At 46.0% G+C, this 141663-nt stretch overlaps 1 protein-coding gene and 2 long non-coding RNA genes across 9 annotated transcripts; 2 read left to right on the plus strand and 1 right to left on the minus strand.

The window, feature by feature from the left end:
- Positions 1-17810: 17810 nt before the first annotated feature.
- Positions 17811-27161, plus strand: LOC140653498 (uncharacterized). Of its 2 annotated transcripts, none has more exons than XR_012043134.1 (3): positions 17811-17916; positions 21666-24963; positions 25113-27161. It is a non-coding gene; the product is annotated as an uncharacterized lncRNA (long non-coding RNA). The 2 variants fall into 2 exon arrangements; XR_012043135.1 differs by lacking the exon at positions 17811-17916 and adding an exon at positions 20200-20511.
- LOC140653497 (uncharacterized) lies at positions 20531-30684 on the minus strand. Of its 3 annotated transcripts, none has more exons than XR_012043133.1 (6): positions 30187-30480; positions 28610-28723; positions 27493-27669; positions 26904-27027; positions 24456-24587; positions 20531-21125 (listed from the first exon to the last, which is right to left on the minus strand). It is a non-coding gene; the product is annotated as an uncharacterized lncRNA (long non-coding RNA). The 3 variants fall into 3 exon arrangements; XR_012043132.1 differs by lacking the exon at positions 20531-21125 and adding an exon at positions 30582-30684 and having other exon boundaries at positions 23881-24587; positions 30187-30271; XR_012043131.1 differs by lacking the exon at positions 20531-21125 and having other exon boundaries at positions 23881-24587.
- A 599-nt stretch (positions 30685-31283) lies between these two features.
- RCOR1 (REST corepressor 1) lies at positions 31284-118502 on the plus strand. Of its 4 annotated transcripts, none has more exons than XM_072863853.1 (12): positions 31284-31482; positions 31586-31645; positions 74680-74763; positions 93622-93674; positions 97742-97903; positions 100534-100652; positions 104234-104312; positions 108613-108807; positions 109808-109885; positions 110607-110664; positions 111213-111442; positions 114069-118502. In XM_072863853.1, the coding sequence occupies exons 1-12, from the start codon at positions 31296-31298 to the stop codon at positions 114108-114110; spliced, it is 1347 nt and encodes a 448-aa protein (XP_072719954.1). In that variant the 5' UTR covers positions 31284-31295; the 3' UTR covers positions 114111-118502. The 4 variants fall into 4 exon arrangements, with proteins under 4 accessions (XP_072719954.1, XP_072719953.1, XP_072719956.1 ...); XM_072863852.1 differs by lacking the exon at positions 114069-118502 and adding an exon at positions 111585-114062; XM_072863855.1 differs by lacking the exons at positions 74680-74763; positions 114069-118502 and adding an exon at positions 111585-114062.
- The last annotated feature ends 23161 nt before the right edge of the window (positions 118503-141663 follow it).

The raw sequence follows: 141663 nt of genomic DNA on the forward strand, positions 1-141663 counted from the left end.
AGGGCAGGATAGTCCTCAGCCCAAAAGCCATAGGGAAGGGGTAAGTGGAGGAACGTGGGCAGCAGAAGGTGCGGTGAGTGCCTGCCATGCCCACAGCCCTGTGGTTGTTGGATGCTCAAAGCCTGTGGGTGGCAGAGGAAGCCAGCCCAACGGGTGATGTCTCAGAGGGGGATCAGTGTGTAGTGTATTGGTGGCAAGTGACGGGTGTGCGGGTGCTGAAGGGGACCAACAAGGAGCAAACTTTGGCTTCCCTTCTGGGAACCTGGTCCAGGCTGGGTTTGCACCAGCCATGTGGAGAGCTGGAGGGGATGCAATGAATCAGACTGGCCATGGGAAGCCTGATCCTTTCCCCAAGCACATTTCCAGCCTTGACTCCTTGCTCTCCCATTCCTACCTCCATGGGGCTGCCAGGGTAACTTGAGGATCATTTGGGCATCTGTTCTCCTCAGCAGCTCCTTGGGACAGAGCTGTCCCCAGGGGCCACAGGGCCACATCAGCAGCTCTGGTGGGCTCCCACGGTCAGGAGGCATGAGGGGTTGGCAGTGCGTGGAGCTGTGGGGACTCTCCGGTTACAAATATGCCCAGCTCCTTTGCGGAGCAGCACAGAGGGGCAAGGAGAAAGCCGCCAGACTGAGAGGTGCTTTATCTAAGCTGGCATGGGGTATTCACCCTCTGTCCAGGGTCAGAGGGGGGAAACCCGCTTCCTCAGTGTTCCCCTTGTGAACCGGGATGCAGCCTGTTGGGTTTTAGGAGTTTGATTTAAAAGGCCTGCTTTTGTGATCAGTGCCTGCTGTTGGAATGGGAAGCCCATGTTGGTCGTGAGTTGACAGCGGTGACTCTAACTCCATGTGTCTGTCCTGTTCCTCTACTCCAAATGGTGTCAGGGCTCAGACAGCACTTGGCAGAGCACAGCAGGGAGCAAGTGTTTTAAAAGCTTCAGCAAATACACATTAAATGATTTTTTTTCTTTTTAGGGTGCAGCAAAGAAAGCAAGCACTTTAAAAAGTTCACCTCCATTGTAGGGCTGGTGTTGCAGGAGCCAGGGGTTGTCCATGTTTCACCAGGACCAGGATGAGTCGTCTCTCCATGCCTGGTTCCTGCACTGCTGACCTGAGCTTCGGAGCTTCCAGCCCTGAGACCCTCCTGGGCAATACCTGCTCCAGGTCAGCTATGGCCCTCAGAGCCCTCAATGTGCTACCAGCCCCTCGCCCAGCACTGGCCATGGGGATGGGAGGGGAAGCTGCACCTTGCCTGCACCTCTCCAAGAGCAATTTCCATGCCAGAGGGGGGAAAGTTGAGGCCTGGCTTGGGGAGAGGGTGTGTAAAACTAACACTACAGCTTCCTGGAAATATACCCAAATGGAAATATGCACAAAGTTCTTAAAAATCAATAAAGCAAAAAAGTAGTGTGAAATCTTTAGAAAATCAGATGATCAAATTTTTGTCATGAAACAGCACTCCACTCTGATTTTTGTTTATTAACTTGCAGGCATCCTTGAACAACCTTCTCCTGTCATCCCTCCTTCCTCCCCCTCAACATTTCTAAAGGTTTTCCTGGGAAGAGTGGGCAAGGAAACTGCTGATGCTCAATGGAAAATTTAGAAACAACTCTTTTTGAATGAAAACTCTTTTTTGGTTTTTTTTATATAATTGCAGGGACAAACCTTGTTCTGTTTTCCAGAAAAACTTTACTTAGTTAACTTTCTTGGATGAATCACTGCTGTTAAGAGGAAAGCAGTGCTGGTCTTGTCCCTATTCACTTCCTCTTACACCAGTACCTCATCTCCAGAATATGTGCTGTTAACCCTATCTGAAGCCAGTCACTGCCTTAAAATTCTCCCTTTTTCACTGGCTGGGGCTGTTGCTACTGTTCATCAACAAGCACAATTAAAATGTGCTGCTGCTTTTTGCTTTGTGCCGTGATGCAGATTTGTCCAACTTCAACATCAGGAGGTGGATGAGAGGAGAACCATGAGCTTGGCTTGCTGGTGCAGTGAATACCTGCTCCTGGAGACTAGATTGCTGCCATCATAACCCCCTTGCTGCAGAGCCTTGGTGCAGCACGAGCTCCCGCTGCATGTCCAAATGGGCTTAAAACATTCTGACAAGTAAACTGTATTGGCTGACTTGATGCAAGATCAGATAGTGTTTGTCAGGGCTGCTCCAGCTGCATGGTTCATTGGAGATTACCCATCTTCCTGCAGCTGGCACAGCCCTGGCATGTAGCACCCAGCTAACCACAGCGCTTCGGGTAATTCAGTCTCCCTGTGCTTGTACCTGACCAGGACCAGTTTTGCACTGCAGGTGACCTGCTGATGTTCATGTCTGCCAAGGGTGATGGTGAAGCCATGGCTGAAGATGGGCATGCTTGTTCCACCCTGCAGCTGGCGAATACTGGTGAAAGAACAACATTTTAGGTGGGCAGGGACACAGACCCCAGGGGACTGCCCGTGTGCTCGGGTAACCCAGCCTGGGCAAAGCTCTGCTGTGGGATGGACCACTGGCCCTGGCCTGGGGAGGAGCTGGGATGGTCCTCAACCTCCGTAAACCCAGAGGCAGCTACGGGGCCACAGCCCGAGCCTGGAGGGTTTATCCCTGCTGCATATGGAAGTGCGATATCTGGGGAAGCGGAGATGGTCTATGTTTGCTCAGCGGACCCAGGGGAAGCCGAGTCCTGGGGAGCAGGGGAGTGGGAGGCGAAGGGAAAAGCAGAGAGCAATTTAAAGGAGTCCTCTAGTATTCATTTGCCTGCCTGTGCTGCGAGGTTAATGAGGAGGCTGTTTGGGAGCTTACAGCACTGCTGCATTATGGCGTTTGCTAACACAGCTTTTAAATCAAAGGGGGAGAGAGAGAAAGAAGTCAACTGAAACTTTTTAAAATTTTAAAATAAAATCCTTTAGATTTGGTGATGCAAAAAATGTGAATAACTTCATCCCTGTCAAAATATTTTTTGAGAAGTTTTCATGTGCCAACTGCTTAATTTTCATTGATTTTGCAATAAAAAGCACCCGACTTCTCACCGGGGTTGGCTCTGCCAGTGTCCCTCAGTGACGCAATTGCACTTGGCAGGGGGAGGAGGGGGAAGTTCATGTGGGGTCAAACGCATCCCAAGCGGGTGTTCCTCCAAGCGGGGAGAGCTGCAACGCAGAGATCCATCAGCGGTGGCTCATTGTCCTCGGAAAGGCCCCACAGGGCTGGAAAGGGACAGTAATGTCCCTGTGCCCATCTCATATATGTTCAGCAGAGCCCTCCTCCAGTCCTTGGTCCCACTGGCTCCATGCGGTCTCCTCACGGTTTGAGGAGGGGCTGTGATGAGCTGGGGCAAATCCTCCAAAGTGTCTACCCAGCCTGGTGCTCGCAGCAGTGCGTTTCTGAAGGTGCGGGTCTGCTGGGGCTGTTCTCAGCAAAACTGTGCTTTGGGTGTCACTTGGGTGGAGTTGACCATGCGTTTACAGGTCTCAACCTCCAGTTCCTCAGTTACCTCCTGTAAGAGACATACCTGCTATCCCCTATAGCCTTTATGGACAGCCTGGAAAGAGGCAAAGTCTGGGTGTTACAGGCAGTGCTGGCCAAAAACCAGCTTTGCTATAAGTGCCCGCGTTCGCCTCCTGCATCCTCAGGTGGATCGTGTGTATGAGCAACATGACTGGAGAGCTCTTGCTACTGGCAGATAAGTAAGTGATGTCTCAGTGTTTTCAAAGTTTAAAAAATCTACTTTTCTTATTCCAAATGATTTTAAAAAGCGAGCTAATTGTCTAGGTGATTGTCCTTGTGCCAGAGAGTTCATCTTTCTGTGTTTAGCACAGTCAGGGTCTAGCCCAGTAGTGGGCCTTTGGTTGCTCTGATGGTACAGACAAACAATGATGATCAGGAGGAAAAATGACAGTGACGTTGAAGCAAAATATACTGAGCTGGACTGGTTTACTTTGCAAGCGTTTTGTTTTCTGACAGTTTCAGAAATCTTTGCCTGGGGATCCTGTGCTGGGACAAATACTCCTGGGACAAGCAGCTCAAAAGCATTTTTGGGAGAGGAAACTTTCTTCCAGCCCAGCTTTGGCAAAAGCACGCATAAGTGTAGGAGTACAGAGCAAAACCCTCTGACCTCTCCCTCTATCTCCTCTTTCAGCAATGGGCTGGGTTCCTCAGGAGCCACAAGCCCTCCTCTCCTCCCTTCTTGACTAGAGCCATCCCAGATACCGGGGTTTTGGCATCTGAATCATACAATTTGTCGGTGTCCTGAGCTATTTGGAGACTTGGGAACTTGCCACCAGGATGCAGAGCAAGGCTCTGTTTATAAGTTACACTGCTGCTATAACATATGTCCTTGAGGGCAAGTGGCGTGAGTAGCAGCTCTGACATGAAACGCTCCCGTGCGGCTCCGTTCCTCTCCGCAGGGAGAGCCGTGCATGCCTCGGCAGCCCTTCCCGGCAGCTGGCATTTTGGGTGCAGTCTGGCCACGCGTGTCCGACCCCAGATGGTCACGATTTGGGACCATGGTGCAGGAATTTGCATGTGGAGCTGGGGATGCTGGGGGAGGAAGATGGCTGGCACGGCTACGCTGGCAAAGCCGGCGTTGGTGGGCCGACCTGCTGGTAATGATTTGACCTCTTTCTCTTAATTGCTGGGCCCCGGCTGGGGCAATTGTAATTATGGTGGCTCCTCGCTGATGCTGATCTGCGCAGCGTGGCAGACACGGATGTAGCGTGGGGTCAGCTTTCTGAGCCAGAGTGTTTTAATGTGGGTTGCCAGAGCCCACTCTGGAAGTGCTGGGTGGCCTCTTTATCCCAGGAGGATATTAAAGGTAACCCCGGAGGGGAAAATGCCAGGACAGGGGGTTTAGGAAGGCATGGAAAGGGAGTGAGGGGGAAGGGAGGCAGAGAAGATGTTTGCCGACGGCCTAATTAGCATGAGTGAAAAAATGATGATAGGGTGAACAGAGAAGAGAGGTTGGGAAGGAAGGGAGAGCTGTGTGTATGGAGAGAGCAGCTGGTGGAGAGAAACCAGAAGAAAGGCAAGAAACCCAAAGCAGGAGAGGAGCAGGGATGGGGAAACGGGAGGTGGGGGGGAGAGGGGGAAGGCAGGAGGATTGGTTGTTTGGAGGGACTTTTTCAGCAGAAGAAAATTAGGGTTAGCGGAAATGGAAATCTGTGGAAAATAGAGAGGAGAGATGAACTGGGGGAGGAAAATCTGTGCTTTTATATTTCTCTTCTCCCGGGAGAGAAGAAATTGGTTTAAGGATAGCTGTGCACTTGGTTACACTGAGAGGAAAACGTGGACAGTCAAAGCAAGAAAAAGAGGACCGAGGCCCGTAAAGAACAGAAAAAGAGCAAAGGAAAAGAAGCAAACTGTAGAGCCGTTTATTGCAGAGAGACTGCAATTGGATTTTCTTTTCCCTACTAAGCAGGGTAAAAGTGAGTTCAGCTCCCCTTCTCTCTGGAGCAACCCTGGGGCAACTGTTTTGCTGTTTCTCTGTTGGTTATGCTGCTGTTGGGTTACATCCATGCTGTGCACATGGCAGCAGGGCTTGTCCATGGAGCTGTTTTTCATTCCCAGGCCCAGCCCGGGGGCTTCCCTGGCAGCGCTGGGTACGGGCAGTGGCTGCGCCTGGGTCTGCAGCCCTGACGCCAGGCACAGGGCTCAGAAAGCAGCGTGGTGGGGGGGTGCTCTCCCTCGTGAGCTGCACCCCAAGGAAGATAAACCTCTGCAGCAGCCTCCCCTGCTCCATCTCCTAGCTGCATGCCAGGTGAGAGCGCAGTTTTAATTACCAAGCAATAAAATTTTTCACATCCCCTTTGGAGCCACCGCTGTTGAGCTGTGCTGGCGTGCAGTGCTCGGGATGCTGAGCCCCTGGGTGCATCTGTGATGCCCAGAATATGCAGCTGGGAAAGAAACTCAGACCAGGGAGAAGCCCAAACCACGGCACCAATGCAACCCTTTGGACATGGCTGTGGTGGGACCATCTCTGCCACTGGGCAGAGGTAAGACCAAGGTGCACGTAGGTCTCTCCTGCTTCTGGGTTTCTTTCTGCAGTACGCACCCTCTATAATTCTGGTTACACGGGTGTATCACGTATAGAGGTCTCTGTTGCTGTTCTTGCCCAGTTTGTACAGCAATACCAGTGTGCTGCCATAGGCAGAGGAAACCCAGATCCGATTCAAAAAAAAGTTATTGGCTGAACAGTACAGGCTATGCCCATACCTGATGGCTGGGTGCGTGCAAAACAGCACTGAGTAGCCTGGGAACTGGATTGTAGGGGTTTTCTTAAGTGTGGGGTTTTTTTTTACAACTTCATTTTATGGATGTGAATTTTTGACAGACCTGGTGAAAATGTTTAACAGCTTTCACATCACTTAAAACACATCCCCCTTTTCTCTTACCGTAACAGGGTCTTTGGTAAAACAGAATGAGAATTATCCATGTAGCCTATCAAAGTTGCTCATGGAAAGGGTCCTTCTGTGAAGTATAAATAGTTTTGCATTTTAATGCACTTCTGGGTAGCTTTTGGTTCAGTGTGAGGCTTGCACTCAGCAGAGAGGAAAAAATGGCTGTTAAGCAGAAGTCATTATCAAAATAATGACACCATAATACAGGCCCAAATCCTGCTCTTTGTCACTACCCAAGCAGCCTTGCTGGACCAAATGCAACCAGGAGTAAAGTGCCATTCCCATGGAAATTGCTAAATCAGCTGTAGTGGTGGCGTAAATCAGGAGTGACTCCAGAACAGCTGCCAGCATCACCCTTCCATACTTGTCCTTCAGTGGGTGTTCCCGAAAAGGGGGAAGGCACGCTATGTGCTGTGAAGTTGGGGATATGAGTACGGTGTGGTCCTATGCATGCCAGTGCCCTGGGCAGGACGCCGGCAGCCAAGGGGGAATTGCAGTGTTTGTCCCCGGCAGGATGGCAGGGGTGGGGGGTCCCCGCTCCTTTGCAGCTAGCCCCCAGCAAAGTGATGCTGTTTGGCTGCCCTTGTTGCTTGCTCTTGGTGCAAAATGTATGCCACTGTGCAAACAGGGCTTTGCCTTTGATGGCAGAAGGAAAAATCCAGGACTGGGCAAAACAGAAAGCAAGGTGATCCCGGACGAGTAAAGTGAATCCTGTCTGAGGACATAAGTGATGGCGATGGCTATGGGTGTTATGAGAAAACCCTTCTTACATGGGCATCTCTGCCGTAATCTAACTGTGCTTCAGGCAAAAGGCACAGTCTGATTTGGCAACAGATAAAGGCTAAGTGAAACTTTTCTTGTTTATTTTTCTTAGCTGTACAGCTCATAACTGGAGTGGCTGGGTTTCTTCCACAAAAACGCAAAAATTCAATGACATTGAAATGGCTGAAAGCTAAATAAAATTAAAAATGAACAGTCTCCTGCTTTTCTAAAAAGTTTGAACAACACTTTGTTTCAAACTTTTCTTCTATTTTTATTCAATTTTAATTAATTTTAATTAAAAACCTTAACACCACAGTTAAGTAGCAAACTAGGTACTGAAATTCACAAATCTCACATCAGACTGAAGTGCCAGTAGTAATAATACTCATATGAATAGCCATTTTCATAATACAAAGAAAGGGACATGCTGAGGCTGGAGATCTTGTTTGGAGGGGAAGCCTCGGTGGACACCCTGGTGACAGCAGCAAGAACACGAGTGCATGCTGTGGTCCGTCCCTGTCACTGACAGAGTAAGATCATACAGTCAAATCGTACAGTCACTGGCCTTACAGGCAGCGTGGCCCTTCTGGGGTGGAATACGGAAACGACAGTCCCTCCTTTTCTGCCTTTAACAGGAGTTCAAGACTCTGGACTACACGGATCGCCTCCCTTCTCTCCCTCCAACTATAGGAGGCCAAAGAGACTTTGCTTGGTGGAAAAAAGAAGGGGAAAAAAAACCAACCCCCAAACCCCAGAAAAAATATCAAACTCCCTCCCCCAGCCGAATTAGATTTTTTTTATAAGGTGATGTTTTGAGGAAAGCAACCATCATCAGAGAGAGCGAGCACTGAGAGGGCTGTACATGATACGCGATAAACTGAAACCATACAGGGCTGGGCGGTTTAACTGTTTTAGCGGCCAGCAGGCAGATGCAGAGGGGTGGAAGGCTGTGGGGGTGTACATATAGCCCTGCTGCCCTTAAGGACCGAGCCTGTGATCAGCATGATGAGCCGGTGGATCCCCGGCCTCCTCTGCCCACGGGCACGAGCAGGGAGCGGCAACGGGCAGCAGTCTCACCCTTGGCTCTGTGTGTTGGCTTCACTTTTAATGTTTTTGTTTCCTGTGTTGTGGTGGATGGGTTCACAGGCAGTGCTTCCTGTCAGACATCAGTTGGGGACCACAAAGCGAGCTGGATCAATAGTCTCACCGCTGTGATGTCCTTTTGATTAGCGCGGTGTCTTGGTGGCTGGATCCCGGTGTCACATCAGCTGCCCTTGGCTGGAGGTATCAGACTGAGTCGGTCTCGGCCTCGGCCGGTCTCAGAAGCGACAAGGTTTTCTATCACATCCCGTTATTGGCAACTTCTACTTTGTGTCAGACACAGACAATAGACTTGTCGGGTTTCATCTGCCAGAGGAGAAGCAGCTATAGATATCTCCCCTATGCAAATCTGTGCAGCCAAGCGAGGAGCACAGCGAGGAGCACAGCCACTCGCGGGGTGTCAGGGTCCCCTCCCGGGCGCCCAAAGACCTCTCCGGTTTTCTGGTCAAGAAGCATTGTAAAGCACATTTACTTTACTCTTCCCGCCCTATCTTTAGAAGGAAAATAATTTGTGAAGGCCAAAACACACGTCCAAGTCCTTTTCTGCACATTGTGGGTTTGAACTGTGGAGTTATGCTTGGGTTGTTCTCTGGCTTTTCCTGGGAGCATGATGTTTATGGAAAGCTCGGTTATCACACATACGTTTGGGAGATGAGACCTGAAGAAGGAAACCACCTAGTGTTGCAAAACAGACAAAGAAGGTACAGGAATTACCCGCCTGGGCCCAGCTGCCGCGCTGGCATGGGAGCTGGGGCAGAGCCCACCGCCTCGCAGCAGTGGCATCAACGCCGCCCTCGGCCCGGCCCATCCCGGTGTTGGGAGAGTGCTTCCCATCCGTTTTATAACTAGAGCCTGAGTGATTATGTTCAGCCTTGGACTGTCCAGTTCCCTTTCTCCACTCCTTCAGACAGCGTCGCTCCGAGCAAAACCTGCTGGAGGAGACTCGGGCCCGTTTCTTTGCTCCGGCTCTGAGAACGGGTGGCCAGCAGCCTGCCCGCCTCAAACTGCTGGCCGGGCAGGATCCCTCTCAAACACTGGATGAATAACAATGGATAGATAGACTGTTCCCGGCCTTATAAGGGAAAAAAAAAAAAGATTTTCACTGCACTGCTTATTTTTGGTTTTGTTGTTACCTTTGCAAGCACGTGCGGCCACGGGGCAGTACAACAGGACCCGGGCTGCGCTGTGAGACGCGGCTGTTAAACCACTCAAAATAGTGAACCTTTCACCATTTTGATCAAAAGCATTCTTACAAGTGAGGAAAACTTCAGCATTGACTTAAAGCACGGAGCGTTTTACGTTTCAGCTTGCTCCTGAGGCCAACGTGGATGCCAGCTGGCCCCCGTCGCAGAGGTGGGCTGGGGCTGCCCGCCTCTGGCGAAGCTGAGACCCCCCGGCAGGGCAGACCTCGGCAGCCATCAGCCCCACTGCTGCACAGCCCCTTCCTGCTACCAGAAGGTGCTGGCATGTCCTGATAATCCCGTCTGTTAAAAATGCTTGACGTAATTGAGGAAAAATGCTGTATTTATCTTTTGCTCATCTTAACTCAATTTGAAGAAAAGGATCTGCTCTCGTTGCTTGGCGAGGATGTTGTGCAGAAAGGCTAAAGATAGAGGATGTTTATACGGGAACAGAGTTTCCCAAGGAGGGAGCTGGGCGGAGGAGATGTCTCCTCCAGTTGTCATTTTAATTTCCTGTTTTTAAATGATTGGTCTCAGCCTTTTAGAGAGAATACAGGGGCGAGCTGCGTTGGGTGTGTGCTTCGCCATCATGGCGGTGTGACGTGAATAAACTGATGCCCCCGGCCCCACTCATGGAGGCCCTCACAGCTCACAAGGCCAGCATCTGCCATGGGTTGGGTGGTCCTGCCTTTGGAAAACAGCCACGCACCGGAGGGCCCCTTCAGTTTATCAGCGGGGAGGGGTGTATCAGCAATGTGAGGGACTTGTTCCACCTTTAGTGCTGCCGTGTGTGATACGTGCCCCATAAGAGCTAGACGGCAGTTGATGTGGTTACCCCATGGGCTCCTGGACCTTCTTCCCCACTCACATCCACATGGCAGTTGCACCCAACCCCGTAGCAGCACCCAAACCTCTTATGGGTCTCCAATGGTGTCATGTCAACCTGCTAGCCAGGAACTTGGATGTACGAAGAGATGCCAGCCATCTTGCTGGAGGTCAGGGCTGGAATAGTGCTGTTTTGCCTCCAGACGCCTAGCCAAATTTATGCACCAGCACAGCCTTCTTCCCCATCCTGAAAGCCCTAGAGAAATTGCTCCATAGCTCTTCTGCAGAAGGCACCGTGGAGAGGTGGGGACCTAAGCAGTTTTGAGGCACAATTCCCTCTGTAAAGGCACCAGCAACGGTTTGGAAGATAGGTGTGAGCCGGTAGAGCGGAAGGGTCATTCCTGTTGCCCGTGGTACCGGACTGAGGTTGGAAATATTGATGGACCAGGGCTGTTTGTACCAGCGAGGGCTGCATTATAAAGGGACGTGGATGGATGCCTAACACAAAGGACTGAACTCAGTGTTGACCTGCACCACGTGCAGCCCTTCAATGGACTGGTGTGGGGTGCCAGTCAGCTCTCAGTTTGTCCCCAGTGAAGCCATTATTCTAGTTGGACTCTATTATACGGCATGGGGTTTGCTGCGTTAGTGGGAATGGGATCAGAAACGCCTACATAGGAGACACTGCACACAAACAAAAGTAATTTTTCAGTTTTTCACAATTTGAGTAGTGTTTCTGGGGAAAAAAAAGGCTCCTGATGGTGACTTGTATCTAAAATTTCTGCTAGGTAGCTGCATCCTGCTGTGTCCTGCCCTGACCCTACATCATTTTCAGCTGTCACCAGCTGTCCCTTGTTCTTGCCTTGTGAACTATGCGAAACAAAACAAGAACAAGTACAGCGTGAAAGTGTGAACGGCCTGTGCTGCAGACCTCCCTCGAGCTCTCTTCAAGAACAGAGGCTGGGAGTCAGAGGCTCTGGAGATGTGCCCTGGGCGGGCTCCAAGAGAAGACAACTTGCTCCGCACTCCAGCAAACAGCCTCTCACCTGCGCAGCTGAGGGGCTCCAAGCTCCTGGCGCTCGCTAAAGCAGCCAGCATGGGGTCAGGGCACAGAAAGGCAGAGCCTGAAGGTCCCTTTGTGGTTTCCAAAAGGGTGGGCTGGACTTCTGGGCAAGCAGCACCTCTTCTGCTCCTGCCCACTGAGCATCCTGCCTTCCTCTTCCCAGGGCAGCACGGGGATGGGGAAGCTCCTCCTTAACTTTCTCATGTAATGCAGCAGAAAGTCTGTTATTTCTGCTCAGCCTGGACCTCCGACAAGCTACTCAAGGTCTGGGTCTGGCTGACTGCAAAAAGTGTTGCCCAGCTTTTGCTCACTTGGCTTTGTTTGCCCCTTTTTTTCCCTCCTCTTATTTTTCTTCATATTGGGTAAGGGCAGCATTTAGTGCAAGATAGATTTTTAGCAACACCTAACGTACCTGCTGCTCTCCTGCAGTCAGAAGATGCCAGCAGAAGGAACTGTGCTGAACTGCGGTGTCTTGGGGTGCCTTTATGGTCCGCATATGCCGAGGTTGGAGCCGGCAGCCTGCAGGCAGCAAGAGCAGGCAGCGAGAGCAGCCGCTCGTCCTGCTTGCTGCAGCCGACTCACGTGCCCTGTGCTTGTGCTCCCTCTGCCTTTTCCTCTCTGAGACCCGGGTTTCTGCCCATGTATATATATTTAATGCGTGGCAGAAGCAACGTTAGGCTTACCTTTGGGTGATTGTGGGTTTTCTGGCATGGGGATCGTTGGACCTCTCTCCCTGCTCTGCAACAGAGAGGAAGTTGACTGAATGTTTATTACATTTTGTAGATTATGTATGCCCATCTACAGCATACGTTTACAATGAATTTATAGACCCCTATAAAGGGGCTTACAGGCATTATATTTAATTAAAGTAGCAGAAATTATATCATTGTAATAACTGCCTGGCCTTTAGAGGTAAAACTCAGTGCCAAGGATTCCCAGATGAATCATCTCTGATAAGAACCAGAAATGACACAGGCCATATATTGTATGGTGAATTTGTTCGGATTGGTACCTTTAGGGTATTCAGCCTTGCCAAGTCTCTGCGGTGCTGACACAGTTTATTACACATTTTCATTTATTAAGAGATTATTTGACTGCAGTTTGTTGTTTTATTGTACAGCAGGTGATAATTTTACACTAAATTAACTGTAACATCTCTGTTAGGAACAGGCCAAAGAGGCTTCTTGCTATGATGCTAAATACTAAGTAATGGCTTTTATTCATCAAGGGAGTAATTTACTCTCCTGTGCAGGGCTTGAACAAGACTCTCCACCAACCTGTTATTAGTCTGTGCGTGCATGCGGTTCAGGTTAGGGTTAATAGGTCTTGTGCCAACGCAGGCTGCCTCTTAAAACCAGATCTGTGTGCTAGCATCAAACAGCTCGCAACTTCGAGGCTTGACTAAAAAATGGTTTGAGGCTACCAAATCTGCACGTAGGCAGACAAATGGCCACCGAGGTCTGGAGGTGGGTGACGCTTGTCGTGTCAACCCAGGAGCCCAGCTTTGAGCATCAGAAGAGGTTACAGCTGGGCAGGCAAAAAAGTGAAAGCTCCTAGCACAGTTTGACTCTTCAGTAAAATAAAAAGATGCTGTTTCTGTTCCTGGCTTAAATATTTGTTATTTCAACCAAAGAAATAATTCAACCAGAGAATAATTTTCAAACCTTTTGTAAAAACAAAGGAAAAAAAATGAGCAAAAACAACCATCCCCCTTTTCCCACAGAAATTAATAACTTTTGAAGGAAAAATATTTATTCAAAACCCCTTTTTTCCATTTAAAGTAGATTACAGATGAAAATAATTTGCCTATCCCTTAACGAAGTCCATTATACCAGACTAGTTTCATAGTCTGTCTCACACAGATACCGTCGAGTTAAGCTTTGTATTGGGAGATGGGAATTCCACACCAAATTGAATTGGAGACTGAAGCAGGAATAATTATGGCTGCAAATTATTAAAGCTTTGCTATATTGGAAATTCACAGCATGCTTATAGCCGTAACTTACTATTAAGAAGAACCATACTACGAAGCTAAAAATAGAGGAAAAAAATGAGAATCATATTGCTTTGATCACAATTCCATGTTTAAAGGAAGTAATCATTGGCAAAATAATCCCCTTCCCAACTGCGCCATGGATTAGCTTTGGTTAATGCTAACATTTCCTTTATACGGAGCACATCAAGGGAAAAATTATCAATTAAAATCTAGGGAGGGGTAAGTAATTCGTAGTAAATAATTTACCCGAGGGATCCCCCGACACACACACGCTCTTTCTCACTTATGACTTTTCTGCAAGCAAACCCTGACTTTCAGCACATGATATTGGTGAGTGATAATTTACCGAGCGGTTAGCTGTGAGTTACACACATTCGTTCTGACTGGACAAGCAGATGAAGTGTTATACTTCTAGCTGCTGAAAGGATGATTGGAGCTCCTAAATTAGGTGTCCAGTGTGGTTTTTCTTATGATTAGTTATTCCAAATTGTCTTCTGGGGAATATTTTCTAGTGTTTATTTTAAAATTCGCTGCTCAAAGATCATTCTGCTGCAAGCTTGTTAGCTGGAGCGCTCATGGAAAGCAGCTACCAAAGCAATGTGCACCCATACTTGGAGAATATGAAAAATTATTCCGTACTATTTTTTTGCAGTATTCCCCAGATCTAAAAGCATGGAAAGGGCTTGTCTGTTTTGTTTATTTTGGGGTGTTTGTTATTGATTTTAGCTGAGGGAGTGTGAGACCATGTAAATGGCTGTTGTCTGTTGCCTTTTGGGAATGACATTTGATTTTCCCCCCTCTCCCCAATTTTTTGGAGTCCCTGTTTTCTGCAAAGGGAACATACAGCAAATTTCCAGCTCATCCTTAATGCGGGTCTGTTTTTTTTTTCAAGGGCAAGAGCGATGCCAGCCTATGAAGCAAAACTCTCCCACGTCCCAGGCCTGGGAATTAAGTGTTTGCAAGTGGGAGGCTCTGCCCATGCATCCCAGCTCAGGTGCGAAAATCTGGGGAAAAAACCTGCACACTTGAGAGCGGAGGAGGTGCATGGTACCCTATGGACACCAAAGGCACACCTGCACAGAAGGTACGCTTGAGAACGAATCCTTTGCTGGATAGCTTGCAAAAGCTGCTGCTCCTAAAGCCATCCACAAAAAAAAGATGAGCAAATTTGGGAATAAACTGAGATTCAAACAAATCCTTTGTGCATAGTTGGGAATTTAAATGCATTTGATCCTTTGAAGGAAGTTTCAATCAGTGCATTTTTAGAGGGATGTGGTCTTGCACCTGGACTGGAACCTGCAGATGCCTTCTGCCCTCGCCTCTGTAAGAGCCCAGTGAGGTACATCTCTGTGGTTTATAGCTATTTCATACCTAAAGCTGGCACCCAACAGCATAACGTGAGCTTGTAAAGCCCTGAGAGATCCCTAGGTGAAGGCTGTTCTACAAGGGCCCATTGAGATGGCGAAGTCCTGTTGTGTTCAGAGAGGATTGCAAACAGTGAGGTGAGCTGGCATGAGTGACATGAACGTTGACTAGATCATGTCTGTTTTTAACATCCAGCAAAATTATTAGAACCACTACTGTTATCATCTACTATGGGGCATCCCATACAAAATGATGCTTGGAGGTTGCACCACAGTACACGCTATTATGTTACATTTCTACCCATCTAGCATCCCTGCAGCCCATTTAAAGAACTGTAAGTAAAACCAGAGCTGCTGATTACCACTTTACAAATGAAAATCTTGATTTTATTTGATGGCGTAAGATTTGAGAAGAAAATGGGGGGAAAAACACAGAGCAGAATAAATTTTATTAGTGGAGTAGGTGCAGCAGAGTAATTACAATTTCTGGGAGAGTGTTGGGAGCCGCATAAGAACGCTGGAAAAGAAATAGCAGCTTAAATTTTGATTGTCTGTTTGGGGTGATAGTAAAGTCAAGAGTGCCATTTCCAGTCTAAAATCCCTATATCCAATACTAAAAAGCATTAGAGCCTAAATAAGGATTTGAATACAAATGTCTTCAACTCCAGCTCACCACAAAATTAAAGGATCTGTTCCAGGAAATACAGTATCCGCATGTAGAGACCCCCCTAGATCTATGCCTTTGAAGCTTAAGTTTTAATTCAGGATTAAAAAAAAAACCAAAACAAACTTGCACAAAGCCCTGCAGAAGTCTGACACAGCGTCCTGGAAGAGATCCTGCGCCGCTGCTGCCTTAAGCGGAGCTGGGTTGGAGGTCTTGGCACTTGCCTGCCCCAGAGAGGGAACGCTGCCCACAGTGATGCTGCTGATGCAAGAGTGATTCAGCTGCAAACGTGGAGAGAAACACTGAATCCGGGAGAGAAGCACTGAATCCAGGACAGGCGGGATGGCACACAAGCTGGCTGAGCCCCAGTGCTGCTGGTTTTAAAGGCAAACACACATGGTTTGGGTTAAGGCTGGCCTCCCTCTGTCCAAATGCGTTACAGATCATAGATGATGTGGGCTTCACATAGGTAATTTTTTATTTTTCATCTTGGTATAAGGCAGCCCAGGAGACACTATCATGTATGATGTGTGCATTTTTCTTGTGCTCTGTGTTTCATTTACTCAAAAGAGCTTCCTAGCAGCCCAGGTACAGTGGGTGACCACTTCTATTATTCTCAGCGTTGTGCAACGTTATTATTTTGCTTGTCCTCTTTTATGTGCAGGCTTGAGTGCACTTGGAAGCACCAGGCAGAGCTCACTCATTTAGGGACATCTGAACTGTGATAAAATAAGATATCCAGTAGCTTTTACCATCACGCCTTTACCTCCTAGTGTAGACAGAGCTGGCAGTAGGGTCATCTTCAATAGATGCCCATGGGTGGCCCTACCAAACAAGGTGCCTCAGCGCTGGAAGTCCCAGCAGCAGCGATGGCAGGGTCCCGGGATGCAGGGGATGCTGTTAGGTGAGCTGCTTTGTAGCTGCGGCTGGCCACAGCTCCAGCGCTTGGCAAGCTGGCTCTGGGGTTTGTGGCCTCTCAGGTGTTTTCCCTGGGTAGGTGTTGCAGACCTGGCAGCACTGGGGTGACAGTGGGAGCCGCTGACCAGCCTCACTGATACTCTGCCAGCTGCCCAGTTGCTCTGTAAGCAATTCTGAGGTTTGGTTTCATTTTTATTTACTCCATTACATAAAACATTCACATCTCAAAAAAACCCAAAACCCCACAACACCCAAAGATATTTCCAGAGAACAATATTTTCCATTTGCTCCTGCTGGCCAGGCTCCCCAGCCCTTCGGCCTGTGGTGCAGCAGTTTCCATTTTGAGCTCTGATGTTCTTGGGTCAGGCCTGGCTACAGGAGCCTGTCCAAAATAGGGGCCTCCTAAGCCTGGTTCATGGGCCATTTGCAAGCTCCACTCCAAGGCGACTGCATACAAATTCACTGGCATATTCCTTGTCTTTCTGGAGCTTGTTGTGCAACTAAAGATTGGTTTCTGAGTGATCCCACTGTGCATCCCGAGTCCTGCAGGGAGACATGCCAGTACAAGCCATATCAGTAAAAAGATCTACTAAAAGGGTAGACAACTTCATTGTGGCCAGTGAGAGAGTATGTGCATCGCAGCTCAGCTGTGGGCTCGGAGGGCAAGGAAACCTTTGGTGAGGGGCTGCTGCTCAACAGACAAGGGTTATAAATTTTTTACCTGGAAGAGCTGCACCTTCCCGAAGAGGGAAGAGCCTCCGAATCCCTCCTGTGAGCTCTGGAAAACATTTTGAAAATTTTTCCCTTCTTCAGATAAAGAACTCATTAAGTTTTCTGTTCCTCTGAGTCCCCATGCTTCCCATTCCCAGAGGCATAACATTGAGCCTAATCACTAACTAGAACAACTGAGGCCTTTATTTTGGTGTAAAGCTGCATGAAAAAAAGAAAGTCCCCTGTGTATACAGCTGTAACACTTGCATGATTGTAAGGAAAATGGAGGAACCCACAACTGATTTCCAAATCCGCGTCTTCCTTTTTCCTATAATGAGTGTGATGCGTAATTTACACAGGCAAGAAAAACGTACGCAGCTGATTATTTTTTTCTTTCTGTTTGTTTTCATTCAGTTGCAGAAGGGCTGGAACTCCAGAAAGCTGAGATAAGAGCCCTACCCTTTCCTTCATGCGGTGAGCATGAGAGCATGGAGAGGAACGCTAGTACTCAAGGTACGACCATGAGGACTTAGTTGGGTCTTTCCAGCAGCTATCAAAAAAAGACGTCTCGTCTCTTTCCTGTTTTGAAAAGGAGGAGCATGGGAGCCATGGCGCGAAATGCTCAGTGGTGTCAGGGGCAATCACAGTCCCAGTCACCGAGATACTTGCCCACACCCAGGACTGTGGCAATAAACTGCTGACTACAACCAATATTATAAAAATTCCTCCCTGGATGCCCTAGGCACATGGATGGTTTTGCATATCTGGAAGACTCACTGGGTGATGACATATTTCCTCTTTGGGTTGACTCATGAGCTGCTCCTCCTGGTTGCTATGAAAGTTGGAAGCACTTTAACGCTGCCTGCTGCAAGTACATTTCATGAAAAGAGAGAAAATCTCAATATTATTTCTGGATTCACTCGTTTGACCCTTTCACTTTTGCAATGGGTAAGCTTTGACATTTATTAAATAGCTTGTTAGTGGCAGAAGCAACGACAATAAAATTTGTGTGTGTAATTTAAAGCAAACAATCTCCTCTCTTAATCCAGCCTTCAAGGCCTGAAGTAAACAACTGCCTTTCAAGGGAATGCTAGTAAGAAAAGAAAAGTCTGTTGGGTGCTACTTTTTTTTAAACCATGAGAAAAATTGTTTAACGGCCTAAAAGCTCTAAGCCCCGAGTTGTTATGGGGAGATAACAGCTGCGTTAATTAGATGATCAAATATTACTTTATTAGTAAATTCTTGCATGGGTCTGGCATGACTTGTGCTCATTTATGAGACATGTGACTCTCTTTTGAGCATTTATAATGAAATTTTTCCAGTAAGTTATTTAATGTAATTGCCGTAATTCTCTAATCCGTATATTTGCATCAATGCTGTGTGCTGATTATGACCTGGCTCAGGGTATTTATCTGTGCTGATTTTCAGCAGCTCTTGGGAAAAAAATAAAAGGTCCTTTCACGATGTGCAAGTTTGCCACCTTTTCAGACCTTGCTTTCTGTCACTCACCAGGAGAGGTGAGTCTGGTAGATCTGCCTACTTGAGCTCATCCCGAGTTAGCACCGCGCCAGCATGTGAGCAGTGGGGAAAGCGGGAGGGAAGAGGCTGGATAGAGCCATTAGGGCAGCTGACAGGGACACCAGGAGCTGACCTGGCTCCCCTGCCACTGACTCCTGAACAGGGGCAGTTTCTATGGGGATGGACAACATCTCCTGCTGCATCTGCTTGCCCTGCCACTCGGACAGTTAAATTGCCTGCGAGCTGCTGATGGCCAGAGCTTACAGCCTGGTGGTTTAAGGGAAACTAAAATCACTGCTGATCCACCTTGAAATGTTGGCTGTAGGCAGAGCGCTCAGGGATGCGGCAAGAGCTGGTGTGGGGAGCCAAAGGGACGGCAGCAGAGCTCTGCCAGCAGAAGTCACCCGGCCCTCGAGTCAGCACCAGGCTGTCTTGCAGGGACGTGGGCTGCCCAGATTGAAATCCCTTGTGGATTTAAAGCAGACCTAGCATTTCACAATGCAATCTCTCCCTGTAGTTCCCTACGCAGGGCCCGTATACATTTGTATATTGTACAGCTCCTGCATAGCCTGCAGTACTTTTTAATACATAACATACGTGTTTATCTCAATGCGGGATAGACACCAACTAACACTGCTCGTTAATGAGGGCACAATCAACTTGCATAACCTTGAACCACCGAGTGCACACAGTGATGTATGAATGAGAGGTTAACTGCAGATGACAGCTCATTTCTTTTTGTTCTTCTGCCCAGAACATCCTGCCAATACACACATTATAAATAACGTGTTCTTGTGATGGTAAGGGGGAGCATTTCAGAAGTGAGTGTCGCCTCTTTGCTTTAGGAGTGATTGCATGACATGTGGGGTTTCAGCCTTAATACCATCTATCGCCTCAGCTGCTGGGATCAGCTGTTTCACCCCAGGATCTCCACTGCTGCTACCCCCAACCGCAGCCCGGTTCTGCTTTCTGAATTAGAAAGTTGAATGTGACATAGATTAACTTAAAAACCTACAGAAAAGGGCAAGTAGCATTTTTGATGTGCGTGAGACGTCTGTGCCCATCTGACTAACAGTTCACAATTCACGGAGCGGTGTCATTCATAATTCGCGTAAATGCTCACTTGCTCACCCACCCACAGCCGTGTTATATGCTGTTTTTCCATGCAAAACGCTCAGCCAGCGATAAAGCCCAGTTAGCATCACGCTATCTCTGCTCTCACACAGATTATGCCACATCAGTGTTCTTTCTGTAGGGAATATATTTACTTGCTGTAAGGAGCCATCTAGTGAGGGTTTACTGCACATAAAATCAAAGTAACCGTTTCTTTACTGTTTCCAGGCAATACCGAAAGAAAAAGTGCGATTTTTTTTTCCCTTTCCCCCCCTCCATGTGCTCCTGCTGCACTCAAGCCACAGCTAAAGCAAACAGATTGAGCAGGTGAGGCTGTGCGGGACTGAACGCTTATTCCTCTGGTCTTCCCTTTACAAAGGACAGGGAGCACATGTGCTCACCCTCGCTCAGCTCTACTCTTGGGGTACCCACACGGAGTAAGGAAGAGTCCTGAAGGACCTGCCCCCTGCACTGGCAAGAGCGAAAGCAAAGTGAGTGGGTGGAGAATAGAGGGAAGGGCCGCGCTAGGCAGAAGTGAAAGGCCTTAAACCTGGTCCCGTTTTAGCACATGGGGAAAGGAAGAACAGAGCCAGCCGGTGAAGTGCCCCTCGTCACGCAGGCAGCGATGGCATAGCTGGGAACTTAATTCAATTTACAGAAGGCTAAGCCAGAGCCTCAGTCAGCAGATAGATAAAGAGCGGTGTTTGAATGGTGGGCACTTCTGTGCTAGTTTTTGTTTTGTTTTGTTTTGTTTTGTTCTTTAAAGAACGATGAACTTCAGCAGATGAAAATGCGAGAGTAGAGCTGAAAGTGTCCATGCACTACAGAAATTTGAAGTTTCTGCTCCTGGAGCATCAAAAGCACAGCTACATTGCAAATCTATATTGTTATGTATTTTACAGTCTGCAGAAGGTACTGAACACACCGAGTTAAATATTAAGCACTCAGTCAGGGAAATGACAGCAGCTTTTCTACAGGTTCGAAGTGAGATTTTGTGTTGTGCTCTGAAACTATACCCAGCGAGTGTGGCTGGGTGGAGGGAGGGGGGTGCAGGGGCAGCATCATTCCTTTTGGTTGTACTGAAGCAGTCTCCAGGCTAAATCTGAGCAGCCGCAGGCAGAGGGGTCTCCGTCAGGGTGTGCGTGGGATGCTCCACAGCAGGCAATATGCCGGAGTCTCCATCGTGACATTCACCGTGGAGCCTCCTCCGGCCCCTTCAAGCCTCTTGGGGTGGGAGTTTGCAAGCAAGCAAGCAGCTGCGCATCACTTTGAGCAGCCTTAGGCTGTGCTGGCACTGGAGTAATCCCCCCCATCTCCTGCCTGTGTATTTCCAGTGCTGGTTCTCAGTAGGCAGCTTTTCCGTCCCTCGATAGCTCAGCTCTGTGCTCTCCCATGTTGTCCTCGGCTCAGTTCCCCTAGGCATAACTGGCCAGCCTTCGATGGGAGAGTGCCGAGCGTCAGCTCCTCTGTAGGGCTGAAAAAAATGGCTGGCACACCGGAGGAAAGAGACTCTGAGATGTTTGACACTGTAATACACAATAAACAGGACAGTAATTTTTCATAGCTACACTGCATATCAGGATAGGGAAAGTAATCCAACTTTTATAAACAAGCCTTTATTCTACAAAACCCAGACACTCTCTCATGCACAAGAAAATGCTCTGAATTATGAATGCCTGTCATTTTACAATAACTATTCCTTGCCTTTTTTTTTTTTTTTGAAAATGCAAACAATGAAAAAGGGGGTTTTTTACAGTGAGAAAATCCTCATTTTTAGTCAGTGGAAAGTATTTGACTATATCAATGATTAATAGGTTTAATGTAATAGCTGCAACTGAAATTTAAAAATCAAACAAGCCAAACAGAGCTGAATGGATTTGTTATAATGATTTCATTAGGGATTTTTAAAAGTTTGCTTTATACTTGCAGTTTGTTGTCAGAAAGAATTGGCTGAATTCAGTCAAAATGGTTTGTTCTTTGTCTGTCTGTGGTCACCATAGCTACCATTTCAATCTGTTAACATATGTGGTATTATTTTGTTCCTTTCTCTTAAACTCTATTCACAGATGCTGTCAAGATTTTCCTTTGTACATATCTGATCAGTTCGTGCCAGGTTTGGCTCCATGCCTTTTCAGACGAGAGCCTCTGATGAGGACAAGGTGGTTAGGCAATGGAGCAGGTGCAGCAATGGAGACAGGAGGAGAAGCTGGGGTGGGGATGGCTCCTACTCCACTACGGCATGGGATCTGTGAGAAATACCTTGGGAAGACATTGTCAGAGGTGTATCTATTTTCTGGAGAGGTAGGTATTCCCTGGATATGCTGTGCCAGATCCTCAGCTGCCGTAAATCAGTATAAATGCATTTATTTCAGTGGAGCTGTCGCGCCTGCTGATGGTCAGGTCCTGTGATGTTGCTCATTACACAGGTTTTGGGTAAGGAGCCAAGAGATGAAGGGAGGCACGGCTACAACATTTAAATAAATAAGTAATAAGATTGTATAGGCTCTATTCTCTTGCTTTTTCCAGTCTTAGAAAAGGTTCAGGTTGCCACTGAGTATGGAGGTGTATCCACTTTGGACAAGGTAGGTGATTGGAATATTTAGTGGAGATCAGGTTATCCACATTTCACATTTTAATTGGTGCTGAATGGGAAAAGAGCCAGTTTTCTCTGTTGCTGAATGTGAAGATGATTGAGACGGCTTCATTTTCTTTCCAGCTGTGAAGCAGGCAGGTAAATGTATTTATGTGAGTATGTATGCAGTACAGTTTATAGTGGGGAAGCCGTAAGAGAAATCAGATAGTCTGGAAAATACACAATTGTCTTTCACAACAAAGCTTTCAAGGTAAAGAGTAAAGTTAAGGTCAGCCTGACTCTTTTTTTTTTTTTTTTTAATAGTATAAAAGCCTTTGTTTAAAGCTCTGTGGGTCTGATTTTCAGAGCCGCTGAGCACCCTGCTCTCTGATTTAACTGGAGATGTAGGTGTTCAGCATTTCTGGCAGCCAGAGCCCCTCTACTAATGCCTGCAGAGAGTAGCTGGAGAAAGTGTGAGAAACGTTATTGTAATGAGGGGCTAATTCTGCCTCTCCTTCCTGCCTCTCAGTGCAGATGAAAGAGTGCCTGCAAGTCATGTTATGTGCATGGAGAAAGGGAATTCTGATTTACTGGCTCTGGCTCCCCAGAGGCAGGGATGCTCTCCTAGCACAACTCACAGCAAGTCACATCTGCATTTCCAGTATAAGGCCCATTTTTAAGGACTCCTAGTTCAGCTATAAAAATTCACTTAGCATGCATGAATAGAAACCAAATTGACAAGATAGACCATAACTGCTCTGAAAGGGCCATTAGTTCCTGTCGTATGAAAAATCCACGTTTTAAAAAAGCGAGTATTGTTCACATTTGCACAACAGGCTGTAACTGTTCCTTCTAAGTCATTATAGCTTGTACGGAAATAATCATTTTCAAAATCACTATTGATACCACAGGCACAGAAACAGCAGGAGGCAGATGCCTGTGCTTGATATTAATCCAGAGCCTTCCAGTGCCTCTGAGCAGGTTCGGATCAGGGTAAACTAGATTTACACCGATGTAACTGAGAAGAGGAAGACCACAGTATAAAGATTTTGTCTGATGAGTGAAAAGTTTGGTGCAAAGTTTCTTGTGTCCTCAGATGAATCCCAGTGGTGCAGTGGCTGTGAGAGGGTACCAACAAGTTGTCCGTTGAGAAACACTATCCATCCCCTGTGCTCAGTGCTAGTGGAGAGGGTAGGGGAAATGCATCTGTATCTGGTGCTTTTGGTGTTTAATAAGGGAAAAGCCCGGGGCAGATAGGAATGTCACTCTTTTTTAAATTGTGATTTTAAGAGATACTAGGTCATGGCATTTTCTAGAATTGTTTCTTTTAGTTGGTGATTGATCCCTCGCCTGATGACAAATTGAGGTCTTGTTGATTTTTTTCTTTTCTTTTCCAGGTTTTCATGTGTTGCAGGTTTTCTTTAGATAAATAGCAGTGAGGAACTAACTTTGATTTCTCTCTCCTCCCCCTGAGATTGCTAGCATTTGAGATTTCCAGATTATATTTGGAATGAATGGAAGAGAGAGTGTAAAATCAAAGGTTGGCACTAGAGTCCTGACGAGTTGTGCTATGCCTTAGGGATATGTTCACGGAAACACTGGGCCTGACCCTTCTTGTACCGGTTTTACAACAAAGGGAATTTCCAGGGATTTCGGCAGTGATCCCCACGTACGTCAGACCGATGCAAATAAGACAATTTTCTCCACTCCCACATGTGTGTATGGACATACCAACCTATACATTTTTACTCTCTTACAAAAGTTTGCTTGAACCTACGACTACACATTTTAAGGGCTATTTCAAATGCATTTCTAACAGTTCCCTTTCCCGTGGGAATGCCAGTGGTCAGAGGCCCTGTAGGATACCCCTGGCTGAATTTCCCTAAGATCATCCTATGTCATGGGAAGAGATTGGGCTGAATGGTGGAGTAAAGGGGGCTGTGTTGGCAGAAAGTCAAACCGGGGACTTTTGGGTAGGATTTCAGGAGCAAGCAGCTGCCTCTCAGCTGGACCTCTCTTCCCCATTGCTTGGATTACCACAATAGCAGCAAGGCAAGTGAAGAGGACCCCCAGGGAGGCAGGAGACCACCTGGCTGAGGGACTTTGCTGCGGGGTTTCCCTTGGAGCCCCGGACATCAGTGTGCCTCTGTGGGAGGGTGGAGGCAGGAGGCTGCCTGCTAGGTTGCAAAGGTGGGACACCTCTCTCTGGGCTGCCTTTTCTGCTCCCACCAGTGGATCCCAGCGACATGGGCCCCTGGAAAGCTGCCACCGTGAAGGGTCTCACATGGAGGAGTTGTCCTGCTGAATCCGGCCGGTGCTTCTTTTAGTCCGTTAGCCTTGCTACTAGCAGCATTCCTCAAAGGTAATGCCACAGCACTGCGTGAGTAGCTGCTCCTGGGGAAAGCTTCTTCCCTCACTCAAAAAAAAAAAAAAGAGATTTATTTAAATGCTGAAGTGCAAGGGATGGTATTCCTTGCAAAGTTCTAAAAATTAATATCTACTGTTAAACCCCTGGATCTCTTAATGTACAGCATCCAATCTTTGCCCCATTAGGTCTTGTAACAAAGAGCTCCCCGAAGGGATTGTGTGCGTTTCTTGTTTGAAATCTCCTGTGAGAAAAATTAAGTTATTGGACTCCCGGTCACCCTGAAAACGATGGCAGCTGTCCCCTGCAACTCTGTCTCCCCTCACAGACTTTAGTATTGCGTGCTGGCTGCCCTGCTGCTGAGATAGTGATGATGGAGAGAAGTGAAATAAAAGAAGTTTATAAAAAGAGAGTGGTACCTTCCCAGGTAAGCACTGTGCTAGCTGCAATCGTCCCTATGATGAAGTGGCTCCTGAAAAGGAAACCTTTTTTCCCCACTTGTTTTTGTAAGGAGTGATGAATCTCTTTGCACCTTGTGTTTCTCTTCTGATATGGAGATTTTCTACTTAAACACAGAACTGAGCGGAGCAAACTCATCAGCTGAGGCTTTCTACTCTGATTTTGCTACGTGCCTCCTCCTCATCCTCAGGAAGGGAAAGGTGCCTGTCCCACCTCATACAAAGGTTGGTTTCTGTGAGAAGGCACCAGCGATGGAGGGGTTAATAACACCAGAGCCTAGCTCCTGTCTCACCCCCTCTCACTGCTGTCCCTTCCTACTTTCTCCTCCTGAGCATTTCTTCAGGGCTGCTCAGGGGTACAGGGTGGGGGGCAGAGAGGGGCTGCCCGCTCTGGGTGCTGCCTGCCGGGGGTGCCCCTCTCTGGAGCCCCGCTGGCTGGGGAGCTGGGGGAGCTGAGGGGGAACAGGGCTCCTCAACAGCCTTAAATTTAATTAGCTGAGAGAAGCTCCCAGGAGGAAAAGGCGAGACGGGAGTCCTGTGGGAGCAACACGGGGTGGTGGGGAAGGCAACATGCCCCAGAAGCTGAATCCCTGCTAAGGGGATGCTGACAGTAGCATATACAGATGGGTGACTTCTGTTCCTCTCAGCTTCACAAGCTGTGAAATAGCTCCCAGTGCGGATGCTGAAACAAACCCACTGGAGTCTGCATTCCCACTTTGCTGGGACAGACAGGGTGCTCTCTGCAACTCTGCCCGCACCAAGCCGTCCCCACTGCTCTCCCTGGCATCGCCAGCCTCTGCCTGTGCAGGATTTCAATCCCATCCTCTCCTTCTTCCCAAGGCCAGCTCTTAGTGCCTCCCCTCTGGGCCAGCCAGAAGCCTCACTGCAGGCCAAGACGGGGTTTCCTCTGATGCTGCAGCTCCCCTGGCTCTGCCGTGCTCACCCCACAGCTGCCATCAGCCCTTCTCCTGCCTCCCCCCGCTGATCCAACCCCAGCTGCCTCTCTGTACCCTCACACTCCCACCACAGTCCTCCCTGTATTTTTTCCACTGGCCTCCCACTCACTACAGGATATGAGCCATTCTCTCCAGTGGGAAATAAAAGTTTGGATTAAAATTTGCCTTATTATTCCTTCTCTAAAAGCAGCTTTCAGGCTGAAAAGCTCCAAGGACAAATTTCCAAAGGAGCGCAGGAGATTTAAGGAGAGATTTTTAAGGTCTTTTAGTTACATTAAAATGAAATTAGATGCCCCTTGGGATTTTTTCAGCAGAAGGAGATGTTTTTGAAATTTGCGTATGATGTCTGTTTACATCTTTAGGCATCAAAATGCTTCCAGAGATTTGGGGTTTGAACACCTAAGTCTCCTTGTAACCAAAGAGAGCCAGGCATCAACTCCCATACATTCCTTCCAAATTCCAGCCAAAATTGTTGTCGAACTTGGAGCACGAAGCTCTAATGTAAGAGATTTATAAATGCGATTTCTGCTCTGCTTTAGCAGGCAGCTTAGCACCAGGGAAAAAAAAACAACCCATAGTGTTGACTGTATAAACATCTTGTTCGAAGGGTAACATTTTTCCTGATTAATAGCTTTTCAGTATTAAAAACAATCAATCTAGAGCGTGATTAATTGTCCCTTCTACTACTAGCAACCAAATATATGTGTGTATATATACATACATACATACATATATACACTCATGTAAACACACAGGCATATTTTCACTGGGGTAAGCATTTTTAGTGTGTCTGTTTTCAGGGAAAATACAATATGCAGGAGGTGAGAACTGCTTTTTACAACTTGGGCAAACAGGAAGGGTTTTAGCTCTTGTAACCCTTCGTTGCAAGAATTGGCAGCCCCAGGGATGCGCGGCGAGCATTGTTGTCCTGGTGAAAGGCACGAAACACTCACCTGGGCAGGGAGGAGACCAAGAAAGAGACAGAACATGCTTTGCTTTTTGTCCGGGGCATGAAGTCTGCTCAGTTGTCGGGCATCCTTATTGCATTTCTACTTCATCTGTATTTTACTTGTGGGACTGACAGGGTTAATGACAATAAAAAGTTTTCATTTAAAAGTTGCCAAGGAGAGGTGCTTTTTTCTCTTGACAAAGATAACCAAATTTCAATAAATTATTTAAAAAGACAGTCCTGCCTGGCCCAACCTGTTAGGCTACAGCAAACACACAACAGTGACATCGTCTTTATAAGGAAAAGACTTTTTTTCTCCCCTTTTGTTCTGATATCTAAACGGCTGAACAGGTTAACCATTACGTTACAGTAATGTCCAGAAGTTGCAGCCAAGCTCAGGGACTAGGCAAAACGTCATCCTTGCTTTATGTGACTCAGTCTGCTACAGATTATATATATGAAACTCCTCCTGATCCTACACATGGCTTGATGATCCTCGGCAGGACATATGGGTGCGTGTGGTCACGTGTAGGATCACGGCCTAACGTGTCTAAATGAAGTATTGATCCAGGTAAACATGACCCCATACCCACCAGAGGCTCTCTTAGTGCTCACGGAGTTTCCTCCTCATCTGTCCCATCTTGCAGAACTCAAGAAGTTTTAACATCGGGTTTCTCCAGAGCAAGCGGCTTGAGCCAGAGGAGTAGAATTTGTTGCTCTTTTGGCATTTCCAGTAGTCAGAGCTGCAAAAAGTGCATTCACTGTTGCTGCTGAAAAATAAAATACAATTCTGTATGTTGTGTACAGCCTCTGTGTACACACTCGCCTACACTCTGCGAAGAGTTTCCTTTATGGCCAGACAAGAATTTTTCAAAGTTTCCTTCAAGAACAACACCAAAATCTGTAGCGCTGTGTTGGGACACTCTCAAAACTTAAGGCTTTTAGCCTAAGCAGAAAGAAACCCAACGGCGCTGTTAAGGAAGCAAAAACAAACACGAAAAATTTTCTCAATGGTTAGAAACAAAAAGCTCCATCAGCATCAGAGATGCTATGTTCAGGGCTCATGAGTTTCTGCAGAAAGGTTTGAAAAAGAAAAGCAGCCCTGCCAGGGATGAAGAGGGTTTTGTTGGCCTGGGACAACAGCTGTGACAGGTGCAAACTGGCTGTGACGGTGACAGCCCTGAGACTTCCTGCTCTGGGGACACACACGTGCACAGTGCATACACACACCCCTTGGCACCCAAGGGAGAAGGCACCGATCCGCTCCTGTTCCTGGGCATCTCCTCATCTTCTGCGGGGATAAGGAGTGGCCTGGTGAGCGGGTGGGAGTGGCAGAGCATGCCCTGCTGTCCCAGGCGATGGCTTCGGCATGGGTGGCATCTGTCACGGCGCTGCCAAGCAGAGGTGGGGACGCAGGGGATGCGCTGCTGCTCCAGCCCGCTCCTACGGGATCGTGCTGCTCAACCCCGCTCCCAGCAGGCGCAGGGCCGGGGCCACGGCTTTAGGAAAGGCAAACAGTTGTGAAGTGCCAGCAGTAAATGTCGTTTCAACAGCTTAAAAGAGTACAATCGTGTTATAAATATTTTAGATGGTTGACTTAGATTTTAATCCTGGGGCCTAAGCGGGTAACAGCTATGAAGAGAGGAGGAGGGAGGGAGAAGAAGTGAAGGAAGACCAAAATTAGGCCCCAATTTGCAAAGCCATACACACGTGTCTCGGTGTAAGCTCGTCTGTGGCCTCAGGTTGAAGTTCAAGTTGAATACTCAGGTGTGCTTCAGCCTAATTCTTGGGTGAGCTTTTTTTTTTTTTCCCCAGGGCTGGGACCTGCAAAGCAGATGGAAAAACCTTTCGAATTTCACTCAAGCTCATTTTTAAATGAAAAATTGGGTGTTCCCTTCCTGCCTTTGCGTTTCTGGAGTAGAAATTGGAGTACGGAGAAGGATAATGAACACTCTGCCGTGTTTGCATTCCTGTCTATCATGAAAATGTATTCTGCGCTAAAGAACTAATACACTTTGCACCAGGAAATATTTGTGGCTGTCAGTGCTGGGGTTTAAAAGCATTGCTAATTATTCCCCTAATAACGTTTAGTTTTGTGAGCTAGAAAAAAGTTACTTTTATGTAGTGTAAATAAACTTATTTTTTGTGCTGTAAATAAATAACTGTAGTGAATAAATATTCACAGGGACATGCATGTGTACATGAAGAAAACTGATTACGCGTCTGTCAGTATATACACACAACACACATACTGAGTATAGAGGAGAAAGTAAATGTTGTAAAGAGGACAGTATGCTGAAAGAAATTACCATGCATTTCAAAAAGGTTTTTCTTTCCCTAATTTTAATGGAGCAAATAGCGCACGAAAATTAAGGAGGACCCTTTCCAAACTACTACCTAGAAGTGAAATATTTTTGATAACATTAAGCACAATATAGAAAAGCAACGGTAAGCCCAGTACTAGAGGCCGTAGCTCTCCCTCAGCGGCTCTTTCCCCCTCCCCCTGTGCAAATTCTCTTGGATTAAAATGGCAGAGGGAGGAGGGGAGTGGCTGGGGACAGTTTGGCTGATATGAGATAACTGCTGCTAGTCAAATTGCACTTTTAATTGCATGGGCCAATAAAAAAAACTTGCTACAGAAGTTCATTTGAATGAAAATAGAAGACACACCCCACAAGCTGCTTTCCATGATTATGTATTGTTTTCCCTCACTCTGCTGTACAGTTCAAGTCGCAAATAAAAGCGAGCAGTTTGTATACTTTCGTTGCCCTTTTCTGCCAGGACGGGTGTGGACCCCCGTCCCCAGTTCATCCCCGGAAGCAGAGAGGGTTCGCCGACAGGAGCCTCGTGCAACAAGGAAAGGAAAAGTGGTCTCGCTTCCCCTTTTGTTTCCTTCCCTCGCCTTCCCACTTTTTGGGAGCGCTGCCGCTGGAGGTTGGCGGTGGGGCAGTACACACGCTCCCGGGTCAGGCTCGGGAAGGCACAAATGCGTAGGACGATGCAGTCCCCGACTCCGAAAGCCTCGTCTTACGACGGCAGCCATGCGGGGAGGCTTTCTGTGCCCTGCCAGGCCGCCGCAGGCTGAAGGGGCTCCTCCGAGGCCCCGGCCCCAGCCACGCCGCCGAGGCCTCCCGGGGAGCCAGGCGCCTCGCTGGCAAGACGCGAGCCACGGCAGCTTGGGGCGCGGGGCCGGTCGCTCACGCTGGGCCCACGGGGCGGATCTGGGCTTGGCAGAAGAGCCCCTCGAGGGGAAGGGGGGGCTCAGGAGTTACTTGAGAGGACCTCACCTCGGGGCGACCACCGCCGCAGCCTGGGGCGAGAGCTTCAGCGGCTCCTTGTGACTCTGCGAGACGCCCCGGCGGGCGGCTCTGCCTGCGAGGGGAAGCCGGCAGCACCCTGCTGACGGGGCCTGATCCTGCCTTGGGCTGCGGCCCGGGGGCCCCGTCCCTGTGGTGCCTGTTTCCCTGTGGTGCTCTCATCCCCTCAGGGCTCCGCTCCCGGGAAGGGCGAACCTCCCCCTGCGCTGTCCCGCACCCTCAGCGCCGCTCCCCCACTCTCCTCAGGGCACTCCCGGCCGCTGGGCTCCCCCAACCCCTCGAAGGACCCCTTCCCCCCGCAGAACAGCCGCCCCTGCCGGCGGGAGCCGTCCCGACTGAGTCGGGCGCAGAGCCCCGACACCAACCAACCGCCCGCCGACTCTGCCGGCCTCGGCATCCCTCAGCCGCGGCCCCGGGGCAACGGGGGCTTTGTATGGAATCCCATTCAAACCACGCCGTAACCTTCCGCCGCGGCGGGGGGGGGGTGGAGGGAAAGTAGTCCCTCGCCACCCTCCTCCCGGGGCTGAGTTCACAGCGGGGCGGCGGATCCCACTGCCGCCCCCTCCGCGGGCCGGGCCGGGGAGCGCCGCTCCGGTGGGGGCGTGCGAACCCGCCTCTCCCCCCTCCGCTCCGGCGCAGCCCTCGGAGGAGAGGTATCGTTGGGCGGAGAGATCGCGGAGCCCTCACACGTACGGCCCGGCGATACGCCTCCACCTAACCCAGCAAACGGAAGCACCGGGCCGCTACGATGGACAGGAAACGCCGTCCAATGGGCAGGCGGGCTGGCCTCCCAAAATGTAGGTTTAGCCAATGGAAAGGGGCGGGAGCGAGGGGAGGCGGGGCCGGTCGCAGGCAGCAGTGCAGGTTGAACGGAGTCCCAGCGCAGGGCTGGGATGAGCCTCAAAGTTCGGGGCGATCGTGGTGGGGGATGTAGCAGCGCCGCTGCCACCGCGCACCGGCCCGCCCCGGCTCCCGCCCGCCCTCGGCGCCTCCCCCAGCCCCCCCCCGGAGTTTTAAAACTCTGATTCCCCCCCCCCTTCCCTTCTTCTCCACACCTCCCCCCCCACCTTCCTCCCTAAATGCCAGCCATGATCGAGAAGGGCCCGGAGGTCTCGGGGAAACGGCGGGGCAGGAACCACAACGCCGCCGGCGCGAATAATAACAACAACGGCGGTAGCAAAAGTTTATCTGCCGCCCCCAACGGCATCAGCAGCGGCAACTCCTGGGAGGAGGGTAGCTCGGGGTCCTCCAGCGATGAGGAGCACGGTGAGAAGCAAGGGGGGGTTGGCGGTATGTGGTAACTGGGGGGGGGGGGGGTAGGGGCCGGGCGGGCCCACGCGGGTAACGCTTCTCCCTCTGCCTCCCTCAGCTGGCGGCGGTATGAGGGTCGGGCCGCAGTACCAGGCGGTGGTCCCCGATTTCGACCCCGGTAAGTCTTTATTATTTTTTAGAGGGGGGCGACTCTTCTCTCCTCATCCATTCCTTTGGACCCCCTCGATGAGCGGAGCCCGGGGGGGGTACACCCCGGGCTCCGCTCATCGAGGGCCGTCCAAAAATAATTCTCTCTTAATTCCAGTCCCAAACACTCAGAGCAAGAACAAGGATCCCCCCTTGCCCCCCCACCCCCCCCCGGTTGATAAAAGAAGTCTCGATGCTTTCCAGAGGGCGCTTTGCAGGCAGGGAGGAACAGGGAAGCTGGCAGGGCTAGAAGAAGCAGGAGATGGCAGTTGGGTGGTTTTTTTTTCTTCTTCTCTCTTTTTGTGTGGGCTTTTTTTTTTTTTTTTACACCCTTCTGGACTCATGTGTCCGTGAGCTCGGTGGTAGCGATGGAACTACAAGGCATCAAGTTGTAAATATAATTTTTTTCGAAGGTATTTAGAAGCGACTTGGGTCTGTATTTTAATTTTCTCTCCTCCTAAGAAGCTGCTCGCCTCCCCCCTCCAAAAAAAAAAAAATTTCACATTCCAGCTATTCTGCTGCGGTTCTTTGTAAGCTAATTTAAAGTGGTATGGAAGCAAATTTTGAGCAAACAAAGGAATTGGGGCTGTGCTGAAAGGCAGGTGCTGGAAGCACGTTAGTACTGATGTATCTCCGTGTATAGAAAGACAGGCTGTTGACCTCCTTAGTTTGAAATCTAAGCAATTTTTTTTTTTTTTGTATTGTTCCTTTGTGAGTGGAGGTTGAAGCTAGTGAAAACCCTCCTCCTCTCTGGAGATCCTAGCGTTTGGAGTTGTCCCTTTGCCCAGCCCAAACTTAATTGAATCCTCCGCACCTCTTGCCTTAAAACAAAAAGAATGGTGTGGAAAGCCACGGTGTCTCCTTATCGAATAATCCTGAGAGTTACTATTGTGTGGATTCGAGAAAAAGGTTTATTGTGGATCGTCCTCAGGCTGTGCGCTAATATGTTGGATGCCTTTTTTATTATTAAATATATATGTTTGTTCTTAACTGTTAAGGTCTCGGTGGGGGAGGGGGCGAAGAGGATTTTTTTTTTAAGTTTAATATTACTTGTATTTATTTCCAGAATCATTTTTCCCCACTCCTTTCCCCCTTCATTTTCTTGACAAAATAAGATACAAGGTCTTGGCACATGGGAACTCCATTTCTTGGTTGACCAGGAGGAGGAAGGGAGGAGGGGGGAAAGGAGGAGGAGGAAAAGTGGGGGGGAGGGAGGGGGAGCTGTTAGTTAGGCAGCAGTTGACACTGTTTTTCAATCTGTAGGTCAAATGCAACGTTTCTGTAACACACAACGCACATCACACTGGCTATTAGCCAGGTATCATAACAATACTTGGGCTTTTCGATCACCCCTGTGAATTACACTCTTTTGTGCAGTTCATTTCTCTAACAGAATAGATGGAGGGGGAAAAAAATTCTATGTGCCTCTTCCTCCCTATTATGTGCTCAGTTGTACATTGTTCTGGTTTTAACTTATAGACGTACAGTGACCTATACAAAGGTTACTGCTTTCTGTGCTGTGTGGCATGGAAGGGGGAGGGAAGCGTGTGATGTGGAGAAACAAATTTTTTCTGAGTAATATATGCCCTAACACAGTATCAGCAGGCACTCTTGTTTGAGTACGCAGTGTAATATAGCAAGCTCTTGGTAGATTCACCCAAAGTAAATGATCAATCTTCTGATGACCTGAATGGGCATCGGATCTTCCTTTACTGGTGACTGGGCTTCGGGTCCTCCTTTACTGTTCTCTCTAATTTTTTTATTTTTTTCTTTTTTTTTTCTTAAAAGTATGTTTTTTAGTTAACAAGTTTGAGGTGAACTTTTGTCTGCTTGTGTTTTGAAGAGTTGGTTTCCTGGCCTGTGGAATTACCCAGGAATAATTTTGCAATGCAACGTTGTTCCCTGAATTTTGTGATCTCTTCTCGGTCCTAAAGGCTAAATAGCCACGTTGTGTTTATTTGTTATGCCTCTCTTGTTTCCGTGTTTAAGAAGGAAAACCCTAAATAAGCCTAACACAGTGCACTGAGACCTTTTGACTGAAACTGTTAAATTGTCCTGTCTCATTGGTAATTTCAAAGTTAAATCAATGGAATAGTGTTATCGGAGTGCACAGATACTATGTCTGTTTCTCACTAGAAATTTTAGGAACTAGTTGACTAAAGGATCTTAAAGCTTGAAGGTTGCTTGGTGTCGTGTTGCGGAGGCTTTCACCTTCAGATTAGCTGTCTGGTAAAATGCGGAGGGCTCATGCTGCTCTAGCTGTGTCTGAGGGGAAAATGGCACAGACTAGGCCTTGTGTGTGTTATTTTTTTTTAACTTAATGTTCAGTTGTACCTTGGGTTTGGCTGAGGTGTATCTGTAACTGCTGATTCTTACATCAGCATTCTTATGTGGGTGTTCCTCTGTCCCCATACATAGGGGCAGAGAAAGCATTTAATTTTGTTTCACTTCTCAGCCACATGCAAGCTGTAGCAAAGAGCAATAAAATCAGGAAAGCTTTTCTGAAATCCTTATCTGTGAGACTATGGGAGAAAGGGAGGTAGACCAAGGCAGTGGTGGGATGTTGGTCTGGGTTTCATGAATTAAATAGCCATCAAAGAGCAAAAAAGTACCAAATGGTATGGCCTGAAAGTGAAGAGAGTGCCTCCTCAATGATTGCCTTAGGTTTAGGGAGGGAAGGGATCTCAGCACCTTTCACTTAGCATGGAAGAGGATAGAGAATGCTTGTCTCTCCCTTGTTTGAGCAGAGTATGAGGAAAATGGTTAAGGGTTGTGCTTCTTTTTTTTTTTGCTTAATCCTTAGAACCAGAAAATAACAAGTTCTCATTCTGGATTAAAATATCTTGGTGCAAGTTTTTAATTCTCTTTGTGGCTAAAACTTGCTGTGGCAGTGGCCAAGGAAGGGCCTGATGTGATTCGTTGACTGTAAAAATGCTTGTGGCTGGAATCCTCTGCAGGAGGTGGTCCTTACTCACAGTTCCTTTAGTAAATATCTTTATGGTGTCAAGGCCTATTCCATGTGCTGGCAGAGCCTATAGGTTCTTTGCCAAAGTTAATGTTGCTATCTTTCTTACCTATCCCAATCTCCCCTTACTTTGTGAAAGTAAGTTCTCACTGCATTGATCCCACTTCTTTTATTCTCTCAAAAACTTACACCTCTATTATTATCGGTATAGTAGTTACACCTCTATTATTATTTCTATAATAAGAATAGTTGTACAGTAAATGCAAGGCTTTTGCACAGGCAACATGTTTAATAAACAAGCTGATTCAACTAGGGAGAAGAACAGGCAAAACTTTTTGGGCTGAAAATCCCATGCCAGAGCTCACTAGAATCAGTAAAACTTGCACTTCAGCTGTGTTTCACTGTTTGGCCTTGATTTTACAGATGTGATGTGAAAAATTGCTGTTGTCTCTCCTATTTCTTCTCTTATTAGAGCTCAGAGTCAAATATTTGCCAGCTGAAAATTCTGTGCATTAAACAAAGGCTGGTATCAGTAGGTCAGCATTTCTTGCGAGTTCTGGGACATTTAAGGTTTTGAAGAGGGAAAACTATTATGGTTCTTTTAATCCATACAAATGAAACCCACATGTCCTGTTAATGGAAAAACTCAGTGGAAGGAAACATTGTATATCCTAAAGCTAAATAAAAATCTTTCCTATGGGGAAGCACTGATATTGTACTTGACCATTTTACTTGTTACTTATTAATTTATGCTATTGGAACATCGAAAATAGGAGGAAGAATACATTAGTGAGCACTTTAACACAGCCAGTGAATTTAAGTAAAGATTAAGGCTTCCATAATTTTGAGGAGTGTTAAATAACTCCCTGAAGAGAATGGTCTCTCCTGAATTCTGACATGTATTGAAGGCGGATGAGCTTTTCTTTCTCCTTCATAGCATTACAGCTTTAGATTCTCTCATTCGTTGTGATGGCAGTAAAAATACAAGCCACATCTTGTACCTTTGGACATCAGTTGTGTTGGTCATCTTTGAGCAGCTTCTGGGGCTATTCCCAGTGGAAACAGATGAGCAAAAGCTGGTTTGACTCAATAGTGTCGTCTTGTAGAGATTCAAAGTTGGGATGTGTGTCAGTTGGGAGACTTCAATGCCTCGTTTGCAATGCTGCTCTCTTCCCAGTTTTTTGTTGTTGTACTGTAATGGTTAAAGTAAAAATGGTGGAAGGAAATACTCTGTAGTGCTTGCACCTTTAGGTGCAGAAAAGCTCCTGGAAGGTGCTCACTGCCAGAAAGTCACAAATCCTTGGGGAACTCCTTCTCTGGTCTACATTGTTAGCTGTGCTCTGCATGCTCCTGCACAAACACTTGATATTCTCTGGCCGCCTTTCATGGCCAAGACTCTGTGGTTTCAGTGTTACCAAAAATGAATTGGGGGGGAAAGAAAAAGAAACCAACAACCCTTTTCAGTGTAGTCAGAAACTCTGTCAGTGTAGTTGTGTCTAAGAAGGGTAAAAACAAAACAACTCTCTCTGATCTGGAATGCCTGATAGGGAAGTGGTTGCCATGTCCTAGAGGAGGAAGCTGGTGCATCCATCCATCCAACGCTGGCTGTTAAAATGTGCCTACACTCTGTCTATTCAGGAGCAAAGGTGAAAGTATAATAATGGGACAGCCCCTGGGTGGCTGATTCCCCTAGAACAGCTGTATTTCTCTGATGGTTGTAAAGGCCAGATTTCATTAGGTTGTGTCTTCAGCTACTTCTTGGGGTTCTCGGCAGAAGCACCTATTGGCCTACACAATAGGGACCGTAACCCTTTAACAAGAGATTGTTGGGTTGTTAGAAGCCCCCTTATGACTTGCACTTGGCAAGGCCAGCTCCCAGCCAGCTTGTTCTGGTTTTTTTTTGTTTGCAAATAGTCCTACTCCTAACAGTCCTAATAGTTTGCAAATAGTCTGAGTACCCAGTGACTGTAAGAGAAAATGGTGCTTAGATGAATGGACTCATCAGAAAGGGGGTAGGAAGAAAGTGTGCTCTTCAGGTGAGACTTTGGGATCTCTATCTAAGCAAGTGGAAAAGTCAAAACCAAGCTCCTGAAACTGGAAATACTGGTATCCTGGAAAGCTATCTCATCTCCTCAAATGACTTTGCCTTAAATGCAACAGGCAGGAACTCCCTTAGTGCAACAGTCTCTTTGGAAAAGAAGGGAGAGTTAGGATGTTTGATCTAATCAGAAATACCAAACCATGATGTACTAATGACCAATGTGTTTGGGCTGACAGAGGCTGCCTAGTGTCTTGATAAAGCAGGCATGCCTCGGTCCTTCACTGTTGTCTGAGAAGTGCATTGTCCCCAGCAAAAGTGTGTTTTCCTAATTAGGTGGTGGAAATTTAGGTACTGTGGGTTTTATGTTAAACTTTCTGGTGGGAGAAGAGGAGCTTTTCCTCCTAGTTGTAGTCTGCTCTGCCCCTTACTTCCTCATGGGCTGTATTTGTCTTGCCCTCCTTCTTCCACAAATCACAGGTTCTCTGTGTGTGCTGTACTGCAGAGCAGATGAGAAGTTCCTCAACAGGCACTCCACCAAAAGCTGTTGCCAAAACCTTGTTTTTTCATCTGTCTCAACCTCATAGGCATTTAGGTACAAATGAAGGGGGTTCTCAAGGTCAGGCTGGTCCCCAGCAGCCCTGGGGAAGGGGGAGATGACTCCTGCCGCCTCCTTACTGTTCTGGCAACTCTGCTGGTGTGTGGGTGAGTCTCAGTCTCATCTTGTTCTGTCACTGGTATGTACTGCTGGTCCAGTCACTGCAGCAGGGGAGGGTGCAGTCCCACTACACCTACATTAGGAGAATGAAGCTGACTTGTAGATGCTGACACTTCAGCTTATCCTCTGTTTTTTAAATCCATCTTGGAGAAAAAGGAGAAGAGTAGTGCTCAAGTTGGGGACTTTATTATCCATATCTCTGGCACCTCAGCAGGAGCACAGCTGTTGATTTGGTGCCATACCTTTGTTACCTCTGGGCTGCTCACCTGAGGGAGACCGTTTTTAAGTCTGCGTGGCTCAGTAGTTAGGTTTCACCTAGTCTGTTCACTTTTCCTGTGAAGGGGTGCAGAAGCTGCTGGTGGTGAGCAGAGCTCCCGCTCCACCTTATTCCAAGGCATGGCTTTGGAGCTTTCTCGTTATTCAAATAGTACTGAGAACATCCTTCCCAAACCTGAATGCTGTAGTAAACAAACAAGTCTTGGTGCCGCCAAAGCCTGTGGCTTCCTTCCCTGCCTGGCACATGCAATGTTTGTATGTGGAGGTAATAACTGTCTCATGTACTGACAAATGTATTAATGGCTGGACTGGAATTAATACTAGGTAGAGTGACTGCTTTCTTCTTCATAGCTGGTTCCTGCTGCTTAATGAGTTGCTCTTAAAACTCTTGTTTTCAGCCCTAGTTAGGTCTGTGACTTGGCCAAATGAAGGCTTAGAGCTCCCTGTGATTAGTCATTATAATTAGCTCAGAAATCTTTGCCTCTCTGATCAAGGTGCACTGTATAATGCGGCTTATAGTGGGCTCTAGTCCTGCCACATACCTTCAGAGTAGTATAAATGACAGTGCTTTGTTGGACATCCGTGTGTATTTTTTTAACTGTATTGTAACTTTAACATACATTTTTTTAATATGTGCCAGGCAGGTAAATCTGAAGTAACTGGCTCCTCAGAAACTTGTGGTTGATGCTAGGCCCTGCTTCCCTCAGGTATAACAATTTCTGGTTGTGGCCAAAGGCTTGCCTTACCCATTCCAAGTGTAAGGTAGGATTGAGACATGGTGACTAGTGGCTGGTTGAGTCTAGAGACCAAACCAAAAAGAAAACTTTGGGGTAGTTAGAAAGAGTGTGATCCCTTCCTAGGAAGTCTGTACCTTCTTCTGCACTGGGTGACCTTGTCTTTTGAGGCTTTGACTTGACAGTATAACAAGATGAGCAATCCCACATTCTTAAGTGTTTAAACTTGAAAGAACAGTTTGAAATTCAGTTCTTGAAAATATAAAGTTGATTTGTAAACTAAACCTGGTCTTAAAAAATGCTTTTGTAAGGAATGTTAGATTAGTGTCTCTTTCTTTAAACTTTACAAGCTTTTAATTTATAGTTCCATATGAAAGTTTTGACTTTTTACGCTTTTCGAAAGTGCAAGAGGATGTGCTCAGCCTCAGTGAAGGCAGTGAAAGTTTCTCCAGCATATTCTAGAATTGGGCTGCTTTTGTGCTCCTCTTGCTGTTTTGTTTTGAAATGCAACAGATTGTGATGTGACTGCCTTTAAGTATTGTAGGTCAAACTCAATAAATTTCCTTCACTTCTTGTAAGGTTTTGAGACTAAACAAGTGAGTTTAACCTACCTTTCCAAGTATCTTAAATTCAGCTGTATGCAGCAGCTTGCTCTTTGAACTTCATAAAGGAAGTATTGGTAAATGTTGTCTCTCTGGGGGGAGGAGGCTGCAGCAGTGTGATAAAATTGCAAAAATCCCCTCTCAGGAGGAAATTCTAGTCTATGCTTCCCCCTTCAGCCCTCTCCTTCTATCGTGCAGGTACCTCTAGGGGACATCAGCAGAGTCTCATATGTACTCCGTACGTGTGTAACTAGGTATATCTCTAGAAAAATATTCCCCTGCCCCATTAGGGGCAGGAGGATAAGGTTGCGTGTTTTTGTCCTTAAAGTTATTTCATCTTCCTTGCCACCTCCCTTATCTCTGTGCTCTTCACCAGGATGGATTTCACAAATAATAATCTGAGAGAGCCTATGGCTTGTTTTTGTAGTGTAGTTGTCTAATTAGAGGAGTCTAACCATGTGGCTGTCTATCGCAGCTTTTCAGTTCTGCTGTCTGTAGGTATCTGTGATAACCTGTCATGATAGCATGTGCATGCACTTTTAGATGACTAGACGTCTTACCAGGTTGGGATTTACTTCATACAGAGACTTTGATTTGAAAGTTGGGTATTGAAAATAATTATTAGTGTACGTGACCTTGAACTGGTGTCCTTCTAGACTTTATAACCATAGTATGAAAGCACAACGTAACACATGTGTAATCACAGTTGTGGCTTTCTGGGTTCAGAAATCTCTAAGGAATACCTATAAACAAGGCTTGCACACAGGGGCACAATGCCTGCCCTCCCCCCTTAACTGTTCCCTGGTGAGAGTCCCTGGAGAGGGCACAGAGAGATTCGAGTTCCACAGGGGGGCTGGGGACAGATAAAGGCTAAGGAGAACCTCTCCTGAGTAGTAAACGGCCTCTTCCCTTGAGGAACTGAAGTGGCAGGACTAGGAAAGTCTGGTTTACATAACAGCATTGCTTTTGAAGCAACTCTTTACTTGCAGCTTGTATTGAAATGTGGAGGTTTTTCTCTTCCCTCTGACTTCCCACCTTCTTTGGGGGTCTAAACTTGTCCCTCTGTTCTCATCAATAACATCAGTTTGAGTCTTGGCCACGTATGAATGGGGATGGGGGAGGATTTTTCACCTCCTCCCCACCCTGTGTTGAGAGCTAGCAGGCACCGTTGGCTGGAGTTGTATGTAGTTCTGCTTTTAGGTTGCTAACAGCTGTGTGAGAAGCGAAAAGTGCCACATCTGTAATCCAAGCTTTTTTTGTGCTAAGCAGTGCAAATGATCTGTAGATACCATCGTGCATGTCGATTCCTGCGGCTGACATCTCTCTGTCCCTAGGAGGGCGCTGCTCTGGGTGCTTTTGGGGGGGGGGGGGTAAAGGGCTGTAAAGGCAGACAGGCATACCAGGTGTAGTGCTTGCACTTTAAGATTCCCAGACAGAAAACAATACTGAGAAAGGTGTCCCTCCTGGGACCCTTGTGCTGATTTGTGCAGCTGCCACTGCACTGTTCATGACAGTAGCCATGGGAACACAAGTAGGATGATACAAGTTTAAAACTCCAACTTGTTGCTAGGCAGACCCAGCTTAATGTGTGGATTAAGTAGTCTTAACAACAACAAAAAAACCCTGTTCTGATATCCTGCCTCTTTCATGGGGGGAGACAGCTTGGCTTGCCCCAAATTCTGAGTCTTTGTCTGTAGGCTGGCAGAGTGAAACCAGCCCCAAAAGGTTCCCCTGACACCAGCCAACCTTGGGGGAAACCCCTCTCGTACATCTGAATAATGAGTACGTGGTGGCCTGGTGAGCGGGAGTTTCAGCAGGTAGGTCTTGACGCTACCTTTTCTTGAAAACAAAGTGATGCGAAATAAAATGATGTGCCATCCAATGCAAAACCATTGCGCTGCTCGCACAGTCTAAAAGTTGTAGCCTGCATTAAAATAGATGCTGCTAAAAGTGACATACACTCTAAACAAAGGTCACTGGCTTAAAATATCACAAGATCACTTCTAAACTCTGGCTGTAAAAACTTTAAATTATGACTAAGGCAAGGTAAACACCTTCAAAACTTACACTGCTTTTGCACACTGTTAGTGTAGATGCTGGTATGTGCCGGATGAGCTGGGTTAGACCTTTTAACTTGGGCAATCTCTTGTTGATAAGTTGCTTTGTCCCAGGTTCGTGTTTTGGCACTTCTTGTTCAAGAAATAAGGGCAGCCTGTTCCTTCATGTTATTGCTGTTGTCAATGCCTGACAAAGGATGTATGGCAAATTATAGGGGCCTGAAGGGAACTGGAGACCCAAACTCTAAGGGAGAGATGGGCCTCGTGCTTCTTTAGGGCTGAGCTCCAGCACACCTTTGTCTCTGCAGCTGTTGGCTTCCTGTATCACAGCAGTAATTGGTTATGCTCTGGCCACTGGTTTAAATGGATCTTTTTTATTTTATAAACATTTGCTGTGCAGTAACTGTCATTCCTGTTGGAATAAGGCCATTTATAGAGATGCTCCCAATTACCACCTGCTCTTTTTCTTTCTTAGCAAAGTACACTCTTACCTAATTTAACCTCCCACAGCAACTGCTTTGAAGTCGTTTTCTTGCTGTACCCTGGTTCACTGCTACCCCTGTCCTCTCTGACCACCCTAACAAACTGGAGTTGTCCTTGCTTGTCCTTCCAGAAATTACCTACTCCTGGGGGGAAAAACTGCTTGCTTGGTTTGCCCCAAATGTTTTTGTACTCAACTCTTCTAAGAAAACATTGCTTTCCTTTAATATGCCTCAGCTCTCTTTTTTTTTGTTTCCTAAGTTGCTATTTGTGGTTCTCCCACTTTCATTATAATTTGTGTACAGTTTCTAGATCCTATCTGTCCACCCTTTTACTAACCCAGCCCTGCTTGGATTTCTGTGCTCTTCTCTATGCTCCTGACCCCTCTTTCACTGTGCTTTGTCCCTCCAGGAGAGACAGCTTCTATGTGCCTGAGCTACATTGTAGTTTTCTCTCAAGTTCCCTCTCAGGCTGGAAGAAAGTGGTCATGATTTTTACTTTGTTATAATTTTGCTGTAAAAAAGAGGGGAAGATGTAGCAGAACTCTGCCCCTTAACAACCTATTTTAAAACTTGTGTGCCTCTCTGGATATGGCGTCTGCCTGCTTTTCAAGCATTTAAATAGCAGCGATATCTTTGCCTTTTCAAGCTCCTTTCTCAAGGCTTTTTTGCATCACTGAAGAATTTGTGCCTCAGCTTCTCCTGTGGAAGCCTCAAAGTGCCGCTTGCTCTTTTTGGAGCAAATGCTTCCCCCCGCTTTAGCCTGGTAGAGCATCTGTCTCTTTGGCCAGTAGTGTCACTCTTCTGACGTGTTGCTGCTGTGAGCAAACAGGTGTGTGAGAAAGGTGAGAAAGCTGATCTCTCCTGCAGCCAGGGCTGCCCTGGGGATGGGCTGAGCACTCGGCTGGAGCCTCCAGCTGGCCCCTGCCTGCTGGGCGCTGAGGCTGAGTTGCCGTGAGTAGCTCTGAAGTCTATCCTACGAGTTTGGAGAGGAGGGAGGGGAGGTCTCCTTTCCCATTTTGTGAATACAGCAAACCTCAGGGTTGCTGGCTGACTCAAATCTGCAAGCAGTGAGCTGTGATGCAGTGAGGATGGGCAAGTGCTCTGAAGAGCTTTTCCTCGTCTCTTTTTGCTGTAGACTCAGCCTCAGGCTCATCGTTGATTGTGCTGAGTTGGGTGGTGCTGAGGAGAGCTGGGAGGATACAGCTGGGTCTCATCTGAAGTTCTCATTGCCTCTCTTCTCCTGTTAGGCTTTGTACAAGTATTGAATAAGTTGAGGGAGAGGCTTGCTGGTGGGAACTTGGTGGCAGAGGGTTGATTTTTTCAGAGCTGTCCTCTGGCTTTCAGCCCAAGATTTGAGTTGCTTGGCAAATTGTTTCCTCCTGTGTGTACTGGCTCTGAGAAGTGGGTCTGCTCTCTGGGAAACTGCTGCATTGTGTGCTCTAGCTCCTTTTGTATTTTGGGTGGGTTTTCAGTCCTCTTGATTTTGTTCTTAAGATGGTCCTGTTTCCCCCCCCCCCCCCCCATTTGCTTGGGAGTGTGAGTGCGTGGGACCAGTTTCTTTTGTTTCTTTTCTTGGGCAATTTGAGGTGACACAGCAAGCTGTCCTTCATGCACAGGTCAGATGCTGTCCTTGTGGTGCAAACAGGGCAGGCTCAAATCCAGCCATCCCGCCAACAGTCTGAAAATTGGCAAGGGTCTAGGGGTATATTTCTGGATTTGGGTGAAAAATAACTTTTTCTGTTGGAGCAGAAGCAAAGGTGGTGGAGCTGGGAAGTGTTGCAGTTTGCCCTGGAGCAGCTAGTGACTGAGGAACATCCCTGTGCTGGTCCAGGAGCAGAGATGGGCAGCACTCATTTTGTCTGACAATCCCAGACTGGCTGCTACTGGTTTGAAAGGATGGATGTATACAGAGAGGACCTTTATAAATGTTTAAGCTGTTCAAAGCATGTGTGAGAGCACTTACATTAGGCAAATTGATGTCTTTTATTGTACCCATCTTGCTGAAGTTGTTTTGGAGGATGGGGAAGAAATAAAGACAGAACTTCTTAAACCCCTAATAAGAATATTTTTAGAGGTCATAAAAACAAATAAGTGAGGTGTTGGGGGAATTAGACTTGGAAGCAGTCCTTATGGCTCTGAAACTGGCTGGGAAGGGGACTGTTTTAATGTCCTCTTACCTGAGCCCTTGTGAAGAGGTTCTGGGAGCAAACACTGGTCTCCTCTTGAAACCAACCATCTCCAGCTCAGTTTGTCTCCAGCTCAGTTCGGTGGAATGCTGCCCTGTCTGGTTATCGCTCGCTCCGCAGCGGCTGCTGCATTGCCCAGAGCAATACCTCCTGAGCAGCAGTGTGTCCTTTTGTTTCAGCTCAAGAGAAGGAAACTACTGGGTGCAGTAGTGTTGCTTGCAAAATTATTTCAATGTCTGCTGGGGGAGGGTGTAGGAGGAGATGCAATGGGGTCTCTGAAAGAGATGGATAGGAGAAACCTTTCCAGTGACTATATAGTGCCTATGTAAATAAAGGCAGCGGATTTAATTCATGCTGCCAGAGCTGGGACAAAGCTTGGAGCAGGTGCACACCCAGAGCTTGCTTAAGTTGGATAGATGCCCACTGAAATGTTTATCAAACATGAGAATAAAAGGAAAAGGGTTGTATTTGACCTTTTTTTGATGATGCATTTTAAAAATAACTTACATTTCTAAAGAGAGCAGCAGTTACAACCAGGGTTTGAAAAATTGACTTGGTGCTTGCAAGCCACAGTGGGAAACACCTGTGTTGCAATACGCCCTGCAGCAGGAAGGTATAAAATGGTTGGGTGCTGCTCGCTTACTGTGGTGTTTGTTGGCTGTTGCAGTGGGGTTCTCCTTGTGTGCTAGGGTTGCCTTAGCACTCTTATTGCTACTCGGTTCTTGCTCTTTCATCAGTAGATGTAATTTGGCTTGATATCTGTATTTCACTGCTGTTCAAGTGATTCTGAGCCTCTGGAGTAGGAAAGAATGAATCTAGTTAGTCTTAGCTCAGTTTTACCCCCATAAAACTATGGCACACAGTTGAGGCACTGAAACTGTCTTCAGACTAAGGAAGACACTACTGCACTAATGTGCTAATTTTATACTCTCAGTTGGCAGGTTGCCTTTGTAATCAAAGGGCTGGAAATTTTTCAGTTTGAACAAAATGTTCTAAGTAGCTGTTCTCTAGGTGGAAATGGATTTGATACGGTATACTGCCTTCAAAAGAAATCCATCTTTCCATATCTTTCTGGGCATAATCATTCTAACTAAAATTCTCTTTCCTGACTAAGTGAAGTTATAGTCAAGACCTGGGTAAGGCTTACCTGTGAAGTTTCCTTAGCAGTGGTGTATCTCATCAATCTCTATGCATCTGATGGGAATGGAGGGGGGGATGTTTTCAGAAAGTACCTGGAAGTTTTAGGAATTACAGTTATAATGAATTTCAACAGAACCATTCTATTATGTGTCACTTTCTCTCTGTTTGGTTGTTAACTATTGTGCAGGCTTGGTAGAGAGCATGGTCAAAATACAAAAGCTTGTTTTAAGCAAGTTTGGAAGACAATGTCCTGGTGAGTTGTACAGTACCTGGCACATGGCATTATGCAGCAGGGAGTAAGTATCTGCTTCTCATCAACAGTGTAAAAGTAATTAGAAACATCTTTTGATGCCCTTGGGTTTTTTGCCATTTGTTTTAGGGAATCAGTTAGCACTGACTAGAGAACATAGGTATCCTGACTTTACTTTTTCCAATGAAAATGTCCATGGGAGCAGAACAATCACAGAGCAATCATATATTTTTAAAGTGGTTTGAAATTAAATGTTAACTCAAAGGCCATGTTATGTTACTAGAAAGCTTAAAACAAATGGCAGAATTGCTTCCAGGCTGTATGAAACTCGTGTCTTTCTGTTGCCTTTGATTTTATTTTATTTTTTTAAAGTAGCTTCCAGTGTTCTTGAATCTACATAGAATTTTAAATACACTATTTTTTAATGAGCCTAAAATTTCGACTTCTGTAATACTATAATGAGAGCTGGCTGCTAAACTTTGTTGCTTTGAGTTTAAGATGAAACAAAACTCTGTGTGCCATATGTTAAAAGGACAAGCTGACTTGACAACAAGAATGTTTTATATTCTGCATTTTGGCAAGACTCTGTAGTCTTGGAGGGCAACTGTAAGGAGAGAGAAATCAGTGAAGATGCAAGAATGATGCGAGAAGGACTTGCAAGGTCAACAGAGCTGGACGCTAACTGTCTTAGGTGGGAGGGGGAATAGGAAGAGTACCAACCAAGAAGGGCTGAAAAGTGGCAGCAGAGAAAATATTAAAATAAATAAATACATCTCATGCTGTTAGTGTCCTCTTCTAAAGATATTTGGCTATTTTTTCTGTTGTTTTATCATTCAGTAGATTAAACATACAGTTGCCAGTTCAGGTGAGTGCAAATCTGCCCTTCCTATGCTTTGGAGAATATGGTCTTGAATTGAATTCCTGAGATCAGGAGACAACCAGGCTGGTGGGGTGGTGGTGGAAGGGAAGCTACATTCATAACAGTATCTTACAGCAGCCTTTGGCTAGTATCTGAAGGCCTGACACATCCACATTGAGTTGAGCTACTGCTTCTGCTTACAGCAGCTGTTCTTGTCTGTGTTAGGGGCTTACGTACATGGCTGGGTATTGCTCTGGCAACCTGGGCAAATATGCAGCTTGCCTGGTGATGGGAAAGCCAGAGCAGGCCTGTCCTTCCTTTCTCTCCTCCCAGGGAAGGGGAGCTGTGGCTTTCTCTGTTCACGTGCCTTCTGCCAGCTCCACAGCTGCTCAGGCCATTCAGCTGAAACTCTTCTTTGTTGTGACTTTTGTTCTACCTTACCCAAAAGCAGTTTGCTCGGAAGTTGAGGACTTACATAGTGGGGATGCAAGTTGTGTTTGGCACCTGCTGTTGTTGCTCTGTCACTTGTGATTTCCTGTGACCATCAGCAAAGTGTGATGTCCCCACAGCATACTGTTTACTTGGCCCCGCTCTGCTAGGCTTGGTGAAGGTTGGTCACCATGGAGCTAATGACTCACTTGCCATAACCTGTGATAAAGGTGTAGGGGGGATTGCAAGGGAGCGTTTCAGCCATCCTGTCAGTATATTTTACTCTCCTGTTGGTTGTCCTGCCCGTCCTTTGAAGCCAGGCAGCATCCCTTTGTACTGCCGGCGGGTCATGGGGACCTTGTGTGTGATTACCTTCTGCTGAACTGTAGCAGGCCACTGGAAGCGCAAGCGAGCCAAATGAACTGCTGGCTCTCAGGAGTGTGCCCGAGCCAGATGCAGGAAGAGCCAAACACTCTAAGTCATGGTGCAGGCTGGCTCTTGGTACAATATTCATCTGACTAAAATTGCAAGACATGTGCTTTGCAGGGTCTAGAGTCTGAATTCACCTCTGAGTGTATCTTCTCAAGTCTTGTTCTGTTCAGACTTGAGTTTTACAGTACAGGTCTTGTTCTTTCATCTCTGTATTTTACTCCATATAAGGTCTTGGCTAAATATTTGTTTGGGTTAAGGGGCCTTTATGGGTTTCTCTCTACCTCTAACCTCCCTTCTTTCCAGACTCCTTGTTTCATCCCCTAGATGCACAAAGCACTGTACCTCTTTCAGAGGTGGAAATACTGTTACTATCTGCATTCCTAGACCTCTCTGAGGCTGGGACAGGCCTTGCCGAACTCAGATCTCCCAGGTCATGCCAATTCCTGTTCCCTGTGCCATGCAACAGCTCAACCTCGCCCCTCTGGAAAAACAAGCAATATTGCAGTCACTCGTACGTTGTTCCTGTGCCATGTGTTCAGAGCAGGACCCCCCTCTGCTGTTGGGGTGTCCTTGTTGCAACAGGTGGTTACTTTGGTGCTGAATTTGGCCAGGCGTGCCCAGGACCCTGTTCAGTAAGAGCAGGCACTTTGTGCTGGTGCTGTTGTTAGGCGTGAGATCCCTGTTGTACTTGGATCACAGTACAGTTACACCCTGGTGTTTTACAGATGTGTCATGTCACACAGCTGTAGGGTGACAAAGATCATCTTGTCAAAGCAGATGTTTAAGTGGCTATTTAACTTGCATTGTAGTGAACTATCTTCATGCAACTACAATTGAGTGGAGTAGGAGTACGGGCTAGCATTGTGGGAGGTGGTGGGAATACTGCCTGCAAATAGCCATAAAAAAATAGTCTTTGGTTGCAGCCAAGCACAGATAGAGCATTAGTGAAGCGAGCAATGGAATGAAGTAATGATCAGGGACAGACCCTGGAATGAATTGAATGGGGGAAGCTGTCAGCACACCAAAAATGGCCCTTCTGTGTAGATGTCTGACTAATTGGCAGCGATGGGGGAAAGAGCACGTAGGACGCTGGGATTTGACGCTAGCCTCTGAAGGGCTTGCTGGGGCATATCTGACTGCTGGAGGTGGCTTGTGAAGCTGGCTGATAGGTTCCTTCCAGGGTTTAGATGTGTAGTAACAAGAGAAGGTGGGCAGTGGCAGGGGAAGAAAAATAACTTGTTCCCCTCCTTCAGTCATTTGGACTGTAAGAGTACGAGTTTGTTCTGGGGTTGGGGAAAATGAATGCTATCGCCTGCAGTGTTCATGGCTCTTGGTACTTACTTTCCTCCAAATAGAGAAGCTTGGGACATTTGTGTGCCACAGGGAAAGTAGCCACTATTCCTGTTTAGGGCAGGACTTCCAGTGCACAGTTAATCCAGGTACTAAGATGAGTAATTGGCACCTCTGCTCTGCATGTGTGTTCTCCATAGCTAAGCCTTCATCAAGTTCTTGTGTTTCTTATTCTGTTAGCCCCCAGCTGGGTCACCTCTCCTTGCACAATGGAGGCTGGACTTGAATGAATGAGAAATCAGTTGGGAGGTGAGCCAGCTTGGTATGCAGATAATGTGGTGACATTTCTTCCCTTTTCTCCCCCTTTTTGCCCAGTGGCTCAAAACCTTGTGCTGAAAAAGCATCTTCCAGTTGATTTTTCAAATAGGGAAACAGGCAAGACTTTTTCTAATAAGGGAAGGTAAGCTTGGTTTAGGTTACTTTGCCCTGCAGTGAAGAACACTGACATCTGAAGGTAAGAGGTGGTGGAGGGGAGAAGACTCTAAAAAGAGCTTGGTTTCATTAAGCAAAGTCACCTAAAATCTTGACATGTGAGAATCATTTCCACTTGGCATAGACTGTGACAGGTGTTTCACCATAGGAAACTCATTGCTTGACTTCCAGTGTGACCTTGGGCAGAAAGCTGAACCTTTTAGCTTTCTCTGTTTTATGTCAAATCTACCTGTGTTCAGTATGGGGATGAGAGTGGAGTGGACAAGCGTGCATGTATCTAGAGACATTAGAGAAGAAGTCAGCAGCTTGAGCAGAGCTAGTGCTTTGTGAGGCAGGGCTGGAATCCCCCCTATCTGATTTGGTGACAATTAAGATGGGGAGAGGAGGTGTCAGTGTTTGTGGTCTGTCTTATTAACAGAATTGATGCATCTGAAGTCTGGTCTGCCCACAGCAGACTAATTCATGTTCTGAAGGCAAAACAGGAAGAAATTTTCCTTTGTAATCTGTCTTCCAAAAGTCAAAAGTGTTTCTGGCTGCAGGGTAACTAAGGTGCATTAACTATTCCACTATGAATTCCTTGTGGAGACAGTGTGCTTGCTGTAGCTTTACTGCAAAGTAAAGCAGGTGCAGCCAATGCTCAGCTTGCCTGTCCATCTCAGGGAGGAGTCTGCATTTGTGCACTGTGGGGGGAGGGAGAGATGTCTCTAGCAGGGAAGGCAGAAGCTAAATTTACACATTTCCCTTTCAGGCTGCTTGGAAGGAAGAGAAATATATAGCAAATAAATGCGTGTTGGGGTTAGACTCTGTTGTGCCAGACCTGTGCTGTGCCTTATGAGCAGTGTTGATGTGTCTCAAAGTTTAATTCCTTCCCTCTGCCTATAATGGAGTGATGAGGGACTGGAAGGTTTTCTAGACTGTCCAGTGCTACTCGTGTAAGGCCATATTTCTCTGGGTTACCTTACCTTCTAGTTCATGATGCTGCCTCTCTTGCTTGCTCACACAAGAAAAACTGCTCCCAGGGACCACTGGAGCTGGGGAGGCCTCTGCTCTGACTGCTTTGGCATTGTCCCTGTTTCTGGAATGTCACTTCTGTGGGTGAAGCCTGGCATGGTGGAGCAGCCACAGCCCTGGAGCAGGGGGATTTCACTAGCTCAGGAGAAACCCCCTTAAACAAAGGGTTTGGAGGATGTTTCTTGGCAGTTTCTCTTCCATGCTTTTTTCTGTGACTATTTCACCAGAGGGTTTCTGAGAATCTGGGGGCCTGTGCCCTAAAAATCTGGGAACAAAATGCAAGGTATCAGAGAAGGTAGGGAAACTCTTGAGGCAGTATCTCCTGGCATGCTGGATTCAAGCAAGTGCCTGAAGCCCAGAATTTCCCACACTCAAAGGCCTTATCTACTGCAAAAGCTGGAGAAGTGAATGCCAAGTGATGCTAATAGAAGTATGTTCAGTTCTCCTGGACTCCTCTCTAGCTGCCTGCCTAAATAAACACCCTCTGCATCAGTCACACCGTTGTCTCATGCCTCTGAGCTAAGCTAATTTTCCCCACGATGGTGTAAAACAGGAAATGAATTCCAAATCTTTATTAAATGACAACTCCAGCACTGTCCCCTGCTAAGTGATGAGAGGACAGCTGCTCTATGGAGACACCACAGCATTTGTCACTTGGCCACGTGCAAGGTAGCCAGAGGGTGCTGAGTGCCTGCCACATCCGTCAGAAGTCCTTGGTAGTAGAGCTCAGGTTTGTTCCAGCCTACTCTGTGCAAGGTGTGTCTGTACAACATGCAAGTGCTGGCTGTTTGGAAATCTTAACAGAACTGGTGTTCAGTCGGCTCTTGGAAGGGAGAGATTAAAAGCAGGTCCTAAATGTGTCTGCTGTGGTCTGTGAAAACCACGGTCTATTGGATGGTGAAATTATCTTCCTAGGCTCAGTTATAACAGAGCCTTAGGGCACCCTGAGAGGAATAGGCTCTTGTTACTCTGATGTGGAGGCATAATTTAAGGAGGCCCCTCTCAGGGTTCAAGGCCTCCTGGTGACCTGCTTTACCGTGAAGAGATGCTATCATGACATGGACAAGCAGAAGCTGGTCCAGGGCTATGACCAAGTACGCCTTGCTATAGTTTGACGTGTGTTATGACAGATGAGTATGCAGGTGAGCAGAGAAGAGGGTAAGAGGTTGGAGTAGCTGGAAGAACTTCTTCTGGATCTAGCAGCCAAACAGCCGTTGTCCTAATCAGCACTTTGTGGGAATGGCTTGTGGAGAGAAGAATGAAACAAATGCTGGCTCAGTAACCTGCTTGCTAGTGTGCACCCAGGTGTCTTGAAGATGTATTTCTTTTTAAGGTGTATTACCAGCTATGCAGAGCATTTCATGTCTCAGACAGATTGGTCTGTAGTTGTACCTTGGTTATCATAAGACTTTTTGCAGGATATGTCTATCATGCTAATATAAATCATTCATCCATCTAGTGACAAAAATCCCTGCTAATTATTCCTGGAAACTTGCTTTTGAATTGTCAGAGTGTGAACTCTCTGGTGGGCTAAGCGGTACGTCTGAAGTGCGTGGTGCTGGCTTGGTCCCTGCTCCGTGCAAGTATGTGCAGCGGAGCCCAGATGGAGCCCCCGAGTTCAGGAGCAGTTGCTGGAAGCCTGGCTGCCTGCTGCTTGTGTCTTCTCAGCTCTGTGAAGTTTTATACTTTTAAGCAAATGATCTTTCTCAGTAATTGGTCTAGGGGCTTGGAAGAAAGAGCTGTGCAGCACCATGTTCTGCTGTAGAGCTGCTCGTAGGGGAGCAGAGAGTAATGTTGCTGGTATTTTGAGAGCAGTCCTTGAGGCCCGTCGTTCTTAAGTGCACCATGACTGGCTCTGATCGAGGGCTTGCAGGGTGGCTCTGTCACTAGTTTGCAAAGCGCTTTCCTTGTGGCTTTATCAATCACAGCTTTAAAAATAAACTTGGAATTATTGGCTGTGTGCAGGCTTGCAATGGCAGGATACACTTTTAATTCACCTTTGAGACAGAGGTGTGGGTCAGCTGCAGGCAGGCAGAAATCCCTAATGTAGGTGCTGTGTGGCCAGCAAACCCCATCCTTCTACCAGAAGAATTTGCTGGGAGGCAGTTTGCTATAGTTGTACAAAGCACAGCTCTGCCACTATGGCAGGACACATACTGGGAGTGCTCTGGGGATGGTTTTGTACTTAACTGCTGTGGAGTGAATCCATGAACTTTAGAGCGTAAATGCCATGAACCAGAGCCCAGCTAGGTCAGTGGAACAAGTCCCTTTGGGTTGGAGGGCTATAGACTGGGCCTTGTATTGCCATTTCTCTTCTCTTTCCCAATTTATGATGTGAAAGAATTGTAGCATTTTTTTTCCCCTCCTCCTCTCTTTTATGTAGCTAGTTGTAATCCACAGTATTGTCTTATCACCTGTGATTCTCCAAAATTGTAAATTGGCAGGAGACTTGATTAAAGCTTAGCAATATATTAAAATTATTTTTAGTATTCTAGGAGCTTTTACAATAAGAACAACAAGATTTCTAGAACCTAAACGTCTTGTCCTCGTTTGTTTAGCTTTTCATTTTAATAGCTGTCTCCAGTGATCTTTTTCAGGTGGTTCACCTGGTATGGAGGTAAGACTTGCTGTTCTGAACTTTTCAGAATCACTTCTGGCTGCCTGCCTCCTAAAGGCTCTGTACTCGGTACCCACTGTTGCAGTGCCTGGCTAGAATAAACTGATGTGGCACATGAGGAAGGATGGACTGGGGAAATAGGGGAGAAGACTTGTATCTGAAACTGCAAAGGCGTAGACAGCCTCCTTTCTTACAGCTAGTAGCTTGCTTTTCTTCCTTGTTCACTAATTCATTCCTTCATTTTCCTGTGCATTAGTCTTTGAAATACTGCTAGAAAAGGATAGGCATAGATGCAGTTTGCTCTGTTCTGAAGTCTATCAGAGATAGATCATTAGCTTCTCTGTAACTAACTTACCCTCCTTAACTACTGCTTTTTGTTCCTGGGTTTTCCAGAAGATCTTGCTGACTTGCATCAAAACAGGAAGTCTGCAGTGCTGTAAATAACGGGGTGGTTCAGTCTGATTTTTTTCCATCCAACACTTTACCAGTCAGAGTTAAAATTCCTTTTTAATGGCATCAGTCGTCCTGAGATAGGGCTAGACTTTCTCTCTGCACATAACCTATCAAGTTTCATTATGGAGAAATGTGGGATTTGAGGGAGAATGGGGTTGGTCCTGCCTTGCCCTTCTGTTGTATTTTTGGCAATATTCCCTACAAAAGTGCTGTATGTGAAGGCACTGCAGAATGTCAGAGCATCCTTGGACTCAGCCTGAAGGTTGCTGTCTGTCTTAACCTGACTGTAGGAGAAGGTCTAGTTCAGCAGCCTCTGAGGAGGAGCACACCAGATGGACACAGAGGATTTCGTTTTCTTGGTGAAGTTCTGCTGCTGAATTGGCTCAATCGTACCAGTATAACCATGGAGAAGCTTCCTTCCACTGCAAGAGTGGACATAGTGTGGTGTGATTACTTTGTCACTGATCATAACTGCTCAGTTTAACTTGCTCCCATCTTCCATATCTGTACAGAGATTTGGGTTATGTCACAACTGTCCCTGCTTGGGGTAGCAGCTACAGGTAGGCTAACTGTACTCTGCAGTGAGATTCTTGGATATAACAACTTAAGGAACTCCTTTTGATAGCTCAGGTGTATGGGTATTGTCCACCTGCTATGTTCTCTTAGTAGTTTGTTTTAAGTAAAGCTTAAGCTGTGTAGCACAACTCTGGCTACAGATCTGCAGAGATGTAGGGTTCTGACTTTGTCTATACTAAAAAGCTTTTCCTGTATGAGCTGAGCTAGGGTATAAATTTAATCTGCTGTAGTTAGGGCTGTATTACCCTTATGGAGGAACTCCAGTCAGTTGTGAATAGCTTGCTTTCCCCTTCCTTTCTTCTCCTTTCCAATGGGGTCTCCTATTTAGAAGGGGGTTTTGTGAAACCTTAAATGATATTTGGGAAGCTGCAGACTTTCCTCGGCAGGCAAGGCATCTCATATCCTACTAGGCACCACTCTGAGGCTGTGAGCCCAAGGACACCTTCCTTTTCTCCTGCTGGAGTGAATGGTTTCTGCTCTTGCTTTGCCCCCTCAGGCCAGGAACCGTTTTATGGAGATCTCTGATACCTAGGTCCCTGGAAAGGCTTGTGTCTCAAGCAAAAGGGACACAGCTACCAAGAGACTTGCCCAGGTAACTGGCCTGACACTGGTGTCTGCTCCCATTAGCACTGGAACTGGATTTGCAAGTGCTGTTGGTGTCTACACTGGAAAAGTTACGAAATAATTGAGGGTGTGACTGCAAAGCACAGTGCATCTCCTGCAGAACTCCCCCCCCCCAAGGGGCATTTTTGTAGTTCAGTCTGCTGTGGAAGTTGTTCTTCAGCAAGCATGGTGATCTGCCTGTGTTGGTAAGCTATTCATACTGGGAGATTCATTCTTTGGATGTGATTGATGGAAGCCTCCTATGGCCACCGTTACCTCCAGGAGGTAACTTGAATTGACTTTCTGTCGTCTTCTCACTTTGAAGTGCACTGTGGTAAAAATTCGCCCAAGATCTGTCTTTGCCTGGCTTGTGTGTGTGCAGCAGTTCTTTCTGCCATGGAGCCCAGAACGCTGTCCTGATAATGGCCTTTAGACTTTCTAGCCCTCTGCATGTATGTCTGCAAAGTGCTGAGTATCGCTGCGAGTTGAAGGCAAGAGGAAATCAAGGCACTGAGGTAAAATGACTTGCTTCTGCTCCAGGGAGCTAAACATGGTTTCCCACATAGCATCCCTGTTCCATGTTCAGTCACTTTCTGTGGTAGTCAGAAATAAATCCATTTTCATACAGCTCTTTCTTCAGAACTGCAGTGCATAAGCATTCTAGCAGACTATCTAAGCTTTTGTTGTAACAGTGCTTGAGAGGAGAAAACATGGGGCTTCTGGCTGCAAAGCAACTTAGCAGGGTAACGTCTTCATGAATCAGTAATGAAATGCAGGGAGTCCCATTCCAAGGAACAGATCTTTTAGGTCTATGAGAAGAAAATAATTCCATCAGGTTTTTGTTTGTTTTAATGAATGAATAAAGTAGTTTTATGGGTGTCTTGTGAACTCTGGGCTCAAAGTCAGAAGGTCAGACTTAACACAGATCCTCATAACCAGAAGCAACTGATACTTGGGACTGGTTCATGGATGGTAGCGTTGTGTTTCATGAAGGCCGGATAGTTCTCTAGGGCAAGATTCGGTACATGAAACAACACTTAATCCCTATGGAAAGGTCATGGATGCGATGTACTAGGTGTGAGGACTCAATAGGGAAAAAGAGTAAGTCATTAGCTCTTCAGAATCCACTTTCCCCTCCCCAAGTCCAGCGTGGAAAAATCAGAAGGGATATTCGTGAGATATATTTTAGGATTAAAAGTGAAAAGCTTTAAATGGAGATGACTGCTGCACTTAAGTTATTCAGAATGTTTTCTGTCACTAATGAATTCAAATATTTGCTTCATTTAAAAAAATAAAATCGGTATATATGAATTTAATTAGTGATAACGTGGGATCATATTTACTTTTTGTCCTTGCTGTTTCCATGTCACAGTGAAGGACACTTTTATGTAGACTGGGATGTTGTACTTGTTTCTTTACATTTGCGTTATGACACTAGGTCTTTATTTATGTACCATTTCAGAGCCCCCAGGATATATAACCTTCTGTTTGAGTTAACAATATTGATACTCTCTATTTCTGACACTTTTCCTCCCTCTTTTGTCTCATTTTAGAGATACTCCAACTGGCAACAAATACACTTACTACCATAGTGTGCTGTGACGTTCTAGTCTCAGTTCTGAATGGTGGTAAATGTACCTTGTATTAAAGAGCTTTATTTGAAAGCATACCTGATAGAAATTTGTGGGCTAACTCAATTAGGCATGACGTGTTTCTCATTCCTAGATGAGCAAAAAAAGTTGCAAGTTCCTACAGCTGACTTCTTGGAAGATGTCTGGGAAAGGGCAGGTAGAAAGAAAAGAGAACTAGTTTTCACTCCCTGTGTTTCAAAACTTCAGGAAACATTACACCTCTGGGTGATGCATGAGGTGAACAAGGCTGTTCATCTTTACGTTAGGGTGTAACGAGACAGGGCAGCGTCTAACTCATGAGAAGACGGGGCATGGCATGGACCTTTCCCTCTGTCCTCTGTGTGTGTGCCTTGTTCTGCCAAGGATTTAGGTGGCTGGGGAAGTTCCCTTTCTAATTCACAAGTGTTATTTTTGGTGGCAGTGCTGAGAGTGATACTATTGTAGATGGCCTTGAAATCACCAGAACAAAGAAATGGAAGGAACAAGGGAAACTCACCATGTTTTTTTGAACAACGGCAGAAGTGGCAGAGTTGTGTGGTGGTTTCAAGTGAGTTTTCTGCAGAAGAGCCAAGGCAGCCAGGGAAGAGACTGTTAATATAGCTAAATGGCAAACCCAGGGATGATAACAGCTGCTTCTATTAAAAAAAAAAAAAGAATTTTTTTCCCTTTTGGCATGGTTTCTAGTGGCCAAGACTGACGGTTCTGTAGGAACCGCAGAGGAGGGGCTTCTGAAAGCAGAAAAATCCGCTTTCCTAGCAACGTTGGTAGCATGTCCTTGGCCTATACATTTGAATTGAAACCTCTGTTCAGGAAGGTGCCAGCATCACAAAGTTGGACATGACCAGTCCTAAACTTGATGAGGGAACAACAACTGACCATCTAGTGAGTATGCTTACAGCTTGTGGGAGGGGTCTACTCTGCAGTATCCTTCTCTCAGGAGATGGCTGTAAGAGACAAATTTGTTTCTGCATACATAGGCTGGTGTGTTCCCTGCCCCTTTTGTCTCTCCCTTGCTCCTACAGGGGAAATTCTTGCAGGTGGTGCAGTAGAGCAAAACTGTGGTGCCCTTGCCTTAAAGCGTTACTGCAGGGCACTAGCTGAGCCTGCTGGCATGTGACCTTCAGCTTTAGGAATAGAGAAGCAACCTAGAAGCTCATTGTGAAATCTTTAGCTTTCCAGTAGTGTCACCCTGGAAAAGTGGGGCTTGGAAGAAAAAGGTGTAGTTATTCTGTTGCTGTAGACCACTGGGTGGGATCTTCAGAAGGGCTTTGCTCTCTGTTAGGATGTGGGGGAGGGAGGTTGCATCACCAACCAGTGTCGGATGGAAACAAGTTTTCCAGCCTTACCGACTCTGCACAAAAAGAACTATCCAAGGGTGGTAAGCCAGAGATGTGGAAACTGGTGCTCTGGTGTCATCTTTCCTAGAAACTGCTACAGAGTTCTCCACTGGAGATAGCACAGATATTTAAACAATCTGCATAGAGGGCGTGCTGTTTTCTTGGTGTATTGCTGTAGTCAAGGGTGCAAGGACTCTCAAGTAGATAGAGCCCAGGCATCTTATTAGGCATTGCTTAATTATTACTCCTTTTTTTTTGTGCAGGAATAACTTAAAACCTGCTCTCCCAGCATCTGTGCTAGTCTCATGTGACTCTTCTACATACTGACTGGGCAGTTGCATAAGGAGGTGCTGAGGTTGTGGGGGGACATGCCAGGGCTCTGGGACTCATCATTGAACTGCTCTTGGACTGATAGTGTCTTTTGATTAACCTGTTCATACTTGTGACTGAACTGTTCTGTTCTGTGAGGGGGAAAATGGAGGCTTTTGGAGGGGACTCCGTTTGCAAGTTTAGACCTAACTCAGCAGCAACAGGCATCTAAACTCTCCTGCATGTAAACTGATGCCACTGGTTCAGGACAGCACCAGATGCAATGGGATCGTGTTGTTCTGCAAGTCTGGGACAGCTGGCAGTGGATCTGGAACACTGCTATAAGAAAGTGGTCTTTTAAGGAGTTTTGTAAGCAGCTTCCTTCTTCCTTTCTCTGTGGAGGCACAGAAAGAAGTGAGGCCATTTAGTCAGCAGCTTTGCAGTCTGAAGTAACGTGCAAAACGTGGCTACAGGTCTAAGACTAATGTTGTTAGGACTGTGTTGCTGGAGGCCATGTGAGTTGATCTAGCATGTGGTTTACCAGCCTGGACACAATGCTGGTACCTGTGATAATCGTGACCTTGAGGAATTGAACATCCCAAATTTCTTGGGGCTTGTCAAGGATGTTTCTGTCTCCCTGCCTTGTGCCAAGGTCTTGCAAGCATTGCTGGTGTTCAGGCCTTGTTGGAGCAGAAGAGCTGGTGTTTGTAACTTATGCTGGATATACCAGAAGAAATACCTGGATGCAAAGATCTAGCATCCAGCTGTTGGGAAAGCCTGGGCCACATTCCTGCTGAATGGCAGTTTTTGAAGATGGGGTTTGTCTGTGTCTTCAGGGAGTCCCATTTCCCTGCTGCTTCTGTCTTGTGCAGCAGCACATGTCATCACTGCTCCTGCAGGAAGCTCCCACAGCTGTTGCAGGATAGTGGAGAGCTGTCTGTGGAGGTGTGGGAGGTTGAGCATGTCACACTGCTGCAGCTGGATGCCCTCACACAGGGCTTTGCAAGTGGAGACATAGGAAGTGTTGACAAAAGTGAACTTGGAGTCTTGCTTGCATATGGGTCCAGTACAGACAGCCAGTGCCTTCCATGGGCATCTCTCGGGCAGGATCTTAGGAACAAGTAGAATAAGATGTTCTTGTCACTCTGCATGGCAAGTGCATGCTGCAGAAATCTGCCATAGGAAAAGAGCTTCAGTCTTCTTATTCAGTGAAGCTGGTTTGCTCTTGAGTTTGTGTTTTGTTTTTATTTTTTAACTGGAGCTTGGTATCTTTTACAGGCTGTGGACTCTTCCTCCTTTGTTGTACATTCAGGCTAGGTATTAATGAACAGAATTATACCAAGAATCACTGCCAGCATCATGACTATCTGACTACAAATAGTTTTATCATTAGAAAGTTGGACCAATCGGAGCATGCCTTAAAGGGAGCTGAGGCTCTCAGCAGCCTGGCCATGCTAACAAGTATTGGTTTAATGTGTGCAAAGCTTTTGCTGAGGGGCTGTGTGCATGCAAGGAGGGGGAGGTGAGGCTGAGGGATTTTCTGGGGTAGGAGGAGGAGTAGAAGACAGAAGTCTGGAATCGACTTACCCTGAATTATTTTGACACTCATTCTTTCCCTTCAACATAGATATAACTGGACTCATAGCAATTTGTACTTGAGTGGTGGCACAGAGCAGAAGACTCAAGACTCTCAAATGCACAAGGTGAAATCAGTGTTGCAGCACTACCTATGGCTCCCAGTTGCAGATCAGAGCTCAGCTGCACTAAATGGTGGTTGTTAGTCCCTGTTTCATGGTCCCTGTCTTGTAGTCTATCCTTTAAGGTAGCGAACTTTTATTGAAATAGCAGTCTATGAAAATCCAGATGTCAGGGAAAATGATCGTCTTTCAGTAAATGCAATAACTTGTGCAGAGAAAGTGCAAGCTAGGATGGAAATGAAGAGGACCCACAGCTTTTCTGCTGAGGAAGATGCAAGTGTCTCAAAATGCTTGGCAGAGCCCCTCACTACAGGTAAATAGTGTGGATTCCCTGGCCTGCCTTGCCTTGTAGTTTCTTTTGACAGTCTGCTTTCCTCTCTGGTGCCACTGTGTCTCAGCTTTTCTCTGCTCCAGCCCACATACGCACCTGTAAGGCTGTTGTGTTCTCCAGGATGCTCTGCACAGACTTTTTCCTTTGAAGGCCCAGCAGCCTTAGTACGGTTTAGCTTCTCAGTCTCTAATAAGCTGGCTCTTTTAAATACTATTCCTCCCCGAGGCTCTCTGTCCTCTTTATGTCCCTGTGTGTTTTGTTTCCCTTGCTGCCCTGTTCTTGTTGCTGCTCTTTTTTACCCCCCCCTTCTTTTTTTTTCCTCCTGTACAGATGTGTGTAAGCCCCATTAAGCACTTTTCTACAAGCTGGGGAGCTGAGGTTTGGACTTGAAGTGACCTGGTGGCAGAACAAGAGGCTGCATTGGGTCACTGGTGCTCAGAAGGTGATGGTGTGGAGACGGTTCTCCAGAGTGTCCAAGGTGGTAGCACTGGATGTAGGAGGACAGGGACGATTGCTTAACACCTCCTTACGTGGCTGGGGCGCAATATGGTGCCCTGTGAAGAGCCGCTGGTTGCTTTTAAGGAGTTATCCACTGAACACTGGGTAAAGAAAATGAGCTTGGCAGCTGCACTTTGGATTTGTCCAACGCAGTGCGGGGCAGCATAATTGGTGTGTGAGGAGGCACAGCTGTATTTCTGTCGAACAGCTGCCGGGGGCTGGCCGCTGCATTCTTTTCCATTATATAATTTGTGGGAAGGGAAAACGAGACCTCTGGGCTCTTAACACAGGCAGCGATGCTCTGGCTGCTTTCACTATGATGATGGGTTTTGGAAGGAAGGGAGAGAGGGGATGTTTTGCCCTGAGCATGAATTATGTCTAAAAGAGATTTTTTTTTTCCCCCTTCTTTTTAAATTGGAGAAAACGGAAGAATTTTCAGCCTCAATAAAGAGGCATTTAAGTGCTGAATAGGATCTTGGTCCTCAGATTGGAAAGACTAATGGCCCTGAACACAGTAAAATTAAGTTAATTTTGTAGCTGTGTATCTATCTGTGTGTGAGAGGAGGACCGTGCCACAGCATGTGCGGTACAAGGGACGTGCTACAGGGCAGGTAAGTGCTGTGCAAACCACTTTCCTCTGCCTTGCCGGGAAGCGTCTCCTCCTTCCTCTCCTGGGGCAGCGCCAAGCCAGGTTCCTCCCTCAGCTCTCTACCAAACCACACTCTTCTCCTTCCAGCAGGGTCTTGGCTCCTCCGTTTATCTATGCTGCCAGGCTGGCATTCTGCTGGCTTCTCCTTATCTGCTTAGCCTCACCATCCTCTTTGTGCTCGCTTCCTTGGGGCGATGGCTGGAGCATAAGGCTTGGTCTCCCCTTCCCCCGTCTTCTGGCTGCCGAGGCTTTCCCAGCCCTCTCCCCTCTGTCTCCTGCTGCCTCTCGGCTCTTTGTGTGAGCTCTGCTCCTAACGCTCGCCACGTGGTGGTTGCGTTTTAGATAGCTTGTAAGGCTTTGCGCCTGCAAACTTCTGTCCTCTTTGTTAAACGAGGTGGGGAAGGGGATTGTGCTTTAGACATGGATAGGTCGTAACCGGTTTGCTTTTTCCTGAAGCATCTAAGTAGAGCAGAAAGCCGCATGCTTTTCTGCGGGGTGCCCCAAGCACTACGGGCCTCTTCTCCGTGTTCACCTTCGTGCTTGTGTCCCGATTGATTTCTTTGTAAATATGCCGTGGTATGCAAATGCTGGCACTGCAGAAGGAGTGTTCATAATCCCAAAGCAGAGGCAGCTCAGGAAAATCCAACATCTTTGCAGGGCTGCGCCCCTGCTTTGTTCCTCTGGGCTGCAAGCGTACTTGCTGCTGCTTATTGCTGAGAGCCTGTCTCTCCAGGGTTTGGTTCACTGTTACTTGGTGCCTTTTAGGATCAGTTACATTCAGCATGAAGTGGGAGTATGGGCAGACCAGCAGTGCAGAATGAGTGCAAGGCAGTGCTTGGTGTGGAGCAATGATGAATTGTTTAGCCTTTCTCGTAGTTATCATACTGCTTTCTTGCTCTGAAATTATTAATGTAGATGCAAGACAAACTAGTTCTGAGACTCTTTTGAAGGCAGGAGAAGGAGAGGAACCAGATAACTTGTTTTGGATAGTCTTCTACTAAAAGTTGAACATTAAAAAAGTCTTAAGATTTGCCACGATTGTTAGCTACATTTTAAATATAGTCCTTACTGTGCCTCCGAGTTTGGCAAAAATGGGAAAAAACAAAGTGACTTGTGAAATCTGTTGGAAAAATGTGATCCAGGAGCTGCCTGCATTTCAAGGGCATGTTAAATCTGACTTTGTGTTTTTGGGTATGAATATTATCCGTACAGCACCCTGTTGAGCCAGGCCCCATGCAGACAGAAGGAGAGGGACTGTCTGTGCCTTGGGGAGCTTGTGAGCTAATGAATACAACAGCTCCAAGGAGAGCTGGAAGCAGACAGTTTTCAAGATCTGATTTGAAATATTACAAATGTGTTATTTATGGTCTCCTATTTGATTTCAGCATTTCTGAGAGTGGAATGATGAGGAAGGATGACCCACAGTTGGGAGTCTAACATGGGGCTCGGGAAACCTGGCTTAACTCCTGCGAGCCTGGCACTTAGTGCTTTGCATGTGTGTGTTGATAAAAGCTCTCATCTGCTGTGAGGGGTGCTGTGAGGATAAGGACCTGGAAGACTGTCATGGATGGGGGTGAGAGGAGGATATGCAACTGTCGCAGATGTTTAAAAGTCGGATTTGTGTGGGTTAAACTGGGCATGCTCGCAGCCTGTTGATTGCAGTTGCACACCACGTTGGTGAATGACTCAGTGCTGGGTGGGATTTAATATATAAGCTTCTCACATGCTCACGTTGGCCTGAGGATGGGTGTCTGCTTCTGGGGATGGCTGCTTCAGGAGAGGAGGCTGTGCCCCCTTTTCAGGTTGCTATCTCTGCCGCTCTGTCAGCCAGGCCACTGGCGTAACCTCTGCAAAACCAGCTTTGGGTAGAAGTGGCTGGGTTAGTTTAGGTGACTTCAGCACAGAGGTGAGGCCTCTCCTGGGCATGCTGGCAGGCCTGATTCTGCTCCTCTTGGGGAGGGCAGTACCTCCAGCAGGGAGGTACAGTGGTGGTACCTTCCTGGATGTCCAGCCTCTCCACAGCACCCAGCTGGGTTTGGAAGATGTGTGTCTTCCACTGTATGTGATGGACTTGTCTGCTTATGGCCTTGAAAAGTGTGCTTGTTTGACCCAGGTTTTAAAGAATAATAATAATGTGAGAAATCTTTACTGTCTTTGAGAACTGACTATGCTTAGCTGTTGCTGATTGATTCATTCTACTGTGTAAAATGGTTTGGTACTGCAACAGTACAGTAACATGGAATTTCTCGTTTGACCTTCTGAGTGGACTCTTGGCTGGATGGAGACACCAGTGTGTCCTGTCTGCATGCCCGTCACAGTACTGTCTTGCCAAGCAGTAACATGCTTGCCCAGCAGCCTTAGTTCATAAGACATCGAGCATAGCTTGTTGTGATTTTTTTTTTTCTGAACTCCTGGGGTGTAGGGTGAGGAGGAAAAGTGCCCATATCCCATGCTCTTTGGAGACCAGGTTCCAGTTAGTCAGATCTGTTCCTGACTGTCTCTTGGCAAGGGTTTTTGAAGTGTGGTGGAAAAAATAAACCAGTTACTTTATGTTAACCAAGAATCTACATTTTCTATCACTGGTACTTTCTAGGCACTCATTACTTCCACTAATCAGTGTAAGCTATCTCAAAAGGATGCTGTCATGTGAACTTTGGATGGATGGGAAGGGAAGAGGTGTTGCTAAAAATATCAAAAAGTAATCTCTCGGCTTTGCAAACACTTGAGACTCTTTTTGTTTTTTCCTTTCTTCTTGCATTGGGCAATAGAAACAGGCCAGCTGGTCCTTAGTGTGTGGGAAAGATGAGTAAAATGCTGCTTGTTTGGGTTGCCAGTGCTTATGCAGGCCTATGAAGGCCAAGTTGGAAGCTTTGAAGGGGAAACCAGGTCTGCTCTATGAGTAAGGAGGTTCAGTGCTTTCTAAAGCCGGGGTGGTGGGAGTGTCTCTTCTGAGCAGAGGCAAAAGCACTGGTCCCTCTCCCCTCTGGGGAATGGGAAAGGGTGACTAGAGCCAGGGAGTGGGGAGTACTTGGGTCGGTGTGTCTAAACAGCATTGCTGTTTAAAGGGAAAGGGAATGGGGGGAGCTGCATGGTCTGAGAAAACCCGCCATTGGCTTCTTGCTCCTTATGTCACATCTCCTGGGGGAAGAAGCCTTGGGAAGCCAGAGGTGTCCTGGAGCCAGGGGTTGGAGAGGAGCCACCATGCACTTCTCAGTCTCCAAATAAAGTGACATTTGTGTATTCTCCATGTCAAATTACATATCTTGTTGTTTTTGTTTCTTGCTTTTTATTTTTACTGCTAACAGCTGGATTGTCCTTTTGTCAGTGTGTAAAGACAGTATGTGAACAGGAGGAGGGGGTGGCAGGGGGAGTGTGGATATCTGCTGAATGGGGGGAATGGGCAACCTGTTCAGTCTTGTGACAGCATGGCTGTAAAAATGACAGGTGACGCTTGTTGTTATGTGCTAAGTAATATTCAGGGAGGGGGGTAGGGTAGGGTGGAACAGCTCTTAACTGTATGTGTACGGTAGTGGTCTCTAAATTAGCTGTTGCCTTTCCAGATAAAGATCTTGGGAGTCATAGTGGTTTTTTCATCAACTCAATGGTAATAGTGAAAAGGCAAGTGTGTTGTTAAAAGCTGTTATGAAAGCATCTGAGAACAAAACAGAACCTCATTATGGCATGTTTCATAAATCCTGTGGTGTACCCTCTTCTTGAACACTGCATACATTTCTAGTTGTGCCCCATTTCCATCCCACCCCCATGCATACATGCTTCTCAGAGCTGTAAGATAACTAGATAAAGAAATTGTTCTTGTTTCGCAGCTCTGTACGAGGGAGAAGCAGAAAAGCCCAGACTGTCTAGCTTGGAAAACAGATGACCGAGAGGAGCATGGTAGAGGGTCTGTAAAACAGCAAGAGACATGGAGGAGGTGAACGGGGCGCAGTTATTCTCTGTTTCTCATAAGGCAGGAAATAGGGCCACCAAATGAAACGACTGGGTAGCAGCTTCAGAGCTGAGAAGGGAGTGTGTGCATGGGCTTTCTTTGTTATCCTTCAGACAACAAACGTATAATTAAATTGTAGCACTCTGCCACAGGATGTTGTAGATGCCAAAATTACAAATGGGTTCAAAAAGGATTAGATGATTTGATGGACTTTTTCTTTTTTTTTTTCCCCTCCTCCCATGAAGGGCTATTAAATCCAATGATGCAGACACAGTGCCAGGCTCAGGAAGTCTCTCTGCTGGTCCTGGTCTCGTTATTCCTAAGTGCTGCTTGTGAATAATGGGCAGGCCTGGGCCCAAACCACTGCTCTTGCTGGGGGTAAGGCAACACAACAGTGGACCCCATTCAATGGGTGGGAAGAGCTAAGGGCTGGCTTAGTAAAGAAATGGGAGACCATGTGAATGTGGAGCTGTACGTGTAGGAGTTACTTATGGTCAAGGAACAGGGGAGGCAGCAGAACCAAGATCTGTGATGGAAGGAGAGGAAGATGTTTGCCTTATCTTTGCTTGCTTCCTCATCAGTAGACTGTTTGGCTTCAAATAGATCTGGCAGTGCCTAGATATTTGTCAGCAGCATGAGACCTGGCACTTGAGGGAACTGTGCTATGTTATTGTTGTTCCTTTTCTCTATATTAAATTCTATACGTGAATCTTACTTGCATACATGTAGGCATGCCTGTGTGACTTCCTGGTCACCTAAACAAAAGTGGAAGAGAAATAGCGTGGAGGGAAGGAAGGAGGGAGATCTCTTCTTGTTGGGGCAGTGTTCAAGGAGTTTGAACAGAAACTAACAGTAGTTGGCTCATTGTAGCTTGGCTCAGCTTGTATCTTGGCTCTCAGAACTAATTGTGTGCATGCATTTACCTATTTTTAACAAACTTTAAAATTGTTCACTGTGTGGTTCTGTGGAGGTCCTGCATTGATGTTTTTTTTTTTTTATAGGGTTGTCAGTGTGCAGGGGTTCCCAGGGTTGGTGTCAGGATGTGGAGCCCAGTGTGGCAGCCATGGGTTGTGGGGTGGTAGCCATAGGGTGTGCAGGGCTTGCTTTTGTTGCTAGTGACTGGCAGGGTGGCACGGGTCCAGTCCCATCCCACTCCTCCTGATGGAGCTTTGGAGCTGCTAGGGCTCTGAACTGCAGCCTGGGGAGGCCGGGGATGCTCTTGGTGATGTTGAGGGGGAAGTGTGCTTGGGAGGGCAGGTGAGCGTTGTAGCTCCAACCCGACGCGTGCATTGCAGGCTTTTGCTTTGTTCTGGTTGTGCGTTCAGGATCACTGTAGTATAGTTACTAGCCCTCCTCAAAAAAAAAAGTGGATGGTGCAAATTTTTACACTCTTAAAAAGGCTTGCAAGAGATACATGGTAAAATCTTAATCAAACGTGCATTTTCTCCTGTTAATTTTATACTTAACTCTCTCTTTAAACAAACTCCAACCCTTTCACATTTTGGGCCAAAGCCCTGGCCATGTCTAGACAAAAGCCCGTTGTGATTAGCAGAGGTGTGCTTCTCAATACTGAGTGTGTGTGTGTGGGTATATTCATGCTTCTGATGTTCTGTTAATGTATTTCCTGCTCCTGTATGGGTTGCAGGGCTTGTGTATGCAGAACTCGCTGCAGAGCTCAGATTGGAATTGCATGCATGTAGAAAAAATAATTTTACACACAGTGTATATTGAAAAGCTGTTTGCTTGTATAGTTATTCAGACCTCATCTGTGGCTGCACATTGGTGCCACCTGCTTGCAGGAAAGAATGAGTGGACTCCTATTATTCAGGAAAAAAAAATCAAGGCGAGGCCTCAACATCTGTTCTGGCTTCATTGTTCGGTCTGGCCTGGGCTGTGGGCAAAATGTAGGCCACAGCTTTTGCTTTACTACTAGCTCTTAAACTGGAAAGGCATCTTGGATCACATGTTCTTAAAAAGTTTAAAATAAAACAAAAACATACAAAGATGTGAAGTTCAGACATAGTATAGGTTGAACTTCTTTACTTTAAAGAAAAGGAAACTGTATTGCTATCCATGCTTTTTCTCATTTTCTCTTCCAGTTCTTCTAATGGTAATAATTTTTATCACTGCAAAGTGACCTTTGTAATCATTGCTGGATGATTAATCTTTAACTGGGTAATTTTTAAAGCAATATTTTTCACACTGTTGTAATGTGTGATACTGTGGGTTTTTGTAGCACAGCACCTACAGTTATTCTGAGGCAATAAGGCCCTTCAGCCTGCGTTTCCAGTGGTGCTGCTCTGTATAGAAACCCAAATAGTCACCTTTGTTTCCCTGGGCAGATACAAAAATGCCCTCGGAACTTTTATTTGCATATAGATTATAGTGCCAGCCGGGTGTAGTCATGTATAGGAAGGGCTAATCGCTGCTTAATTTATAAGTTTTTAATTAAAAAACGTTCCTCAACTTGCAGGATTACAGTCTAAAATGTTCTGCTGCATTTCATGCTGCTCTAGTGTGTACAAAGATGGTATTTCTATGAGGCACCAGCTACTATGTCTAGGCAGTCTTCAGAAACATGAATGAAAGGGGATCACAAGCACTATCTGCTGACTTGGGGAGAAGTCACATGCAGAAGGAAGTGGAGATGGGCAGCAAACTTCTTTAAACATCCTTGAGTTGCTGCTGAGACATCAGTGCCAGCAGTGGGGAAGGAAGGTGGAAAAAGCTTTTCTTCTGGCTATTTTGTTTGAATTCTCTTGTGCCACGTAGGTATTTCATAGTTGTATTGCAGTTGTGCATTTGCAATTACACTGTGAGCCTCAGTAATAGCAATGAACCAGTGAGAGTGGTTTTTTTAAACTATGGGAGCCAGTGCCTCCCTTGTCTTATTTTGTTCAACAGTCATCATGGGTACTGTAAACAGGGGATTTTACCCTATGCAATAAATATAAGGTCTGCATTGATAAAGAAAATGCAGGGTTGGGAATGGAAGCACTTGTTTAATCTCACTTCATTAGAAGTAAATACATTCAGACTTGGTCCAAAACTGCTTTAAGCAGCATTCAACAGCTAAGTTACTATATGTCAGCTCCAGCTCTTCCCCAAACAATAAAAACATCTATTCTCCTTTGGGTATTATACAATGCTTGTTTTAGATATAATGCTGAGGGTTACATATTCAAAGGAAGAGGTGTTTCTTAGTCTTTCTTTTTAAACCTGCAATATGTGATTTAAAAATGAGTTAGTACCAGTTATGGGGGATCAATAAATGCTGCTAGTAATGTAATAGCCTTTGTAGGTGGGAATCTTGCCATCCTGTATCTTGGAGATTTCTTGTTCTTGTGTAAACTTTAATAACTTTGTGAGATATGTTGTTTGGATCTGGAAGTCTTTTCTTAACTGTTGCCTTGCAAAAGATCAGTACCTGAAGAATTCCCTGTAGTTCTATGGCAAGTGCTTTTTAAACTTTGATTTGCCCATGTTTGCCTTCCAGAGAAGGTACAGAAGGGTGTATCTGTATCGAGTACCTGACAGCGGACGTGCTTTTCTGAGTTATCTTTTGCTGTTTCTGAATAACAGAGGAACTGACTAGCAGCAGATTCCCACTCTTCATGGTGTGTGTTGCAGTGCTCAGTCATGTGTGTGTTTTGCTTTGAAACTCAGAGGGCTTCAATAGCTCTGAAATGTCTTGTGCAAACAGCGACAGCAAAAACTCACATCGGAGGCTATTGAAAGGGTTATGGAGAAGGAAGAATGCTGGAGGCCCCTTGGCAGAGCTTCACCCTGACTTGGGCAGGATGGAGCTGGGATCAAAGTGTGTCTCGGTGTCTGCAGGAGACGAAGATCATCTCTTTGAGGGGTCAGTACAGATGCCAAAAGCAAAGCGCAAAGTGCTCTTGAACAGTTCACAGCCGCAGCTGGAACATGCAGCATCCTTGGAGAGGTGCAAGACAGAGCAGCTCCCTCAAGTGCTGGAACTCAAGTGGGACCTGGCACCACTGCCTTGCACAGAAGCAAAATAATAGGTGACAGAGTGATTGGTGGCTCTGAGAGGCCTTGGCTCCCACTGAGTTTATTCTGGCACGTTTCTTCTCTAACTTGGAGAAGAAAAATAAAATGGGATGCATCAGGCTGTTGCTGTGCAGTGCTGGGCTCCCACTCACTGGCAGGCTCTGTTGCCTTCTTGCCTGCTCTTCGTGTACGCTGTCATTCCACCAGTGGTCCTTAAGACAGCTTAAACTGGTGCTGTGATTGAGGGAGGTGTCCTGTCTGTCCCTGCTTCCTCATTCCCCTTCCTTGTCTCTTAGGATATGTGGTAGAAAACTAGGAATTGGTATGAGTTAAAGCTAACTGCTTTTTTGTTGGGTTACTGTTTTTTTTTTTTAAGCTCAGGTAGATTCCCTGCTTTGGTTTGTCAAGTAGGTGTTGGTGCTGGTGGAAGGGGAAACAGCCTCCCTCCCTCTCTTTTGCAGTGGTGCTGCTGAACCATCGTGTTGGGGTGAAGGCAGAGATGCCCCTGTCCACGTGGGCCTGCTGCTCCCTGTGCACTTGCTCAGCTGTTTGTCTCATCTTCCAGCCAGCTGATTTAATTGCTGAGGAAAATGCTGTTTGCTTTCTATTTTGCCAGGTTACTTTTAGCCAGTGTGCCTGGCTTGGAGGGATAAATGCCAGAGTCAACACAGGAGGGGGGGAGAGGCAGGAAGCATGTGTCAGGAGAGCAGAGCAATGCTGGCTGAGCAGGACCTCTTCTCCCTTCAGAAGTGGTGAGGTGTTAGATGGATTCAAGCTGTGAAGTGCAAACTTCACCCTTTGGCCTTTTGACACAGCTCTTCAGAGGCTCTTAGTTCATCTCACCAAAAGGAGATTCAGGTGGTGTGAAGGGAGTGGTATTACTGCCAGGCACAGCTTTCCTTCTGTATTGATGCCAGTTGCTCCATGGCTAAAGCGAAATTGGGGAGGGGTCAAAAGGATGGGGACAACTCTCTGACCTGCATGGGGGGCTTCATGTGTGCGGTACGGTGGCCTTTGCTAGTTTCTGCTTGGAGACGTGCCCATTTCCCTCTCCCTGTCAGCTGTCCTGACTTCACAGCACCCTGGTAGAGGTGAGGAGAGCAGCACACTTGTTGCTTTCAGCCCCGCTTTGTCCATTTGCAACAACTCTGCCGAGTGCAGTGGCTGAGGAGCCTGCAGGGCATGTGCGCATGACTTGGCTCTCTCGCAGCGTTCTGGAGAGAGCCTGAACAAAGATCTGTGGTTTCATGTCAACACAAATGTATTCATGATGACAAACTCTGCAGCACGTTCAACACTGAGCTTATTCATACAGGCCTGATTCCAGCACCCATACAACTTTGTATTTTCTCTTAGGCAAACCAAAGTTAAAATATCTGCAGATCCCCTCAGATGTGAGACACTTGCGTACTTCTTGGTGTAGGGAGATGGTCCAGACATAGGGTTTAAGGTAACAGACACATCAGAGGACTCACAAGGGAATTTAGGGCTTGGTGTCCTTTAAGAAGTTCCTTGCAAGGAACTTGCAAGTTCCACCTTTCTCCTCTGTTTCTGCAGAGTGTCCTGGCAGGGTTGACCCTCTACTTTCTGACTTGGAGTAAATGCAGTAGAGGAATATGGCTCTGGGAGGAAGAGAGTGGGTTTTAAAAATTTGTGTGTTTTTTTTGTTTGGGGTTTTTTTTGTATTGAAAAAAAAAAATCTCTTTGCTCTCATTTTACTCTTTGTTCTTCTCCTGTGTGAGCTGGGATCCCTCAGGTATGGGGTCTAAGGTGGATTTACCCCTGAGGCTTTAAACTTTGTGGGTGGTAGTGGGAGAGCAGGACCGACATCTTTCTGTATGCAAGTGAAAATTGGACAGACAGATGCTTGGGAGTGAGGCTGTCTCATGTAGTAACCTTCACAGCAGGGGAAAGACATGCTTTAAAGACTCAGTCAAGATTTTTTTTTTTTTTTTAAATCAGCCTAATGCGTCTTGGAGTCTGAACTGACTGCTGCTGCGGGTTGAAACCTCTCTTGCTTTTCTGTGGGGCAGTCTTACAACAGCTTTCCAAACGTTGGGGAAGAGCCGTAGCTGCTGCAGGTTGGGGTTTCATGTCCTTGCAGTGCGCTGCTCTTGCATGTGCGAGGCTGGTGCCTTAGCAGGGGCAGCCCAGGGAGCCCCTGGGGACGGAGAGCCTCAGCCTATGGGCAGAAGTGATAGGAACTGCAACGGCGGTGTTGTCTCTCTGCTGTGCAAATCAATATATTTCTACACACCGTGTGGTCAACTGTATGCTGGTGTTGAGATGTGTCCTCACAGCTCCAGGAAAAACCAAAAAAGCCCTACAACTTATTTTTAGAATAATGTTGATATATGGGTATTCTGCCCTGCTTCATCTCCTCCCTTGTACAGTTGAACTGTTCGGGCTTGTGCAGTAAACCACATCTGTAAATGAGACCAACTTTAAAAATAACATTTTCTTCACAAAGTGAGTTTTAACTTGATCAGTTCTCTCCTCTCGTTCAGCATAAAGTCAGTCCATAGGGTAGGGGTATGTTTCGGGGATGAGGGAAGAGAGAGGGATGGGAACTGCTGTGGAAAAAGCAACACAGTACCGTGCCTGGTTGGGGCTGTACGTCTCTGCTTGGGTAAAGGCAATAGGAGCTTGCATCCCCTGTGAATTCTGGCAGTGGAACAAAATTTAGGGGGTGCTGCTTGTAGTAGAAGGTCTTCCTCTTGGAGGTGGAGGAAGCATCCATGATTCCTCCCAGACTTGGGACAAATAGGAAAGCCAGCAGTGGGAAAGTGATTACAGAGTGTTTGCTCCCACAACAGCTGTGATACAGAGCTAATGGCTATGGCAGAGACTTTACAAATACCTGGTGGGTAGCCTAGATGAAAGTGCAGGATTAACTCAAATGTCAGATGATCTCGTCTGCCAATATGCAGCTTCTCTAAACACAGGTTGCACTGGTTTAGCTGCAGTTGCTTAAACAAGCAAACCCCATTGATCCTAAATTGATCTGTTCCCCTAAAAGAGAGTAACCCTTGCCCTCCTTACGTGGCTATTTTTATATGAAATATATAATGGATTAAATTGAATTAGCTTTTTAGCTTTGTCACTGAAGTGTAGAGTGTTTGAATTTACCCTGGTATCCTTTGTCCAGAAGCAGGGGACAGGGGAAGGAATTCCCCCGTGTTGGTGAGCCTTGCAGCTAGCTATGCTTGGAAAGATGCAGGAAAGGCATGTAATAACTGCTCTGCTCTAAGCCCCCTCTTCTCCTCTCCTGGCTGTTGGTCTGAAATAACCATTTTAATGTGCTTCCAAATTCTGAACAAGCTCTTAAGCTCTTCCTTGCTACGTCATGTAGCAAGAGTACTTGTGCTGCGTGTATTTATGATGGGATCAACACTGGACTTGGAAGGATGCCTGTTGTGTCTGCCTTGTGTGAGGGGGGGATGGTAAATGTGGGGGCTGTGGGCTTGAGAAGGGGTGGTGGGAAGGATGTGGTACTGGAAGGTGAAGGAGTTGGGTGGCAGGCTAAGTCACCTCTGATATTAGGGAGGGAGTCTGGGCCTCTGTGGATGTTTGAGGAACACCCCCCCACACATCCCCACCCACCCTTCTATGTGAGTTGGCCTTTAGGTGCTTCTGTCCTTTGCAGAGAAGCATGAGTTTTAACTTAACCCTACTGTGTGCCTTGCACTGGCCTCTACCTCTGTCAAGGAGCAAGGGCTGAGGATGGCCAGGTGTGGGCTTGGGTGGAGAGGCAGGATGGGAGAGATGTTGTGGGAAGACCGGAGGTGCTGTTTCACACCTGTCTACAAGTGCAGTGTAACTTGGCTGGTTGTTGCTACTGAGAGGCTGGAGGGAGGCAGAGGGGAAGATGCTGGGCTGTGGGAACTGGGCAGAAGGGGGTCCTGAGGATTGCATGAAGCCCAGCATCTGCAGGGGGTTCTTGTTCTGGGTGTGAGGCCTAGGGAGTGGTTTACCCCTGCTCATAGGGAGGGGATGTGGGGCTGGAAGGAGGTAGCTCCTAACCCAAGGCACTCCCTTTGCAAAGGGAGGTCCTGGGTGCGGGGGGGGGAGCTGTGATGGAGGACGAGGAACACATCTGACCAACCCTGCTTGGGTGCTGTGAGGTCCTGCAGTACCTCCCGGCACTGGGCATCACCTCCAAGGGCTTGCTGCAGTTCATGGCCAGGAAGGCTGTGGCACTCCCTCTGCAATGCCCCAAAGCATAACTTGGGGTTTTAAGCGTGGGAGGTGAAACTTCAGTCACCTTACTGTGGGTGAGCTAGCAGCGCTCTGCTCCTGAAAGGGACAGCCGGGCTGGGACATCTGCCTGATGTGTCAGGGAGGAGGTTCAGCCTGCTAAACTAGGAGAAAACTTTTCCCTTTTCCTGAGTTAGGTGGGTTTCGCCAGTTCAGTGAGTGAGACTGTGGTAAAGCCAGTGTTAAACCTCGCTGGCAGAATTTGGGCATGAGGCTCCTGAACTGCGGTGGGTTACTGGGGGTGTGTTGGGATTTGGGTGGAAAGCATTTAACTTCCTGGAGACCTTTCTGGGTCTGATGATTTCTGTCTTCGAGTATTTTTATGGGATGAGAATGTGCTTTTCAGTGTAATGCAAAGTGAGGAGGGAAACTTTTTTCTTTCTGCGTTTTGAACCCTGTGCTAGACTTTAGTAGGACAGACCATCCTGGATAGGGAGAGTGAGGAGCAAAATTTGATGAAGGGGAGGCTTAAGGTTGCCTCTTTCTTTGCATTCCCAACCTAGACTTGAGGGAGAAAGTAAAACTTAATCCCCAATGTTTCATGACTTTTTTTTTGTGAGTTGTAATTTTAAATTCAGACACCCTTTGTCTTCTGTGTGTAGACCTGGTCTCCACCCCCCATCTCTCGTCACCAGAGGCTGTTGTCTCTTCTCACTCCTGTTTTTCTGCCTAGTGTGGAAAGTAATGAACGTGCACCATGCACAAAATATCTTGTATGCGCAGTTGCTAACCTCATTTAAAAAACATGCAAACTGTGTGAAAGATAATCATGGCATTTGTAATGAAAAAAAATTGTTGGTTCAATGTAAATATGTTGCTGGCAACTGGTTATTTTTAATACATGCTATTTGTGCTTTAAATTTAATGTTAAAATATTTTTGTCATCTAAACCCTGACTGTTCCTAGCTGAGCAGATTTCAGGTTAAAAACAATAGTCAAACCATGAGTGTTCATAGCACTGTAATTACTAAACTTTCTGATGTGTTCAGGTGAGCCGGAGCTGGCAGGCCTCTTTCTGCTGCAGCAGAGACATACGAGCAGATAACGTTCTGATTTCATACCCTGTACCATGAGACAGCGTCCTGGCATTGCATCTTTCATGTTACTAGATCTTTTCTGACCTGTTTGTTTAATGCGTCATGAAGTGGTGGTTATATGTCTAACTGCACAGCGCAGAGAAAATAGCATTGTGTTGAAATATTGCATAAAACTTGAGCGTTATGTGACATTTTGTAGTGGAAGTAGTACTGCAGGCACTCATTCATAACAAGACCTGCAAGTTTCTCTTGGCCAGGGTGGGTAGTTGAGCTGGCTGTGTGTGTGCTGACTCAACGGAGCAAGTTTCTTTCTCTTCTCGTCCTCCTCCTCTTTTGACTGCTTGTGACCGAACAACAGCAGATTCACAAGAACTCGCTGTTGAAATGTACCTTAGCTTGAGGAGGTTCTTTCAAATTACGTGCAGCTGTGGTTCTTCACTTGAGACTTTCAGAGCTCTCATGCCAGCCAGGTGTTAAGCTGGTTAAAAATGGACTTGCTCTCTGAGTTTGGGTGTGTGTACACAGTGTGGGTGTGAATGCACAAGAATTTCTCTGGAGCAGTTGAGCAGAGGACCTGATTCTGACCTGGGGGACCCAGTGTCACGTTGGTGGGCATTCCTGTCTGTATGGGGGGATGGAGGCACAGAAGGGCTGCTGGGGTAGGGGAGGAGGTGCTCAGAAGTGAAATTCAGGAGGTTCATGCACAGTATGGTCTCATGATGTCAAGGGCTTGGAGCCTGCTGCCTGAGCCTAGCTCCTCCCTTTTTCATTTAGTGATGGCTGGAAGAAAAATAATCAAGTATGCTGGAAGAGAAACATTAATTAACTTTTAATTTAGATCTAACGTATGCTTCTTAGTGTACTGTATGAAAGAATGAGTGTGCAGTATCTGTCATGTTATATAGGGGGTGATGCATTGAAGAAACAAGGAAAAGCCTCAGGTTTGAATGGGAAGATGGGGTTTTAACTCTACGGATGGGTTTTATATCTTGATTAAAAGCTGCAGATGTGTGATAAGTCACTTTTGTATCCATTTTGCATCTGAAATTACTTTCTCTGTAACTTGGTTTGTATCTGTTTTCTCTTAAGCCAAACTCGCAAGGCGAAGTCAGGAGAGAGAGAATCTTGGCATGCTGGTCTGGTCACCTAACCAGAATCTGTCTGAAGCAAAATGTAAGTCTCTTCAAATACTTTTATTCCCCCCTCCTCTTACACGTATCACTTCAAGAATGCAAAGTTGCCACTTCCAGTAGAGAGGTTATGTCTGTGACCTTTCCCTTATGATCTGAAATTAATTTGAAAAAAGAAAAGCCTACAAAGCAATCCCCCAGAAGAGCTTCGTTCCCCACTGGGCAGCTGCTCAGAGCATCAAATCCACGGAGGCAGGGAAAGCAGGAGAAATGTGACACTTTCTTCCTTGGTATGAATTCTTTAAGATACTTATCCACGGGCCTACACGATCTGCTTTTTTGCTGCTGGTGCTGTAGAAGACAACATAAATAACTGGGGAGAGCAAAATGAAAAGTATTGGGTGGGGAGGAATATGTGGTAATGAGTAGTACCTTTTTCCCACAAAGACACAAATAAAATCCACATCTGGAGTCCATGGAGGTTTAAATGCCAGAACAATTGCAGTGCCTTGGAATTCCACGTGAGGGCAATTACCAGTGCTCTGTGTGTGTCTGGGAACAAGTCTCAGTGCTGCTGCCAGATGGCATAACTAGTGTTTGAAAGGTTTGTCTAGCTACAGTTCTCCTCATGAGTCAGTAGGACTCCTTGATTAAAGGGCTGCTGTTTGAATGCAGTAACTAAACCTAAGTGCTTTTGGGGGAGGGAGCTGAAAGGAGCTATTTTTGACTTTGTGCTCATACTTTTTTTTTCTCCTTTCTGATTCTGGGACCAAGAATAAGAATCTTGCATTCCTGTTCCTCTGCAGTTGTTTGTGGTGGCACTGTTAAGTTGATACCTGGTTTTCCCCTAGACCCAAGGGCTAAGATGCATCACAACAGACTTGTGAGGGTGTAGTGGCATTTGCAAATTAAGGCAGCAGAGATTGTGCACAAACTGGCTCTGTTATGAAAGGGCTGGGCTCTGCCCTGGGGCATTTATTCCACTGAGCAAGTTGCCCCTTAAATTACAGAAGGAGGATGGTACTGTGATCTACAGATAAAAAGGGCTTTGCAAGGATCATGTCTGCCTTCTCTCCTACCAGTGGTGTCTTGTCTGCTCCCTGCTGGCTATTGGATGCTGAACTAAAGACTGATGAGGAGAGGGATCTATTTGACAGTTATCTACAGCTAGAAACCTCTGAAAAGGTATAAGAGCAAGAAACTGTTGCCTCCACCAAAAGGAATGACTGTTCATTCCTTCAAGGAATGACTGGGTCATCTGTGACACAGAGGATTCTTGTAGCTGCCTCTCAAATCTGAGAGTCTCTTGAATCTCAGCTCAGCTTTGGAACATTTAACTCCTACCTGATAGGAAACAGGTTTCTTGGAGAGGGAAGAGAGAATGGAGGAGGAAAAGGAGTGAAGATATGTGGAATTGAGTAAAATAATCTATGACTGAATATTCTGTGGCAATTGGCACAAAAATATGCAAGGATATTAGAGCATAAAAAGGATATAGTATCTGCTAAGATGTCATGAACCTAAGAGGTAATTAAAAATATAGTATGACATTGATAAATAAAAACTGGGTGGCAGGTGACTGTTGCTGGTACAATAAAAAGGTTGGGGAAAACAATATTAATATGAGAAGAGGACAAGAAATTTCTCAAAAGACTCAAAAATGTTAGTAAAAATGTAGGCTCATCAGTGATTTCACCTTCCAAAAAAAGATACAGAAAAAAATTAATATTTCCTATGGTGTTTGGGGGAGAGAAGTATGATGCTCTTGCACCATACATGACACACAAAATATCTCTTAGGCATCTAATTGACATAGAGGGATGGAGCTGTGAAATTCAGCATCTAGTAGCAGTAAAAAAACCAAAGGAGCTTTGGGAGAGGTGGCTGAGGGGACCTTGGGGTGGCAGGAAAACTCCAGCAGATGGGGAGAGGGCAGTGGTGCAGGGAATGAGAGGACAGGGTAAGAGTGGGCTGGTTGGTCATTGATTTGTCTTGTGTCAATTTGAGCTGACGTGACCAATAGGTATCAGTTATTCCTGTCTCTACCTGGCATTACTTAAATGAACTGTGAAAAACAATCCTGCTGAAAGTAGCTGCTTTTGTTCTTTTTGAGGCTAGAAATGGATTGGTTGGTAGAAATATATAGCTCTAGTGTATTCAGCCAGCTGTAAGGCATTGCTTTGCTACTGCATGAGAGTCTGATTCAGTCCCCCTTCCTTTCAAAAGATGGGAACCTCCTCCAAAACACCAGTGCTCTGCAATGGCTGTAGAGCACTTACTAAATGTATTACAAGCAGAGTTCTCCAGTCTGTTTTATGGTTTATGAAGAAAGAACATCAGGGGACAGGAGGTCTCTTCAGCTACTCTCGAGTTCTGACAAGTCTTGGCATTGTTGATAGTGAATCCTAATTAAATGGGGTCCATGGGGATGTGTAAGAGGAGTGATGATGATCAACATTTCCATCAGTGATATGGGAATTGATACAGAATTGCTGTGGAGAGAAATTGAGGATGAGCCATAGACTGACAGGATGGTAAATAAAATGAGTGCTACTGATAGTCTTGTAGAGTGCTCTGGGTCTTTTCCTAACTTGAACTGATGCCAACGCAATGGGCTCTTAATGACCCAACTGCAGGGTTATGAATCTCAGTACTGAAAGCTCTGGCCTTATCTTCTGCATCAAGGCTGATGTTTGGAAAGAAGTGACTTGGAGAGCAATTTTTGGGACACAGTGGGCAGGTAATTTGACAAAGCTTCCTGGTTTCCTGCTTGCCCCAATGGATGATGTGGGTGTGAAGAGAGTGAGGTAGTCACTGGAACGGTTCGCTGCCTCTGCACCCAGCAGCATTTAGGAAAATGAACCTCAGAATAGTGGCTTTAGTGTTGAAAAACTGAGAAAAGGATGGAGACAGGAGCTACTGAAATGTTTTGGAAACTGAAGACAAAGCAAACTCCATCTGTTTAGCTTACTGAAAAGAGACTGAAAGGGGACTATTGTCAATTATTTTCTCAAAGGGAAATTTTGACATAGTAAGAGACGTGCATAATACAAATAAATGGCTACAAAATAAGTCCACATGGACTGGAATGAAATGCCTGAGTGCGTGGGGGTGTTTTTCTGATTGGAAGTTATCCAGGGAAGTGATGGATTCTCTATTTCTTGATGCCTTTTTTTAAACCATGGATTTTTGTGAAGTGTGTTATCCCTGGTTGGAGGAATCATTGGCAGTGTGAAATGGCAAGTGGAAGGAGCTGTGGTCTCCAGGATGTTGGTGTAGTCCCTTGGGCTGCAAGCACTATGAATCCTAGCTGGCACATCCATTCTTAATATTGCTGTTCAGGTTGAAAGTGTGGGTGAACAAATCCTTCCAATCAGCAGCACGTTGGTACCTGTGTCTAGCTACTTTCATTTGTACTCCAAAGCCTTTAATCCATCCTGTGCCTGTTCTTGTGGTGAGCTCTTTAAAAGTCGTAGGACTCTTCTCTGTTCCTGTGTCTGGGGCTCAACGTGAAGATGGAAGTTAGCGCAGCACACGTTAGCTGTCAGCTTGGAGTGAACTGGTAGCTCTTGTGAGCAGGACAGTTTGGTGCAATCAGTGAAACTCTTGGAAGCCATCTCTGTTAAAGATGAATCTGTGCTACTAAACACTGGGAGCAGATCTGTGACAATGCTCAGAGCAATGCACGCTGATGGGTTTGGCAGAGGGCTGGCCAAACTGGCAGAGGTTGTGGGAGGGTCCTCTGTGAGCTGCTGAAAGGAATCCTGGAAGGACCAGTGTGTCAGCCAAGACCTGGTGGATATCTGCATACCTGACGCTCCAGGCTCATACAATTAGTTAAAACTTGTTTGGGTCCCATGCACCCTATATGCTGGAACAATTTTTTAATCATGTTGGAGAAACCTTTTGCCTGGATGCCATGAAATGATGGATATGGTAGAGAAGATTAAATCAAACAAAAGTATGTGTTGGCATATCAATCACTTTTTTAATTCTGTGCCTTGTTAACCATTAATCCTGGGTACAAACCACTTACTGCCTTGCCCATATTAATACCAAAATGGAATGCTGCTAGCATGTTCCATATCTACTGCCAGACTTCTGCCTTTGAGGGTATAGCAGTTGCCACCATTAGTGAGTTGTTCACAAAGCTGAAATCTAGAAGCTTGTCCTGTCTCTTTTGAAGAAGAAAGAATTGTCATTGTGCAGTAACTGAACATTTGGACTTAAAATAACTGTGCTCTTCCAGCTCTGCTCCAAATACCCTGTGTGCTGTGGCTGGTGTCGCACCTCTTACAAAAAGCTTGCTCTCAAAATGAGACTCCTGAGAGGCTTTCTGAGGACTTGGGGCCACGGAGGGCAACTGTTCTGGCTGTGCTGGGACGCTGTCGTGGAGGGCAGGGAAGGAGACGGGGAGAGAGGAGGAGTGAGGCCTTGAGCAAGGTGACACTGAGGAGCAGGAACAGCTAGGTGGAAGATAGGCATCTGCTCTCCTTGAGTGGCACATGGGGAAGGGGGAAGGAGTGGGGAAATAGTGAAAAATGCATCGTTAATGATGCTGTGGAAATCCTGCACAGGATAGAGCTGGGCTAGCATGAAGCTATTAATAACACAGCAGTGTCTGTCTCTGTGCCAAGTACGCCAATGGGTGGAACCATAAAAATGACATTGGGTTGGTTTAGAGATGAGCAAGTGCTGGCATGCTGCAGCTGCCCAGGAGTGAGGGATGGAAACCAGGCGGGAGGATAGGATGTGATGATTGCTTTTATGCGTCTGCAGTTCAAAGGTGAACTACAAGAGGAGAAAGATGTATTGTTTTGCTAGTGATAAGCTCTGTTTAGAAAGTAATTTTTCTGCTATTGTCCTGACAGAATGTGTGTGCTTCTAGATGGGAGTTTTGGTTTCTCACTGATGTCTTGGTGGGTGTCTCCAGTGGATTTATGGGGTGTCACTGAAGAGGCAGGCACTGTCCCTAATACCCATGGGACAGCAGGTTGTGGATGGCAGCTGGGTCCCCTGGTCTTGCAGTGCTGCTTCTGTTTGACCTGATGGTTGATTGGCGTGCCAACTTTGGATGCTCACCAGTGCCTCCCTCCATTACCCCATGGCATCTCTTCCTGCGAGGCTGCAGCTGGCTCCCTGCTTTACATTATGCCTGCCTTGGTGCACTTGGAGAGAATTTAGACAGCCTCCATCCCCCTGGGGAGGGCAGGTAGAAGTGCCCAGGGGACTTGGGGACAGGGGAGTGCCGGAGTTAGGTGAAGCAGCGAGTGCTCCAAGATCCTCGTGATGTGCAATGTGCTTGGCCAAGCCCGGTGGCTGGGGGGAAGGGGAGGGGTCCCTAAATGTGCTGCAAAACCTGATGCTGGGAAGGCAGCAATGTGCCAGCTGAGGCTCTGATGGAAGAAGTAGTGCTGGTTGCTATGGTTACTAAGGATATTAACCCTGTGGTGCCTGGATGGGCAAGGTTTAGTTAACTGTGCCACAGACTGGGTAACGGTTTGGAAGTGTGGAGCAGTGGTGCTCCACCCTAAGAAGCTATGAGTTGGCATTCAGGATCTCAAAAGCCTATGTCCCAACCAAGTCTGTAAGTGTGTCCTGGTCATTAGTGTGTCAGCAGCATTCTTTGGGTGAGTGTGAGTTTTGGTAGCTGTCCTCTGTTGTGAAGGTGAGGTGAATCCCAAAATTTCTGAGGGCAGGTTGCAGGTTTAAGTGGCCAGAGTCTGTCTCCGGTTGTAGTTCAAGGGGTAATCTTTGCATAGAACAGGCTATGATTATTCTTCAGTTTCTCTTTTAAAGGGGCGTGTTAAACAAGCTTGGAAATAATGTTTGTCTGAATTTTCTAACTTAAAATGACTGGCAGAGTAGAGGACAGGAAAATGTCTTCTCAGGTTGCTGAGTGTGTCTGATCATGCTTTGTGTGGCAAGTCTTTGTTTTCAGTGTGTTACCTGAGCCATAGCTGTTTTAAGATGGGCTTCTGTTTAGGCATATCCTTTCTTCTTTGGCTCACTTATTTTGGCCTGTGAATTCTGTGGATGTACGACTCCATCAACTATCATAATCAGTTCTCATTTTCCTTGGGGTATAGGGTGCCCTAGCAATAAATAAATGTGAGTAGAAAACCACAAATGGGAGAGAGTAGACTGGGGAAAGTGTTGATCTTAAAATCTCCCTCTTAAAAAACTAAGCCCCTATTTAACAGGATGCATTTAAAATGGAAGGGATTAATGTTTCAGAGGTACCCAAGAGCCACCCCCTCCCTGGCACACAGGGACCCCTGCCCTGGGCAGTAGCAGTGAGGGAGAGGATGTAGTCGGGTGTGTATTCAGCATCAGCAAAGCTGCTTTTTAAGTCCCTCCTCTCCATCATGCTATAAACAGGATCCTTGAAATAGCTGGAATTGTGGTTTTATTTTTGGTCCCCTCTCCCCTCCAACCCCTATAGTTTCTGTGACCTGGTTTATAACATGACTCCACAAAAGGTTGCTTTGGCACTCAGTGAGAGTGCAGCCACCTTGGTTGGGGATGGGAGAGTGGGTACTGCTTAGGCTTTGCCACCAGAGAGAAAAGTATTGCTGAACTCTTAGCTGAGCTTATACTTCTTTTCTTTTTGTGGCTGGCTAAGTGCTGTGGGAGGTTTTGAAAGAAGGAGTGTATGTATTGTGTTTTTTCTTGTTTGGGGTTTTTCTGCTTGCTTGTGTCCTGAGGTTTTTTGTTGAGGTGATTTTTTTTTTTTTGGTAGTAGGAAAAGCGTTAGCCTTAAAAAAACAGCTGCTAGGTAGAGCCAAGACTTCCAGGTCTCTGAGGGGTGGACTTCAGGGGTTATAATTCTTGCCTGAAGCTAGGTGCTTACCTTTTGTCACTCAAGTGAAGATAGCAAAAAAACCAAACTTATGATCTTGCTGTTTGTATGTGCTCCTTGCCTAGAAATATCAGTTCGTTGGCTGTCCCAGTGACAGCAAAAAGAATTAATGGAAAAGCAGGATTTGGTTTATGTTTATCCCTAATTCAGATTTCATATTATGCAGTGAACCTGGCAGCTGTGAAGCTTGGATGCAAATACAGTAGCTGAAGAATACGACTCCATTAAATCAGAAATGAGAGAACTGGTGTTTAATTTAAGATTCTGCTTGAGTTTAGCTGTAGAAATAATACAGTCATGGCCACTTCTCCCAGCAGCTGCAGTTGCTGCACTTCAGAAAATGCTCAAAAGATGAAGGTGAAGGGATGCAGTTTTTCATTTTAGCTGAGGCAACTTTCGATGCTTATAGTAGCAATATTGCGAACAGCAAAAAAGAAGATACCAGGCTTCAAAGGCTATGGGTGTATCCCAGAAATGGCTGAGTTGCCTCAAACTTAGCTGCAGTTTCCCCTTTGTTTGTCATCTGCTGTGCTAGTTGCTGTTGCAATGCTGTGTGGAAATCTCAGAGCAGCCCTTTCATCATTATTGCTGCAGGTTGATATTTCTGGATCCTGAATGCATATTTAAATTAAGATGAGATTTTAACCCTTTCATAGCAGTGGTTTGTATTGGAGCCAGGAAAGCAATTTAGTTTGAAAGGACTAGGGTGTGTGTTTGGGATACAAGGTACAGTGGATTGTGGGTTTTTTGTTGTTTTTTTGTTTTTGTTTTATTTTTTAAAACAAACCAACCCACAAACAAAAAACCTGAAGGAGAGAATGTGTTGGAGAGTATCCAGGAAAAGGATGTCTTATCTAAGGTAGCTGTATTATCCTGGAGGAATTTTTGCTGCTGTGCTGGGAGGTGGGGCAGTCACCAGTTTCTTCATGTGCCTTGTTCTCTCCTGCCACCTGTTTGTTCCTTCTTTTTACTGCAGTGTGAAACAGGCCTTCGAATGTGTCGAGATGACCCAGTTTGAAAATGCCGGCTGCCACTACTGTTGCTGCTGCGGGGATTGAACTAGTGCTGGCGCTAGGAAGAAGCTTTTTTCCTGAGAGAAGTTTACAGACAAGATGACGTGGATGTAATGGAGTGATGATAGCCGTGTTAAGAGTTACCCTGGCAGCGAGCCTTGATCTGAAATACATTTGGGAGCAGTCCTAGCCAGCCTGATAGGCGCTGTGTGAGTTGTAGGACCAGTATGACGAGAACTAGCAGGCTGCAGCTACATCGTGCTGCTTGAACCCAGCCCTGGGATGGGCTGAGTGCACTCCAGTCTTGCTGGTCTTGGTGGGAACGGCAGGCTCAGAGCATTTCAGAGGACTAGGTCTTTTCCTCACCTCTTATCTCTTACTGTAGCTGTGAGGGAAGAATAAGAAGGGTCAGAGAACTGGAGGGTAACTATAATTCCCCCCACCCACCTCCGAGCAGGTTAGTCAGCAAACACACCAAGTGCATGCTTATAGGGCTGTGATGGCAGCTGTGCACAGGCAGGGAGGAGCTCTTGTGGGCTATGTCCTCCACTGAGGAATGCTCAAAGAGCATGGTCATAACAGCTTGCTGTGATGAGTTCATGTGCTGTTGAGTGTGACCTTTACAGAGGTGCTAGTGCAGGAGGCAGAGCAGCTAGGCTTTCTCAAGGACATGTGCCAGAGCTTCCCTCACCATAATGTGTTTGCTGTGGCATTATTTGCTCTAATTAGGAACCACTCCCACTAGTTATTTTTCCTATACTCTTATTTTTGCACTCCACGTTAAGTTACTTTCCTGATCATGTGCTTCTCATGCAGATTCACGTTATGACAGGGTAGTAGTGAATTTTCTAGCACTGCAAGGATTAGTAGTAATACATAACTTCTCAGTAAGGACTGGGCTTCTAAATCCTGGCTAAAAGCCATGACCACCTACCACTGATACTCCAGGATCTACTTAGTGACATTGGTTTATCGTAGGCTTTTCCGCTCAGTCTCTTAGGATCAGCCTTGAAGGCTGAGGGCCTCTATGTAATCCATGTTTCAGCATGTGCTGTGTGGATCTGTAACTTGACTTTTTCTAAATTGGCTTAATTTTATGTATTTTTGAATACCTTAATATCTGTCAACATAACACTAATACTTTGGTTTAGAGGCTACTATAAAGATTATGTTGTCCAAGATCTGGCTGTTTAAGCTTGCTGTCTTTCTGCATGGACTTCCTGGAGGGGTCAGAAACATTTCTTTGCATCTCTTTGGTTTCAGACCTGTGGGAAGTAAACAAGTGCAAGAATGGATGTATTGAGTGTTAGTGTCTCCCAAAGGCTGGCCTGCCTACAGTAGGGCAATCCATATCAGTTTGTCCACAGGTAGCTTCTGATCTCTGGTGGAGAACGGGCTCTTCACCTAAACCTCTGTTTATTGCCCAGGTTCTCATGTTCTGGGGGTAAGGTACCAGGAATTTCATGAACCACTGCACCTTAACCTGCAGTAGGTGCTTGTTTATGTTGCCTTAGTTCATGGCCTACCTTATTAAGTGATTAAGCAGCTGCTTAATCAAGCAGCTGAACTGTTCTTGCAGGAAGCAGGAATAGGAACTTTAAGGAGAGGGATGGGGCAGACAGCTGGGGGGCAGAGCCACGACCGCTCTCAAGCTGTTCCCTTTAGGTTGTGCAGCTCTCTGTGCATTGGACGTGTTTGTCTTGTCTCTGTTCTGCTTCCCGCTAACTTGCTCATATCCAGCTGATGTGAAAGTGAGGAAAATGGAGTCTTTCAAATCAAGTTTGAGACCTAATTTTTTTATTCTTAGCACCCAGGTGCAGTAGTGCAATGAGTGGAGTTGTGGGAAGGCCCTTGGCTTCTCGGAAGGGGCCAGCCCCAAACACCTGAAAATAGATTTTTAACCGTAGATGTAGAAGGAACAAAAGCATCTCAGTAATCCTTCAGAAAATACAACTGAAGGATTAGTTGCCCTCCAACATCAAGCTGCCTTCACTTAGTCCCTATCATTCTTCATCTAATTTTGCTGGAAGCAAGTTTCGTGCAACTTGTTCACGAGTGCAAAGGCCTCCTGAGTTGCTGAGGCTATTATGTTACTCATATAGCTGAGCTTGGAAGTGAGGGAGCCGGCTGCAAAAAATAACTGAAATAGTAAGTGGTGCTTTTGTGACCTGGCCACTTGCCGTTCAGGATCACGGGGTTCTCCTGTTCCAGCTGCTGAGGAGCTGGATGTGGGCAGTTACAGCTGGAGGCTCTTTCCCCTCCGTGAGCAGCTCCTGGCTCTCGGCACATCTGCTGAGGGCAGCTGCTCTGTGTGACTCTTGACTCGTTGCCTTCCTTTCCCTGCCTGCTGGCTTGCCCGATACTTCCTTTCCGCCCAAGTGACATCCTTCAAGGATGTAGCTAGGGGACAAATTGATCATTTATTTTGCTTTTGTATCCATTATAAAGGGGGTCAGCATGACTTCTACTCTTGTGTCATAGGCTTTATTATTGGTAACAATAATAATGGGCTATAATTTAACCTGATGGCTATTCTGCTCCCACACACCCCTTGTGTGTGTGCCCTCATGCTGCACAAAGACCCTGTGTCATGGGGTAGTGGAGGTAATCATGCTGTTTAGGAAGCCTGGTTCTGATACAGTGCTTTTATTAGTTTGCATTCCTACTACAACGGGGAATATAACAGTTCTGGCTTTAGACAGGAGCTTTCAAAATCTTGTGGAGGGTGTAAAATGGACCTTGTGGAAGGTTTCACCCTCTTTAGAGGGCTTTGAGTCTGGATATTCCTTGGTGGCTTCTGAAGCTGGTTGACAGCAGGTTGCTTGACCAAGCTTTATGGTAGTCTGCTGACTATTTTGCAGACCAAGAATTTCAGCATATATAGCATGACATGGATAAAGAGCTGCGAATGTTCCTAGGTAGAGTACCAAGCCTTGTGTCAGCCTGCTAGTAGTCTGAATCTGTGGTCTCCCATACTGACTCTGTCATCATGTGTGTCAAACTGTATTTTTTCAAATTAGTGAATCTGGCTTTTGGAAAGGGTGCACTGGATCGAGCATTCTCAAGGAGTGCAAAAATTAATTTCCATAAGAAAATTGGCATGAGGGAGGTTTCTTCTAATCCAAGTTACCATCTCCTGCAGTGAACCATCTGATCAAATAATTTTTTAATATTCTACCCCTTGTCACAACTGTATTGATAATGTTGCTTCTTGCATTGCTTGAGCATGTTGCTGCCTGTAGTTGAAGTATATAATCCAAGGCTATAACCTCTCAGTAGAGTTAACTCAAGACATGGTTTGACAGCAGAATAAATCTGGCTTTAGGGCTCCTTGGACTTGAATTGAGAGTACTGTGCTGAATAATGCAGAGCTGTTCTGCTATAAACTCGCTTTGTTGTTCAAGCACCTGCTCTGTGCATTTATCCTGTCCGTAACTTCCTGTCTATGTCTTGGAAGGTCATACGTGGGAATGAGTATTCCCTCCCTGTCAGAAGCTACTGTGTCCTGGTTTTATGTTCATATGTGGGCTTCGAACCCAATATCAAGTGCTCTGGCTAATTAAACTTAATATGATCCATTGCCTGTGTCTGATTTAGGATTAGGTTTGCACTGCTGAATGATTCAGCTGTGGTCACATACGGATCCCATATGGTCACAGATGAGGTCCCCAGGTGATCTGATGTGGCTCTGCCTATTCTGTGCTAGGTCCCAGAGGTAGTGTTTCCTCTTTGCTACTGCCCTGTCAGATCTCCCTTGTCCCCTTCTCTACTGCAGTACATATGGAGACATCTGAGCTCGTGGTACCCAGGGCTCTGTAGATACTGAAAGCTGTGCCACTCCTTCAGTAAAGTGGTGTTCAGTGCTATGGCGAAGCAAATTTCTGCCTGACGGTTAAATGTGATGGACGTGTAAGAAGCAGCCTTTCTTCCCAGAGGGTCCTCCATGGATGTCCTTACAATGGGCATCCACTTGGCCTTTCTGCGGGAGAACAGCAGCAGCACCAGAGAGCAAGGGAGGCAAGAGAGCATCAGCTAGCTGGCTTGCTGTATGGTAATCCTCATTAATACACCACCCCACACATACACACACTGTGTTGAGCCTTTTCTTGATGTGGTAGTGTCAGCTGAGGGTGCAACTTTAGGAATGAGCATATGTTGGTAAAAGCTTTAAAAGAAACATGTGTCTACTAGCAAAAGGCCTTTCCTGGTAAACAGTTTAAAATAGTTTTGGCAAGCTACAAAAACTATGCCAGATTTGTCAGTACACCTGTGTCTGCAGTACAGCCTTCTTGCTGGTATAGCAAAATCTAAAGGCAGATGAGTCAGATCTTTAACCATCACTGGAGTTTCAACTTTGGACTTGCCCTTAGATGCGGGCCATGCAAAGAGCAGTATTAAAAATAATAATAATTTTTTTAAAAAAAGGAGGGGGGAAATAGGGTGTTTCTTTTCTAGCTTATTAGTGTGCACTGCTTGGGTGGGGGGGGACTGGTTGCCTTTGTGTGAGAAAGGAAGCTTTTGGTAGGTATCAGAGCTTTTAAAGGGATAAATCTCCCAGCAGTGGGGCACTCCATTTTATTCCTTGTTTTCTGCTGTCTGAGGCTGCAGTTTCCAGGCTCCAGGTGTGGTTCCGTGAGCAACTCTTTCCTCACCAGTGCTAGTTTACATAGCCATGCCTGTTCCTGCCCGCCTGCTCATCCCTGCCACTGTGCTGTGCTGGGATGAGGAATGAGTCGCACTTTTGGCAGAGCCATCTCATTGCTCACTGGAACTAGGAGGGCTCGTCTCTTCTCAGGCTTGTGTAACCTTCCAGAAAAGTGATTTTTATATGGTATACAACCATATAAAAAGTGTAAAACTCCTTGTTTTATGAATAGCATGCCGCTTTCGTGGTGGTCAGCTGTTCAGTGCCGTGAATGGCTCCAGAGTTAGTGTAAGAGAAGGGGGCAGTCTGTGTAGCTAGGGCTGGTGATAAGAGAGTCTGGGACTGCCCCTCCTGGTAGGTGAGAGCATCTCCCTATTTTCAACCACCAACACGCAGTGCTTGTGTGGCTTCGCTGCCACTTGGGTGAGGGAGCTAATGCAGCAGGAGAGGGTTAGTTGTTTTTCAGGTGGAACAGTTTCCCTATCCGGTTCCCTGGGGATCTAGGCAGACGTTTGTGCTCCCATGTGGGAAGAGGTGGCTGGAGGCTAGGGGTGCTTAACCCAGTCCTGCTGCCAAAGGAGACTTCTAATGCAATGGCACCCTATGGTCCTTGGTACGTGGACAAGAGGTGATGCACAAGTAAAATCTGAGCTACAGGGAGGTAAGTGGGTGGGAGGCTGAGATATACTGTGGAGTCCTGTGACTCAAGGTACCCTGCCCCACAGCAGGGTATTTTCTCTTGCTCCTGTTCAAGTAAGCTTCTCCAGGTAAGGTTGGTTTTCCTTTGCCTTGCAGTTGCATCCAAACTTTTCCCTCACCTGCTGCAGATGCAACGGAGTTGAGGCCTAAATCCTCATGTGCCTTGAGTTGCATGAAGTGATTTTTAAGTAGCCTTTGTGTCTGTGTAACTAGTGCTTTCTGTTCCTAGAAACAGTGTTAAAGGAAGCTGTATGCCTCCCCAGGTGGGTGCAGTATGGGGCACAAAACATGGCTGTGCTCTGGCTCTCTGCTCCTCTCCTGCCTGTGACACACATCACATCTTGCCAAGAAAAGGAAATAGCTTTTCCAAGGCAGAAGACCCTTTTAAATAGGCGGGTTTTATTTTCTTTTAAGTGATTCTGCCCAGAAAAAGTGGTCAAGCCACCTCACTTTGATCTCTGCTTGCTCCCCCCGCCTCCTGTTGCAGCTGGCTTTAGTGAGACACTTCTTGTCCAAACTCTTGTGCTTTTTGCGGCTTCCTTTCCTGTGCTGGGACCACAAGGTGGCAGGATTGTTCCACCGATGCTGCGAGGGCGGCAGGACAGCAATGCAGCTGCTCATTTTTATAGCCAAGGCAGAAACTGTGCTTAGTTGTTTGTGTACCATCATAATTGTGTTTTGAAATTTGGAAGAATTTCACATGTATGTGTCTAATCTATGCTCCTTATTTTCTTTATATAACATTGATTTGTTCTGGGTCTTGACTTTTTTTTCCTGTTCTCAAGGGAAATGGAGAGGAGGGGGAGATGTACAGCAACATCCAGAATTCCTCACAGGTTCCAGCATTGATCAAACCCTGTGAAGCACATTACTGAGGCTGTGAAGGCTGCTGCTTTTGTCCTCATTTCACCCCGTTCTGTCAGGGTATTGCATCACGTAATATGCAAAGTGTTCAGAGCTCCTGCAGTACCCCAGTAATAGGGGTGAACTGAGGTTGCAGCAACAGCTCTACCTCTGCATTCCTGTTGCTTTCTATAGGCTTTAGCACACTCACTTCTGCTGCAAACCCTCCTTGGGGTCACTGAGTCCACTAAACATGATGTAGTGCTTGTGGGGTCACAAAGAAGCAGTTTGGGTAGGGGGGATGAATTCTTCCGAAAGACCCACTCAGGGAGGTCGTTTAATCTGATCAAATGGTGATAAGGGGAGTCATTGCTTTCAGGCATTTCTCTTTTCAGAGTTCTCCCACCCCCCCTGAAATTAATGCTCCTGGTTTACATCTCTCAATTCACTGTTCTAGGATGCGGGACTGAAAATCAGCAATGCAGTTGTTTGTTCCTGTCTCTCCTTCCCTCTGTCATCCAAGAGGGTCCCCTTTCTTTTTCCTCTAGTGAGGAATTCTTGCAGGAAGATGGTTAGCAGAAGAAAAGGGTGTATGAGAAAAACTGCTGGAAACAAGACCACAAAATTCAGAGGGCTGATAGCACTATTTTGGTCAGAAACTCTCCTCTCCAGATGGTAGGGGAGGAAGCATCTTTCTCTGCTTCCTTTCCCACTCCCTTCCATTTCCCTTGTCTCTTTGGCTGTGTTAGTGCTGCACCCGGGGTCCTTTGGTCATCTCGTTGTAGGCCTCGCTTCCTGTATTAGGGAGAGGTGTTTTTTAGCACTGAGCACTCTGTGCTCCTCTTTGCTGGTGACAATGTGTATGTGGGGCTCTGTTCCCTTTGCACCCCCACCTTTTGTGCTACTTCTGCCTTCCTGAGCATGACTGGCTGTAGGAAGGGGCTCTTTGGGCCAGTGCTCACTCCATTTTTGGGTGTGGGGTGGACAGGGGGGTCCTGCTTACCCCCGCAGAGATAAAATGCATGCATGAGAAGAAATGTAGCCAAATAGGTAAAGAAATATTAGTTTATGATTCTGTTCTCTGTCCCTCCCCCCATCTGGTTTCTAGTAGCAACAAGAGCCTTCACAGGAGCAATGCACCTCCTGTGTCATACGACTGTCTCTATTCAAGTAGTGTTGTCTTTTTGGCCTGGTCTGTGCCAAAATATCTTTCTGGCATAGAGAAATGAGTTGGATGGGAGGGGAGGATGCTCGTCTGCCCTGTTTGGGGAGAAGTTATGTTGGTAGAAAGAGTGCATGGTGGTGTAGTTTATGCTGGGGGAAGTGGGATGGGATTGCTTTGCTGCCCTTGCTTATTCTCTTCTGGAAAGCAGCTAAGAGCTGTGCTTGCAAACTCTCTCTTTTGGTGTAAGCAGGGCTCTGCCCCAGGCTCCTCTGGCTCCAGACTCTGATGTCTAAACAGATTTCTGTGTTACATGCTGAGTGTGACTGAATGCCACTGAAACGCAGTGGAGCAGGATTTCATGTGCCTGCTGCCCTGGGCTTGCTAGAGGTGCATGGGGAAGGCAGAGATGGAAGAGGGCACTTATTTATCTGGTGTGGCATGTGGAGCATTAAGCTTGTGGCAATTTCAGGCTCTACTGGTACGGGAGACTAAAGGGATCCTGTGACTCAGCTGGTGCCATGCTCTTTCTTGTTCCCTTCATATGGAGGGGGATGGTAAAGAAAGAGCAATCAGAAGGATTGCTCAGGGGACTGTCATACCTCTCAGATGGTGCAAGCATCAAAGTGAGTGAGCCTGCAATTAGCCAAGAAATGACAAGCAGAATGGACTAGATTGTCAGTAAGCAGGCAGGAAACAAGCCAAGAGTAGAGTACGATGGTGTACTCCTTGTCCTTCCTTCATCCACAAACACTCTTTTAGTGTATAGAAGGAGCATTGCTGTGTACTCATGGTCAGTTTACTACCTTATTTCCTTTTTCTTATTTTTCTTTTCTCTTTACTGTAAGAATGAGGTGTAACAGACCCCATTGTGACAAGAAAAGCATCCTGCCTCCTTTCATGGTGTTTGATAACTCATAGTCTACTGTTTGGCTCTGTGGTGTATTGACTTGATTCAAGAGAAATCCTATTGATATTGATATGGGGGGACCTTGCTAATGTTCTTGCTCAGGTAGGAGAGAAAATGCTGTAATGATTTTTTGGGAAGTGGGGAGCAAGGGGGAGGAAGTATGTTTTCATTGCTTAGAGCATCTGGCATAAGAAAGGTAATATGCTGGAAAGGAGAATGACCTCATCTCTTCTCTGTATATATTAAAGGATAAGATGCTGAAGTCAAATCAGGAACTGTAGATCTTTCCACAGTGAAAGCGAGCTAGTTAATGCAGCAGTACTTAGCATTCAAGAGCTTAATTCAGCCTTGGACTTCAGAGAATTCAACTCCTTCACCTCCCCATTCCTTCACCTCCCCCTTAGACAAAATATATAACACTGCATGTGCAATACCTGTCCTAAGGAAGCTGAGAGAATTTAGCTGAAGTACAGGGAAGTGCTGCACTTAGGGTTTCCTGGCAGCCTTTGTTTTTGGTGTGGTTATAAAGTCTGGAAGCATCTGAAGTCACTCTTCTGCTTACACCCTACTGATGTTCTCTGCCCTGTTTGGTGTGTGAAGGGGAGGAATGGTGTGTAGGGAGGATGCAGTTCCCTTCTCTGTCCCCATTTCCCCTGTGAGGTCCTCCTGGATCATGTTCTGTCTTTGGGGTGTGGTTTTGCAAGTTGGTTGTTTTTTTTTTCCATGGCAAAGCTGATTTCTGAGGTTCCTAGCCTTTGGTAACCCTCAGGATGTTCTATTAGGCAATGCAGCGATTTCAGCCTAAGAAGTTTCTATCACTATCCCCGTCACCTCCGCTGCCTGTGCAACTATTTTATTGTTTGCCTTGTGCAAGAAAAGGTGGTTTGCAAGAAGGGATAGTTTTCATCCCAGTTCAGCATGGTCCTTAGAAACAATTTGTTGATTTGGAGAGGCAGATGCGTTTGTGCTACAGGGGTGCAAATGAAGGGTTGTGGCTACACCTTTCACCAAAGGGCTAATAAAACTTTTACTGAATGTATCCAGAACATGGTCCAACAAACAGGTTCGTCAGCCCCTTGGGAGTCGCCATTGTGTGTAGGTGGGAGCTTGGAAGAGCAAGAACCTCATGGGGTGTCCTTGCTAACATGGAACTGTGCCTGTATTTACCGCATGCTCTTCTCCTGCCACAACATGTGGCTGTATTAATATTCTCATGGACTTTTCCATGGCACTTAACAAAGCCCTTTTTTGTAACACCTTTTTGTGAAAATTAACTAATGTGTCTCCTTTCCAAATGAAGGGCCAATATGATATCACGTCATATTGTCTAGTAAGATGTACTTTAAGTACCTAGACTTAATTCCTTTGTATTGATGACAAGCTGAAAATAAGAGGCTGGTGCTCTCCTGCTGTGCGTTTTCTGATCTGTCCTCTCTCTTTTCCCAATACCTTTTGAATTAATTGCTTAGTTTACTCAGCTGACAGAAGAATTGAGGAGTGTCCCAGCTTGAAGGAAAGGCTTTAAGAAATGCCATGCTATTAGACACCAGAGACTCTATGCAAGACTCCATAAAGGCAGAAAACATGGGAGAAGCACATTTGAGAGCTGAAGTTAATCATGAGGCCCAAACCATGGGAAATGTGGCTTCTTTAACTGCAGTGCACACAGAACCATTTCCTTCCGGAGGTGCTGCACACGCTCTCTGTGAGTTGTGTGCTCAGCACAGGAATTTGCTTGCATCCCTCCCTGGGTATCTGCAGAGAAGGAAGGGGTAATGATTTTTTTGAGCTCATTGCTAAGTGACTTGTCTTGAAGTCCAAAATTTGTAGAAGAATGAGAATTCTGGCTGTGTGTACCAGTTCTAAGTCTTTCAGGGTACTAGTATGTTGGGGATCCTACAGACAAGCAGTGCTTCCAGCATCTTCCACTCCATTAGGTGAAGCAGGAGTCTCACCTTTTAGCTTGTATTTTTTTTCAAGGGTGTTACCATTACAGTGCATTTAATAATGACCAGGCACAAGGGCACAGACTTCAGAACACCACCACTAGTACTGACTTTGGTCCAGTCCTCTCAAATGGGTGCTGTTGGATATAATGTAAGCTCAGTCACTCACACTGAAAGAGACATTTGGGTTTTAGTTCCATCTATACAAAATATAACTCCTCAGGGCATCTTCACTTTGTAAAGGTTAAAAGCCTGTGGGGGCCTAATAATATATAGAGGTGGGGTTTGGTCCAAGATGAAAATTGCTGAGGCATAAGGGCTGAAAAATTTGCCAAAATATCTGCAGTGGTTGTGCAACACTAGGAGTCTGGCAGTATTGGAACGTATGGATTGTGTCTGGGGATTTTCGTTCTTAAAAAACCAACTGCTTTAGAGGATTAAAAAAACCAAACAACAACAACAAACAACACACAACAAAACAACAACAAAACCAAAAAGTAGCTGAGACAGTCATGTCTACAGTTTTGGTGAACAAGTTCTGAAATATTATATGCTATGTTTCAGAAGTACTGGAACCGGATTGGATATCCTGCATCATTTAGGCTTGTTATGTAGTAGTTTGGTGACTGTTGTTTTTCTTTTGTTTCCTTTCCCAAATTGTTGGAAATAACAGCCATTCATGAGAGTTCTCTGTGGAGGATGCAATGACCATGACTGAAGTTAGAGCTGCAGGACTGTGTTTTAGACTGGGAAGGGGAAGGGAAGAGGAGATGAGATCATTGTATGAAATGCTCTTACGCCTTCTCTTTGTTTTTTTTCAGTGGACGAATATATTGCCATTGCTAAAGAGAAGCATGGATACAATATGGAGCAGGTAAGAAGTCTTTGAATACTTACTTTATTTTAAAATCTTTTTAGCAGGTATTAAAACATGACTTAAAGTGACTGCCTAGAACAACTACTTCCCTTCTGTACCGTCTGTCTCTTCTCCTCTCCTACTTCTCCCAAAACTGGCTGTTCCTAATAGTAACCTGTGCTCCAGGGATATGAAATTCACCCCTAGTTTTACATCAAGAGTCAAAAGGAGAAAAACAAAACCATTGTAATTTCTAATGGAGTTTGGCCATAAGTATTATGCTTCCTATGGTGACTACCTCTTAAACACTTTCAAGAACCCCTAAACAACGTTAAAAATATTGGCTTGTCTTTGGACAGCTGCCTGATTGCATTGCAGTTTCCAGTTGGAATGCTCCATCTCTGCTTCATGGATGTCTTGGCAGTTATTAACGAGCTGTTGAACCATCATATGCTTTTCGAAGGCAAACCAAAGTCCATGGTTATTTACCTTAAAACTGTGCTGCAAATCACTTTGCATTTCATAGATGAGCTCCTCAGATGTCGGTGCAGTAGCGGTGGACGACTTCACCAGCTGTCCCTGAGGTTAGCCAGTGCCTTTAGCCTAGGGATGGAAATCCTGGTCTGAGGAGCAGACCTCTCCTTTACTCCACGTGGTCTAGGATTGTGTACTCATCTTCTGTGTGTGAAAACTAACATCGATTTCACTCATCTGGGGAGATGAGTAGACCTGTGCCTGGGAAGCTTTTCTGAATTCCGTGGGGTTTCCTTATGCACTAGTACTTGCCCGGAAAGGGAAGGTGGGGAATCTCATGACTTACTGCATTGGCAAATAACATACTGTCTCTGCAAAGGGATCTTATGAAAACTTCAAAGTTTATGAAATTGTTCAGGCAAAGGCCATGAGCATAGAAAACAATGATTTGGATGGGCAAAGGTTTCTATTTCAATGACTCTGCTGTCATGTTTGAGTCAGACTTTCAGTGGTTGATACTCATGCTCAAAAAGACTTCTTGTGGAACAAGAACATTGAAGTTGAGATAGCCAGCAAAATTTCCAGCAAAACCAGGAATGATCAGATTTGATATTTATAGTTTCTAAGAGCAAAAAAAGGAACATGAAGGCACCCAAAGGCTGCAAACTTGAATCAAAATAAGGATGGTAGCTCACTTCAGTCAAGATGGGTATATCCTAGTATTGGATATTGTGGGTAATAATTGCCAAAAGCGATTGTCTCAGGGTTATAAAAATGGGTTTCATTATTTTAGTGGAGAAGTGTTGAGAGTGTAGACTGATCTGGAAGACTGATCAGAATGATGCTTGTGATTTTTAAAACAAACCTGAATTCTTGTGTTTTGAAAAACTTAGATTTGGCTAACAGAGACTTGCATTCATTTTGACCTTGGAATTACAGACCTCCCACTCATTCCTTGAAGACTTTCTCCCCATTTTTCTCCACTCTTCTGTGTACAGCAGTAGAAGTTATGGGATTCACTACACCAGGATATAAAGTAGCTGAGCAACTTGTAAAAATGTCCCTCCTTCAAAAATTTTCTCATTCCTTCCTTAGCACTCTCACATAATACTCTGGAGTTAAACATGTTTCCCAGGTCCTTTGAGATTTCCTAGACAGCTAAGCTAGGCACTTCCAGGAAATAACTGGAGAGGATCTATCTTGTATTGCTCTGGAAGGCACGTACTCATTTTGTATTATAGGGACAAGCGTCAGGGCTCTCATATCAGGATGATTTGTTGTGTCACCAAGGGATGCTCTCTCTTCAGAGGTGTCATCAGAGTTGCTGTTGGCTGGCTAACTGTGGACAAGCTGATACAGACTCCCTGGAAGCTAGTCAGAGCTCACTTTAGCATTTGGCCACCGTCTCTGGGCTTTGCTGGCCGAGGCAGCCCTTTCCCATCCCCCTGACAGCCAGTCTCTTTGGACCCCTGTGCAGGTGGCTTGGCTAACAGTCATTGCACAGAGATTCCTGTTCTTCCATCTGTGCCCCCTGCCCAAAACCTACCTTTGCAGATTAAGATGTGCCAGGTGGTTGAAGGGAGTGGTGAGCTGTCTGGCAGGGTGGCTGGGGTGCGTGCTGGTGCTCCTCTGCCCAGTGGCTTTCCTGTCCAGCTGGCCGCATCTGTGCTGTGCGTGGCTCCTACATCTCTGTCCTTTCTCTTCCCTTGTGTGTGGCCGAGTGCCCCATTGTTGGCTCTGCTGCTGTGGGATGATGGCTGGAGGCTTGGGGCTGTGCTGGTGGGAGTCCCTGCAGCCTCGCCAGCTCGAGGGCAGGCAAAGGGCAGGCTCTGGCAGGCGAGTGAGCTCCAGCAGGGCAAGCCCACTTTAGTTGGTGTTGGCAAACTGCGGTAGGTGGTTGTGTGGAGCCATAGCAGTCACAGGCTTCTTGGGAGCACTACAGCAGGTCTGACCATGAGCTGTGCTCTCCTGCCGGCCCGTGTCAGATGCCCTGGGACAAAGGAGGCTGGAAAAGCTGTGTACTCACCTGTGTATGAGTGCAGAGCTCTCAGAGAGCAGCATGGGGTGGAGGAGGAATACTGCTCTCCTGTTAAACAAGCCTATAAGGAAAACCTTTTTGTTTACCTTTTGCTTTGTGTAAGTAGCTGTCCCCTCAGGCCTCGCTAGCACCTTAGTGGTATTTTACACAGCCCTGCCCTCCCAAAATGTCCTCCTCCTTGTTTTTCCCCTTGCTTTCTCACAGGGATATTTGGTACAGCTCATATCTGAGGCTGAAAGGGATGGCAGGGGAGAAAAAACTTGGTCCTTCGTGACTGCAAAATAGTTTATTTGGCCCCGTGCTTGCCAGAGTGGATGGAGATAAGTGGCTGTGTGGCTCCTGTGACACCTCGAGTGACTGTGCTGCAACCAAGACTACTTCTTGTTCTGCATGGTGGCAAAAGTGAGGCGAGGGTGCCTGGGCAGCACTGAGAGGCCAGTAGGGTCAGGACAAGGTCTTGGATAACGCTAATATTTAAATGCATACTCTCTGCAGAATCTCAGGGGAGCAAGATCCCAGAAGGGAACTGCTTTTTGCATAGCAAAGCGTAATGGGGAAACCCCGAATTTGGAGGCATTTTGTAGCTCTGAGTGGCCAGGGTGAAACTACTAGATGAGGGTAACTGTGACTGCAAAACCCAAGCTGAGTTTGCATATGATGAGCAGGTTACTCTGATGTTTTACTTGGCGTGTTAGGGATTGTTTTCACTTTGCAGCCGTTGCGGAAGGCTGGTTTCTAGCTCTGCAGAGTCAGGCCTTCCCAAAATGACTTGCGGTGGTCGCTGGCATGCCAGATGTAGTGATGTGTCATAACGCACAGGAGCTGTGCACCCCTGGGAGAGGGGTGGCTGTAAGCAAGTGTCTCAGATGGCGGGAGGAAGACGGTTTGCAGGTGGTGAAGCGCAGCGCGTGTACTTTGTCTGTGGAACTGAGAACTAGAGACTACAGCAGTGAAACGAGGCATCTCTGAAGGGAACAAATGAGCAGCCCCCAAATGAGTGAGATTTGTTCCTCCTTCGGGCCAGGGACATCTTAGCAGCAAATCAAGGTTGATCATGCTCTCTGACTTCCCTTCTTCCAGTTCTTCCCTCATCCTCTCCCTCTTTTCCCCCTCCCTCTCGGAAGGAGCCCCCTGAACAACCATAAAAACCCCCAGTCAACTAAACCATCCTCCTAATTGCACAGGAAATGAAGGGAGTTTAGCACTGGCAAGAAGCTTCCTATTAGTCCAGCCTGTTTTTTAGGTAGTCTTCCTAAGTCTTTGCTTAGCTTTCGTGTGCATACCGTGATCAGTAAAGTTGGACTAATTTCTTCAGTTTTCTCCCCCCTTTCTGTTGCTACTCTCTTATTACATTACTACCTGTGTGGTTTCGATAAATTTCAAGTTGGTCTTCACAACCTAGCAGGGTGGGGGTCAGATTCCAGGTTTCTTGCACACAGAAAAGTGTCTGATGTCGCTGAGAATTAAAATGGTCTAATGTGTTGCCTGAGAAAAATGCTGTAGCTCTCCCTTTGCATGCATATAATGTTTCTTGTGATTACAATTGTCCCCTTGGTGTCCTTGTTATTTCTAGGCCCTTGGGATGCTGTTTTGGCACAAGCACAATATCGAGAAGTCTTTGGCAGATCTGCCAAACTTTACTCCATTCCCAGATGAGTGGACAGTGGAAGACAAGGTCTTGTTTGAACAGGCCTTCAGTTTCCATGGGAAAACCTTTCACAGGATCCAGCAGATGGTAAGTGGTGTCAGAGGAATGGAAAAGCAGAACAGGCGGTTGGACTGTCGTCTTCAGTGCTGATTGTGCTGAACTCCTGTCTAATGCTCTTGGGAGAGAACAGGCCAAAGGGAATGTTAGAGGAAAAATATTACCATGAATAGAAAGAAACAACATTGTTTCCAGAGTCTCTGTAGAAGTATTTTCCTGGAGTGCTTTACTGGTTCAGGATAAACTTTAACTGTGCAATTTTTTGGTTGGAAATTACAGTTTTCAGTCCCCTGTGTGCTATGGTAGTGTTTGTCGCAGCTGGAGTTCAGGCATGGTCTGTACACACGTGCCCACCCACACACAGATAAATATCATCTCTGTGCAAACTTGATTTCCTTTCTTACAGCCTGCTTTTTAGGAATTCATTTTATTTGACTATGAAGTCTGTGCTTAATGTGATTTGGGACTGCCAGTGGATGCTGTGGTGGAGGTTTATACATCATTGCAAGCATTCAGTCCTTTGCTTTCAGTTGGTAGTGATATTTTTTTAAACTGTGATTGAAAACTTCAAGGGTAGGTTTCTGCCTGAAAGTGAACTGCTGGGGGGTGTGCAATTTTCTTTTGAAAGAGGGAGAGGATGGGATGTAAAAAATTTTTTATTAATTATATCTTGAGAGTTTCTTCAAGTGGTTCATCACCTGGGTGGGAACCAGACTTTGTTCTTTGCTCTCCTTCAGTAAAGTGCCTCTCGAGTGTTCCAGCAGGACCCGGTTACATTGATTGTGACCCTTTGAAGTGAGCCTAGGCTGTTGCAGTCTGTTCAGCCTCTTTAAAGCACACGTGAAGGTCTGTGTTGCTGATCCTGCTGAAAAGTGAAAGGTGACTTGCCTCCCAAGTATGAAGGAAAACTGCTAGGTCCCCTTTTCAAAAGGGTGGCAGGAAGAGGTTTGTTCTCCTCATGTCCTCCTTGAATGTTCCTTCACTAGCGTTTGTTTCCAAATGTTCTTGGAGTCCTAGGGTCTCCCGCTCCCTTGGGTCAGATAATGGGACTTGCACATACTATGGGCAGCTGATACAGACAGTCTGGAGAGTTGTGGACTCCTGAAGGGTGAAGCTGTTTTCTTCTTTATTCCTCTGTTCTTACATAGGGGAAAAAAAAGGGGAGGGGAATGTCCCGTGGAAAAAAGAGAACATAAAGCCTATCCTGTTGCTTGGTTAAACGCCAAAGCAAGAAATTCTCAATTCGGTTTGTGTGCAGAAGCATTACTCCATCCCTGAGTGAAGTGCATTCCAATACAGGGATGCCAAGCTCATGTGCTGTTCCTTAGGTATTGATTTTTTTTTTACCGTTGCTCCCAGAAAAGTCATCGTGCATGAAAGGAATTAAATGGCACGAACTTTTGTGTTTAGCAGGAGACAGGAATCAATGGCTCGGGAGCATGTTAGTTGTTAGTTTATACATGCTGCCCCATTAGCACCAGTGCAGCTTGGAACTGAGGGGAAAAATCATCAAAGCCAGAGAATGGAAAGTGAGTTATGTTATTTACCAGAGCTGGTTCTGATATTTTGGCACTCTTAGCATGTGTTTGTAGCCAAGTGGATGTTTGTCACGAGCAGCCTTGTGCCTGAGTTTGTTCTGTGGAACTCTTTAATTCCAGCTTACCAGCCTGCTGCATGGCTATTGGCAACACAACATTGACATAGCACCTGTGCTTTGCCAGTGCAGATGGATTTATGCCTGTATGCAGCTGTGGGCCAGAGTGGTAGTTCTGGTGCGATCCATTATTAGTACCTAAAGTCAACCTGCAGTCTGAGAACCAGGCTTCTCTGGTTCTCAGCTAAGACTTAAACTGCAGTATCTGAATAAGAGAGATCTGGCTCTTGCTCACAGTTTTGTTTTCCTCCCCACCTGTCCTGCCCTCCAAGCTGAATCAGACACTTACCTAAAACATGTTTTATTCAGCAAGAAAGGCTGGACTTTTACCTTATAGAAGTCCTGTGTTAAAACATCCATGCAGAGTACCTCAGAAGTAGAGAATTAGTCTTAATGTAGTTTTGTGCTTTTTGGAGGCAGACTTTTCATTCATAGCTACAGGGCAATGACATTAGTGTAAGAGGACAAAAAAAAAAGAGACTTATGTTTTCCTATATCCTCAGTTCACCATACAGTAACGTTTCACCTTTTGAAAACGTCTTTTGTTGAGACCTTTGAATAGACTTCATGTGAATGATGTGAATAAGCCTTTTTAACCAAATATCAAAGATATGCTTGGGATGTAGCCTGCAATTCAGCAGTTCCTGTGGTTGCTTACACATGCCTGTGTTGGCTTTTAAAACTGTTATCTCAGTTTCAAGGCCCCATTTTGGATTTGCTCTTGCTATGTTCCTCTATTCTGAAGGGAACCAGCTACCTGGCTGGTGAGTGGAGGCTTGCTGAGATGCTCTTTAGAGATTTTGATGTCCTAAATAGTAGGCACTAACCTGAAACACTCCCCCATAGATCCTTTTTGGAAAGGCTGCGGAACTGCCTTGCTTGACCCTTTGAGAGAATCCAACGTAGAGAGATCAGATGTTCCTTGACAAAAACAGACCAATTGTATGTGAACTCCTGGGGATACTTTACATATAAACATATAAAAGGATACATGTTTAATTTACAGCTTCCTGACAAATCAATAGCCAGCCTGGTGAAATTTTACTACTCCTGGAAGAAGACAAGGACTAAAACTAGCGTGATGGACCGTCATGCTCGTAAACAAAAAAGGGAACGTGAGGAAAGGTAGGTTTGCAAGCAGAAAGGCTGTGTATTGACGCACACTGATTTCTTTAGACTATCTCAGAGATTCCTGTTAGCTTGTAAGAAACTAGATGTAGGATTTTCCCCAAAATGTTTCCTGGTACCACACCTTCTTTCCTCGCCCCTTTTCCCTGCTGTGCATGTTTTGCTTTACTTAAAGCCAAAAGGAATCTGTTGGCAATTAGGTGTGCTCCCTTTTTCAACACTGCAATTCCTGATTGCCCTCTAGTGCAGTGCTCACTGTCCCATCACACTAGAAGCTTTTTCTCTGATACTGCTTGAGGGTGGAGAAAATTAAATTAAAACTTTTTACAAGCTGATTGGCACTGTTGTCAGCAGAGCCAGAAAAGCTGATAAGCAGGACAGTAAAAGGAAGTCATGAAAGAGCTAGAAATCTGCCTTCACTTCCTCCATGTGATGCTCAGTAGAGTGAGAACATGTACCTGATGGGGAACAGGTTCCAGTGCAGCACCCCTCAGCCTTTTATGCACACACAGACCCTTCCTCTGCCTTTTACTTAGAAAACTGTTACCAGTATAAGGCTGTCAGGCCAAGCTCTGTTCCCTGAGAAGGGTGAAGTTGAGGCTGTGTTTTTGAGTGACTGAGAAGAGGGTAGCACAGGGGAACTTAGGATGAGCTCTCTGGCAGAGGTGTCCCAAGGAGTGCTGGGTGCATTAGGATTTGGGTGAGGGTGGTGATGTTTGGGAGGTCACTGAGCTTCAGCAGATGAGCTTGACTCCTGTTTGCACAGCTTTGTCTGCAAGTTCACCCTCCTGGATACCCGTGCAAGCCCTTGAAGGTAGGTCAGCAAGTGGCCTTGTGTGTATTGCTAGAAGTGTCTGTACAGTTAGAACTGCCACTTGGTGACTTTGCCTAGTTCTGGAGCTGACAGGGCCTCAGAAATGCAGTAGCCTTGTGTGTGTGGGGGGAAAAAAAAACCCCTTTGAACAGCAGCAATTCCATCTGCTTGACACAGGTGCCTTCTCAACCTGCTCTAAAATGTGGTTAATGTCTTTGCAGACCAAAGTTGAGGTGCGCCTGGCTTTGGAAGACTCCTAATGTAATTGGGCAAAATTTTGCAAAAGCTTTTCCTTCAAAGGAGTTGCTGCTCTAGCACTTCCCAGGGAGCTGTTTGCTGGCTCCAGTGCATATGAGCGAGCCCTGTTTGGGAAGAAGGAAGAAATGTGTTTCCAGGGTTGAGCTGTACTACACCAGTGACTCACTCAACCTCTCCCATCTCTCTACTAGATCAACAATGCTTGCTTAACAGGCAGGGCCAGGAGAATACTACCAGCCAACTTGTCCAGATTTGGTTGGCTTTCTCTGACCTGAGTATCTTTTTCCATTCTGTTCTTTTCCCTTCTCTGCAAAAGTGGTCTTGATTTTTTTTATTTTTCTTCTCCCCATCCTGCCTTTTTTTTTTTAAAATTATTTTCCTACTAATGTATGGGGGGGAATCTCTTATAAGGAGTATGTGTTTGTCTTGTACTATGTAGTTTAGGATCTTTTAATACTACCTCTCTTTTTCTGTGCTCATAAATGAAATTACTGCAATTTGGAAATACACCTCTCTGGTACCTATGCCTGTTTGCTGGGAAAAGCAGCACCTCAGACCATCTGGTGATTGGGAAAGAACTGTATGGGCTGCCATGTGCTGTAATTTTGTAACCTTTCAGGAAGGCAGCTGGATTGGAAATGCCTAATTTGGTTTACATCTGCAGCAAGCTAAGCACCAGGCCATCAGCTTGATGTTTGATTTCCCTTCTTTCCCTCTTATGTAAAATAGTCAAACCCCTACACCCCCAAAGGATTTGTCAGTGCAGCCATGCAGGGCGTGGAAGCAAAGCTGGGTGAGTTTGGGGTGCCTGGATTTTGAGGTTGTACTGTGCCATTGGGCGTTGGCAAAACTTCAAAAATGTTCTTCAGTTAATAGTGATCAGTGTCTAAAACTGCAGAAATGAGTGGGTGGGTTTTGATCTAGCTCATGTCTAGGGAACTTGCTAGAATAGAAGAGCAAACTACGAGCACAGTGAAGCCCCTGGGGTTTGGCCTTTGCAGAAGGGCTGAAATCTGAACTGAGGTGAGAACACAAGGAAGCTCTTTTGGAGATGGGGTTAAGAGAAGAGGCAGTCTGAGGTATCTCACTCGAATACTGCTATACGTCTTCTGTGGCTAGGCAGGGAAATTCCCCAACCCCTCAGATTGTCACTAAAATAGCTCTGAGTGCATTTGGGACCAGGTTTTCAGTAGCTGTTCTTAGTTGTATGCAAGGGGCTTTGTGTATGCAGTTCTGGGGGGGGTGCTTGGGAGTTTATTTCCTGGAATCGTGATTACACAAACTAAATATCTTGTGAATCAGCTGGTGAGCCAGGCGGCTTGGGAAAGCAGGAATGGCTTGTACAAGTGACTGCTTTGTGGAGATGGACGCCAGCTCAAGCCACCCAGCAGTATGTTCCTCCTTAGGCTATGTCTGCACAGGATGTCGCTGCAGCAGGGAGACAGCCGTGAGCAAGCGCCGGTACCGCGCGCCGGTACCACAGCCATGCTCACTAGCACCTGCCGCGCCTGCTGTCCCCTGCTCCTGTGTGAACGCAACCCGGCTGGCTCCAGCACCCCAGCAGCGTAGCCCAGCTTCTGCTGGGGTTTCTCTGCACAGCCCTGCCTTGCACTGGCACTGTGACCTACCTGCACCAGCTGAAGTTCCTTGTCCCAAGCTACAAAGTTTGACATGACAAAATAGGTCTATTTTTTTAATTAAAAAAAAAAAGAAAAAAGAAAAAACCACTTTGATTAGGTCAGCTTATTTTTTCTGTTTCTGGCCATCATCCCAAATGGTACAATTAACTTTAGTTATGTACTAAGATTCGAAATGGTGAATATATATTCGATTTAATGTCTGATTAAAATTCCAGTGAAGCCAAACTGGCCAGGTGTGCCAAAGTCACTTTCAGTATGGCCCCAATTTCATGCCCATTATTATTCTGTAACTGATAACCTCTTTTTCTTTTCCAGGGGAGAATGAAATGTGAGGCTGTCACTGAAAATAAAAAAAAAAAAAAAACAAACCAAAAAACCCAAACACCCCAAAAGTGTTTTTTATGCTTGTTCTTGAGGGAGTTCATCCTGTGCATGTCTATTTTGCTAAGTGTTAAGGAGCTGTATGAAATCTGTGTTTCAGCTACTTGCTGTAATTCTAAGTCTTTGTTTCTGTCTTGGTTTGCCTGAAGTTAAAATGCTCAATAGCCCATGTATGTTTAAAAGATAACTTGTGTAATCAATTTCATGTATCTTGCCTTCATCCAAGCAGACTTATTTTGCCTAAGTATGCTACTGAGAAGTCTTTCTTTACAAGACGTGGTCCCTGGTATTTTTACAATTAAGAATTTCTTGACCTAAACAAAAAACAAATAAAAAACCCACCCCAACCCCCTAAAAAAACCCTGGGAATAAAACTAAGGAAGGCTGTTGGACTTGCTATTGCATCTATGCATTTCTTTTAGCATGCTATTTATAGAAAGAGAGCCTCACAAACTAATACAGTACTGTTTGCTTTTGTCTTCCAGTGAGGATGAAATGGAGGAAGCCAATGGAAATAACCCTATTGATATTGAAGTTGAACAAAACAAGGAGAGCAAAAAGGAGGTATAATTCTTTTCTTACTGCTGTACAAATGAAAGTGTTTACTTACTAGCTGCTTCATGTAGAAGCTGACAGTATCTAATTTTCTTTATTTGTGCTTTGTATAGTTGTCATACAAGAAACGAAGAATTGTCTTCAGAATTATTCTTAGATCAAGACAAGTATAGACAAATAAGTTATTACAATGGAGCTGGGAAAATTTAAGACTTTATCATCCCGTGATAATGTACTATCTGAATGTTTCTAGTCTCTTTGATTCAAGGTTGGCTGTGTTAGCTTGAACCACCTTCATTGATGGTTTAAATCTACCTAACTGCGTGGAGGTGGAGTAGAAGCACTTATGTCCCCACTGAGATGACTTGGTGGAGAGGAAATATGTCCTTTAATCTGTTCTAGGTAGACTAGCAAGAGTGTGTTTGTCTACACCGTAGAATCTAAGGTGTACTGAATCCTGATGTACTGAAATCCTCAGCAATAGTTCTAAGGATTTCAGTGGCATCGGGATTGCAACTACAGTGGTGAACAGTGGAGGAGAAAGCTTTTATGTGGCCAGTTCATTTTGTCTGGCAGAGGGGCCTTTACCTGTTGTTATGCACAGAATATTTTGCCTCCTTAAAACGTAGTACTTGCATCACACTTAAAATTAAGTATTTGAAGTGGGCATACAGTTCTAGATGAAAATAGAGAGACACAAATAAAACAGTTTTGAAAACCTAGTCTGTGATGCTTAACAGGAAAGTGTATACTTTATTTTCATGTGTATAACCTGCTGGTTATCTGTTACTAAATAAAAAAGCCTTGCTGTTCTGCAGCAGCATAGATTGTGTGTGTGAGTGAATGCTACAGGAAGACGTTCACCCTAAGGCCTTCTCTCCTTGAAGTAGCTCCCTTTCCTGATTTCTCATAGCCTGATTTCTCTCCCACAGTCATTCTCTTTCAATTTTTAAAATTTTTTTAAAAAGGGTATATGTAGGAAAAAAACACTAGAATTGTCTAAAAACTTAATTGCACCCAGGCAAAAACAAGGGCCTAGAGCAGCTGCTTTGTCAGTCACTGTCAGTGAGATTAATTTCTCTAATAAATTAGTCTGAATGGAAATAACTGAAAAATCACAGCATCCTAGTCTGTTCTTCACCTGTGCCAGGGTGCTGTCTAGACTTTCCAGAAAAGCGTAGCTGTTGCTTCCACTGAAGGAACCGGCATCCCTGATGACTTCCTAGGAGCAGAGTGGATGTGAAGCCACTCATGTTCATCCTTACGAGAAGCTGCGTGTTGCTGAAGCTTTTGAGAACTCAAACTGGAAGGGTTCTCACTTGGCTAAGTTGCGGCTGCATACTGCAGCTCTCCAGTGTGCCTTGTAAATAATTAATACCATCATCTCATTTCCCATTATTTTAATAAATTTTCAAGTTTAGATTTCTCTGTAAGCTCTTTGAAAGCTTGCATCTGTAAGAGCTCCCTTCAATCCCCTTTATTACCGTTTCCTTCCTGACCATGCTGGCATGCTCTGAACTTGCTGCAGAAGAGGGAAAGGTAGTTCTTCACCAACTCGGCTGCCTCTGTTGTAAGGCCAAACCAGAGCAGATGGCTGATAGCTACCATCAAGACATTTTTGTAGGAAGCCTCGTATGGGAGGAGGCTGTCTGCCCTCCCTGTCACACTAATACAGGCCACAGTGTACTAACAGATCTGAAAGAGATCACCAGAACTCACGGAGCAAGTGCAGTCTGGCTGTGTATGCCATGGCAGGCGGCCTTGTGGGGGCTTTTCTGGACACGGAATGTACTGGTGGGTAGAACAAAACTGACAACCTGCATAGCCTGTTCAGGGTTAATTTGATTTGATTTTGAAGTACCTGAGCCTGGGGCTAATTGAAAATGCCTTGAGAGAGAGCAGGTATCCAGGAGGGGGATATGTTCTTTCTTGATCGTTATGTTTCTTTTAATGACGTGGTCAGATGTGCAAGGGTGGTGATGTAGCACTAGCCCAGAACTCTTACCGTAAAGAACCTCCCTGTCCCAACCCCGCAGAGATGATTTTTCCAGCTCTGAGACATGTCAGTTACTGTATGACTTGCCGAGTAATACTGGGATTTCTCAGAGTATCTGAAATCTCTCATTTGTTTCCTCTTTGGGGGGTCATTGGAGGGGGAATCTTCCCCCTTTTTTTTTTTTAGTGCTTTCAGTGTGAGTGCAACTGTTCAGGCTTCTTCAGATAGTGACTCCATAATACTGAGGTTGTGAACTAGAGCTGCTTTCTCCCCATCTTCCCTGTTCTTGGAAATGCCTCCCATTTCATCCTCTGCTTTTACATGGCTTGATATAGCTTGGTCTTTTCTTTTTACACCATGAAATCTGAGGAAGGGAACATTGTATTTAAGGGGTTTGTAAGACTGAAGTGTGCTGGATAGCAGTGGCAATATCTAAATAAACAGAGAAACACTGCTAAGTCCCTGTGTTTTAATTCTCTATGGCTTTCATGCATTGATTTAATTCTACAGAGAGATGTGTGTGTCCAGGAAAGCAAGAGTTTCCAAGATAGGGTAGATGTTCAAATTTTGAGAGCCTGCGCAATATCACCGGGGCCTAGAGGCATTTGGAGCTGTCAAAAACCATTCTGCTGGAGCTCTGGCTTCTTGTTCACAACACAAAAGAGCTTCAGATTCTTTGAACTATGTAAAACAACAATTTGAAACTGCTTTCATTTTTCCTTTAATGTTGAGGCTTCTGGGATATTTACACTGCAGGCATTGTGTGTTGGTCAACCTACAGCCTGAACCTGTTGTGAGGCATTACTGCATGATCCTGTGAAATTCTGTATGTAGATGAAATATGAATAAATCTGAAAAGTCTATCCATGTTGAATAATTTACCTGGCTCGATTATCAAAGTGCTTGCTTCTGAAGCAGAGCGCAGAGCTTACCTCACTTGTTCATAGCTAAACCAGTCTGGTTTCTCCTATTCCCTTCTGCAAAAAGAAATAGGGTATCCATCCTGCAACAGCAATAGTTACCTCTTGCTCCTGGGCTTGCCTTAGGCATTGTCTCTCATGGAGTCCTTTGCACCAAAGGAGGGAAGAAAAAAGTTGAGAAAAGTTGAGTCCGCTATACTGCTCCTATGTGGCTCTGGCCATTGAGCCCATGAAGAGGGTGCAAGCTTTTATCTGCCGGCAGCTGTGCTGGGGTCCTCCAGTCTTTGGGAGGCAGAGCATCATGCTTATGTGGGGCTTTGTGCTCAGCCTCGTGTGGGTTTGAATGCGAGCGTTTTAATGCTCACTAATGAGCAAATGCTGCAAACTGTGTAGAAACTACATGTAGCTGCAAATTAGGAGGGAAACAATAGCACTAAGTGAAGCCAATGTGTTTAAAGCTGGCAGTGATCAAGTAGAGGATTTCAGATGTGTGGCCTCCCCTCTCTGCTTTTTCCCTCCCCGCTACCCTTCTTCTGTTCTGTGTTATTGGCCAGGCTCCAGCCACTGGGTAATAAATCTTGGGTATGAGTTGCTTGTTGAAAATAACTTCTGGAAGAAAATGGTTTTGGTATTAGAAAATCAGATGTGCTCTTGAAGGACCTGTAGTATAGTGTCCTAGCTAATCTACCTGTTAGAGGTGTGCACTGAATTCTTTGCTTTAGGTGGAAGGCATAAAAATATTTAGTGGTGTGTGAAATACTCCCTTTTCCAAAAGAGACTTAAATTTTATTTGTAGGCAAGACTGCATCAGTTTAATGGAACAGTTGATATATCTGTGCTACGCAAGAAAACTTGGCTTCCAAGAAACTGCGTAATGATCTAAGAATTACTTTGTAGTCACCTCGCTCCTTTATCCTTTCGTTTATTCCTTCTCCTGTCTGACATGTAGAAAAACAAGTCTCTCTAAACTCTTCTAGTTGTGTTCTTCCCCTGACTCCAAACTCCACTTTGTTTCCTTCTGGTGTACAGTTAAACTGGTGTGTTCAGGTCTGGTGATGAAAGTAAGAAGAGTGGTTTCAGAGTGTTTGAAAATAACCAGAATATTTAACTGCTGGAAAATTGGGCATCTGTCTCCCAAAATGAGAGTGGGCAGAGAAGACAACCAGTATCTCTGTAAACATTGAAAGCTGCCTAGAAGAAAGGAGAGATTTGTATAAGACAGTGTTTGTGTGACATGCCACTTAAAGCAAAAAAATGTCTTCCTGTCTGCAAGCTACCTTTTTCATTCTCCAACCTTTGATGATGCCTAAAAGTCATAGAATCACAAAATGGTTTGAGTTGGAAGGGACCTTTAAAGATCATCTAGTTTTGTAAAATGGCTGCTGTTTGCCAGGTGCCGCCCGCTGAAACTGTTCCTCAGGTGAAGAAGGAGAAGCACAGTACGCAGGCCAAGAACCGAGCGAAGAGGAAACCACCCAAAGGAATGTTCCTCTCCCAAGAAGATGTGGAGGCCGTTTCCGCCAACGCGACAGCTGCTACCACTGTACTCAGACAACTGGACATGGAATTAGTCTCAATCAAACGACAGGTAGGGGTGGGATAGTTCAAGAATAACTGCTGGTTTTGGTGGTAGTGCCTGTCACAGTCTACAGAGTTCACAGGAATTTGCAGCTTGATGGTGATGATGCACATCATTATGTGGCTTAATTGACAAGCTGCTAGCCTTGTGCTATAAACTAATGCAGCCCTGTGTTTTACTTCTCTTATGTTTTAGTTCTACGGGCAAGCCTACTTTAGATATAAAGTAAAGCAAGGAAAAGTCCATAGCGCTGACTTGAAGGAACATTTGTTGGCGCTTAGTGTTTCTTGCAGTTCAGAGTTCCTTATGTTTTAACTATGAACTTCCCTCAGATGACATTAGTTTCAGCAGTATCTTGATTTCTATCTGCAGCAGTGAGTTTCCTGTGCCTTTTCATATGGTACTTTTGGAACAGGCAGATATATTTGTTTTATTTTTTCTTAGACAGGCACCATACAAACTTTCCTACATACCTTTTGCTTCCCTGATGGATCTGTCTTTTAAACAAATGTTTTTCAAATATCTGTTAGTAAAGACAGGTTTACTACATGAGTCTGCTTCCTAGATCTGAACACTTTCACTGTTTTTAAAGCAGAGATCTGGCTCAAGCTCTTTATTAAACTTAATAGAATTGGTATTTTGGCCTGAAGCCTTTTTCTTGGTACTCTGGGAGAAGTGGAGCTCTCTAGCAGTCTTTGATTCATTACTTGCTGTGAACAGAGCCTTTCTTCTTATGCTGGGCTTTATATAGACCTGGAAGTTGGGGCAGTTCTTGCTCCAAATAACTTGCACACAGGATAGAATAAATTAAAAGGGATCTCCTGATGTGCCAGCTGCTCCTGTGTTCCTTTATTCCAATATAACAAACCTTCTTTTTGGAAAAGGGAGGTTGTGAGAAAAACTGGAATGCTGAGCTTGTGGGGTTCCTGCTGGGGCTGCTGGAAGAAGGCTTGTCCAAAGACTTTTTTATTTTTTAATCGCTGTTAAAGGGATGAAACTTTCTTTTCAGATTCAGAATATCAAACAGACAAACAGCGCGCTCAAAGAAAAACTTGAAGGTGGTATAGAACAATACAGACTTCCAGAGGTAGGATCATTTTCTGACCTTTGTTTATTGTGGATATATATGCTAATATGTTACATACTAGGGCTATTTGTGTTGCCAGTAAACTAGGACCAATGTCCTATTAGTTGTCAGTGTGAACCGAGACCATTACCATATGCACTGTTGTTGTGTAATGGAAATGGGAGATGAGAAGAAAGTAAGAGCAGTGTTTAACATGTGAAAGTGGTTTCTAACAGAAGTACAGGTATCCCAGATGTACCATGTTTTGTCAGTGTTGTATCCATGTGCCCTTGTGAGAGAGGTAGTTGCTTTGCTCTAAATACTGAGAAATGTAGGGGAGTATGTTAATGGCCCATATTTCTCTTGGCACTTGGTGCTTTTGCTGTTTTCCTTCCAACTCTGGTACCTCATGCTGGAAATAATTTGACCAAGATTACAGAGGGTGTCTGTGATAAAAACAAGTAGGTGCTTTGGAAGAGTATGGCTCTTGGTTATCTGTTCAGACCATTCCCTATCTTTTTGAATTACCATGACTTACAGGAGCAGTGTATGTCACAGTTAACTGAATGGATGCCATACGCAGTTCCTTATGTTGAAAATATTGTTGCTTCTAAAAGGAATGATGTAGTTTGACTAACAGTTAATTCCTTGTTGTGTTTTTTGTGAGGTTTTTATGAGCTCAGATACAAGTGAAAGTTGTTGCTTATGTAAATGAAGTTACCTAATTTTTCTTGATGTCTAGGTTGTTCAGAAATTTAATGCACGTTGGACCACGGATGAGCAGCTTCTTGCTGTGCAAGGTATGGCACTACAAGTTTATTTGTACTTCAGTTAGTGATAATCAAAACTCTGCTGCATTTCAGAGCTGTGTTTCCCTTCAGTGGCTAATGAAGGCTTTTGACATTGCTGTGTACTAATGCCCAAAGAACAGAATTGAACAAGGAAACAATATCCCCCCTTCCCCTCCCTGGGCAGTATAAATTGCACCATATGAATGTTTGCAAATAATATCTGCTTGTCCAAGCTTTCAGAAAGTGAAACTCTACTGGATTCACTGCTATGCTCTTTGCCTGTGTAACTTCTCAAATAATACAAGCAGATTTACACAGGTCTTCTAGATTTGGCTCTGCCCATCTTTACTACACCTCTATTTTCTTCTCTTCTCCAGGGCTAGTCTTAACTGTGTCTCTTGCCCAATTTAGACTTTTTTTTTTTCTGGATTAATCTGAGAAAGGCTTGAAACCCTGACAGAAGTTCAGCTTCAGATCCTTATGCTGTGACTTGAGCCTGATTTGTGGTCTTTCTGGAAATAACACATTGCTTTTGTTTTTCTCTTTGTTGCTTTTAGCAATCAGGAAATACGGCCGAGACTTTCAGGCAATCTCTGATGTGATTGGAAACAAATCTGTGGTGCAAGTGAAAAACTTTTTTGTAAATTATCGACGTCGTTTCAACATAGATGAAGTTCTACAGGAGTGGGAGGCAGAGCATGGCAAAGAGGAGACAAATGGAACCAATAGCCAGAAGCCTGTAAAATCCCCTGATAATTCCACTAAAATGTCCGAAGAGGAAGATGAGGTAAATCCTATTTAAAAATCACATAAAATTCCCAATCTGGGCTCAGTTCAGATAGGTATGTGTGTGTATGTATATACTCTTTGCAAAAGCCATTTTTGACAATCTTCAATCTGAGCATTTTTCACTTCCTCTGGATATACAGATTCCAGTACTGATTTTGGGAACTGGGAATTCCAGACATACGTGAAAGTGGAAAGAGAACAGTTAATTTGCAGCCCTCTGACAGTATCTGTATCTCATCAGCACATGGACATTTTAATGCCTCTTGCTGCCGACACCCCATACATCTTTATCTCACTTGGATGTTTTCCCTGCACTCAGTTCTCCAAGCTGTTCTAGGTTTGGCTTTGTGGGACTGTACAGTCTTGTGAGGCAAAGCTCGCCCTTTCATTTTTGATGATGGAGTGGTTTCCCGCGGGGGAAGGGAAGAAAGCTATAAACAAGGCGAGTGTGTGAAACTGTTCACTCTGGAATTACCTAGAGGCAAAGTTTCCTTGATTTTTACAGCAGTTTCTGTGAAGACAGAAATTCTAGAAACGGCCTCTCCTTGATGGAGCTGCACGGAGTTAACACTTCTCCAAAGACAATGTGTGTTTAAAGTTAACTAAGAGACTGTAGAGTGTTTAAATATGAGTGTTAGTTACAAAAATGTAATACTAACACAGTCTTGCAAAAGAAAACCCCGCTAGAGGTTTGCATGTTAAAAATGTCTGATCTAGGACTCCCTTTGGCCTAATTCTATAAGACAGCTTGGCACAAAAGCCGTATCTTCTAAATGCAAGCACAGTCAACAGCATAAGGCGAATTTTGGTCTCACATGGACTAAAGACTTCTCAGTATACTGTATATTTTTGTTGCCCTGATTATGGTTGGCTCACTTGTATGTTGCCGTTCAGACATTCAGAGAGCAGAACTTCATTGCTTCACAAATCCTAATGCGTTATTCAGAGATGATTATATTTGGGGACTAGGTCCAAAGGTATGACAGATGAAGGCAACCAAACTCAAAAAACTTGCCTTCTCAGAAGGGTGTGAGTGAAATTGTCCCATTCTTCCAGAATTGAGAGGTGGAGCAAAGAAGCAGTGGTACTAGTACATAGTCACCCATTTGAAAGACAGGTGGCTTGTGTCACTGCCTTTTCCTGTGACCAGTAGAGTTGTATCTATTGGCAGTGCAGAGCTTTTCTTCTCTGAGCCCTCTGAGATTCTTCCTGGCTTCAAATACACCCTTGCTCCTGAAAGTTACAGTCAAAAAAGGGGAGTCTCACTTGAGATAGGAAGAAAATGGTTGCAGCAGGAACTGGAGTGTGCTGATGTGGCCAAGTGTGTGGATACTGGAGCAATGAGCATCCCAGACGAGTTAGCAGAGGAGGAGGGAGAGTGGAGGCATGACAGCAAGGTCTGCTGAAATGACTGGTGGAGCAGCAGTTGTGCTAGTGATTCCATCACCCAAACTAGTGATGGAAAGTGCCCAGGCTGGAGCTGAGCAAGTGCTGAGTGGTGGAAAAGAGACCAAAACAATAGGCTGGTGGGAATAGTTGCAAAGCCTAGAGAAAACGCAGCTATTGCAAGAGTCAGGCAGTTCACTGTGCCCTGCAGTACAGTAAGGGATGAGGGCAGAGCCTGCCTGCACCAGGCTGACACAGGCAGGAGCCAGGCAGGGGGGCAGTGAGCTGCCAGCTGTGACATAGCACGTATGCCTTACACTAGCACCATGTGGCTTGTGGTTCTTGATGAAGCCTGTTCTGGACAGCAGGAACTGATGGTCAGGGCTGGGAGGAAGAAGGTGCTGGCAGCATGGAGGGGATTTTAACTACCAAGCCTGCAGCTTTTTGTAAAAATGCACAAGGAAGGGACACAAGGGTGTCGCACAGTGGACATCTAATGGCCACCATGCTCTCTGAGCACATTGGACATTGCATCTCAGGCTGGCTCTAAATGTGGTGCTCCTGCCTTCAGAGGTAGCATAAGCACAGTACTGACTGGGTGCCTGTTTGAGCAGTTCTGGGGGCAAAGTGAAATGTCATTGGGATTATCACGTAAGTGATCTATATGGGCTAGGAGGGGGGTTTCTGGTCCCCCTGAGCTGCGCTGTACTGTGCGGCTGGTGCCTGCTCTTGAGAGCACTTGCACGGGCGACTGGTCAAGTCAGGTGGACTCAGTCAGCAGTAGCCAGGAGAAGACTTTGCTGGCCTAACTCTGAAGTCCCTTGGGTGCTTTCTCCCCTGGCATGCCTTGTCTGCCTGTCCGCCAGTTTAGTAAAAGCTTCGTCAGCCCTCTGACTGCTTTGGGCTTTCCCCTTCAGTGTGTTTTCATAGCAAGTGGCCACAGTTCCGGGTTTTTTTTGTGGTGGCTTTTTTTTTTTGAAGGGGGGAGGTGAGACTGCTGATTATAAAGCAGTCTCAACTCCAGTCTTAATTCTTGTATATTTACACTCCCAACAAATCCCAGTTTGGCTCAGAACAGGGGAAGCTGCTGCGATTTCTCCCATGTGCCAGGGTTGTCAGTTTTGTCACTTTTTCAGTACCATGGATCTGGGGTGAAGTTTGGAGATGTAAGAAAGCCTATATGTATTCATTTTTAAACTAAACGTCTCCTTTTTCTCCCCCCTCCCCCTTCCCTCCAGGCTACTTCTGTTCTTGATGTCAGATATGCATCTGCTTCGTGAGAAGGTGCTGTAGCCTAGAACAATTTGTGTTGACTACTGTGTTATCCAGGATATCAGGTATTAGCAAACCTCAGACAGCCATCTGCATCATATCTGTGGACAAGCAGCTATTACCAAAAAAAAGGCAAACGCTTCCAGTCCTGTGCTACATCTGCCTTAATCTCCCCTCATTCCTCCATACTGCCTCCACTTTCTTTCAAAAGCACCCAGGTAGCTCAGCTCTCCATTTCATCAATGTTCTGCTTAAGCATGGGGATTTCTAGAACCAGTAACACCTGTCTGTAAAAATTTTGACCAACCTGCAAAACAAGGAGCTCCTTAGCAGCCCCACAGTAACTCTACACATTAGGAGTTCTTATAATACTTGGTCCGTAGGGTATAAGTATGTATTGCTGCATGGCCTTGTGGTCTCCGCTTCCTGTGTATTCTTACGATGACACTATTATTAGCGAGCTTTCTATAAAGGAGAGACCTGTGCACATGCCAGTGGTGTCAGGTTTGTTCTGAAATGACAGGGCATGTTAAAAAGCAATCTTGAATAATGCGAAGTGATAGGAAATGTTATTTCTAAGGTTTGGTCAGTCCAAGGTTGTAAATGTAACTCATTACACTTCTGGTTTGTGCAATTCTTTCCACTGTATTTGTGTGTTCTTGCTTCATAGAAAGCTCCCTAATTGAGCATTTTACTCCTGTATATTTTACTGGCTTTTATTTAGTGCAAAAGGGAATAAGTAACCTGAAACTGTTTGATACGCTATTTAACCCCTGGCATTCAGCATTTGCATTGTAACTTGTTAAATGAGTGCTACACAACTTTCTTTTTCCTGATCCTCTGTGGGATTAAGTCAAAACAACTTTCTCTGGTGCCTCTCCTTTTGGAATATGTGCCTTTTTACATTTGGCTACCATAGGTCACTTTCTGTCCCAGTGTCTCATTCCTCTTCAGAGCGCTGTTTGCCAAAGACATCAAACTACTTCTCCCACTGAAAGTCTGGATGAGGGTTGGAGGACAAAATTCAACCTTCAGGTAGTTTTTGGTCTCTCGGAAGTTTAATGGAGAAGAACCGGGTTAATTTCATTGGCCATTTTAACCCTTTTGAAGCACACATCGCTTTCATGTTCTGAATCAAAATATGCAATTTAAAATCTAAGAGGTGCTTTTCCAAATACTTGGTGCATGCAGCTTTCAAATCCCCAGCCCTCTGCTCGGATGACCTGTGCTGTGGCCTATCTAGCTGGCTTGAACTGGAGCTGTTCTTCAACGTCCTGTATGAGGACTTTGCATCTTGAACAAAGTAGTTGCTGACTGCCGAGCAGACAGTGTTCAGAGAAGCTAGAAGCAGCAGTATTACTTCTTGTCCAGTGGAAAGCTGCAAAATAACACTAGTCACAAAGCATTTAAAAATGGGTAATTTAAGAAGAAACCACCAGGTGTTTTTGCAGGTGGAAAAAAGGACTTTCTTTGCCTCTCTTCCTCTACAGACGGTTCAAGCCAAGATGGCACACAGCGATGTACAGCACCAGCCTCTCTTAACACAACCTGAAATGAGCTAGTCCATGTCCTGGCCTGCAGCTGAGGTGCTGCAGCTCAGAGCCTAGCCCCGAACTTGGTGCTGATGTTTGAGCTGCTGGGCTGTGCCACATTGTGTGCTGTGATGGCTCTGTTCTCTGTAGCTAAACGAGGTAGGCTAATGTCAGCTGGCTAACAGCCAGCTGGACTGCACCCCCTGCAGTGTAGACACAACCCAAGGAAAGGCAAGGGATGTAGCCTCATGTACTGCTGAGATGGTCTTCTCCTTGGGCCTTGTGTGAGGGAAGTAATTCAAGATCAGAAATTGAGCAACAACATGCAGGCAAAGGAGCAGATAGGCATTTCTTAGGGCAAGCTAGAGTATGGAGCCTGAAAAAGGGCCTTTTTCAGCCACTTTGCAGCTGTTTCTGAGCAGTTTCATTCTGGTAGCTCCAGAGAGATACTTGGAGGTGATGGGAGGTTGGAAGGGAGCTATTCCCTATCCTCAGTATTGGAAACCTGTAATCCCAAGTTTGTGGCAGCGTCTCTACAGCTGTTGATGTGAACTGGAAGCTCTGATGGTGGCCCTGCAGATGTTCCTTCAGTCCTGTGCCAGTTGGAGTTGGGAGTCTCTTGTGGGAAAGGACACTAGTTGTTAGCCGGTGTGAATTAGGATTAAAGACGGGCAAATAGCACTGTGAATTCAGCTGACAAGTTCTGGTGTAAAGCAATGCCACTCATTAGAAATACTCTAGTATTAAACCTCCTGCTGGTACCAATGCATGGAGACAGGTCCTCACCAGTGTGAGAGGGTTGTGTGAGCTTGCATCCCAGCTGGTGAAACTCATCAGGAGGGGCTTCTGCTGGTGAGTTAAGTTACCTGTGAGGATTTTTCATCGGTTTTTGCCCTCAAATCTGTCCATCTTATGATCAGAAAAGTTGTGTTTTGGCTTCATCCCCAAGGGGTGGGGGGAAACGTGTATAATTCATGATATTAGGAAGAAAAAAGTTGTTTAATTACTTTTCAGTTGACTGCTATCTTATTGTAGTTGATACATACAATATAATAGCACTGTATTTTAAACGTTTAGTTTTTTACATTCTCCTTAACTATGTTTTTAAATGCGATAAAATCATTTTAGCTTTTGAAAGTTTAACTGGTTTGGTCTTGTTTAGGTGAAGACCCTCTTTCTTTTTTAAATGGGTCAAGCATTAGATACATCAACTGGTTGCATTCTGAGTAGAAGGGTCCACAAAGATAACTGCATAAGATAGAATATTCACTTAAATTTTGTTTCTTAAACTATCAATGTGAATGTCATAATTATATATATTTTGTGGAAAATGGGAAATTATTTCTCCTAAGTATAAGTTATTGTGCAAAATATGGTATCGTTAAAGAAAATGATAGTTTAAGTTTTAGTTTTAGAAATCTTAAAGATATAAAAGTGTATTGCATATGCATAAACAAATTTCATTTGTTCTATTTAATTTTTATGTAGTTGTGTAAAGTGCTAGGTAACTTCTTTTTTCGCTTATCCATTAAAACAACCTTGTTACTTGAATATTCGTGTTTAACTGGTTTGAAACAGTGATCAATTTTTGTAATATAATCTTATAACCAAGGGAAAAAAATACATGCCTCAGTTGTGCTTAACAATAGAGCAACAATGTACAATCAGATGCTTAAGACCATAGTAGCCATAACTGGTAGTGCAACCACAGTGGTTGTGTCTTCATATATTTAATACCAATGGGGATAATGAATTCTTAATATATTTTTACAAGTTTGCAACCAGGAAGACCCCATAAATATCCACTAGAACACTTTTTTAATAGTTCATATAAGAGTGAAACTCTTACTCTCTTAAAGCAATTTCCTGACAAACATTTTTCTTTCCTGTACAAATACATCTGAAACATTATGTATTAAAATATGCTCATTGTCACTTTAAATTTCAGTTTTTATTCTCTAAATCGCTAATATGCTGTTGGTATTCTTGCACACCAAATGAGCCAAACAGTGCATTACACTAACTTGATCACTGGATTTGTGAACATAAATCTCCAAGTCAATGAAGCGCAAAAATAGCGTAGGAGATTTTTCTGATAATGTGTTTTTTCAAATCTGTATAAAATTATGCATAGCCCATTCAGCGATGAGTGGCCTGATATTTACTCTTTACAAAAAAAAAAAGAAAAATTATTTTTATTAGCTCCAGCTTGTCTTCAGCAAGTCTAGTGATCTTGTGCAATGCCCATAAAGCAAATACTTTCTGCCACTCCCTGGATTAATGCAGCTTTTCCTGTTGATAGTAAAGCACAATTGCAGTGAAAGTTACAGTTCAGAAGATGGAAGGTCAGTATAGTCTATGCATGTTGTATAATAATGAGTGTTTACATTCATATTCTCCTAAAATAAAATTTATACTGGAGTGTATAGTATTCCATTATGTAGATTTTATCAATTTTGTTAACTGCTTATAGATTGCTTAAAAGAAGTTTTTTCAAGATTTTAAAAGATGTATAAGGTTAAGTTTGCAAATATAATGGAAATGCTGTATAGCTTTTGAAGTGATAAAATACTCGTTGGGATTTTAAAGAAAGTATGTTGTAATAATGCTGTTGTAAGTAATATTTTAAATGTCTTTTTTGCCTGTTTTCTATTATTCAGCACACTTACTGTGATGAATGTTCATAGCATTATAAAATTGCTTAGCCACTGAAAAGTAACATTTGATTTTGAATTATTTTACTGTATGAGGAATTATAGTGGGGTAAATTCCTTTGTGAAATTCTACATAATTCATTTTTCTATGATTTCCAATGTTTGCTGACATCAAATAAAATTTTTTCAAGCCATTGATGTAATAAAACATGTAGTAAAATGTTATTGATGTAAAATGTGGTTCTGAAATGTAATTGATTCCCTGCCTTTCAAATTTTGGTCAGGAGAATGGACCGGGGCTTGCCCCTTCCTGCATTGCATCGTCTGCGTGTAGGTGTCATTGGAGCGCAGGTTAACTGCTGCTGGAGTAAGCGGGCAGAGTCCCAGGCTCCTGGGAAATGCGAGCAGCCTTTAGTGTGGTGCTACCAGCTGGAGCTGCCTGGTGCAATTCATGTCAGCAGCCCTGGAGAGACCGCCGCTCCTTTTTTGATGGTGCAGCATGCTCCTTCCCCTGGCCGTGTCGCCGTGCTCTCCGCAGCCCCGCTGGCGTGGGCATTGCTTCAGCCCATGGGCAGCGCTGTTGCGAGACTGCTCTCGTGTTTGGGAAGCGGTGGGACTGGGATGCTGGCTGGTGTTGAGGGGTAGAGCTGGAGCCTAGCTCATTAGGGTATGGCTGGAGACTAGCTGACGGTGTCATTGCTATTGTAATGAGGACCCGAAGAATAAACTGCTGTCTGCTGCCTGCAAAGGGCTAGCACTTGGCTGTACAACTTAACAAGATCGTCGCCTTTGTCCTGCAATGAAAGAAATGCATTTAAAATACACGGGAAAAGGCGACTCTTACCCTTGAAGCTTAGCAGCGTGTAGATGTTGCTATCACAGATGCTCAAAATGGCAGGAAATTTTGCACTGGGCTTGAACCATGGGAGTTTCAGGAAGGTAATATTTTCTGTCTTCACATGCTGAGTGCAACTAAGCACTAAATACAGAAGCACAGATAAGACGTTACAGCACACTAAGGGGAAAACTGCTTTGTGTTGTCCTGTTACATTCAACAGGTAGGGTACCCAGCAGTGCTTTGTGAGTGTGGGTGTTAGCACAGGGCAATGACAAGGAGTTTTCTGCTCTGCTTGCGTGTGTTAAATGCAGGAGAACTAATACAGCAAGATACTGTGGTGGTTTCCATTGCTGTAGTGTATGGAGGGCAGGAATTAGTCATGCCTTTCTATATTGTAAAGCAAGGGGGGTGGGGAGGGAGACGGGCTTGGGGTTTTGGAAGCACAGACAGCATTTTTAAGAGTTGAGGGTGTTTCCTTACTGGAAAGCGTCTTTGTAATTTTCCTGGTGGTGGAGGATACGGTACCAGTATTGTAAGGTAGTGATCTGCTTTAGCAGTCTCGTTTGACTCGAAGATCTTTCAGCCCTTAACCTTCAATACAAACCAGCCCTTCCTGCCCATGTGCCCCCCCAACCCCAAAGCAGAACAAAGAGAAACAAATAAAAAAGAAGGAACTTCCCCTCCTTTCAATCAGAGAGCATAAGCAGGTGAGGAAACTGGGACTTCCTCTGCCCAAACACGTACCTGAGGAATCTCCTGAGGAGTCCAGAAGCAAAGGTAAAGTAGTGGTAATGCTGCTGTTTTTAAAAACACAGGTGCTACATTTCTACCTAGTAATGGTATGTATTTGTAAATGGGAATGCAGTGTTGAATTAATGCTGAATGGAGTTAAAATGCTCTATTTAGTATTCCTGACAGCCTGTTTCTGACATAAACAAATTGGTATCTGATAACTCCCAGTGTTGAAGTCTTAAGGCATCTGCCTCGAGCAGCTGCTGTGGCTTAGACTTTAAGGTCTGACCTTAATTAAGCTTTGGACCTTAACTAAGACTGGGAATATCTGTATATGGGGAAACCTGAGTTTCCAGAACACATGGATGTGTCTTCCAGGCCTTTCCCATCTCAGCAAGCTGCGGAGTATGAACAACACAGCAGCACCGAGCACTTCTCCCTTAGGATAGGAGCTGCCTTGCAGGATAAGATATGAGCTGGAGTTCAGGCTGAAATGGAAGAGTTCAGTGTTGGTGCTGTTTGTATGCTGAGATCTTAATCTAATCCCCAAGTATCAGCTTTATGAAATAACAGTATAAGTGTGGATTTTATTTCATAAACCAACTTCCACTCTGAAAGATACAGTGTGATGTTTGAGAGAACTGGGTATCAAACCTATGATCTCATTCCCCTCTAAACTGTGCTCTGGCTTATCCACCCAAATTGTCTTTGAACTAATAAGAGCAAATGTAATTTCTGGTCTTGTTTTTAGTAAACAGTAAACAAAATGTGCAGGTGTGTATGTAAAAAAACAAAACAAAAACAAAACAAAAACCACCCCCCAAAACTCAACAAAGGGCCTGCTGACAGTGGTAGGGGAATTGTTTGCTTTTGCTGCAGAAGGGCTAGGGAGAGAATTGCTGTAAAACGTTAAGGGAACTAGTTCCTGAAGTCATCAAGAAGGGAAATCTTGAGGCCAGTAGCATACCAGAGGTCTGAACTTTTATCAAAGATGGAGAAATCACCTGGAAGTTTCCCCTACTGAAAGGGGAGAAGTTTGCCTGGAAGGAGGCTGCAGGCCTAGCCTAACAAGGGCAGCAAAGGGCAGGGACTTGTAAGATGGGGAAAAACATTGATCGGCCAAGGAGTTTACACTGGGGAGATCAGGAAATGGGAGTAAGAGAAGAACTGACACACATCATGCTGACTTCTGTTTGTTTCCAGGCAGAGACGATGGTGAGGGAGAGGTCAAGATGTTTGTTCTGATTCTGGATGGACACTGAGATTTCACTAAGGTAGTTTGGAACAGGAGAAGGTGCGTGGGATGATGGAAATAAAATGTGACCATATGAACTGGGAGGAGCTTTTCCCCATCTGCACACCTTGGGGGAGCAGATATAATTTGTCTGACACCTAGCATATGAAACTGTATGGCTTAGCAAGACTTGAATAAGCTTTTAAAATGGAAGATGATACTATGGGACTGACAAAACTGAACTGATTTCTAAAAGAAAAAGATGAATAGGAGACCTAGGCAGCTGCAGACTTCTTGATACTGCCTTGTGTATTCAAGGTTTAGAATAAGTCATGATGGAAAGAAGAATTAGGTGAATTAATAAAATAGAAGAATGGGTGCAATGGGTTTGCCAGAGAAAGACTTGTGCCTGACTAGTCAATCACAAGGTGCAGGATTCATCAGTGGATACGGGTATCACTGCCTGAGCTTGCTGTCCAGAATCCCTTAGAAATAAGCTTTTCTAGGGTGTAATTAATCCTAAATTAGATGTTGAAAACTGATCTAATGTATTACATCCTAAAAGTGCTTATTTCTCTCCTTATTATAGGCAGAGCCTAGGGCTCTGTCTCAGATGTGGAAGCTGGGCATTAACCATGCTAGTGCCATGGCTGCCTGGGCTTAACCCAGGAGGGGGCAAGGGCTTAGACCCCTCACTGCAGCGCTGGGCATTGTACTTCCAGCTAGACAAGGAAAGGTTGATGCCATCGTGCCAATCCTTTGAAAAGCTCCTCTGGGGTATTGTGTACGATCCTGGGTCATCCTCTGGAAGACAGGTCTGCCCGAGCAGATGGAAATGAAAGGAAGGCACCCTGTGAGCTTGGCTTGCTCGGGCAGGTGGAAGAAGGGCTGGGGGTTGTGCCTGTTCTCTAAATGGCACCCCGGGGCTCACAGGTTAAGATAAAGGCAGTGTTGATGGTAGAAAAACTAGGCTGGATTTTAGTCTGTCCATAACCTTAGTGAGGTGATTCTTCCAGGTTTGGGGACAAATCTCTCCATTAATCCTAAGCTCTGAAAGTATGTGAAGGAGGTGCTGTGGTTACTGAGCTGAACTCCATACGGCAGAAGATTCTTCCCAGCTTCTTGGTACAGAAAGGTATTGGGCAAGCTCTGGTTTGGGTCCACCCTTAACTGCCAGCTGGTTTTCTTCCTCCAGGAGGGTAGTGGTGTTGAATCACAGGGATTTGTACTGTTGGCAGGGCTGCAGCTTCTGGTGGAAGGGTGCTCCAGGAGACATACCTACTTCTGACTGTAGCTGTAGTCTTCCCCTGTTCTGGGTGCCTGGCTGCCTGCAGCTGGCCAGTGCATTGCAGAGGCCAAGCAGCTCTGTGCTATGAAAGACAGAGGTGCTGTGAGCGTGTAAGAGTGCGCTGGCTGTGGATTTCAAGTCTGAGCTTGCACCAGGATGAAGCTGCTGGCTGCCAGCTGTGTGGGTGAGAGCTGGGAATGGAGGGCTCCCTGGAGCTGTCAGGTCCATGGCTATGCTCTGTGTGCTGCCTGTGGGGTGGGGTACACGGCTTTGGGTAGGGGGAGACTAAGAGAGATGCCCTTGGCCAAGTACAAGCTGTGTTGTGGCACTCTGGTCTGGATTTTGCACGTGCTATTCTGGGTAGAGAAGCTGATTTGAAGAAGCCTTGACTCGCTCCAGTCGCTTTGCCTGCCTTGGACCGCAGCCCGCAGCAGCCGGGCCACTTGCCACTGGGATGCAGTAACTGCTCATTCGCTCAGTGCCAGACCCAGGACTTCGCTGCTGGGGCGGGGAGGCTTGGGAAGGGCGCTCACGGGAGCACCAGCAGATTCCCAGAGATTCCTGCTGTGTTGGCTTGCGGATTTTGTGTTGGCTTATGTTTTCTTTTTCCTCATGTAAGATGAATTGGGTTCCCTATAGGAAAGATTGGCTTGAAGGATTCTGTTTATTTTCATTTCAGTAGCTACTGGATGTTGAGTTTCCCCAAACTGCAGCATGGCATGTCCTGTAGGCTTGTCTCCATCATTAATAACTGAATTGCTTGTCCTGCTTTCCTGTAGGAAGGGTCCCTGCTCCTGTCCTGTGCTCTTCCCTCGTGAAGGAGGATTAAGTCTGCTTCCTGCCACGAGATATAGTGGGAAATCTGGGACAGAGTTGGAAGCTTCTGGAGCTTCTAAACAAGTATGTCCTCCTGAAGGTCCCAAATGTAGTTGCTTGTTGAAATACACCTCTGATAACAGAACTAGCTCCCCTGTGGCTTTGTACCTTTTCAGTACTCTAGAAATGTACCTGTATTGGGGGGGGGAACCTCACTGGTCCCAATTTCCATTCTTTTTGGCCCTGTGTCCCACCTCTCTTGAACAGACATCTCAGGGTAGAACTGTCATCATTCACTAAAGCCAAAAATGTTATTCTTACATATTTCCTATCATTTTTGGCCTTTCCAATACAACTTTAGGGACAGCTTTTCTGATGCCAAAAGTAGCTTTGCACCTCTGATTAGTATCTTGTGCTGTTAATGTTCTCCCTTAAAAAAAATAAATTCAAAACAACTATTAAAAAACCAAAACCAAAAGCAGTTAATTGGATGTTCTACTTAAGCTAATTCCCTTTTGCTGCATGGCTGGTTCTCTCCTCCTTGCACAATCAAGTCTCACTGGTACAAATATTCTGAGAAGATAACTTTTAAGGTTAATCAAATTCTCCTTTAAAAGTATTTGTATAAAGATTCCAGTTTCTGCAATTAATCACGGGAGGCCGTGGGTTCAGCACCATGCCGTACTTGGGAAGCAAACAATACTCCGTGTCTGTGCTCCATCATGAGCAGCCTCTTGGTTTGACTTTCAGTGAGTGACCCAGAACCACAGTGGGATTTAGCAGCAGAAAAATAATTTAAGAGAATTGTGCTATGCACACAAGGAAGATAAACTAGTCAAGCAATTTGTTAGGAACAATGCCTTTAGCCGTAGGCATGGATGGATAACTGCTCTTCCTCCTGGTTTTATTTTTGTGCATTGTTAGCGGTGAGTACGAGGATCTGCCCAGGGCTCCAGATTTGCGGTTCAGAATCCAGTGTCAAGAAAAAAGATCCATAATAAATAACTATGAACTCACTTGCATCTTCGCTGCCCTCAAATGCGCGCTGCCTAGTGCCTTCATAATGTCAAATACACTCAGTCCTCTTCTGCCAGCCTGTCTCTCAAGGTGCAGAGAAAATCTCTTACAATAAGAGGAGAAAACTTAATTTTTATATACATATGTATATAAATAAAAATTACTCATGACTCCCTAACTTCTGCTGGATTTCCCAAGCTATTTTTGTATTAATGCTTTAAACTGCGAGTCCCCCACACGAGGATACCTCCGCTATAGGCATTAAGTAAATAGTAGGGAGCCTAATCCAAGCCTTGCCAGGCGCTTTTCCATAGTCTGCAGTAGGAGTTGGACCAGGTGGATAGTACATAACTTTATAACTTTAGAGCAAATGCAGTTTTAAATTCTTACCTGTTGGCCTCTCATTAGTGTCTGGGGCCAAGCAGAAGCTTGACAAGGAAAGATGTGCCTTGCTAACGAAGGAAAGTGTCAGCGCGCTGTGAGAAGCAGCAAGATTTCAGCAATGCTTTATTGACTCGAGAGAGCATCTAGCACCTCTGAATTGCGTCCTTGTTGTCGGTGAACCTGTTTTGAGGACTTGGAGGAGGGAATTATGTTGCATTCAGGAAACGCTTTGCTTTTTACTTTGTCTACTGGAGATGGTAATTTCCTGGATCAAACTGGTTAATCTCAAGGATTTCACTAGTAATATGTGTTAACAAGAGGACAGTGCCTTCAAACTTGGATGTGGTCCAGTTTTCTGTTCTTCTGCAATGTTTTGCTTTTGCTCTGGTATGAAAAGAAAAATAATCTGTAAAATGAAGTGAAGAGGGTTTATATCATTTTTGTTGCTATTCTTGCATTTGAAGGTTGCCAAAAGGCAGTGGAGTCATCTCTGTTTTTCTTGTAAAGGTGCATTTTTTCATTTAGTAACTCAGCCTTGTTTCTACAGCCTCCTGGGATGGAGAGGTCATGGTGCTGTATAAATGAAAGCTGAGTAACTGAGATGGCTTTCAATGTTTTTACATTTTACTAAAAAGTTTAATGTTTACTTAATGCCCTGTAAACACTCAGGAGAATACATCTTTGTTTAAAAATTCAGAACCTACTAAAGGCTTCAAACAACTGCTGGTCACTTGGGGGGACCCACAGCACTGCTAAGAGTCATTAAAGTGCTCACGGAAGAGGAGTAAAACTATAATTTCTGCTAATTTCTGCCAAAACTAAGTCAACATTAACTCACCTGTGAGCTCAGGGTAGAGAGCAGTAATGTCAATGTGAAAGCATTGATGTCTGCAGATGGGAAGTGTTAGGATGTGTCCTTCCTATGGATAAATAAGTCCTAGAAAAATGCCCAGTTAGGGCTTGGATTGCCAACCTGTGGGTGTTTGGGAGGTAAAACCCTTAGTTAATGTTGCACAGCTGTAGAGGAGCAATTAGGTACCTAAGGAAGAAGGCATTTCCTAGTCCTTGCGATACATGGCTACCAAAGGCCCCAGAATGTCATTTTAGGCAGTGCACTCAAATAGGGTGGTGTACAAGAGATTTGTGGTAGATGTTGTCTAGTAGCAAAGGGTTATTTTTGGCTTGTATAAAACAAGCCCTATGAAAAGTTGATGGTGGTGGGAAGGGGGCTGACTTGAGGAGCTGCGTGTGGTTGTGAGTGTGGCCCTGCGGGAGGAACATTGCAGAGGCTGAGGTCGCGTGTTTGAGTAGCAGACTGGAGAGATGGGTCCTTGGTTGGATGCAAGAAGCTTCTGGAGGGAGATGTCAGTGTGAACTTGCTTTCTGAAGGCCAAAGTTCTCTGATGCTAGAAGGGTATTGCCCTTGGTGTTGGCTTGCTCCTTGGCAATGATGGTATTTATAGCACATTTTTCTGGAAACTCCTAACCAGCGATAATCAAAGTGCAGAGGAAAGTTGGAGAGGACAAGAAGAATGTCTTGATATTATACACATCAACAAGATTGCTGGGCTGTGCTCCAGCTACAGACTACTGTGGGTGTCTAGAAACCAACAAAAGGTACCTTGAACCTACACTGGGAGTAGTGGAAGCACTGTCGCAGTCTGTGGGGGAGGTGAGGCTTGGGACCTCTGCCATGGTCCCACCTCTAAGACCATTCTTGAGTAATGGAATGAACAGTTTGGTCTGTTTTCCATGCTGGGTCTGGCTGTACATCACAAGATCCATTTTTCACGACAGCCTTTTATAGCAGGTTGTTTTCCTAGAATAGCTGGAGCTTTGGAGAACGCTGTCCGAATTTCTTCAGCATGCGACTATTTGGATTCTAAATGAGTTGTTTTGTAGGCAGACCCCAAGGGCCACTTGCCTGGGTGGCTCTAGCTCGGTTTGGTTTATTTTTCGTATACTAATTATTCCTATGAGATTCAGTTTGTGATTTCTGTTCAGCTGTTTAGGTGTCTCGGTTGTGAAGACAAAGTAACATGTCATTTAAGTAAATTAGTATGTGAAAACTGTGAGTCCTGAAGTGTTTGATTAATGCTTGCAGAAGCCTTTGGAAGCCATGTGCTTGTGGCTGGAAGCTGGGCGGTGCGTGCGTGCTGCTGTCTTAAACGTTGCCTACAGCAGAAGCTTGGGAAGAATCTGTAGACCCTACAGGAGGAAGGGGCATGGATGTGTCCTTGCATTTCTTCTTTGCTCCCTCCTACCCACCTTGTAAGAAAAAAGGTCTTCTGTGTCGGAAACTTGGTGTAAGTCCAGATTGCTCCAGCCATTCGAAGATACTGAAATCTACTGTTAAAAAAATCCACCTCTTGTCCAGTGGTGAAGCTGAGGCTGCAGAAGAACGATGGCAGGAACAGTGAGGGGCTGGAGGGAAGCGGTGCGCGTCCTCGGTGGATGGAAAGGAGACACTGGGTGCAGGCTATGCCGCGGGTGCAGGGAGCAGCTCGGAGCCCTGAGTCGGCAGGATTTATTTCTGCAGGAGATGGTGGACAGGTGGATGCTTCAGCCCAGGCTGTATGATAGGGCTAGAAATTAGCTCTTGACGAAGTCCTGGAAACGAGGCAGCAAAGGGAACTAATCATTAGCAGAGCTGAGTGACAGATGTCCTGCGTTCTTTATTGCTGTGAAACTTTGAGTTTGGATGTCTTTCTACACAAACTGTTTCTCGACAGCCTGTGTTCAATGCAAGAGTGCCAGGTGGCACCTCCAGCCTGTACTTTGCCAGAGCCGGCAAAGCTCTGAGGAGGAGAGGACAGGGAAGGTGTTCCCAGTGGCTCCGAAAAGTAACTAATCTTGTCAGATGACAATCCAAGCAATACCTAGTTCAAAGGATTGGGAACTGCTTGAATAAATTATGAATCACAAATGATTTATTTGGGGGTTTTCTCCAAAGAGAAGTCTAGATGAGTATAATTTGAGGGGGAGGCACAAGCTGTGCTGGAAGGCATGAAGGACCCACGCATCTAGTGATAAATGATCTAGTGGGATGAATTCTTGTGGGTTTTGAAGGCCAGAAAGGCCAACAGCCATGCTTTGTGTGGCTTATCCCACCACTCAGACTTTAATAGCCCTAAAACATCTCAGAACCTGCCTGATGACCTCTGCGCCGAGACCCTGTTTAGACCCCCAGGCTGGCCATACTTGCAGCTCTTCTGCGGCTCCTCGGGGACTCCTCTAGGTCTTCTGGTGTCTGTCCCACACTCGAGTCTCTCCAGGGATGGGTTTTAAACCCGCAGCTGCCTTCTGATGTACCATGGCAATTTCCACATGTTGGATGTCAGCTTGACCTCCTCAGCTCTGCTGGGGACAGTAGCATCGCAGAGGCTCCCACAAAGCAAGTCCACATTTGCTCAGGTTAGCAGGACGGCAGTGGGAGCAGATGGCACGTGTGGGGCATGTGTTCGGCGTTTTGTACCGGAGTGAGATGGTTCCTTCGAGGCCGGCAGCATTGGTATTTAGCTCAAGGGCCCCCTCCAGCCTCCTGAGCCAAGCAGTGCTGTTTTCTTTGGGAGGTGATCTCTCAAGAGGACAAGCCACCTATGCAGGCAATCGTGGGAGCTTGCCCTAATTATCCCTTTCTCCCCTTTCCTCTCCCATACACTTCAGCAGTTCCCATCGGGTAAGGAATACCAATTTATTCATAATGACTTCTGCTTGATGTGACTGTTTCTAAGGCCTTTATCATATCTCTGTGCTTCCAGAACATCAGCTCTGTCACACCTGTAATTTATTCTTGAGCTGTAACGTAGCTCTTGGAAAGATGCCCAGGTTTGACTTCAAGCAACGATGAATTCACAAGGTCCCTAAGCAAGTTGCTTCAACAGTAAGTTACCTTTGCTGCCTTAATTTGCCCAGCATCTTTTTTTTTTTTCCTACTTGGTATATCTCATTGCATCTCCTTCTGCTAGGTTAAAGACCATTATCAGACACTTCTTCCCAACCTGGTACTTGTAGATGAGGAGTCACCTACATCGTAGTCTCATTTTGGATAAACTGAGTAGTATGAGTTTTCTGCTGTCCTCATGAAAAGGCAAACTTTACAGAACTGAAATCGTTCCTGTTGCCCTCCTCTCAAAACCATGGTGTTTGGCACTGGTAACACATGGAAGTGAATCTCCCTTCCCCTGTGTTTCCTGGCACAAATTGTCTGATAGGTATGTTATCAGATAGGTTCCTGTTTTACAGTTGCACTGAAGATGCTCTGGAAGTCAGGGAACCTGTTTAACCTGATCCTATTTACAAGGTTTCTCTTTTACAGAAGGCAATTTCCTCTCTTTGTGTCTGTTCTTGTGCATCGGCCACAACTTCCATGGGAAATAAATGTACATGTGTGGCTGCTTTGCTTGTTTGAGGACCTGGCAAGAGCCCACGTCCCAGCATGGCGGAGGATGCCGAATGCAGAAAATGATTAAATGTTTGTCTAGCAAGCAGAGCAGTGTGTTTAGCTGCCTGGAGGAAAAGCAGGCTTGTGGGACTCGAGCTAAGCTCATTCATTTTCTGATCCCTGAACTAATCTAACTGAAAAAATGAAATAGAAAATTAGAGCCATTCTGCAGTCTCTGCAACTCCATCTCTAATTGGCAAAGTCCAGGCAAGAGGCCCCAGGTGTTAAAAGAAGTCCTTGAAGAAAAAAAAAAGTGGTTTCCTATTGAGGCCTGGGAGGTACCAAGATCTCGAGGCAAAACCAATTCGGGAGGTGGGGAGCTGGCTCTAGGCTCCTCTGGGAAGGGTGTGGGGGAGGCTCCAGTCCCCGCATCCCTTCCCGAGGCTACCGAGGGGCAGAGCGGGCCGGGTGTGCCGCCTCCCTCCTGCTGCGAGGAGCTTTCCAGATGTTGCCTTTAACTAAGAGGCACTGCCAACGGGTTTGCGTTCCCTGCAGCGCTCTTCCGTGCCACCTCTCTGCTGCCGTAGGGAGAGATGGGGAAATGGGTTGCCGCTGGCTAGCGTGGCAGCGCACCAAGGAGCCTCATTGGTATGCCGGGCAGGTGGGCTTCGGCGGTTAACTTGTCATCTTCCTCCTCCTCCCCTGTTTATCTGTGGTACCTGCCTGTTGCAAGTTTGATTAAAAAAAAAAAAGGGGGGGGGGGGAGATGAGGTTCTCCATGCCCAGCAAAAGGGAGTGCAGACCCCTGGTCAGAGCTCCCCTCAGCAAATACTAAGTGTGGCCAGAGATTAATTAATAAGACCCCCCCAGGTAGACTTGTTGGGCAGGAAATGCCAGGCCCAGAAGAGAGCCCAGTGTCACGTTAAGGACACTTGTTGGTGTGCAGTAACTGTAGTAACCACCTGCGCAAAAACAAACACGTTGCTAAATTGCTCATAAATCTCACCCCGACCATGGGGTCTGTTGGGTTCCAGCTCGAGCCAAGTGCCATTGGCTGAAGGGGGAAAAGAGCAGCGGGATGCCCGCTTCCCCTTGGGAGCCGCTGATCGTTCTGGGACGAGCCTTCCTAAAGGTGGCTTTCTACCCAGAGGTGACGGCATTCAAATCTCCTCTCCACCTGGAGAGGATTGCTTCGCACAGAAGTTGAGGAAAGCATCTCCAGCGTCCAAATTACTGGGAAAGCTCTGGGATCTGTGGAAGAGGCTAAAGAAAGGATAAATGCAACTACAGAAATTGCCTCCCGCTAATGCAGTGCCCGCAGTGGTTCAGCCGGTCGGTTAGGAGGAATGATTATGTAGATACTCAATTCTGACCAAGTGGGATTTATTGGAGTCAGCCTGCTGCTGTCCGTCAGCAACGGAGAAAAATTATGTTCTGCGCTGGGAGAGGAATTTGCAAACCCCGGTACAAAATGAGTAATAAGGGTAAATCAATTGGAGATGCACCGTGCTTATTCTGGGAATGGCAGAGTGAGCAGCGCAGCATTTAGTTCAATTGGTAGTGTTAGATAAAATGCTGCATTTCATATGCAGGCATTTACTGGTATTTCCTTTATTTTTAGAAATACTCTTGGCTTTTGTAATCATGCTTCATTTTGGTGTTGCAACAGTATTACTGGGAGAGAAACAGCAGTACGGATGCCAGGTTTCTTCTCGGGCGCTGTCCCCATGTTTCTCCAGGTCTTGGAAGTAATTAGGGCCCAAAGACCTGCCCAATTTACTGCAGCCTGCTTGGGTTACTCAAGGGTGAGGCACCTGCACGCAGCGTTCCTTGCCGCTGCTGGAGCCATGTTGAGAGCCTCCTGCATGTACTTTTGAGCCGTCCCTTTGCGGACGAGCCCCTCTTACCATGCGAGCCCCCAGGCCTCCGCTTTCTGCAGGGAAAGCTTGGATTCGCCTTTTTCCCAAGCCTGTCTCTTCACCTTCAGTGCATCGTTTCTCCCTGTGGCTCCTGAAACAAGCCCAGAAGCGTCGGAGCCCTCTTACCGACACACCGCCCTCGGAGCTGTGCAACCAGCAGGTGCCTGCGGGAACACGGGGAGCTTTCTCAAAGCAGGACAATGTCTGCGAGTGCTGCATTATAAGTGCCTTTATATTGGGCTGAAAGAACTGAGCCTTCCACTTTGCTTCTCCAGGAGCCGCTGTCAGCCCGTGGGCTGGCATCCTTCCCCACCGCCCCTCTGCGTCGGCCACCAGCGGTACAGAAAGGAGACTTAAATGGCAGGGGGGTGATGCTCTTCCTTTTCCACACTTGTGGGAGATGGATTAAAATGAGCATTGCTTTTTTTTCCCCCCTAACAGAGAACTGTAATTAAATGTCCCTTTCCTTAATGTCTCCTGTGGTAATTTGAGACAACTATTAAAGGCTCAATGACTGTTGCTGCTGCATAGCACTGCCTCCTCGTGCCCAGCACCCCGAGCAAGGTCAGGGGTCTGCTGTGTGAGACGCTGCACTAACGTACAGCAAGATGTGACTCTTGCTTTAATGACCACCTCCTCAGTAGATAGCTGGGATCTGTGAACCCCCTAAGGAGGCTTTTTTTTTTTCTTTTTAGAGATGTTTCCTGAAAAATAGGAATGAGAAGAATACCATATGTCTCTGTGATTGCTTTTAAAGAGGAATGGTAAGCTGTTGAAAATATTACACGTGCCTTTGCCAATCCATGCTCGGGCATGTTGACGTGAGGGACCGAAAGAGAAGCAGCTTTGTTCAGTGAAACAGTGTTGCTCAGTAGGAAATTTCCTATATGAAAATCTCCCCAAGTAAGGGCAACAGCACAGAGATGAAGTGTCAACATGAAGCTTCAGCTGTGGAAAGGAAAATATACTACAGCTCTGAGGAGAAAATGAACAGAAATTCAGCATACTTTACCACGCATACTTTGCTAGGACTTCCACCACTCAGTCAGACTTCCCCTCCTTTGAAAGAATAAAAAATTCCAGTCAATTAAAAATCAAACTGTCCCATGTGTATGAGTTCAAGTGACTGGGCTGGTTTTTTTAATGTTTACTTCATGCACTTACACTAATTGAAATGCTAGTTATATTGAATGAGTCTTTAAAAATGCCCTGGCCTCAATATATCCCAGCAAATGTCACGGGAAAAGGACATTTAATTATAGCCTGCTTCAGGGAAAAAAAAAAATCAAGATTAAATTAATACTAATGTCTGTTTGAAAAATATAATAAATGTTAGACTAGGTGAGGAAGCATGAACAATCATCTGCAGCTTTGCAGGATACTGCTTTTGCAAATTCATGGAAAATTAAAACCCATTAGCATCTCGAGTACTTTGCAGAGGAGTTTTAGCAGAAGTTGTAGCTATTCCCCTGCCCTGCTGGAAGCACCCCGGGTGGCTCAGCCCCTGCTGAGAGCTCCAGGTGATGCCTGCCCGGGCTTGGTTAGCCGGAGCCTTCCTCCTAACAGAGCCCCGGGTCGGGTAGAAGGTAGGTCGCCTGCCACCGTGTTGTCCTCTGCAGGGAAGCAGGGGCTCGGTGGAGCTGCTGTGAAGGTGGGTGCTGGGCTGGGGGCCTGGGGCACGGTCAGCCGGGGATGCCGCGGGTCTCAAATCCCAGTGAGAGGTGAGGCTGCAGGTTACACGTGGCTCTTAGCCGCTGGGGACGCGAATTTGTTCCCTTTGCAAGCGCTGAAGCAATAAAACATCCTGAAAGAGCCAACCCAGGATGTCTGTCAGCCTTTGGATGAGTTTATACAGGAGCTGATATGTAGCCAAAGTGGGAGGACTTTTACTGCCATTAGCAGATGTTGGTGGCTGCCACTCTAGAAACGAGCTCGGCTGTAAGTCAGCTTTTCAACCTCTGCAGGATTATTTTTTCTTTCTCTAGTTTTCACTGCGCTCAGAACAGCATCAAATTCTTCTCCATCCCCCTCTCCCTCCTCCATCCTCTCTTGTGCCTCTGCCAAGGGCTAAAAATTCCCAGTTTCTAAACGTGAACTTCAAGCTTGCCACAAACCCTGGAGGTTGCAGTGCTCCGGACGCAGAGGAGCCGCCGGTGACCCAGACAGCGCTGCAGCTCTGGCAGCGACTGCTCGGCCCCTCGGCAGCGCTGGTCCCCGGGGACCAGCCCGCTTCCCCTGGGTAGCTCGGTCACGGAGGCGCAGCCACAGCGTTGGGTGGAGACGTCCAGGTGCTGGTACACTGCTTCTTCACACGGGCAGTACGTGTAGGTGGTGGTGGTTGGGCGGGACAGTTGCCTGGCGGGGGTAATGACTTGGATGCATCTTAGTGTAAGAGCTAAATTAAAAAATATTCCAGCCAGCTGAAGAAAGGCATTGTCTGCTCGTCCCTGGCTGCAAACTCTTACTGTTCCCAGAACTGCTCTGACTGGGTTGCTCTGGGACACTGCGGTTCAGCCCCACTGTCCTGAATGAAGGAAGGACTTGCATAGCATTGAAAAAGCAATTCAAGGGGACTGGGTTGTGCTCAGCGCTGGCCTTCTTGCTCTTGTGCACCCCAAGTGTCCCTGTGCTGACCCCCTCGGTCCCCTCCCTGGTGGAGTGAGCCCAGCTGGCCTTGCTCTGCAGCTTGCAGAACCAGAGCTGCCATCTCCCCTTTTCCTGGATGAACATGATGAAGGGTTTCCTGTTTCTCTTACAGGTCTGGTCCCCTCTAGTAATCCCTTTGGAGGCATGAGGAAGGTGGAATTGCCCCCCCAGCACCCAGAATAACACCTCGTTATACATTTGTATGCTGATCTGGGACTGTAGGCATCACTTCCCATGAGGTAGATAAGCTGGAGATCCCAGACTGAGTCAAATCGCTTTGGCTCAGAGGAGTTTCTTCACAATAATTTTTTTCCCCCTGAAACACTTAAACTCGTAACACTCAAGCTGTGGTTTGTTATCTGTTGTTTCCATAGTTGTTATGCTATGACTGGCAGATAGACTTTTAGACAGGAGACCACATGGTTACTGGTTTGTAATCTTTAATAATGCTATTTTTGGATTCTAAGAACAATGATCCAAAATCAATATATATTTTCTCAGCATAAGCAGGCCTGTGCCAGCCTTGGCCTGTGAATCTGGCTTCCTTCAATATGTTCAGAAACATTAGCTTAGGTTTTTTTATTCTGTCTCTTTTTCATTTTACTTTAGAGGTATCAACTTCTGCATTGCCTTCACCTACTACTGGGAACTGGGCTTTTATTTTGGGTTTTTTTTCCCTTCTTTAGGTCTGCTTCTCTTTATTTTTTTTTCTCTACAAGCTCCTGTCCTATGATATGAATTTTCATTCAGTAAGGTAAGATGAATCCCACCCTGGTTTCAGATGATGGTGACCAACCAGCTCATGTGTAGATACCTGTGTTGTAAAGCCTCCCTTTTTATCCGATGGAGAAAAATACCTGCTTCTAGGATACAACTCATCTCCTCCTAGATCTCTAAACTAGCTGAGATGAACTCCATCCCAGCAGTGCCCATTCTCCTCCCTTAACCCGCAAGGGACCCTGGACAGGCAGTGCAGACGCAGGCTTCCATAGAGGACATCCTGAAAGTTGAGGGAGGTGAACCCAAACGCTGAAGCTTAAGATGTTTTCAGCCCTGGAACAGGAACTTGTTACTTGAAACAAACTCTTCAATATTTTGTTTTCCACTAACATCTAGCTTGCTTCTATCCATGATAGAAATGATTTTCCTACTGTGATAGCTGAGTTCAGCAACGAGCACGATTACATTTTCTTTTCAACCTTTTGATTGAAACTTTATCTACCCACTCACAGAAGCGTTCAATTTATAAGAGACCTTCATGCTCATGCTGACGTTTCACTCAGTGGGTGCCTTTGCTTCTTGAGAAATCCCCACGAGCGGTTCCCCTCCTCATCTTTGTACCAAGGCCATCTGCTCCCTGCAGGGATGGACCTTTGGGGTTTCTTTCAAGGTATGTTTCTGTGGGTCCTCACCGTGTTCTTGTAAAGGCAGCAGAGTTGCAGAAGCCCATGCATACTTCCACACTGGATGGAAAACCCTTTGTGCAAATACACCGGGCTTTGCAAATCTTTTCTTGGGTCTTGCAATTCTGGCTCTGCATCCCTGGTCCCTGGGGCTGGGATTTGCTCGCTTGGTCCACCGTGGTTTCCTGGCCAGGATTTGCAGTTGTGATCTACAGCAATGGTGAATCCTTACTGGGCTCTTTTAGCAGGCTCTTTTCCAGCTTTGTGTCTCTGACAGCCCTTACAATCTAGGCTTAAACTAGGCATTTCGCTAGGCTGTGGGCTTGATGCAAATTTCCCATCTCAGACCTCAGAAGCTTCTGTCTTTATATGAAACTGATATCCCTTCAATTTTTTTTGCAAGACTGCAGCGTTCTTCTATTTCTTTTCTAGTGTCGCCTAATAACCAGCTCTTCCCACTTAGCTGTAGACTATTGAGCAAGACTAATCTTTTTGACTGTGAAAAATTATATTTGTTTTAGAGCCATGCTTTGCTTGTCTTCCTTTTGAGCATGTCTTCATAAAAATAAAATCTTGCATGAGTCTTTTTTGATGGTATTTCTGGTGCTAGGCACCTTCCTGTCTCTCATTTTCCAAATTCTCTCAGGCAAGAGACAAGTGTTATAATCCATTATTTAATTTCACATCTCGTTTCTCCTTTACCCTTGTCTGTTTTATCCGCTTCATGCCCTGTGCTCTCAAAGCTCCATGTGTCAGTGGGTAACTTTCCTGCGATAAAGGCAAGAGACGACTTTTTTTTGAGGAAAAGCAGTGATTTTAGTAAGTCCTATTGCCTTGGTCTTGCCTAGAGCATCAAGCTTTGCAGCCGTAATACATCAGTGATGCAAATCCTGCCTGCAAATCTAGTGTGGCTTTTCCTGTGTCTGGTCCCAAACTGCAGCACGGGACTAACTAAGGCAACGCTGCCTCTGGGAAGGGAGATGAGCCTGTGGCATCCTGAGATACCTAGGTGCTGAGAAGACCAGAAGATTGCTCTTGACTCAAGAACCTCAGGCCTGATTCTGCGTTTCCAGAACTACGGGCACGTCGTTGTTCTGAAACACCCCTTTTGCGGCAAACCCATTCTTACCTGGCCTACTGAAAACAACAGACCTTGCAAAGCTGGTATACGATTTACCTCCCAGACAATTTCTGTGAGCTGCCCTGACAGGAATACAATGATTCAAGCCTGCAGCTGGATCCTCTGGTATACAAAATCCTGAAATGACAAATTAAGCTTTCAGAAACAGGCACGGTGTAATTCCAGAGCCACTATGGAGCCTTTTGTGTACATGCTGTTCCCCTGCCTGAACACCCATCGTGGTTTATGATGCTTTTTCTTCCCCTCCCCTATTATGTGCAGTGAAAAAATGGATTATTCTGAGCATTTGAAGAGATAGTTGCAGCCCTCCTAATCCACGGGAAAGAGATGCTGTAATATTTATTAGTCCGTCAGTAAGGATGCCTGGAGAAGAAGAAAAAGGAGGTCTGAAATACAAACATGGAAAATAAACAAACATATATATATGAGATATATATTCCTCACAAACTAGCAAAGAGGAAGCAAACCGGTGTGTCCATGGTCTAGAAACAGGCTGCTACAACGAAACCAAGAGGAGCATTATCACCTAAACCCACAAAAACTGCAAATCAACATTTTCTGAGCCGAGCCACTATAAAAGGGGCACCTCTGCATTCCATTTCTGGATTAATTTATATAAAAGCAAAAAAACCCAACCAACCCCAACCCACACATGCCAAAACCCTGACAAATATCCAGCCAGCTCCAGTTCGTGTTGCAGTGGAGATCATTGCTAATTTTTCTGTAGAATGACTTGGTGCCAGACTGTTATCCTGATGCTTTGTACTTGGGCTAGAAATGTCCTGCAGCTCCTTTCTTCCCCTCTCTGGGAATGAGGAGGAGCGCTTTCCCCCCTTCCATGACTAATTGTTTCACATCCTGGAAAATGGAAGAGAAGGGCAGGTAAGGGGAAAAGAGTAATTCCGTGTGACGCTAGAGACAAGGTCATGGATGCATCAGTGGCCAAGCATTTCCTCACGTTTGTTAGCAACAAATCTGACTTTGTTGGTGGCTGCTTGTTGGATTAATGCCAAGTCTTGTGCCGCGTTAGCAGCATGGATAACATGAGGGGTTTCTGGCGAGGATTTAATGAAAGAAATTCTTGCGATAAACTGAATCTGAAGAGTATCTGCTCACTGGTGAAACACTGAGAATGATGGATATAGGTACCTCCAACCGAATCACTGTGAATGCCATTTGATTTTGAGCAAGCGCTGGAGGCAGAGCACGTGGTGACGACGTGAGTAGAGGTGCTGGCTTGGGAGGGGAGAGCTGCGGGTCCAGACACAGCCGGGCAGAGGGACGCACCGTGCCCATGAGCACCCACAAGGGACTCGTGGATTTGGCATCGAAGCTCAGGCATCCACAGTGCTCTGCTCCAGCGACCCAGCAAAAGGCTGTCCTCTGCCACTGCGGGCATCTGCTTGCAGTTTCCAAACTTAACCTCACCCAGACAGCTCATGCCCTCTGGGACTGGTGGGGAAAAAGCTGTGGAGGGGAATGGAGGTGCAGAGATTAGGGACCAGTCTTGGTGTGGGAGCTGATGCTCCATCCCTGAGAAAAAGCGCAGCTTAGTTCAGTGCTGGGGGCTGCAAATGTCAGAGGCTGGACCCACCTGGCTTTGGTGGGAACCAAAGGAGGGTTCGTGACCAAGGAGAGAGGAAGAAGAAAACAGCAGAAAAAGGTAAAGCAGGAATGAAAGTGATAAAAGGAGAAAAGACAGAACAGAGAGCAAAGCAGAAGGAAGATCCTCTCTCCTGCCTCTCCTGCGGTCCCTCTGGCGCAGCTCTTCGCCCCAGCTGCGTGGCCACGCTCTCCAGCTGGGCTCGTGCCGTGGGTGCCAGGGTGGCTGCGGCTGCCGAGCTGCCTTCGCTCGGCGGTGACGGCTGAGCACGGTCAGCCGCTTGAGGAAACACAGTGTTTCAGAGTGGTAAAACAGAAAATGAGAACCTCGCATGGGTTTTGGTTTTTTTCGGTGTCAAGTTGCAGCCCCAACCTAGAGACCTTGGGGCTGGCAGGTGGCCGGCTCCTGGTGACAGCATGGTGCTCGAAAGAGCATCTCAGGCCCTGGCAAGCACAGAGCTCCCGGTCTAGCTCAGTAAATTGACCTGTAACTTGGAATTTTAACATCCCAAGTTGAGAACCCCCGGGGCATATAACCCTCCGCTGCTACTAGCAGGAACACTAGCCAGGGCAGGCAGGAGCCAGCCAGCTGACCAGCGTCATTAGCCTCCACCCTGCCTGGTCGCCCTTTGCAAAGGGAGCCCACGGGGGACTGTACAAAACAACCCCAGCCAAGAGGCTTTCAGCTGTGACTTGAGATGCAGCCAGATGCGTCGGCCCCTGTTGCCAACGAGAGTGACTTCATGACCTGGATCGCGCAGCGCGTGCTTCACGAGGGAGGGCGGTGCACAGTGGTCCGCAGGTCCTGAGCATGTCAGGGTTAGCCAGAGGCAGCGAGGTCTCTTGTTACTAGCTCCTGGACAGCTTGGCAGCCTGCGGGTAAGTATCCTGCCAAATGATGATCTACAGCTTATTGCAATTTGTGCGGTACAGAGTGCTATTGGCTGGGTCTGGCCTTCACAGGGAATGCAAAATGGGTATTTTAAAGGAACTTCTCCCCTTGTTCATCCAGCACATCCTTTGGGTGCAGAGAATGAGTGTACCTATTCTGCCTATAGAATAGGTAGAGTTCTATAGGTACAGCTACCTACTCTAGTGAAGGAGTGTGGGACGGGGTCTCTGGCTTGTTTAATAAGAGCACGACATCAGTTTTACACAGTAAAGACAATTCTGTGCAAATAGCAAGTGCCACCACTGCATTGTCACATTGCCACAGTGGCACATCATCAGGTACTCTGCTTATTTGGGTCCTCCAAACATTGCCTGCAGTGGAAGAGAATGCAGATAGTAGGTAGGAAAGGAAAACAGATTCTTATTATCTGTGAGCCTGAAATGCATAATAGAGATACCGTTCCCCCCTTCCCCCCCGCCCTGTATCTATACAAAATTTTAGCTAAGCCGCTGTTTATTTTTGTGCATCTGTAGAGTATCTGTAACTTCTGGAGTGCTCTTTACCTCTGCATGTGTAACAGAAGTTGTAAGTGACTTTAAGTGAAGCAGCCCATTAGTGAAATGCTAAAGCAGTGCTCGAGCCAACTACATTTCATTTGGGTGTCTTTTGCTTCTCAGTTCTGGACCACCAGCCAACTGTGACTTGGGTTCCAGATAAGCAGCTAGAGACAACAAGCTATTGCAGGCAGCTTCCCCTGCCCTCACGCCGCAGCTCGCGGAGCAGATGGTCCCAATAAATGCATTTAATAACTTTACACGTTAGGGTGCAGTGATCCAAGGAGCTCCGCTCTTCAGGCCGGGAAGGAACCCCTTGTCTGCCATTACTGTCTGCAACCCTGGAAGTGACTGCACACGTTTTTAACCTGGACGGCTGTGTTGCTGTGCTGTGTGCGATTCTGTATAACCCACGAGTAGGAATCAACCCGAGCAGCCTAATTCATAGGCATGATTAGCTGAGGTCGTTAAAGTTTCCTTGGTTTTGAAGCTACTATGCTGTGAGCTTTTAGAGGGAAGTTTCAATTCTGCCCTATCTAACCAGGCAATGCTCAGTTTTGTTCATCCTGAGGTTGGGGGATGATTTTGTTGTCTTTCATATCAGCTTTATCTCCTCATTTTAGAGATAGTAGCTAGAAATTAAAAATGAGCATAGCGAAAGGTGGCAGACCTGTTTTCTGCTGAGATTTGGGTAGTGCTAAGAATTGGTAAGGGACAGAGATGCCAAGAAAGGCAAGGGTAGAGGGCTCCTGCAATGGCTGGGGTGAGGTCAAGGAGGCCATGGAGTGGTGGGACAGAGCTGGGAAGTGGCCTGGGTGGGAGGAGGTGGCAAAGGGGGGCTGTGACATTTCCTAGGGGTCACCGTGTGATATTTAGAAAGTGAAGGATGTATTGAAGCGGCTCCCAGGCCAAAGGGGAGGCAGGTAGAGCTGCCTGAGGACAGAAAAACAGCCATCCTACTCCCCTATTTTTGATGAAGGGGAACAATGCATGTGCTGAAGCCTTGCAGGCTGGAAGGCGGCATGTTATGTTTAAGACCAGAGGTAACTTCATTAGAGCTGTTATATTTAGCCTGTCCTATAAAGACTCTTATTTCAATGGAATATTACATAGAAACTGTTACTATGTACAACACACTAGAAAAATGTGGTTTCTGTCCCACAGAGCTCACAATCTGCCTCTGCAAATTAACTTTGCTGACAAAGGTTAAATGGCAAAAGGTAGGATATTTGAATCTGTGAATCCTCAAATACATGGTCGGTGAACTCAGAGGGGGGAGTAGGTCTAGGTGGGAGACCGGGTCTCCTGTGCTGATGTGATCATACTTCTGGGGTGGTGAAGGCTCCCATGGGCATCAAGGAGCCGAGCTGGACCAGGGGACCTGCAGGGGATAGCAGTTTTACACAGGCAAGGAGGAGACCTGGAGTAAGGGTGAAGGTCACCAGCTCTGCCCAAGCTTTGACGACATTTTCAGATGTGGACTGAGATTAAATCCCAGCCTGCCTGGATGTTACCAGTGGTCAAACGTGGGAACAGGCCACCCAGAGAGGATATAGCATCTCCACCCATGGAGATCTACAAAGCCCGACTGAGCAACCTGCTCTGGCTGACCTTGCCCTGGGCAGCGGGTGGACAGATGGTCTCCAGAGGTCCCTGCCAGCCTCAGCCATCCTGATACCACAAATCACCCGGTCCCATTGCTCCTCTTGCTCCCTCCTCCTGCTTGGAGACACAACTAGTGCATTGTAGCCCTGTTGTAAAGCTCCAGGAGGATGCCCTGAGGCCCCAAAACACCAAGGAGCGTAGCAACAGGCTGGCCCAGGGTGTGTTGGGAGGCCAGAGGGTTAATTGTGAGAAGCGTGTGCCTTTGAAACTGGCACTGAAACTCGTCTCTCGCGCTCTCTGCTCCCCAGGGAAGGCGTGCAGCTGCCGCTTCCCCTTGCACCCCGGCCCTGCGCCCTGGGGATGCCCCAGAGCCCCCTCCCACCTGCCCGGCCTCCACCCAAACATCAGGCCCCGTCTCCCCAAAGATGGTCTGAAAGTGTTGGAGGGACCCGCGGGACGAGCTCCAGGCTTGGGCTGGGGCAGAACCAGCCCTCAGTGACCTGTCCCACAGGAGCTGTGCATCCTTGAGGAGGTGGAAGCACTGAAGCATCCACCCATCCACCCATCCATCCACCCATCCATCCACCCACCCACCCATCCATCCATCCATCCAAACGGGTACAAAACCCGTGCTCTGGGGCAGAGGGAAGAGCCTGATGAAGGTAGCTGCCCTCCAGGCTCTTCCCACCCCAGGGAAAGGAGTTTGCTGGTAGAAACCACAAGCCCTTTGGAGGCCTCCTGCAGGGAGGATGCTCTGGGGAAGGTCCATGTCCAGGGCTCGAGTAGCTGCTTTCCACCCACTGGTGCTTTTGGACCATGACGTCCCTCCAGGCTTTGTGCAGAAAGCAAGGGTCGGGAGATCACCTTCGGCGAGGGCTCAGCAGACACTGCCACACGTCACACCTTGCCAGGGAGAGGGC

The sequence above is a fragment of the Ciconia boyciana genome, chromosome 6, assembly GCF_034638445.1.
Source record: "Ciconia boyciana chromosome 6, ASM3463844v1, whole genome shotgun sequence".
In the NCBI taxonomy this organism is placed as follows: domain Eukaryota; kingdom Metazoa; phylum Chordata; class Aves; order Ciconiiformes; family Ciconiidae; genus Ciconia; species Ciconia boyciana.

Excerpts from the sequence above, each read along its gene's own strand:
- RCOR1 (XM_072863852.1), top strand. The coding sequence starts at position 31,296 with ATGCCAGCCATGATCGAGAAGGGCCCGGAGGTCTCGGGGAAACGGCGG. Across the intron at positions 104,313-108,612 it reads ACAAGGAGAGCAAAAAGGAG|GTGCCGCCCGCTGAAACTGT; the intron begins GTATAATTCTTT and ends GCTGTTTGCCAG. Across the intron at positions 108,808-109,807 it reads TAGTCTCAATCAAACGACAG|ATTCAGAATATCAAACAGAC; the intron begins GTAGGGGTGGGA and ends CTTTCTTTTCAG.